Raw genomic sequence first — 112,169 nt, 5'->3', positions numbered from 1 at the left:
TTTCCCTCACCTGCCATGCCCAGCCTCTTTCTGTTTTATGAACACCAAAACCCACACCTTCCAATCTTTTTCCGGCCTCAGAACCTTTGCACTGCTGTTTGTTAGCCTCTCGCTGGCTGATTCTTCCCATCATCACCCTCACTCAGAGATCCCCTCCTCTGCCCCACAAGAGCCCAGCCTCCCCCTATAGTTCTTTGACTTTGATTTTCTTTATTTCATTTTGCAATATTCAAAACTATGTAATGTATTTGCTTATTTATTGTCTCTTTCTGATTAAAATGAAAACATCAAAGGTACAGGAATTTTGCTTTGTTCTCTATTGTATTCTCTGCCAGAACACAGAGTAGCAGCTCAGTAAATATGTGTTGAACAAAAGGATGACTACCACCAGGATTGCACCTGCCTCCAGTCCCCTCGGCAGTTTCAAGGCAGCCTGGAGCAGAGCTTAGCAACCATGCAGCCTGGATTCAACTCACATTGCCACATGATCTGGGATGATAAATTCACAAGCCTCTAAAGTCTTAGTTCCCTTAGCTCTAAATCATGATACTGACCTTGGTTGTGAAGATTAGAAGTAATGTCTATAAGATGCCCAAGACTTTGTAGGTGCTCAAATAAGTGATGACTGCCTGCAATGGCAAGTGTTGAAAGATATGAATTGCTATTTCAGTTAACTTTTATAGAGGTCCCACTCCATGCCAGCCACTGGGCTGGTGAATGCCATGAGTAATCATGGTGATCATATCACGATTATGAGAAAGGGGTTGCTGTTATTTCCTCTGTACAAATGAATAGGCTTGCCAAATTTAACACATAAAAACACAGGATACTTGGTTAAACTTGGGTTTCAGACAAATGAACGATTGTTCAGCATGAGTGTCCCGTGCAATATATACCTATTTATACACCTAATGAAACACAATAGTATAACTGTGTTTTACACTGAAATATGTATCACATATCTAATAGGTGCCAGGCATGGCCTAGGAAACAAAGATAATAAAACAGAACCCTGGTCCTAGAAGAATACTGTTGCCTCAGCTAAGACCATATGGGTCAGTCTTTTGAGTGGAAATTTTGCAACGAATATCAAAGGTCTTAAAAATATTCTTATTCCTTGACCTAGAAATCCCGCTGTATATGAATTTATGAAGTATCAGCTGATTTTCTATGTCCTTAGTATATTTCATAATTTTTTGGCACAGCAGGTTATAATTGTAACACATCACTAGTTTCATCAAGAAAAATAAAAAAGAAATGATTTGAAAACAAACAGGATTGCTGGAGTGGAGGTGGGGGCAAGGGATAGCTGGGTGATGGGCGTTAGGGAGGGCAGGAGATTGAATGAGCACCAGGTGTTATATGCAACTGATGAATCACTAAATCCTGCCTCTGAAAGCAGCAAACAGACAAGTAAATAAACTTGTAAAAAAATTATCTGGACTAATGTCCTTATGGTGGTGATCGGGAACTGTTATGGATTGAAATAGTCTTTACAGAGGCAATCAAGGTAAAATGAGATCATCAGGGTGGACTCAATATAACTGAAGTCCTTATAAAAAGGGAGGTCCAGAGATGGACACAGGAGAGGGATGATGATAGGAAGAGACACAGGGAGAAGGTGGCCATCCACAAGCCAGGGAGAGTCTGGGGTTGGTCCTTCCCTCATGGCCCTCTGAAGGGCCAGCCCTGCTGACACCTTGATTTTGGATGTATGGCCTCCAGGACAGGGAGACAGCCAACGTCATTGTCTAAGCCATTCTCTGGGTGTTATCTTGTTAGGGCAGCCCTGGCAATCTAACACCAGGACATCTGAGCTCATTTTCAAATTTTGCAATGAAACAGATTGTGAGCTTCTTTTCCCTCCATTTTGTTTAATTTGGCACAAGTTGAAACCTGTCTACCCCTTGGGTTAAATGAACTGCAGCACAGTAGAAAACTTTGTAGCCATAGCTATGAACAAAATATGAATATGGCAAGATATTCCCATCTCTTGTTAAATGAAAATATTCTGGGGTCAAGCTGGCAAGATTCAAATGCTGGCTCCATCCCTTATGGGCCACCTTATTAACTTTTCTGTGACTCAGTCTCCCCATCCCTAAATTGGGGATGATCATATTCATACCTCCCTCATAGATTTGAGGATTGAGCAAGCTCGAACATACAAAGACATTAGAATAATGCCTGCATGTGGAAGGTCCTCTGTAAATATTAGCGATTATAATTAGTAGTACAGCTTGATTCCATATTTGGAATCAAAGATCACTTGTATAAATTATATATAGGATGTCAGGGAGAATATATATATATATACTGGATAACAGCTACTCATTCGGGATGGTGGGCTTACAGGTGCTTTCTATTTTCTTCTTTTGCTTTATATTTATTGACTGTTCTACATGAAGCACGTGTTACTTGTATAATTCATTTGGGAGAATATTTTTATTATTTTAGAAATATCGTGTCTTTCGACATTCCTAAAATTATATTGCAACACAGTGATATACAAGGAGTTGATCAACAGCCAGTTAACGAAAGAACATTTCCATCCCAGTGACCTGAGCTTGGGGTTTGGTGCAGGGAGAGAGACCTGCAAGTTTGTCATCAGCAGAGCTTAACTCTTCTTCCCATTCTCGGGCTGGAGGGAGGCCGCAGAGGGAGGCTGCAAGTTCAAAGCAGAAGGGCTCCTGGACCACAGCCCACAAATAGGACACGCTAAGTATCCTCTGCCAGTAGGTGACCTGACTGTTGCTGATTGCTTCCCTTGTGTGTGGTGTGTGTGTCTACACTAGGAAGGCTTCAAGTGTTAACTCACTTATGTTTATTCTACATATGCATTAGAAATATTTATGAAATATTTATGAAGGACCTACACACCAGGTCCTGTGTTAAAGAGACCCAAGATGATTCAGATGTAGCCCCTGCCCTCAAAAACCTCACAGCAAAGCCAAGTGACAGAGGCTACACCACGGGTGGTGACAATATGTGCTGAGAGCATAAGCGATGACCCCGTGGGGATGCCAATGAGGCCACCGAAGCTGGGACCCTGCAGAGCCCATTTGGTTGATTCTGAATGGTTATGCCCCGTATCAGACGCTCTGTACCCCTAACCCGGGGGAAAGGTCCAACATTGCCCTTGACATTCTGTTTGTTGATGTTTCTACAACCAGCAGAAGAGATGAACCCAAACCTCTGAGAATGAAAAGCATTCCAGTCCCACAGAACGCAAATGTTCCATCTCCTGATGCAGGTAAACCCCTGCCAGGTTAGTAATAGCCAATAAAAAACATTTGTAAGGCTCTTTGCAAATTCGATAAAAGGCATTGTCAATGACCCTGGCCAATGTGGAAAGATACGTAAATGTTCAATAACAAGTAGTAATAACTGGAGAGCATTCTACAAATTCACTCCGGAGTCTCAGGCCTCAGGCCAAGCAAATGCCACTGCTTCACGTCATCATCTCCCAGGCCCTGCCTTCCTTCCAAGGGCTGAGCAGAAGGAGGCACCCTATGGGCCGGCACTCCCTGTTATCCTCAAGATGCCTGCAAGATCCAGGGAGAGGTTCTGAAGCTGAGATGGGTCAGAAAGGAAAAAAAAAACCTCTGAGCCTGGGAAGGAAGGAGGCGGTTAATGAGCCCTCTTCACCACCACCAATGTCACTGCCATTTTCAGCAGCAGCATCCTCTTCTGTAGATTTGATTGAGCACCGATGCTGTGCTCAGCACCACAAGAGCTGCAGCTTGAGTGGCACAGAGGAGCATTCTGCCCTAGTGGAACTCCCATGCTCATGAAAGAGGCCATAACGAGCTTTTAGAAAATTCCAGATGATGATAAACCCTAGAGAAGAGATAAAACAAGGTGATGTGCTAGAGAAGAGCTTGGTTGAGCTTGGTTACCTATTGCAGGGCTGGTGTCAGGACACCTATGAGTCCGCCTCAATGAGGAGAAGAGAGGATGTACCCTTGGAGGTAATAAGGGGCCATGGGGCCAAAAATCCATTAGGAGAGTTCCCAATGCAGAGGGAACAGCATATGCAAAGGCCCTGAGGTAGGAAGGGGCTTGGCATGTTCAAAGAGCCAAAAGAAGATTGGTGTGCTTGCAGAATGTGCAATAAACTGTTAGGAAAGGGGAAAAGATGGGATGGTGGACATACTAAGGGCCAGATTGTGTAGGAACACAATTTAATTGTGTAGGAACACAATTAAATCATTAAATTTAATAATGGATTCTAACGGATTCTCTTTGACAAAGATCTGAACAGCCTGAGCATGGCTTGTAGACCATGACTGGATATTGGATTTTGCTCATAGCTTCATTGACCACCTATTGTGTTCTAGGCCTTTTACAGACAGCGTCTCTTTAAATCCTCATGCTAACCACCCAAAGTTGATGCACTGACTGCCACCACACTCGAGAGGACAACAATATGACCTAAGACATCACAGGGTGTGTTTTTTCTCCCACAGTAAATGGTAGAGCTAGAATTTAAATGTACGTGTTGGACTCCAAAGCCCATGTAGCTCACCACGACATCATGCTTGGTCCAAGGACAGGATCTTAGTGGTGCCAGTGACCTGTGGGTTCCCCCTTGTCCCCTCTCCTCACCTCCCCAAGGGTCTGTCTCTCCTCATTTCCCTGTTCTTCCCTCACACATCCGTGGTACATGAACAATCAGAGGGCCAGAGCAAGGCAGCCTCCCTAGAGCCTACTGACTCCCAGAACCCGGGACCCTGCACCAACAAGCAGCCCCGATGTATCCTTCCATTTCTGCAGGATTCCCCTAGGAACACTCTCAGCCTCCCTGGACCCCTGTCACTCCTCCCTTCAGGGCAGAAGGGGTGACAACATGCTTGGAGAGGTTGAAAGGCAGCCCCTTTCCCTTGCCTTCCCTCCTACTTCTTAGGGTCACATTGCTCAGATGCAACCTCTGTTCCATTCTCCTACCTCGTGGCAGGCTCTGACCTCACAGTGTGCGTGGCCCTGAGCTACCTAGGGCTAGTGGGTAAATTACCTATTGCAGGGCTGGTGTCAGGACACCTATGAGTCCACCATCTGACCCACAGCTAGCTCACCTCGTGCTGCTTTCTGAGGAACAAATAGCAAAGGGGCACAATTAATCTTGCAGAGTGTGATGCCATCACGAGGCAGCCACTGTTGCCACCGTCATCCGTGGGCCTCTACTCAGGTCCCCGGTGCAGTGGCTGCCACAACAGTAACAGTCAGTAATCTTAGCTCTGCTTCCCTCCCTAAGCTACTGTGAAAACCTGGGGAAACACGGTAGTGAAGGGTAAGGTGGTCCATAGGCCAAGAAGCCCTATTAATAAGGGTAGGGGGAGAAGAATATGATTTGTACAAAGATACAGACATCCTAGAAATAAAAGGACCTCTAAGTCAGGAGTAGTCAAAGAGTGTGATGAGCAGAGAACACAAGGTGGCATGCCTCAGTTACATGTAGCAGAGGGGCGGGCACTTTGGGGTTCAAGATCTGGGTCAGAGGCTGGTGGCATTACTTACCAGCTGTAACTTAAGCAAGTGATTTAACCTGTTGGTCTAAACCTCAGTTTCCTCCTCTGTGAAATGAGTGAGGCATCTGTTCTGCCTCCCAGCATTTGTGCCCCTCTTCTAGAAAGAAGCTCCTGATTTTCCTTGCAAAACCACTCGCCCCCACTCTCAGGCTGTGTGCTAGAGCTGATCTCACCCTCAGGCCCAAGGTGGGCCTTTGACAGAGACCTGAACAGTCTGAGCATGAAATGGCGCTCATAGCCAAGGTGGGTTGCTCAGAAGCAGACACATGAATGTATTCTCATTCTGAGACTTTCATTAAAACTCTTAAGAAGTGGGAACATCTTCTGATTTTGAAGTGGGTGGATTATAAAACCAGAGCTGCTGGAAGACAGTTTGTCACAACAGGCAGCCTGATTGAGAAGCAGATCCAAGGGATGGAGAAAATAAGACCAGGACTTCATATAACATTTTCTGAACTCCTGGATCTAGCCATAATTGAAGCACAAGATTTTCCAATGCAAATAAATAAGTTATCTTTATTTTGATGATGCCAGTTTAAGATGTCACCTCTTACTGAAGGTTTCAATTAATAAATCATTTAATTTAATAATGGATTCTAAGTGCTTGAAACCATGCCTGACACACAGTAGCTACTCAGTATCTGAAAGCTCATAGGAATCCCACCTTGGTGACAAGGCCTGAACTGAAGGTCCTAAGGAGGCTTAAGTTAAGTCTGTGTCATAGAAAGCAAAGGGAGCACAGGTCCCTCTCTACAGCTCCTTGTCGCATAGAGCCTGTGAAGCATCTCTGATCCTGGAGCCTCTGGCTGCCGACCAAACACTATCTGCCACACTAAGGTCTGCCATCCTCGGGGCATTGAAGGAAAGGTCTCACCCCTTCCCAGGCCCCAGAGTAGATCCAATGACTTCTTTCCTTAGTCACATCTAAGTCAGGATTTCTTAACTTTGGCACAATTAACATTTGGGGCCAGATGATTCTTTATTATAGAGGCTTCCTGTGCATTGGATGTTTAGCATATCCCTGGCCACCACCTCCTGGATATCAGAAGCTCCCCTAGAACGGTGACAACCAAAATGTCTCCAGACCTTGAAAAATGTCCCCTGGGGCAGAAACCATCCCTGTTGAAAATCACTGATCTAGACCAAAGCCATGAATGTTCATTCCACTTAGAGTAACCTTGGCAGTGAAATGTGTAACCCAAACACCCCGCAATTTTCAAAGACACAAATGGTGTGAGGTTTGGAAAGTTTAATGGACAGCTTAGAAAAGCAAATTACATGATAGTGATGAGAACAGCAACACGGGTAAAAAAAATACAACAAAGCTTCTAAAGCATCGTCATTGTCCAACTAAGTAGGAACCAACCAAGCACATAGTGAGAAACAACTATCACAGGAAAGAAGACACATCTTAAGTATCAGCACAGAGATGTGGAAGCAAATAATAGGAATACTTGACACAGGGCCCCTGGGGATGTGGAAGCAAATAATAGGAATACTTGACACAGGGCCCCTGGGGGCTCAGTCAGTTAAGCATCTGCCTTCCACTCAGGTCACAATCTCAAGTCCTGGGATGGAGGCCTGCATTGGGCCCCCTGGTCAGTGGAGAGTCTGCTTCTTCCTCTGTCCCCCCGCCATTGCTCTCTCTCGCAAAGAAATAAATAAAATTTTTTTAAAAATTAATTAATGAGTTAATCTTTATTGAAAAAAAGGAATGCTAGATGCAATGTGTTAGATTGAACACTAAATAAGACTAAAAATGTCAATTGGGAATGTGCTCAGGGGCCAGACTTTATCCAGAGAGCCAGTAGTTCCCAAACTATTTTGCCTGCACACACTGTCAGTAACAAACTTTTATGCATGCCTCCACCCCATACATATACATATATATAGACACACACATTTGCGTATAAATTAAATTATGCTAACAGCTACTCTTCTAATATGCTATACTCTATAGGAAACAAACACAGAAAGAGAACTGTGTGGAAGATAAAAATGAAATAAGTGATATTTTCTCCCAATGGAATTATCTTTCATTAATTAATATCTATTAAATTAATGAGTACTGTGGGCCAGTTACTGATCAATAACTTATGTAACTTCCATAATCAATGAATGAGTATACTATGCTTCTATTGACAAAAACACGAAAAAAATTTTTAAAAAACGGATTGTCATTGTCACCATCACTATCATCATCATCACCATCATATATCATCATCAACATCAGTGTGTATTGGATGTTCCCAGGCACTTTTCACTTATTATCTTTTATAATCCTCACAACAGCCTTGTAAGAGGGAAAAAATATTAGACACAAATCACAGATGGTTAAACAGAGGTATAGAGAAGTCAAGTAACCTGGCAGAGGTCACACAGCCAGCGAGGGGCAAAGGATATGTCTGGGATTCAAACATAGGTAGTCTGACTTCACAGCCCAAACTTTTAACAATGATTCCATGCTTAGATTTTGTTTGAGATTTCATCAACGAAGTGCTGAATTTATTTGATAATAGTCATAGGTGACATCTAAGAAATTCCTGAGACATAAGCATAGATAGATAGATAGATAGATAGATAGATAGATAGATAGATAGAATGAGAAATATGGAGCCAGAAAAGTGTTAGATGTCATTAAGGTCTGGGTGCCCCATATCTGGTGTCCTGGTATGCCAATAGCTTACCAGATGCTGAATAGAAGCCCTGTTTGGCTATCAGGGTCATCACAAGAATTTCTAAAAATGTGATTTAATTATATAATATTTATATAAATATAAGTATTTCTAAATCTGAATCATAGATAGCTGGAAAGAAAATTGATAACTACTTAACAAAGAGCCCAGAAGACAGTATCTTTCAAAACATGGGAGGGAAAGGAATCAGGAAAAAAAGAGCTCTGGCCCTAAAAAGTGTGAGACCTGCCTGCTCCAGTCTGATCTTGTTGCTTCTCATGAAGGTGGGAAATTATGTGAGTCAACTTGGACAAAACCATAAAATGAAAAATTCAATTGTCCTAAATGCATAGTCCTGAGAACACAGTCAGAGGAAGATGTGCGCATACGAATGTACTTCTTTTTTCTAATTGCATGTGGATTGAACTTTCCAATGAACTTCTTACTATGGCCAACCAGTTGGCCAACCTCTCTAGCAATGGAAACGTTCCCGTAGAGCCTCATTAGATGATCACGTGACCAGCAGGTGGCTCTGGAAAAGGCAAAAGAGCAGAAACACAGCCTCCTACATCCTGACCAGACTCTGGCAAGGGTAGGAAGAAAGGCTGGATGTCCATTTCACCCAGACCATCCACAGGACATGATGTGCACATCTGTAGACAGGAACTATAAATCCTGACTGTTGGGGATCCCTGGGTGACTCAGTGGTTTAGTGCTTGCCTTTGGCCCAGGGTGTGATCCTGGAGTCCCGGGATCGAGTCCCATGTCAGGCTCCCTGCGTGGAGCCTGCTTCTCCCTCTGCCTGTGTCTCTGCCTCTCTCTCTCTCTCTCATGAATAAATAAATAAAATATTTTTTTTAAAAAAATCCTGACTGTTTTGCCTATTTACTGATCTCCCCTCTATGGGAAGACTATAACCTCCTTTTTATCTCCAGTGCCCAGCACATTTCTTGCCATGCAGTAAGCATTCCATAAACATTGGCTGAATTAATTCATTTGCATAGAAAAGTATATCACATTAGTCAACAATGATTAACATGGACGGAAAGCCCAGGGTTCAAATCCTGACTCTTACTGGAAAACTTTGTGACCCTATCTAGGACTTGTTGCCTTATCTGTAAAATGAGTAAATCTGTAAAGGAAAACTCTATGGTGTGTTGGTGAAAAGGTAAAGGATTACGAACACTTCAGGGAGCAACCCACCAGTCCTCAGTGAAATGGAATGTGTGCAAGTCCCGCTGCAAACATATATCCCAGAGAAATTCTGGTTTATGGTAATGGGTGACACCAGGGGGAAAAAGCAAAATTAAATGTAATGAATACAATCTGTGGGAAGCAATGGTGCAAAAAGAAGCAAGAAACTAGACATCCCCAGAGCAATGTGAAGAGATTTCACCACAGTATTAACATGCAAAACAGGCAAGCAGCCAGAAATGCATGGGAAGACCCTATACAAATAAATAGAACGGAAGCAAATTAATTTTCCAACAACAGGAAACCAGTGGAAGAAACTTTCGTGCTTTGTCCCAGTGGAGCACCAGGCAACTGTAAAAAGAATGAAGAAGATCTCTATATACCAATTTGAAGTAACTCCAGGATATATCGTTAAGTGAAAGAAAAACAAGCCTAGAATGCTGTTTACACGTGCACTACATTTCATATAATAAATGAAATAAGAATATGCATACATATATATGTAGATGTGTCGCTTTTTGCCAAAAATGGTCACCACAAAGAAAACCAGAAATCAATATTAATAACAGTTACTCTTAATGGCTATGGGAGCCAGAAAATAGGATTGAGGGGGAGGGATGGAAGGAAGATATCTCCGGGTGGACTTTGTAATTTACTTTTGTCTTTTCAATGATGTGTTTTACATAGTCAAGGAATGAACCAAAAAGGTGGAGGACACATACCTCGAAATTGAAAGCAAGTTTCTAAACACAATGTCCTGTTTATCCTGGGTGGGCTTTATTCTAAGAACCACAACAACAATCCAAAACAATTTTGCAAAGAAATCTTCAACTTCACTCAGCAGCTTTATTATTAGTAATAACATTTGTGTTTTTAAAAGCCATAGCATTGGGTGAGAAAATAAGGGAAGAATAAGATTTGTAGCATAATGCCATTTGTGAAAATTAGGAACACATACGCCGGTACTATTGTACAAGGACACACCCCTATTTGAGGATGGAGTTAGAGGGAGTGCAGTGGTAGGAAGAGAGGAGGTCGTGGGTGTTAGGAAAAGCAGGGGAAACAAAGCAAGACAGTCTTTGCAGGCACTACCTGGGACAATATGCTGTGAGCCTAGAGGAATGACTTACAAGAGTCTCTGAGCTTGAATGGAAGGTAGGATGGACATGAAATCAAGTGAAATGAAGGCTGACTTGAGTAACTGGGTAGGGTAATTTTTCCTCACTCTTATCTAAATTTTAAATAAAGAAAAACTGAGAAGTCGTGAGCTTCATGATGTCATTCTTGTACTTCCAGAACCCAGCACAATGTTTGGCTTATAGGACAGAGCAGATGCACACCAGCAATGAAGTACAGGGACAGGCACACAGAAGATGTCTGGAGGTAGGCAGTCCAGGACAAGGATGGTGGATCCCTGGTCATGAGGAACACAGACATTTGTCTTTCTGCTCCACTGACCCCATCCTATGGCTTTTGTCCTCAAGGTTACTTCATGGTCTAATATGAATGTCAGAGTGCCAGTCATTTCATCGACCTTACGGACGAGATGAAGGAGGAAATGTGAAAGACCAGAAAGAAAGAGGTTTGTCCCCTCTGTTTTAAGGAAGCTGTGCAGAAACAGTAAACAATATTTGCCATTACATTTCATCTGCTATAACTTAATCACTTGGCCATCCCTAAGATATACGGGCCCAGTAAGGGAAGTTGTTCTGGATGATGTGCCCCACTGGAGATTGGAGTTTGTTACTGAGGAAGGACAGTGATAGTAAGAGAAGTTGGGTAGGCAGCCAATAGTCTCTGCCTCTGGAGAAGGAACCAAGACCTTTTGGGCGCTATGGGCTAGGTGTTTAATAGAATTCGTACACCTATCACATGGCCATATTGCAGGAACACTTATACTAAAAAATTGTTGTTTATCTGAAATTCAGATTGAATTGGACATGCTGTATTTGGTTAGCAAAATCTGGCAATCCTATATCCTTAGGATGCAGTAAAGGTTAGCAGTCGATTGGGAGGCGTATGACTTAGCCATTAAAGCAAGCAAACCCCAGAGTCTGACTGCCGGGGTTCAAATCTGCATTAATAATATGAACTTGAGTAATTTCTTAGCCTCTTCCTATGCTTCAGCTTCTTTCAATGTAAAACGAAGATAATGATAGTCTCTAACTCTTAGGGTGTGGTTGTTAGGATTGGATGAGCAACATGAGCAAAAGACCCAGGAGAGATGGATAGGAAGTGGGTCAACAGACCCCATGGGACCACAGGTCCCATCCACCATCTTGTAGTCCCACTGCTCGGACACCCTACAGGCTGTGGTCTGGGTAACACCTGTTATCATTGACCCTCTACATTTCACAGTCATTCCTCTTGTAAAATCAGGGTAATAATAGTCTCTATCTCTTAGGATGTGGTTGTTAGGTTTTTGGTTCTTTCTGATGTTGGCATGCTCAGAGCTACAGGGATATAGGGCAGAAGGAGAGAACTGTACTAAGGTTGCTAGATGGTGCCCAGAGCTCGGGACACACCAGGGGGAATCCCACACCCCTCGAACGCTGGGATATTGTGCTGTTGGGCCAGGCACAATCCTGGCTGAGTGGGATTCTCAGGGCTCCATCTCACTTCCCTTGCAAGGCCAGGTGGAGAAGGACAGCGAGCGGGGGTGGAGGGCTGATATCCGGTGAGGTGGGCAGGACAGAGGAGGGTGAGCTCTCCCCATGGCGGTCTCACGAGGAGAGCCTCAGACATCCCTTGTAGGCATGTGAGGTGGACAGAGGGCAGGCCGCACCACAGGAAATAGCAACTTAAGGGCAGCGACCCAGAGCAGACGTTAGAAAGCATACCTCACCAAATCAAGTTCTGTCATGCCCAGGACCCCATTCCCTCCATCTCCCCACAGTCCCCTGAGCCAAGGACTAAACGGTGTCCACCTGATCCATCTTTCCTCAGAAGGGATCTGAACCGTGATGCTCACCCAGCTGAAGTCACAGCAGGGACATCCCGGGTGATGTGCTCAAGGCTCAGGTGGGCTGGGTTCGAGTAGCTTTACCTCTCTGGGGGGACTCAGTTTCCTCACCTGTTAAATGAAGAAAAGAAAAGCCCCCTGTTAGGTCATTAGGTGGATCTAACAAGATGACACGGGATGATTTATCACTCGTTGTGGGTCATCTTTTGGCTTCCCAGCATCTGAACCTTCGAAGCCTACGACCCGAGCCAGAGCAAGCAGCCACATCTGCCCAGGATTTCAGGTCCCCGAGTAAAGGGCCACAGAAGCAGGGAAGAGGAAGAGGTCGCTCTGGCACCTCTGACCCGACCGACTCCTGGCCCGGGGCGGCAGCGCTGCGTGGCTGAGGTCAGCCGCGGCTGCGGGAGCAGAGCAGCCCTGAACGTGGCAGTGCTGTCTCCCCAGCAGGCTGGCTCCAGGGTCTGATTTGGGCTGAGGGCTGGCCACTTGCTTCCTTCATATTCCCAAGCCTTCAGCTTGCCAAGCTTTGCTTCTCAGGCTTTCTGGACGTTCTGGGGGGTTGTCTCATATGCCTTCCTAAATTCCTTGCCAGCTGAGACCAGCCGGAGCTCCTTTCCTTTGCTTTCGGGGTCCAGGTTGGCCGAACAGTGGGAAGGACTGGCCACAGCGCCCCGGAGGCAGCAGGTGCGCTGGGCGTGCTCGGAGCCGGTGCCCGGTCTGTATGCTTTGCTAGGGCTGCCAAAGCACAGGGCCGCAAGGTTCGGGACTTAACACAACACCCATCCGCTCTCTCCCAGCTCTGCAGGTCGGAGGTCTGTCTTGACGGGGCTGACCTCTGTGCTCAGGGGCTCATACGGCAATAAGCAAGGTGCTGACAGAGCTACATTCATTTCTGGAAGCTCTAGGGAAAACCCCACTTCCGAGCTCATTCGCAGTGTTGACAGAATGCAGTTCCTTGCAGCCATAGGCTTGGGATTCCCATGTCCTTGACCTGTGACTCCCTTCCTCCTCAAGCCAGCCATGGGGACCGCTGGATCCAGCTCAAACTTCCCATGTCTGAGGCTTGCCCTTCACCTTCCTCGGCTGCTATGAAGGGTTCATGTGACTGCACTGGACCCTCCTGGGTGGTCCGGGATCATCTGTGTATCCTAGGGTCAACTGATTCTCACCTAAAGTACGTGTGCCAGGTGCTTTCTGCCATCAGGGCTGGAATCTCATGGGGGCCCCTAGTGTGCCCACCATACCCTCTTCCCCAAAGCCACTCTGCAAGTGTCAAATTTCTCTCCCTGCTAAGACTGTTGATGTCACCTAGAAAATGTCTTATTTATTTTTTTAATGATAAACTTATTTTTTATTGGTGTTCAGTTTGCCAACATACAGAATAACACCCAGTGCTCATGTTTTAAAGTGAGATCTGATCTGTGTTTTTGAAAGACAGCTCCTGAGGGAGTGTGCAGGAGACAGTGGAGAAGGGGCACAGCCGCTGGGGAAATCAGCTCCCTTGGAAGAAGATGAGGGTGAAAATGAAGGTGGAGCGGGCCAGGGGGAAGCAGAGGCAGCTAGAGACAGAGAGGGGAGGGGAGGAGACGAGAGGGGTGGCAGGAGCAAGGCTGGCTTCCCAGGTTTCTTTCCTGCACATCTGGTGCCATTTAAGCAACAAGGACGAGGAGCAGGTTTCCTGAGTGGGAAGAATTGATTTTGATTTGAATGCCCGGAATTGGAGAGGCCTGAAGTATATCAACGTGAACACGCCTCCCCTCACCCTGGGATGCTGCAGGTGAAACTTGCCAACACCAAAGTGAATGCAAAAGAAAAAAGAGAGTGGAAGCAAAGGAGGGACTGGGGAGGAAGCAAGAGAAACCGCAGTCGAGGCAAAAAGGAAGACAAGCGTCTCAAACATATGATGGGGCAGCTGGGGAGGCAGATGCTGCTCCATCTGCCGCCTATGGGTGCACGCAGGCCTCTTCCCCAGCACTGGAGCACCGGGCTCACGTGCTCCCCGGGAAGCTGCCCCTGCCTCAGCCTGCTCTCCGGATTCTGCAGGAATAACTGCTGCTCCAGAACTTGGTGGAACTCCAGGTGGCGCTCCGGGACTCCCACCCACCTGTCTGTTGCTTCCCGGGCCCAGGAGGGTCATCACTGCCCGGATTCCTATGACTCCTGTCCGTTCCCAACTACCTTCTCCAAACATCCTGCATCATAGCCACTTCGTCTCGCTCCCCTTCCCCCTTCCTCTCCCTCTTCACACCCCTGTCCTGGAGGAAAGGTCCTGGGCCTATCTTGATTAAGTCCCAATAGTTAATTTTTACTTTTATAGATGTATCTTGCAAGAAGTTGCCATGGCCAAGTTCAAAAAGGGTGTTGCCTGTGTTCTTCTCCAGGATTTTGATGGAATCTTGTCTCACATTTAGATCTTACATCCATTTTGAGTTTATCTTTGTGTCTGGTGTAAGAGAGTGGTCCAGTTTCATTCTTCTGCACGTGGCTGTCCAATTTTCCCAGCACCATTTATTGAAGAAATTGTCCTTTTTCCAGGGGATATTCTTTCCTGCTTTGTCGAATATTAGTTGACCACAGCAAAAGAAACAGTCAACAAAACTAAAAGACAACTGACAGAATGGGAGAAGATATTTGCAAATGACCTATCAGATAAAGGGCTAGTTTCCAAGATCTATAAAGAACTTATTAAACTCAACAGCAAAGAAACAAACAATCCAATCATGAAATGGGCAAAAGACATGAACAGAAATCTCACAGAAGAAGACATAGACATGGCCAACAAGCACATGAGAAAATGCTCTGCATCACTGGCCATCAGGGAAATACAAATCAAAACCACAATGAAAAAAAAAACCACAATGAGATACCACCTCACACCAGTGAGAATGGTGAAAATAACAAAATAGGAAACAACAAATGCTGGAGAGGATGTGGAGAAAGGGGAACCCTCTGCTCTGTTGGTGGGAATGTGAACTGGTACAGCCACTCTGGAAAACTGTGTGGAGGATCCTCAAAGAGCTAAATATTGAGCTACCTTACAACTCAGCAATTGCACTGCTGGGGATTTAACCCAAAGATACAGATGCAGTGAAAGACTGAGACACCTGCACCCCAATGTTTATAGCAGCAATGTCCACAATAGCCAAACTGTGGAAGGAGCTTCGATGTCCATTGAAAGATGAATGGATAAAGATGTGGTCTATATATACAATGGGATATTACTCAGCCATTAGAAACAGCAAATACCCACCATTTGCTTCAATGTGGATAGAACTGGAGGGTATTATGCTGAGTGAAGTAAGTCAACCGGAGAAGGAAAATGATTATATGGTTTCACTCATATGGGGAATATAAAAAATAGCGAAAGGGATTATAGGGGAAAGGAGAGAAAATGAGTGGGAAAAATAAGAGAGGGTGACAAAACATGAGAGACTCCTAACTCTGGGAAACGAACAAGGGGTGGTGGAAAAGGAGGTGGGCAGGGGGATGGGGTGAAGGGTGAAGGGCACTGAGGGGGGAACTTGACTGGATGAGCACTGGGTGTTATAATATATGTTGGCAAATTGAACTCCAATAAAAAAATATACATTAAAAGAAAAAAAGGAAAGGTCTTGGGCTGTGAGATCCCATGGACCAAGGTTAGTACCTGACTTACTGCTGTGTGGCTTTGAGCAAGTGACTTCACCTCTCTGAGGCTGAGATTCTTCAAACATAGAATGGAATCAGTAATACCTGCCTCAACAGGTCTGTTGCAATGCCAGTAATTGCCTAGGACTCTGGACACAGAGCAGAAACGCATCAATGTTAGGCCCCATCCTCCAGCCTAGCACACAGGCCTGCAGGTCTCTTGGCAGAGACAAGAAGGTGCAGCCAGAAGTCCCAGGGCCAGAATGACTGCTGAGTGCAAGCTTTATAGCAAGGGGATGCCATCTGTCTTTGCCACTTCTTACGGATGTAATCTTGGGCTTGTCATCTATCCAAACTCCATGAGCCTTGGTTTCCTGGCCTAGAAAACAAAAGCAATAATAGCATGTGCCTCTGCTGGGTTATTTCCCCTTTACACTCCACCCCCACCCCTGCCAAGATATACTCTCCACCTTGCTCCACCTGCACTGGGCTCACCTGTTCTAAGGTGACCCGCGGCCATGACGCCAACAGATATACCTGCCTTCTGGCTCCAGCTGAAGTTGAAGCGAGAGGCATACTGGCCGATCAGAGGAAGGGAGACAAGTGGACCAAGGTGGTCATTTTCAGGTATCCTCCCTGCAGGGTCGCTGTGGAGCAGGAGTCTGTGCACCAGCTCCAATCCCAGCAGGGACTCGAAACATTCCTACCCTCTGCATCTTGGTATGGAAGTTGCAAGAACACAACTGGCCAAGTGTCGGATGGAACAAGGCTATAAGTTTACAGAGAAGAGCCAGAGCAGGGTCAACTTCAATGGTGGGTGTGGATCCCTCAAGGCTAGTAGGTCTCTCCTCTATCAGTGACTGATAGAGGGAAACTGGCCTCCATGTACCCCTCTGTGCCACAGCAGAAAATTGTCCCCTTCCTGTGAAGGACAGATAATAATGGTGGGGTTGACCAAGTGCCACAGGATACACATGCCTTGGACAAAAGAATACATCCAACGTGCCTGAAACGGGAAGATACTCCCACACAAGGTGATAATCTGGCACAGGCTACAGAGGCTCCTTATCTCTCAGGAAGGAAGCATTACAGGCCCAAGAAGTCCCGTTTGTACATGGCATAGGAGGACTTGAAACACTACATAGGACACACCGCCTTTTCCCACAGTCACCTCTGGCCAGCCACTTTGCCTAATGACAGGTCCTGTCAAGGAGGCCTTCCTGACACAGCTGCGTCTCCTTCTGGAGCCCGGGACCTGCCCCATCCTCACACCTTCTTCACTATCCCTGAAGCTCCCCAGCATCTGCCCTACTCCTGCCCATACTTTTGGAAACTGTCCTTTTATTAAAATCTCCCCAAGTTATTCCATTTCATGCCATAACCCTGCCAGTGAGGAATGAATGAATAGATGCCAAGGGCTTAGAACATTTGCTGGCACAAATACTAAATAAGAGTTAGCTCTTACTATGTTATTTCATCAGGTTTTCATGAAAATTCAATGAGATCACTTTTATAAAGTGCTTAGTAGTGTGTCTTACACAGAGGAAGACCCCAATTAATGATGGTACCAGGAGAGCACTTACTGCTCCTGTTTTGACAAAGGGGAGAGAATGCCCTTCCTACTCAACAGAAGAGAATATTGGCAAGAGGGGCACATCTTGTCCTTCTCTTTTCTCCTCTCTCCTCTGGTGCACAGTGATTATCTGGCTGGTAAGACCAGAAAAGGGGTGTAGGGCAAGCTTGCCTGGAGCCATTTGGGGTGACTCTTTGGCTCACCATCTACCCACAGGAATTCCAGTTTCTTCCCTTGGTCCCAAATGAGACACCCTGCATGATGGAGGCTGTGTTTATCCAGATTTTCTGCCTCTCACTGCTTCACTTAAAGAGAAAAAGAGCAACAAGCCCTATATGGCCTGGGGTCCAAGCCAGGGTCTAAGTTTGCTTTCTCAGGAATAAAGCTAATAATAAAGCCGAAACATGGGTTGGTTTCTCAACAGACTCAGAGCCTCAAGTGGAAAAACTGAGATTATTCATTACTTTATCAGTCTTAAATGGAAGTTGATTTTTGCCTCATGTTTATTATTATGATCCTACTAAAAGATAATTTGCAAGCAAGAAAGAATGGGCATTGGTCATTGGCTTCATGGGGAAATTGGCCACATGGGCCTACTTTGCAAAGTTTGTCCAACCTGAGTCTTCCATGGCGCATACTTCACGGTTTTTGTAGTTGGGGCCAAAGATGGTGTGTGCTCAAACTTAACCTTCCCTTATATGGCCAATACTGTGGGTATTTGTCATCCTAGCTGGCTACCTAACATTTTTAAGGCATGTCCTATGTCCAAAGAAGTCCCCATTCTATGAGGTGTAATGTAAGGTAGAGGTTACTATAGAAACCAGATGGTCACCTCTCTTGCCACCAGAGCAAGGCATGCAACCCAGACCCCACCAATCAGACAAATCCATGCTTACCTTTGACCCAGAGGCCAACCCTGCAGGGGTTCTATTCTAGGAAGGGTGGTGGTGGCTCCCTCTAATTTTCAGAGGCAGTCAACGTGACAAATATTCTTATTAGTGACCTGTCCCCAACATCACCCTATAAGATGTTGGCAGTGCAGGGAGCCATGTCTGTGACCCTTGGGACTGGCTGGGGATGGGCGGGGGAGGGTCTCCACCTGACAAGTTCTACAGCAGAGTTTTGTTGCTGCACCTGTAGTCTCAAAGTCTGGCCCTCCTAAAATGTCTGTGCTTACTGGATCACCATCAATAATTTCCATTTCTGCAAAAGAGAACCAGAACTTGTACCTGAAGTGTCTGAAGCTGAAAACTCTGACTGATAAAGCCACTGCAATGACAGCCCCTTGGACTGTGAACAACCAGGGCAAAGGGCAACTTATCTTCATCACCGCCGTACTACTACAAGTTCCTTTTGGCTTTTTATTTCATGTTATGCTCAGAAACTGTATCAGTCAAGAATCCTTTGGCTTCAAGTGACAGAAACCCAAATCAAACTAATTAATCCAAAAAAACAACAACAAAAACCAAGGACTAAGTCTCAAAGTTGTAAAGTCTTGGGTTAGTGTTTGCTTTAGGGACAGTTGGACCCAGAAGTTCAAATGAAGCTATAACACACATTTAATTTATTTTCTTATAATTCTGTTTTGTTCTTTCTTGGGCTTCAGTCTCAGGCCTGCTGATAAAACCGCCCACCATTAGTATCTCTGGGTTTACTTCATTCTCATGGCAATTCCAGAAAGAAAAGACAGAAGGAAAAAACCTAATCCCCTCTCCCCCGACATCCACATCTAATCACCCAAATGACACCAATTGGCCATGTTCAGGTTTTGGAGTGAGCCAAGGACCAGTTGTTGAGGCCAGGAGAAAAAGAAATCCAACTAGTTAGGGTGGGTGAAGAGCTCATTCCTACAGGGTAAAAGGTTGTTACAGCAGGTGATGGCCTGCTAGAGCCACCCTGCACGGGGAGGTGTAGGCCCCCAAAAGAAGTGGTGTAGAACCAACAAAGCAGATTTCTACTACCAAACTCAAAGTGCCAGCGTGATTCTAGAAAAGCTGCTAGAATGGAAACTGTAAGGGTTCTCCTTCTAAGATTAATACCTTTCTCTTTCTCCTCTCTCTCTGTTTCTCTCTGTCTTTTCCTCTCTCTGTCTCTGTCTCTGTCTCATTTGCCCCATCTTACACATGCAGACAAGGAAGAGGTTTCTTTCTTTTTCTTTTTTAAAGAAATTTAAGCGATTTTTAAAAAAGATTTATTTATTTATTCATGAGAGAGAGAGAGAGAGGCAGAGACATAGGCAGAGAGAGAAGCAAGCTCCTCACAGGGACCCTGATGTGGGACTCGATCCCCAGACCCGGGATCATGCCCTGAGCCAAAGGCAGACACTCAACCACTGAGCCACCCAGGGGTCCCAAGGAAGAGGTTTCAAGCAGTCCCTGTGGCACCCACAGGGAAATGCCATGAGGAGCAGTTCCAGTGTTACTCAGGGGATACAGCTTAAGTCTCTGGTTACGTCAAGAGGAAAAGAAAAATACTGAAGTAAAGTATTAGAAGGACCATGATCAGAGGGCAGAGAAAACCTCCTCATTCTCCAACAGGCAATCATCTTCAGGAAGCCTTCAGTAAAAAAAACAAAAACAAAAACAAACAAACAAACAAAAAAACGCCACTTTGACATGAACAAAGCGAGAAGAGGTGGGCTGTTCTGCCCCAGGAAAGGCTGACAGAGAGAAAAACAAAGCTTGTTTCTGGGGTCCCTTCATATCCTCCTCTGATCCAGACACTGAACTCAAGGCCCCACAATGAGCCAAGTATCAGATTCTTGAAAAATCTGCCAGACATTCCTGCCATTGCAGCTTTATTGAATTACTATGGAGTGCAGGCTTAGAAATATAAATCACAGGGAAGCAGGAAGCGCATTTATTTCATTAGCCCATGTAGCCTCCATCTGAAGCCTGCCCGTGCCTCTTCTAGAAACAGCCTTGCAACCTCGCCCTGCACATACTTCGTGTCTTGTTCTCCAGCAGCAGCAAGCCTGGGGCTAGGCTATCACTTTGTTCCTGCCTCTCCTCTAAAGTGCTTTCTGACCAATTGAGTTGCTCAGATGGAGTACAGAGCCTTAAGATGAGAATATCTTTGTGTCCTTTTGTTTGTCATCTCTTGGTCTCCCAGGCAGTCATTGGCCAGACCTGCTTTTCACTTCTATTCCAATAAACCAGCCACAAAGGGGAAGAACTCGTCCCCAAGATGAGCCACCAACATCTGGAGGACATGCAAGAACCCAGACAACCTTTGGCACAAAACGTTGTGCTCTGTAGAGGGGCTGCACAAGCAAAATGCTTCATGGATGGCAGGGGTAAGAAAGGCAGAGACAGGTCTGGTCAAAGCGAGCAACTGTGCATGCTGGGATGACAGCGTGACATTCGGATGGGAAGCCCCGAAGTCAGATGGATTGAGTTCAGATTCGGGCCACGCACTTAGCAGCTGCATGACTTGAGCTCATGATTCTCTCCTCCAAGCTCCCATTTCCTCAGTGGTATTAAGGTTTACTTCCAGGGACTATTGAGAGGTAACTGCAAGAACACAGAGAGTGTGAGGGACCTGTAACCTACAAAAGATCTCTCTCCTTTGTCACTATTATGACATCCAGACAGAAAAGGGTGAGAGTCAGATACCGAAGTGACTCAGCTTGAGGCAAAATTTCCATCTAGCCTTGCCACCTTTCTTGTGAGAATGCCGGTGCCTTCACCTCCTGTCCTGTTTCCTGAAGGGCCTGTGTTGTTCTCCATTCCTGCTCCCAGTGAGCACTTAATAAATAAATCTCTCCTGAAACGTTAACGGCTGCCTAAGGTTTAGCTGACAATGACTTCATGTGTGATTCCTCCCAAGTTTGCTGGCATTTATTCTGATAGGACAAAAGGCCTAACTTCTCTCTTAACCACTCAGAAGCTCCCCCGGAGTCCAGGGAGACATCCCTAAAATGTCACCATCTGGGCCCTTCTCACATGATCGTCACATTGACGGTTTGGGAAAGCGAGCAAGGAGAGGGAAAGGATAGCAAAAGAAAGTCTTCAGGAGTTCCTTCTGTCCTCCCAATGTGAACAGATGCCTAATGCCTGGAACACATTAGGTGTTCCATAAATAAGTTTGAATGGATGGATAAATGACAGAATTACTGAATGAGTCAGCAAATAAATGAAGATCTGTCCAATACTTTCTCCACTCACTCACAAGGAAAAAAATAAATGAAAGTTCACTTTGGCAGAGCACCTCTGCGAAGTAGCCCAACTATCACAGTGAACTCCTCTCAGCTAATCCTTTTTACTGAAATTGCCAGCAAGCAGAATAGCAATTTGGCTTTTCACTGATAGGATTTTTACCTGACATCTTTCTGGAATGTGAGATTTAAAAGAAGCTGGGGAGTGGGGTGGGGAGAAAACAGGCTCTTAAGAATGAAAAGCATAGGCTTTGATACCCATCTCTGTGATTGGACAAAAATGGCTTAATTCCAACTTTTACTTCTATCCATGAAGGAGAGACTCCCATGAAATACTCCTTGCCCCATTGTTAGAACAAAATACAAAACATAGCAGATTATATTCAACAATTGCTGTTTTAGGTGAAAAGCAATATAGAACTATGATCCTTAGTAGAAAGGAAAAATAAGGTAAACCCTCCAATTGAATCAGCTTAACCTGGGGGAAGTTTCTGGTGAAAATCTTTTCACCAGAAGGAGGAACCCAAACAGAGACCAACGGCAGCTAGATTTGGGGGCATAGAATACTGGAAAGGAAGGTACTACATAATCAAAGAGCTCCAGAAATCTGCATAGGGTCACTCTGAGCCTCTAGCTAAATACTAATCTGCTCATGTATAGGGAGAAAGCCCATGAAGCTGGGCAAAGAAGAACAGGAAAAAACAAAGACAATGACTGGGGAGCTGCAAGCTGAACAATTCTCAGAGTTCACCTATGGCTGGAAATATTCAAGTTCCCACTAGCCAAAGTACAGAAACATTGCTGAATGCATATGTATACCAAATGGAATTTTTTAGGGGCGAAAAACACAAAATCTAAATACAATTTTACTGGACGGAATTGAGAGCATATTAAACACTACCAAAGAAAAGATTAATGAATTTGAAAACATACAGAAGAAAAAAAATCCAAAACAAAGAACAAAGAGAAAAAAAGATTGAAAAGTGTCAACAGTCTTATTGTCAAAAATGTCCACAATCTCAAAGGGCATAACACATATGTAACTGGAGTTCCAGAAGGAAAAGGAGAGAAAATATTAAAATACACAATGGCAATTTTAAAAATCCAAGTTTTTTGTTTGTTTGTTTTAACATTCTTAGTTTATTAATCCTTTCATGAAAAATCTGCACAATCAAAAAAAAAAAAAAAAAGAAAAGAAAAATCTGCACAATCACCACAGATAAAGCCACTGCAGAATCTTTACTCCTTCTGTTGTCCAATCTCCAGCTCACTTTTTGCCAGCACCAACGTTGGCTTTTGCAGTCCCCCTGACTTTCTTCATTCTGTTTTTGTGTTCTTTGTGCTGTTTTCTTAAAGTCTTTTTCTTCTCATATAGGCCATGTCTTGCAAGTCTATGTTTGGGTTCATTTTTCTTTGCATAATCCAAGGAATCATGAATCGTGCCAAAGCCAGTTGTCTTGCCACCACCAAAATGGGTTCTGAATCCAAATACAAATATGACATCTGGTGTGGTCTTGTACATTTTGGCTAGTTTTTCCCGAATTTCTGTCTTAGGTACTGTTGCCTTCCCGGGGTGAAGAACATCAATGACCATCTGTTTCCACTGAAGCAGTCAGTTGGTCATGAACTTCCTGGTCCAGATAGTTACTGTGTCATTCATGATGGTGGCCTAGTTTCAAGCAGCTGGGGAGGAAAAGACTAAAAATCCAAGTTTTGATGGAATCTATAAAATTATAGATGTAAGAAGGCCAATGAACCCAAAAAGGATAAACACATAAAAAAAAGTATCAAGAGAAATCATAATCAGATTGCCAAAGGGTAAAATGATAAGCAGAAAATATTAGATGTTGCACAGAGAAAAAGAATGAGAACAAAGAGAAAAATTATCATGGACTTCTAATCAGAAATTATGCAAACCAGAAGATAGTAGAGTGGTAACTTCAAGGAATAAGAGATAAAAGCTATCACCTAAAATGTTACAACCAGAGAAAATATCTTTCCGAAATAAAGGTGAAACAAAGCTTTTTATTTCAAACAAACAAAAGCTGAAAAGAAGTTGTCGCCACCTGACCTTTACTACAAGAAATGTCAATGAAAGTTCTCCATGAAGTAGAAAGAAGATTGATACCAAAAGGCAGCTTGGAACACTTCTCTGTGAATGAAAGATATTGTCTGGTTTTTAATTTTTAAGATAATTCTATTTATTTACTTATTTATTTAAAAGATCATCTCAAGGTCATTTAAAACAAAAACAGTAATAATGTATAGTCTTCTCAACATATTGCACTCCAACAACTGAAGATCTGTATGCAAAAAAAAAAAAAGAAAAGAAAAAGAAACTCAATACTTTTTCCACATGATAAAAAAAATTACCTCAAAATGCATCATACACCTAAGTGTAAAAAATAAAATGTAAATCTACTAAAAGAAAACAGAGAAAATCAGTACAACATTGGCATAAGCAATAGTTTCTTAGGACATGAAAAGCACAAACTATTAATATTTTATGAAATGGATTTTGTCAGAGTTCAAAACATCTGCTTTTCAACCCACTCTGTTAAGAAATAAAAAAGGCAAACCCACAGAATGAGAAACAATATTTGCAAATATATATCTCACAAAAGCTTGTGTCTAGTATATATAAAGAACTCTCACAATTCAATATGAAGATGATCAGCCCAATTTCTAAAATGGGCAAAATAGGGGTGCCTGGGTAGCTCAGTCGTTTTAAGCTTCTGCCTTTGGCTCAGGTCATGATTTCAGGGTTCTGGGATCGAGCCTTAGGACCCTGAGGGTCTCCCTTTTTCTCTGCCCCTCCACCTGCTTGTGTTCTCTCTCTCTCTCTCTCAAATAAATAAATAAAATATTTTTTAAAAAATAAAATAATATGAGGGAAAATATTGGGAAGACACTTTGCAAAAGAAGATATTCAGCTCAGAAGCACATGTAAAGATAGAGATGCTTAATACCATTACCCATCAGGGAAATTCACATTAAAACTATAATTAAATTCTCCATACCCACTAAAATGACTAAAATTTAGAAGACCAAAAATGTCAAGTGTTAGAATGGATGTGAAGCAATTGGAGCTCTCTTTTTTTTTAAAAAAAAAATTTTTTTATTTATTCATGAAAGACACACACAGAGAGAGGCAGGGACACAGGCAGAGGGAGAAGCAGGCTCCATGCGGGGAGCCCGATGCAGGACTCGATCCCGAGTCTCCAGGATCATGTCCTGGGCTGAAGGCGGCACTAAACCGCTGAGCCACCCAGGCTGCCCAATTGGAGCTCTCTTATGTATGTTTTTGGTAGTAATGCCAAATGGTACAACCACTATGGAAAACTCTGTGGTTCTTTTAAAGTTAAGCATGCATGTACCATATAATCCAACAATTCTGCTCCTAGGTGTTTACTGAAAAAGATGCTAACATATGTCCACATAAGGATTTTTACACAAATGTTGAAAGAAGCTTTATTATAATAACAAGTTGTAGTATGTTCATACAATGGAACACTGCCTAGCAATAAAAAGGAGTGAACTACAACTACTTGCAACCAGACGGATAGATCTCAAAAGTACTGTGCTGAATTAAAGAAGCTGGACACAAAAGAGTATGTGCCATATGCTTTCATTTATATGAAATGGTGTCAGAAGGCAGGTTGGTAGTTTAGTGGAGACTAAAGGTAAGGAGGGAGGACAGACTGCAAAAGAGCACTAGAAAGACTTTGGGATGGTGAAAATGTTCTATATGTTCACTGTGGTGGTGGTCACAGGCACATGTGTATTTTTCAAAACTCCTCAAAACTAAACTCATGTATGTTTTATTGTATTTTAATTATATCTCAATAAAGTTTATTTTTAAAAAGACACCTTTTTCATACTTATATGGATAATGGGATAATAATAGCCTCTAGCCCTTTAGGTTGTGGTGATGAAGAGAGAGGGAAAAGGCATGCAAAATACAGTAAATGCCAGGATAGAAAGTGAGTTTTTTTCCCTACAAAAGTTTGCTCAGAAAAGAGATGATTGCCTATCGTGCTGTTCACCTGGCATTTCCACTTTCCCAGAATAGGATTGCATTTGTCTGTCCCCTCTTCAAAGATAGGATACATCTACGTGACGTGTGCTATCCACTGATGGGTGAACCCCACACCACGTATCACTTCCAGTGGAAACGTGAAGAGCCAGGATGCATTTCCCCACACTCCCTTTCCACTGGCACACCAGACATAGAAGCACATGTCCAGATGCGCTCTCATTAGCTCCAACTCAGCCTCAGGGGCAGCATCATCCCACAATTCGAGATCCCAAAAGGATCTGAGCATGTGATTATGAGTTGTTTTCTCTGAAAAGGGGAGTCGATGTTTCCCAAGCATCCATGACTCTTTACTTTGTCACCATGGTGCTCAGCTTTACATGTTTATGAGAAGCCAGTTGAAGCCTCTTCCACTGCCAGGAACCATCTGTACTTCATAGGGACTGAACCCACAAGCATGGCCTCTTAGGAGCTGACCAGCAGGCCTGGTTCAGAGGTCTACATCTGCCTTTCTGCTCTCTACACATATCCTTCTGTCTGGGTTCCAAAGCCTCATGGCTGAAGCTTCTGGAATGCCCCAGGAACTGCCACATCAGATGTTTCTCAGCTTCGGTGATTCACAAATTCCTATTTGAAGGACCTTCCCAGGACAGCTATATTTTTGGAGCCCCTTTTCTCCAGCTGCCTCCAAAATAAGCTCTTCTCCACCCTCAGTTTCAGCTGACGGTGAGATGTCTGATTTGAGGCCATGCCTGTATCATCACCCTGCTCTAGGCTTTGAAGATGTGGCGATGCTCTATTTTATGTGATGGAAGTTGTTGCAATGCCGGATGCCAGACAGGTCTGTGCCACTAGCCTGGCATCCTGTTTTTCCATATGGCTCCAAAGCAGTTGCTTTGAGCTCTCAGTCCCCAGAAGTGGGGCTCCCCTGAGGTATATCAGCACAAGAAAGAGCATGTAGAGCACAGTTGGGTGTGTATGAGTACACAGCTTTGGACAGAAGAAACCCAGCCACTGAAGGCCTACTGCACCCTCTACTGAGTTCGGAGCCACATCATGTGCTCAGGATGGAGAAAGGCTACTCCTCCATCTCATTTCACTCTAAGGGAGTTAAGAAACCCAAACCAATTCTATTAATTTTATCTTCTGAGACTGACTCTCCTAGAACCTGACACCATATTTCTTGGACAGTGCACTGACTGGGGCCAATGTAATCATTCCTGATGGGGTCCATTTAGCTTCTGCAGGAAAATGCCATTTACATGGACAAGGATGGTGACAAGATGGGGCTTATGATCAAGGGGTCTAACTTGAGGAAGGATCATCCTGAGGGTGCAATGGAACAGATAAGAGCTTGGGCTCAGAAGCTGGTCAGCCAGGCTTGTGTTTGAATCCAGCTCCACATTTAATAGTTGGGTGACTTCGGCAAGATACTGCACATTTCCAACATTGTTTCCTCACCTGTACAAATGGAGATCAGGGTATATCAAAACATTAAAGGAGCATTAACAGAGATGATGCAGGGTCACCCAGATGGCTCGGTCAGTTAAGTGTCTGCCTTGAGCTCAGGTCATGATCCTGGAGTCCCAGGATTGAGACCGAAGTCAGGCTCCCTGCTCAGCAGGGAGCAGGTTTCTCCCTCTTCCCCTACCCCTCTCCCTGATCCTGCTCTCTCTCTCTCTCTCGTTCTCTCTCTCTCTCAAGTAAAGAAATAAAATCTTTAAAAAGAGAGAGATGATGCCTACAAAGGGTAAGCACACTGTCTGCATGCAGCTCAGTAAATACTCAGTTAATATTTATTGATATTATGCTGGTCTTCCCTGTGGGAAGCAGACACAGGCTGACAGAGCCATCGTCCATCTGACTCCATTATATTTTCCACTTTTTAAATACTACACACTTGAAAACTACCCAGGAAGTTAGGTTGGGGTCAGGTGACTGAGTAATGGCCATGGGAGGAGGGTACACGTGATGTACCCACGTTTGGGCTTGACCCTTAAATGGTCTTCACCTGTACCTCATTTGCACAGCAAGAAAGGAGGACCCCAAAGATGGCAGCTCCACAGGATGGAGAAACTCAGAGCTCTGTGTGCCTGTGCAAAGACATGACAGAGAGTTGCCCAACACATACTGGACTTGGTAATAGTAAGAAATAATCATTTATCATTTGAGTCACTGACATTCCAGGGCTTGTTACTTTAGCATAATATAGCCTCTCCAGATTAATTCACAAATGAAAACTGGCATAGGGAGTGGATGGGGAAACTAGTAAGTCAAGACACAACACATAGTCCCCAGTCAGGTAGAGATGAGCACCATTAATTTTTGATCACTAGGACAATAATTGGCGCAATGTTTAAAAATTGATTGCTAATTTCCCCGACAATTCCCGACTGGAACTAGACAGTTGTGATAGCATGGGGCAGGTTTTATGACACAAAAACCTTAGTCTGCACTATCTGGTATCCATAGAGCACCACTGCTGCTCCACTTCCATGCCCAAGCTTTGCATGATTCTGTGGATTAAAAACATCTTTTCCATAAATTTCAATAAATTGGCAGTGAATTTTTGCTGTGGAAACATATTCTTATTTAAAATTGCATGCCATGGCATGTATCTCATCTGGGGACCACCTGTCAAAGGAAGCGGCTATATGTAATTAAGGGGACACAAAGTCATAAATGATCATAGCCAGTCCACGTTAGAACTCAGCCACATATGTTTAGCAAAACACCACACTCTCTGGACCATGATTGCCCTATGCCAATGGACCAGAAATTAACCCTATAAAGCTCTGTTTTGAAGACCGTAGGGCCTTTGTATGTACTATGTACTGTTCCCTTTGCCCAGAATACTCACTCTTCCAATAGCTAGTTTTTCAAATCTCTGTTCAAATATCATCTCTTCAGAGATGGTTTCCCTGACTACTCTTTCTATAAGAGGTAACTCCTCCCTTAATTTTCTATGTTTGCACCCATTTCCTTCATAGCTCTTATTATAATCTGTGATTTTGAGTGGTTTTATTTAATATCCATTTTTCCACTAGATCTAAGTAACCATGAAATCCATCTTCTTTCTAAAATTCAAGGTATATGAGTTAATTAAAACTTTTTCAGTGTTTAAACCAGTTTCTGCTGGATTTTCTCATAACTGATTTGACAGCAAATATCTTCCTAACAAATATATCACCTCTCTATAGTGTTATATTGCTGTCTTTCCTGACACTATCTGTATAAATTAGAAATTTTCTGATGTCAGGGTACCTGAGTGGCTCAGTAAGTTAAGCATCTGACTCTTGATCTCGGCTCAGGTCTTGATCTCAGGGTCATGAATCCAAGCCCTGTGTTGGGTTCTATGCTGGGCATGGAGCCTATCTTTAAAAAAAATCTATCTATCTATCTATCTATCTATCTATCTATCTATCTATCATCTATCTATATCTTCTATGTGTCAAGCCCTGTACTAGGTATCTTATTTTATTTAATTTTCACAATAACTCTGAAAGTGATGGATTATTTAATGCCATTTTATAGATGAGATATTGAGACCCAAAGGTGTAACTTTGTTTCATTAACTCTGTGTCCCTTCTTTTGGGGGAGCTGCCCTCCCCTGACCTCATGTGGTTCTGAAGGAGCTGTCATTCAAGGATATCACAAGGGTGGGCACATGATCCAGGTGGGCCAATCAGAGCATCTCTCCATCTAGACCCTTGAAGGGGGCAAGAGGGAGACACCTGACCCCAGCAAAGACAATCACACTCCTTCCTTGGCTCATAAATGCTAGAATAGTAACATCTCTCCTGACTCTGGGATCACACACTAAGAGGACCTCATAACACTGCCACTACCAGGAGGTAATTTGCTGCCATGTGGAGAGAGCCTGCCCAGGAATGAAAGCCACATCCAGGGAGAGTGAGTGAAAAAGAGGCCGATGGCATCTCTTGAACCCCTGGATCAAGCTGTGCCTGAGACATACTCCTTAGACTTCTCAGCTACACAAAGCAATAAATTTGTCCTATTCCTTAACATGGTCTGAGCTGAGTTTCTGCCACTCTCCATGATAAGAATGAAGTGAGCACCCTATAGAAGCTCCATAAAAGTTAGCTTTCTCAATGTTCCTCCTTAAAGTGACCACTTCGCATTAACCTCACCAACCTATCAGTTGCCATGTAAGCCATGCCACTCCAGCCACTCCTGCTTCCTCCCTTACCCTATAGGTCACATTTAGTGCAGTCTCTAGGCCATGCACATGCTATTCCCTCTATGTGGCCACTGAATCTTGTCTTACTTTTCCCCTTTGTTCCTTTAATAGTGGCAGGAACCACCACAAGAATTAACAACCAGGATGATTGCCTTGAAACGTCCTATTTTAAGAAGCAGTGAATGCTGCCCTGTGACAAAGGACTATGGTTTTCTGTCATAGTGAGTTTTACACTCAAGGCAACTTCACGGAAATTTTCATTCCTTCTTCGCGGACCCATTAAAGTTGGGTAAATTCATATACCCACCAGATAAATGAGAAAACAGAAGCACAGAGACTCGAAGCAGTTTGTTTCATAGCAATCAGCAAGTCCAAATCAGAATGGGGATTCTTCCCACCGCAGCCCAGCTGGAGACCAGCACAGACATGTCCTAATTTGGCAGCCCGCGTCACAAACATCCATTCCCCAAACTTCTACCATACCAGATACCTGGTCATTTCAATTAAGCTCCCTCAAATTGGCTTGCCAGATAAAATACAGGAGGCCCAGTTAAATTTGAATTTCAGATAAAAAATTTTTTTAGTATAAGCATAACCCCAAAATTGCATGGGACATACTTATACTAAAAAATTATCCATTGCTTAACTGGAGGTCCTGTGGCCTTATTTCCTAAATGTGACAAGCTCTATCAGATGATCTCCCAGTAGACCAGATAAGAGATTCAAATTACAATTTCTTTGGAAAGTCAGACTTTTCTTGCATGGATCCTGAAACACAGCTATTCAGCAGAAGCATGTTTGATACTAGGGTACGGTTTGATGTCATTTGCTATTGAGACCGGGGATCCAGTCTTACACTATTATTCATTCCTCTTTCTAAGAGCTTCCTGGAGGGTCTGTTTGAGATAGGAATAATGCTAAAATGGGACTCAGGATGCCATTTTATCAGAGCAGTGGCCTTCCCCACGGAGAAATATGGCCCATTGATCTTGAACTCTGAGCCATCAGACTAGCAGTCTGGCTGCCCTGGGAACAGAGGGGGCTGCCCAAGAAGGGAAAGGTAGAGGAAGCTGAACCGTGAAGGGAAAGCATGACTGGTGTTAACCTCCGATGCTGTCTCTAGTCCAGATTGAAGGAACCCAGTCAATAGTGTCTTCTGAAACCCAGAACTAAGAGCATGTCAATCTGGGAGCTATGAGGTAAACCAAGGTGGGTCATAAAATCAGGGATAAAGTGAGGCTGCCAAAGGAGGAGAAGGATAAAGCTGCTGTGCAAAGAGGAGCAGAAAAAAAGGGTCTGTAGTTCTGTTGGCTCCTCCTCCTCCAGTTCGGGTTCCAGCTGCATGGCCAGCTACATTTCCCTTTTCAAAAACTTCAAATAAATTCCCATTTTGTGCTGAAGCTAGCTTGGGTGGGTTTCTGTTACTTATGGCCATTCTGTCACTTACTTAATTAACGAAGAGGAAAACAACCAAATAAAGACACAAGGGCCCGCTTCAGTTCATTGCAATTTATTTAATTTAAAAATAAAAATGGAAACAAAACAACAACAAAAAAAAAGAAAAACAAAACAAAAATCAGTTTCCAATGAAAATACAAACACTTTGGGTGGTTATCCAGCTTTTTCCCCCCCGTCGGCTGTTCTGGGCTCAAACCAATCAAATGACCGAAAACCAATTTTGACCAGAGCCATAAAGCATGTTGCACCAATTAAATTACACCAATATATTATTATAATACCTTTGAAGTGCCTTTCAGACCAATAAATAAAAAAAGACAAATTCAAATAAAAAAGTCAACTTTTTATTACCAAAAAAAAAAATAGAAATTAAATAAAAGTCACAACACGGATTTAAAAAAAAAAAATGTGCAGTCAAGTTTCTCTCTCTCTCTCTTTTTTTTTTTTTTCTTCTAGGAATGATACCATGCCAGTAAATCCCTACAGAACATTTCCAGTTTGGCAATAAGCAGTCGATCATTCACATTTGTACTCAAGACCAGGCCATGGCGACATTCCCCTGAATTTCCCCCTGAAAAGCGCTCCCCATCATCTGAAGAAGCAGCACCTTTTAACAGGGATGGAAAGTCAGGGAGCACTTAGATGTTTCATTTCACCCAGGGTCTTGAAGCACATCCTGAAAACTGATCATGCCTTAAAATTTACCAGTACAAAAGAAGTATAGTTCTACTCCTTTGGCAGATCTGTAAACTAAGACACAGAGAGGCCCTTGGAGGCCAGGAAAGGACCAGGAGAGCTAATGTGGAATCTCCTGCTTGGTCCACCGGGTCATAAGAGTGTCTCTCACTTGTAATTCCATGGAAATGAATTAAGCATGACTTTCTTGGTTGGGGATTGGCTGGTAGGGATGATAGGACTTAATCACGAAGCAGGGAAGCTGCATGTCAGGGCTTTTCTCTCTATTCCAGGCTTTTCCTTAAAAGGCCAGTCAACATGGCATCTAGAATCAGAGAATGTTAGCAGAATGTCAGAACCAGGCAGGGCCTGAGAGACGAGCTAGGCCACCCCTCCAGCCCTCAATAAAGGGAAACCTACGGCTCCAAGATACTGCAGGTGCCTCAGACCAGCAGCTGGTTAGCAGCGCACCAGGATTCAACTCAGAACTTCTGCCTCGAAGTGGAAGACTGTCTTTGCCACAGTCCACTGTCTGGGTTTATTGACAAAAGAGAACATGCATGTGTGGGGTATTCTGTGGAGAGAAAGATGAGAAGTAGAGTGATTTTCCTTAATAGTGTCATTTTAGAAGGATGGCAAGTATTAAACAGATAGGATCACTTGGCAAAAGGAAAAAAAAACACATCAACCAGTAGGTTGGTGTTATACCTTAGGCATATGCACAGCTACCAACTAGGCCAGCTACCACGCATGAGGGACCAGCAGTGTGGCAGGACAGTCTGTCCAGAACAAATTACATAAAAATGAGACAAGGCATGGGGAGCCCAGAGGTTGTGAGATGCCCCCCCCCCCATGCACCCACATATTCCCCACACATAATTTGCTATCTAGATTTTTTTTTCCCTTTGAACCTATATTGGAGCTCAGGAAGAAGGTGGAATTGAAAGAAAACAGAGATGCTTCCCATAACACCCTGCGCAGCTCAACCTGAAAAAATGCACAAGCCACATCCCCAGAGCTGGTGGCAAGGGGGAGAAATGGAGCCACCTCCTTAAGGAAAGGGCAGTTTCACTCCAAGGATTGCCTTCAGGTGAATTCTTTCGCATCTCCCTATAAGCTACTGTCTGTTGGTTTACCCCAAAATACCCCCCAAAACTAGTCTTCCTTATCTATCTTTGTGGCTACCAGAGGTTGACCATCTTGAAACAAGGCTTTCAATTTGCCCAGGCCAGTAGGCTCTGAAGTCATCCCAAATTCCCCAATGAGATCATGAATTCTAAACCCAGTATCTGAAGATGTCCCATTGTGGGACTAACATCTTATCACCTATAATCTGGGTGTCTAGAAGTTAAATCCCTAGTTATGTTACTTTTTATGATAAGAAGTCCTGCTATACCTCTTTCCTGCCTACCTCCAGAACCATCTGGATAGCTTCTGAGGAAATGTTCCCTTTTCTGTACATTTCCTCCCAACCCACTCTCCTCTTTCAACACCTTATTCATTTAAATGGGTGGAACTTTCTTTTCCCCCAAAGCCTAGGACTTCAAACCCATGACAGAAAACCTAGATACAGGGGGAGCACCTTCTGCCTACCTTTCTTTTCCTCATCCAAATATCCCAGCTACACACTAACTCCCTAGAAGCAAACTCGCCTGCCCCTGCAGATTCTACACTTGGTGGATGGGAAACCGTCTGCTGTTAGTAAACAGGGTAAATGGTTGAGCCAGTTACTCTTTTGGAGACTGTGGACAGCATCACATCTGAATCATGCAGGTAAGAACCCAAGAGGCAGCATTCCAGTTAATGATGAGATGTTAAAGAAATCAACAAGTTGTCCCTTTGCTGGTGTGGATCGATTTCCATTCATCTGTGCAGAGACCACAGAGGGTCCCTAGCTCTGTTACACACCAGAGTTTTGACCTCTGACACCACCAGGTTTTTCCCTGTCCATCCTCGGGAGGTTGTGCTGAGGAGCAAGGCAGACATCAGGAAAGAAGAGGCAGACAGCAAGAAGCCCAAAAATCACCATGGGCCAACTCTTAAGTCCTTAGTGGTGTTCAGAGCACTCTCTCTCTGACCGAGGCCTTGTCTTCCATTCAAGGTAGAGTGGAAAATTAACAAAGGCTGCACTAGGGGCGTGAAAGACAAGCATAGATCCCACAGGATGCCTCGACCCAACACTTCCAAGGGCTTGGCCCTATCAAGGAGGGCAACCGCATGGCATGAGTGCTACTGCGCCCTTCCTGTGCCCAAGGCAGCCGCTGCTATTCGGTCACAGCACTCCTTCCCCCAGTGCCCAGGCCTCTCCCCCAGCACACCCAGCAGCCATTATCAGTCAATCACCCATTCAAGTTCACGTGGCTGAACTCTACTTGCCAACCCCATGCAGTCAGACCAAGCCTGCTAGTGCAAGGAGGGAAGCAGTGAAGTCTGAGCTCACCCAAGGCAGATGGCCCCAGCCTCTCTGTCCCTCCTCCAGAAGCGTTTGGATGACTTTTAGGGATCCGTTCCCTTTCCCATATGCTTCCTCCCCATCCTCTTCGTGCTGGCCAAAACCACCTCCCCTGGACAGCTGGTCCTCTCGGAGGTGCCACAAAGTAAATGCCAATTAGGACCCCAATTCAGAATGGCAGTTGGCAGGGCTGGCGGAGCGCCCACTTCTCCCTTTTAGGTGCCGGCTCAAGCAGGCAAACTTGGCCGAGCATGACGGCACCGAGCCGTTTCTTCAGTCCATGGTCGCTGCCAGCAAAGAGGTACCCAGCCCGCTCGCACAGGGTCATGGGTCCCGCTCCTCCCCGAGCCCACCCACAACCCAGCCCCGCCCCGGGCAGCTAGTTAAGCTTGTTGCAGATCTCCAGCGCTTTCTTGTAGACCTGAGTCACATCGTCCATGTCCATGAGGAGGGAGAAGCTGCTGTCTCCCAGCCGGTTCCGGTACCGCTTCAGGTACTGGGGTCGCGGCCGGTTCTGGAGCCCCTCGAAGTCCTGGATCTGCAGGAAGTTCTCCGCGGACACGCAGCTGCGCAGGCGCTGGCGGGCCGGCCGGTTCTCCTGCAAATCCAGCAAGTCGAAGGAGTCGCTGGACAGGACGCTGTCATCGCTGATGACGCTGGAGGGCCGGCTGTAGCTCCGGGAGAGGCCCTCGGGGGGCGCGCCGGGCTCCAGCAAGGATTCCAGTGTGGGCACATCGGGGCTGGCGAGGGCCGGGTCCGTGCTCCCCGCCGAGTACTTGCTGCTGTGTTTCAAGATGCCCTTCCTGCGGCAGGAGAGGCCGAGGACGGGCCCCCGGGCGGGGTCTGGGGGGCTGGGGGAAGGGAGGCCGCTGCCCGGCCCGTCCTGACTGTCCAGCAGCTCCGAGGACTCGCTGCGCTCCGGCGACGAGTAGTAACCCGACTCTCGCTGCTGCGTCTTCTTGAGGATGCCCTTCTTGGGCATGGTGGCCGACTGCTTGGGGCTGAGCTTGCCGGGCACGTCGGCCTCGGGGGAGCTGGGGACGGCCACCCCGGTCCGGCACACGTCGGGCTCTATCTTGAAAGCAGACGGTAAGGCGGGGCTCACCACACCTTCGATGAAGCCCGTGCTGTGGGAGCGATGCTCGCTGTTGCTCCGCTTCTTCAGGATCCCTTTGGGCCTCTTGGAAGTCAGCTTATTCGGGCTCTCCGGCATCGGGTCCTGGCCAGACTGCGCGAAATCATTCTCTTTCTTGGACTTCTTCAGTGACCGCTGGCGCTCCAGCATGACCTCAGAGGCGCCGGGTTTGGCCAGGCCCTTGATTTTGGCATCGGCCTCAGCCTGCAGCCCCGTGGACCGGTGGTGCCAGTCAATGATGCGAGCCAAGAGCGGGGACTCAGAGTTGTGGAGGGCGTCGCAGTCACAGACGCTGCTCTTATAACCCCAGTTCACCCACCAGTGGTTGGCAATGTCCTCGATGGTGGCCCGGCGGTCGGGGTTCACCATCAGCATCCACCGAATGAGTCCTCGAGCGTCTGTGGCACGAGACAAAAAGAATGATGCATCACATGGAAGCCTTTGGCCTTGATGGGGGCTGACACTGCAGGAGTGATAGGATATTTCATATGCATATGAAAAAATATATATGCATATACATATGTATTCTTATGCACAGAAATTGTGTTATAAATTCTCCTGCTCACTAAAATGTATTCGTAGCCCCAAAACCAATACCTGGCCACTCTCCCTATCATTCGCTTACATTCACAAAGTGGCAAATAATTGGAGTTACCCGCAGCATGTATGCATGTTCCCAGCTGAGGCGAAAGGAGGTGATAGGGCCCTGTCTTCTTGGTTCCACTCTCCTACTGTAAACAAATGTACTTTTCACAGCCTGTCTGGTCCATGTTTTTCACATTTCTGTCCTTTCTGTTGGTGATTTTGCTGTGTAAAATGGCCCCCCAGCATAGTGCTAAAGTGCTATCTCTGGTTCCTGAGTTAAAGAAGGCTGTGATGTGCCTTTTGGAGAAAATGCCTGTGTTAGATAGGCTTCGTTCAGGTAGGAGTCATAGCGCTGTGGGCTGTGAGTTTGATGTGAATGAGTCAACAAGACATTTTAAATGAGGTGTCTTTCAACAGAAATATACATGAAATGAGGTCATATATTGATCAGCTGACACAAATATTGTGACCAGAGACAGAGCCCTGTATTTGCCCTGGGAGCAGTGCTGCTTCGTATTCACTAACTCGGTGTGCATAGCAACTTTGCAGGACATAACCGCCACAAAGGATGAGAATCAACTGTGTGTGCATCCGCATGTGTAGCATGTCTATATACAAACATCTGTGTTAACTATTTTCCAAAGAGGGCCACCTGGACATACATGCTCTCCATCCGGTTTCCTATCAAGAGATGGAGCTTATGATCTTGGTTGCTTTGACCCATAGAACATGGCAGGAATGGCATTATCTGGCTGCCCAGCACATACATTAAGAAGGCCTGGAAGCCTCTTCTTCCTCCACCGTAGAGCCCTGAGCTGCCATAGAAGATGTCCAGGACTCCTCCTGGAGAGACAGGCCTAGAGAGGCACCTCATGGAGAAGGAGCCCACATGGAGGAGCACGGAGCAGCTGTCCCACAGCCAGACCCAGCCCAGATGCCATCTGAATGCAACCGTAGGAGAAACACAAGTAAGGCCAGAGGAGCTCTAGCCAACCCAGGGAATGGAGAAATGTGGTACCTAGCTGTTTAAACCACAAGATTTATTCAGGGCGGTGGGCGATAGAGTTGTTATAGCAATAAATAATGCAACAGTGCCCACGTGCCATGCCCCTGGCTGGGAGCTTAGTAGTGAAAAAGAGCAGTTGCCACTCTCATGGCACTGAGTCTAGTGAAGGTGGTTTATACGACCACATGGACTAGGAAGGATTTCATGTGATATCTCTTCCAGTGGAGAAACTGAATCCAAATGGTAAGGGACTTGCCCGGGTTCACATGGCAAGCAAACAGGACTCCTAGCCTGCCTGTTGTAGAGAACATTTGTCCTTGAAATTCTATTCGGGAAGGTTTTGGCAAAGCACCCTAGCAAGCTAGCTTTGCCGGTAGGCAAAAATCTGGAGAGAAAAAGAAGAGGAAAAGCAGGAGACTCCTTACAGACCTTAAAAGGAAGCAGAACGAACCTGTGAGCTACAGCAGGTAAACCAACCACTCCCGCTCAACCTCTGACCCTCTAAGGGCACGCACCTGACGGCTGCGTGGGCTCCCGGTACTCTCCACTGCTGATCTGCCGAATGAGGTTTTTGTGATCAAAACCATCGAAGGGCATTGTTCCATAAACGAGAGTGTAAAGCAACACACCCAGGGCCCAGCTGTCCACCTGGAGCAGAGAGACAGGACACACAGGAGCTCAGAAGCAGGTTCTGGGAGGCCTTCCGGTCCATTAGCATCACAGCTTGTGGGCAGCCACCCCCAACGACACCAGGAACTGAATTTAGCACCTGGTAGACAGGATCCCAGCACAGCCTGACAACTGATATGTGGTGTAGCTGTGCGCTGCTTCAGTGCCTGACCTTCCCATTTCAGAGACCAAGAGTCTCAATCCACAGAAGAACTTTCTTAAAAAGATTATCTTCTTGGATCCTCAGTATGATGTTGTGAAACAGGTAGGGCCTGAATTATTTTCAACCCCATTTGACAGATGGGAATACTGAGGCATAAAAAAGCTAAATGATTTCTCCAGACCCCCTCCTTGCCTCCATGACGGGTGCAAGACTGGGACACGGGGCTCTTCACTCTGCGATTCCAGGCATCGGTTCCTTCTTGCACCTTATTCAAATAGATCGGGGGCTGCAAACCCAAATGCTAACAAGAGCCAGCCGTGCAACAGCCATGAACAAAGCAGGAGAGAATGTGGGATACACCCAGGAGTGCTGGGGACAAAGACAAACTGTAGGATGCGTGGACCCACCTCAAACAGGCAGCCTCGCCTTGGCTAACTGCTGCCACACAGCAACGTAGGCCAGGCCCAGCACTGCCAGATCCTTTTGAGAAGTCAGAAACCAGACTGTTATGTGGTATCTCCTAATTATTAAACGTTTAGTTCATTTGCCTTTAGAAAGACTAATGCGGCCAGATAAAGCAGGCCTGCTGGCCAGATCACAAGCCACCAGCTTAGAACCTCAGGGAGATCATCAAAGATCAAAGAAACATTCATTACCTACGATAAATGTACAATGTCAAGTTTCTAGAGTCTTGTAAATCGAATCCAATGCTCCTCCCTTACATTCTTATTTTAGAAAGACTTTCTCTTCACTGCAATTGGTAGAGGCACTTGGCACCCTTCTCTTCACCCTCCAGCCCTGCCTTCAAACACTCTTAGACAGATAAATATTTGGAGGGAAACATTTCAACTCACTGAGCGGCTGCTATTTAAAGGATAAGGAATGGATGAATTTCTCTGTAAAGAGAACCATCCTTTTAAAGAGAATAATCACTCACAACTCACCCATTTTCAAAATAACATTTTCACATACACATCTCTTACAGTGGCCCTGAGAGATTTAGGCATATAAAGAAATGTATTTCTTGTGCACTAGAAGGTGTAATGAAAACTGTATTTCCTTAGAAGAGCCTGGTTTGAGTGTCTGCCTCTTGGTTTCTGCTCAGTCGTGATGTCATGGGGTCATGACAAGCCCGTGTTGGGCTCTGCATTCGGCTTGAAGTCTGCTTGGCATTCTCTCTCTCCCTCTCCCTCTGCCCCTCCTGCTCATGCTCGCTCTCTCTCTCTCTCTCTCTCTCAAATAGATGTATAAGTCTTAAAAAAAAAAAACACTCTGTATTCCTTTAATCAAAGGTATATATTATCAAAAATGTATGCAAAAAATATTTATTGCATAGTTAGGGGTTTTGGGTTTGTTTTTTGGTTTGTTCCAACAGAGAAAAACTGAAAACAATCTGTCTAATTCTAGGGACATGATTAAATTATGGTATTCATACAATAAAATATTATGTCATCATCAGAAACCATGTTTTAGGTAATAACAAATTCCAAAAATGTCACAATATAATTTTAAGCCAATAAAAGGCCACGTACACATAGGTATACACGTATGTATAATGATTGCAATTTTTTTTTAAATGCAGAGATCAACACTGGAAAAAGGTCTAAAAGAAAAGTCACAAAAATATTACATGGTTATCTCTTGAGGGGAGATTACAGGCTACTTTATTTTCTGGGTTTTTCAAATTTTCTTCCAGGTGTTTATATTATGGCTTTTACAATCATATAGTGAAAAGCTTTCTTTGCTTGCTTGCTTTTTTGTTTGTTTGAAGTATTTCTTAGATCCACTTCTTGCCCTCCTTCCTTCCTTTCCTCCTGCACCCCACCCCCATACATAACAGCAACATGCTCACCTCTGGCCCCCGGTAAGGTCTTCCATTGACAATCTCAGGAGAAGCATAGAGTGGGCTCCCACAAAATGTTTGCAAGAACTTGTCCTTCTGGTACAGGTTGGAAAGCCCAAAGTCAGCAATCTACAAAAGAGAAGCAAGACTCAGAGAGGCCCATTAGCGTTCTAGAGTGTGCCCACGGTAGATCATGTGAGCACCCGGGCACCGGGGTGTATGTGCTGGCTGGGTCACCATTTTTTCCTCCAGTCTTCAGTCTTTATAAAAGAACCAGTCCACAGGACAGGGCCAGTGACTCGCATCTGCAGTCCTGGGCATGCATAAGGTCAGCCATATCTGTGCAGTACACGCTCTCTTGCTTACTCAAAACTGCTCCTTGCATGGACTTGACTTTCACTTCAGTTTGGACCTGCCCTGAGAAATATCCACACAATCACAGGCTTGGCATTCCTGATGCATACAACAGTGCACAAGTAGTACCATCTGTAGCCCACCTAAAACCACACGGCACCCACAGGGACTTTGGAAAACCCTGAGCAGTGCCAATGATACCGCCTACCTTTTCATCCACCCCCACTCTAACCAGAACTCTAGTTTGCCAGTGCATGACCCTAGAGGAAGTGGACCCAGAGTCCTGGATTCTGAGTCACCATATACCAGCCCAAACTCTGCTACTAGCCATCTATGTGACAGGGAGCAGGCCCCTTAGCTACTCTGAGCCTCAGCATAGCCACCAGAAAATGGAAACCCAGGATCTTTTCCTGTTCTGGATCGCAGGATTATTGTGAGGGAGGATGGAGAATCAATCAATCAATCAATTAATCAAGATGAGACCATGAATGTAAACCTTTAAGTCTTCAAATTCCACACAAATGTTCTACCTAACTCTGCTTCTCTTATGCTGCATATCCCTTGGAATCACTCCTCTGTCTCCTGGTTTCTTGAAGCATTTTACTCCTTGTCCTTCATGGCAGCACTCTTCCCTGTGTATGTGTGCACATAAATATATATAATCACATATATACACATCACATATATATGTTATATATGTCCATATACACATATATAGAATATATAAACATATATACACGTATATATACATACATGTATACATAAATAATAAATTCTCCTTGCCCATTAGACTCTGAGTCCCATGAGGCAAGTGGCATGTGCCACATTTTCCCTCATCTTTGTGTCATCCACTGCTTAGCACCTGCCCCCCCAATACTTTTCACGTAAATAGGCAAATACTTTGAAAAGCACAAGACGGTTAATAGAAAATGCAGAAGAAGGGCAGCCCTGGTGGCTCAGCAGTTTAGCGCCGCCTTCGGCCTAGGGTGTGATCCTAGAGACCTGGGATTGAGTCCCACGTTGGGCTCCCTGCATGGAACCTGCTTCTCCCTCTGCCTGTGTCTCTGCCTCTCTCTGTGTGTGTCTCTCATGAAGAAGAAAGAAAGAAAGAAAGAAAGAAAGAAAGAAAGAAAGAAAGAAAGAAAGAAAGAAAGAAAGAGAGGGAAAGAAAGAAAGAAAGAAAGAAAGAAAGAAAGAAAGAAAGAAAGGGAAAGAAAGAAAGAAAGAGAGGGAAAGAAAGAAAGAAAGAAAGAAAGAAAGAAAGAAAGAAAGAAAGAAAGAAAGAAAGAAAGAAAGAAAGAAAGAAAATACAGAAGAAGAAGAAACTTAGTCACCACGTCTTTACTGAACCACCTCCAAGTACTAGGCACTGTTCTGAGCACTTCACCCTCTCTAATCTAACCCCACCTAAAGCCCATTTACACAACAAAGCGAGTGTACTTCAAGCCACTGAACTGTACAGCTAAAAATGGTTAGGAGGGCAAATTTCATTTACGGCTATTTTGCCACAATGTTTTAAGCCGATCAGGAAAGTGAGGTTTAGGGAGATGTGGTGACGCATGTCAGGAGAGCGGACTAGGAGGCGGCTATGTAAGGCCATGTAAGGCCGGGCCTGCAAAGCTCCCGTGCACCGGGCACACAGCACTGCCCCAGGTGACCTGCAAGCTTCCCTCCAGCCTTCCGAGCCACCGGGCTTCTGCCATTCCCCAAGCTGATTTCCATTTGCGGCTGAGCGATTCACATGCCCAGAGTGCAGCCCAGCCCCAATGGCGCTGAGGCTCTGTTTTGAATGCAGCCCCAGAATAAGCCTATTTTCTAAAAAGTCGCCCCTGAATGAATGAATGGAATGCCATTGAAAGCAGCTGGTGTATAACCGCCCTCAGAAAACGCATTCTCTGGACTCAGATTGCATTTAATTGCCCTGAATTCCACTTTCTTATCAAGGCCTCTCATTCGCTTGCAGGAAGTTGGTTGGAAGCTTATGAAGTGTGCCCTGTCCATCAGAAAAGGAAGGGAACGGCCACAGCCCCAGAGCATGTCCCGAAGTCCCAGGGCTTCATCCTCGGCAACCGCAGCCAAGGCGACGCCCAGACACTGCACAGTGTGCGTCCCGAGGAAAATAATCCCCTTCCCACCCCTCGATGTCTGCGGCTTCCAAATACACACACACACACACACACACACACACACACACAGACACACACACACTCACGCGCGCATGCGGATCTACCGCCACAGCGTGCAGATCCCTGCATGCACACACGCACACACAGCGGAGTGCTCCCCGTCTGGGCGCCCTCGCTCTCCGTGCAGCCGGCCTGAGAAGTGTGTTTATGTTAAGGCCCACTCCCATCCCCACAGACTGATGTTTATCAGCCTCTCCCAGTAAAACTGTCATTGCAGCTGACAGAAGATTAATAGAAATGTAGATTAGTCCATGTTCTTGGCACTTCAACGGAAAAGAAATATTAATCAACACACACACACACTCGCACACATGCACGCACGCATCACAGTTCTCAAACCTTGAACCACCTACACTGGAGCTGCAGCTCTTAGATTTCACGCCCTATGGAAATTCTATCGACTATAAAAGCGGAAATGGCCACTGGTTATAAAACTTCTCAAAACCTCAGTTTCTTATCTGTAAAGTGGAAGTAAGAACAGCAGTGACCTCCACAGTGTTGCTGCAAAAAGTAAATGATGAGAAGTATGTCAAATGCTTACAACCGTCATTGGCACAGAGTTGGGCCTCAAGATATATTTGCTTCCCACCCTTAAATCCGTATAGTAGCTTTATCAACTTTCACGATACTTAAAGCAACACTGATTTTCCATTTCAGGTAATTACTTCAGGCTTCTTTCTCAAATAAATAGACTTTACAGAAGGAAACTGAACTACATAAAAATATTAAGTAAAAGATATGAGGCCAAAGGCAAAAGCCAAGAAAACAGTGAAAGAAAAAAAAATTGAAAAAGCTGAAATTTTGGGAAACAGTGATAACAAAACAAAAATAACAATTAAAATTGTACTTTGCTGACACATGGGTAACCTCTTCAGAAAGACAACTACTCTGCATTTTTGCTGGTGATGGGGTTGTCTACCTGCCCTGTACAGGCTCAAAATCATGTCCCCATGCTGGGCTGGTATCCCACATAGCTTGGGCTCTGGAAAGGAATGGGAGAAGCCAACATTCAGGTCCTTAATTTGGGGGAGTTTTTTGTCATCACCAAGCTGTTCTAGAGGTGTGCCCCGCTGGATAAAATTCAGAGTTAGAAAGATGAGGTAGGAAGTGATTATCTACATTTATAAACAGCCTCACTGCAACCTCCATGCACCATGAAGACGCTGAGCTGAGTGAAGCCAGGCAGGTGCGAAAGGGTAAATACTCCACAGGTGCACTTACACGAGGTACCTGCAAGGGGCGGGGAGGGGGTGGGTGGGGGGGTTAACCTCAGATCTCTGTGGATAATCACTGTGAGTTCGCCGATGAAAAAGGAAGTACCTGCTTACTGGTGGGTAAACGCTGAAAATACTGATGAGGTCGATAATATAAGCGATGGGCTGATGGTCATTTGCAGTGTCTGAGAGGAAGTGCCATGGACTGAACAGATTGGAAGACCGGGGGCTAGCCTTGGACCCGGCCCTCCTGGGTGATGGGCAGGCTCTGTAAGTGACTCAGTCTCCCCATCTGCCAAGTGGGAATAATAATAGAACCCACTTCAGGAAGCTGTGTGGGGACCAAAGAACAGGCACAAAAAGCCCTTGAAATAGTCCTAGTCCTGGCAACTCTAGAGTACAGCAGTCATGGCACAGCCGGCAATTGGTCTGCTGAACAATTGTCTGTTAAGAGCCAATGCCCACCAAAGCCCAGGGAAATTATCATCTCCCACTTCTGGAATAGGCATGCCCAGAGTGAGAGGCTGCCCTGCACAACGGGACAAGTAAAGGATGCCAGTTTGAGGGCTTGGGTTCAAATCCCAGCCCTATCTCTTACCAGCACTGAACTTAGGTGGTGACAGACCAGCAGCTTTAGCACCAGCTGGGAAATGACCGCCCCGAACAATCTGGGGAAGCTCTTAACTGAGGGCACCTCCAAAATGCAGCCTCTCAGGGGATGCTAACGAGCAATCCGTCACGACTCACCACACATTCGACACAGGCATCCCTATGTGGGTGCTCTGGCCACTGCGGCCCAAGCCGCCTGGCCATCAGCCACCATCAGCACTTGGAGAGTCCCTTCCAGGAACAGCTGTCTACAAGCTGCCTACAGCTTAGACTGAAGCAAGAACCAAAAAAGTGTCCTTGTGTGATGTTCTCTTAGGTTTGGGGCAAATGTGGATGGTAGGGGTAGAGGGTAGAATTGATAAGACACCTGGCCTTCTTAGTCGAATGGCCTTAGGTTTGCAGCCAGGCCTGTTGCTAATATTAGCTGCGGGAACCTCCCCATCCATAAAATGGGGATAATCAGACTCACCGCAGTGGGGAAATTCTGAGAGCCAAATGGTAGAAGGCATGGAGAAGGTCCGCATGGGGCTCAGGCTGTCTGCAGAGGCTCAGTGAGGGTTACTTCCTTTTTGCCTCCGTGTCCTATTCCCGTGCTTGCTGCTCCTTCCCTGTAGAAGGCTGTCAGCACATTTCTATCAAACTCCCACCCATCCTTCAAAACCTAGTTCAATCACCACTGCCTCAGCAAAGGCATTGTTGGTCCATTTATAGCTAACAGACCCACCGCTTCCAGAACACATAACACAGGGCACTATGAGGCACATAGCAGGGCCACTGGCCCCGCCAAGAAAGGAGGATCAGTGAAGGCTTCCTGGAAGAAGAAGCAGTCAAGCTGAGACTGAAAGGAGGGCCAGGCGAAGAGCAGTGGGAAGAGTGCACCAAGCACAGGGAACCATGTGTGCAAAAGCCACAAAGCCAGAGAGAGCTCCATGGGTTTGAGGACTGAGTCCTACACAAGTTGTCTTTCTCTGACCACCCTGGCTAAAACGGCACCTGCAGCCTCCCTCCATCCTCACTCTGCATGGATTGTCTTCACCACCAGACAATTATGTTCTGTATTTATTTGTTTGCTGCTTGTGTCCCCAACTGGAATTCAAAGTCCACCAGGGCAGGCACCTTGTCTTCTGCATTCACCTCTGTATCCCTTTCCTGGTTCCTTGTTACTGCCAGCACCACAACCGTGAGATTCCGAGTTCCAGAGGACAAGCACCTGGCCGTCTGGTTCGCTGTTAAGTCTCAGCATCCAGCACAGGGCCAGATGCACAGTGGGAACTTAGTAAACGTCCGTAGCCCAGTAGGTACTGCCCTCAGGAGACCGGGCTGCATAGGTGCAGAAATAGACGAGTGAGAGCAGGCGTGCAGAGGATACTCACGTATACACACACACAACCATAAATGGATGAACAAACAAACCAATGGATTAACTAATGCACGAATGCAGAGTTCTCACATTCATATAATCAAAGCCCAGAGGCCATATCCCCAAGCCGCCCCATTTGGCCTTGTTAAGCCTCAGAGATTTCTAGCTCATCTTAGCCCTGGGCATTCAAAGCTTCTTTTCTTGTCCGCAGCAGCAGCATTTCCATTGTCATCAGGGGCGACAGGCCATTTCCCCTATGCCCCTCTACTCTGAGCCCTGGGAGCTCACCAAATTCCCAGCCCTCTTTGAGGAGGCGAGCTGACCCTAGTGTTTGGACCTCTTCTTATTGTTAGACAATTTTACAGGACCCTTCTATGGGAATTGCCGGCATTCCATTCTCCCAGAGAGTGGGATGTGAATCTGGCCCATTTTTATTAATTGCAAATTCATGCTATGCTGGGTGTCTATTTTAGTAGACATAGGCTTACTCCACAGAGGCTTTAGCAGGCTTCTCCGAAGTACGGAATGCAACCCAAAGAAGCACATTGCTCTCATTTTTTCTGCCAGCAGACTATGTGAATATTTTTAGAAGCCACGCCCTCTCGCGCTGCCCAGATAAATAATTTCCAATGCCAGATGTGCTCTTTGCAAATCAACATCAGGCAGAGAAGAGGGGAGGAACGAGCTCCATGGCTCACACAGTGACATGTGACAAGTTTAAACCAGTAGCATTTTTATAGCCTTCCTGGGCAAAAGCCCCCCACCTTGGGATACGGAAGCTAGAATCACAGGTACCTAGGGAGGCACCAGAGGGGGCTCCAAGAGGGACCTGGCTGCTCATAATCCCTCAGCTTTCTCTCCCAGGGTCAGATGCTAATGCCATGTGCTTTTCTGGATATGGAGCCCAGCATGTGGCCATGTGTCTGCTGCCTTTGCCACCAGTGCCCTTTCTAAATATGTTTCCAGCAAAATGCTGAGTCAGGAAGAGCGCGGCAGATACAGTCGGAAGATAAATCAACATCAGCTGAAATGCATTTTTAAAAACTGTTGGAAGTGCGTGTGAGATGATGAAAGAGAATTTGTCCAGAAGTCAGTCATGGGAGTTCTTATCCTGGCTGTCATCCCTTCACCCCAAACCCAAACAATTTAAGGGGACCTACTGTGTGGCGAGCACTGGGCCACACTCCAAGGAAACGGAGACATAGGAAGCCCACACTGATTTACCGCGTGTGATCTTGGGCACGTCACCTAGACCTATTGGGCCTTCATCATTCAAACAAGGGCGTTCGAAGATGACCCTCAATGTTTTTCACGCTCTAGGATTCTTAGATCCTAGCAGCATCCTGAACAAGCAGAAGGAAGAATGTGTCGGGGAAGGGAAAGGTTTGGTTTCTGTTCGGGTGTGTGTGGGCTTGTGCACCTGCTTTTCACCCCAGGAAATGCCAGGAGGAGAGATTCTTAAGGAGAAGACAAGGAGAGAAAAAAGTGTGATGGAAAGTTCAATCTTTATAATGTTCTGCGTGTCTGCTATTTACCTATACAGTGGGTGGGAGTGCAGATCAAAGTGTGAGTCCCGGGAGCTACAAGCCCAACACCACAGTTCCATTGCTCATGCAAACGAGCCATTCCCCCAGGCTCCTGCCCCATTGTTCCCAGCACAATTGCTTTCAGAATTCTAACTATTCTTCTCCTCCATTGGGAAATTCTATGACTCCATAGGAAGCTATGTGCCTTATCACTTCTGGGACTACATCAGGGGACCAAGAGGTCACACTGTCCCACAGAACCCAATCCCAGGCCAGAGGCTCAAATTCCAGGCCTTGTAAAGACTACATTTCATTCTGAGAGCTCCGGGGGCAGGTGGCAGGAAGAATCTGCAGAGAAAGTTACCAGGGTGGATGACACAAACCCTTAGAAATGTGCCCCTCACACCAGAACCCAGTTCTCTAGCCAGGGCCTGGCCACCACTCTCTAGGGCCCAGGCACCTGCACAGCAGCTGACTCCCTAATTCAGTGTCCTCTCCGATGACCAACTATGTGCGCAGGCGCCTTGGATGCTAAGAGTTGAGCGCTAAGTGCTCCCGGTATTGTCTAAAATCCTCCTGTTTGCCTTGACTCCCCAGGCACGGGGCACGGCACACAGTAACTGCTCAGGAAATGCTCGCTGAAAAGAATGAACAAAGAGACAACAACCCGCAGAGGCAGAACCAGCATCTCTACCGGACAGGCAGGAAAACTGAAGGTCAGGGGAGTAATTTTTCCAAAATGCTGCCATTAGTCAGGGACAGGGTCGTCATTCAAATTCAAACTGCAGGCTACCCAGCTCCAAAGCCACCGCTCTTGACTCACTGCACAGTGCTCAGCAGTGTATGAAGCTAAACACGAGGTATCTTAGTCCTGAAAACAAGCCTGTGAGCATTACTGTTACCCCTAATTTATAGTCACAGAAACAAGATGAAGATGCTTTCCCAAAGGCAAGCAGCTGGAAAGCCACACAGGAGGGGATTTTCTGACTGCACAGCCAGTGCTTCCGCTAGAATAATCCAGAAAGGGAGAAACTTTGAGATCCTCCTTCCTGATTCTGGAAAGAACCACTTTGACCAATTGTTTCCTCCTCATCTTATGGCCTAACACAGAAATAAACAGCCACGGTCAACTACTGGCAAAAACGTGAGGTCATCCTGACATGACTTCAAGGATCCTCTCAAAGGACACTGGTAATTCACGGTTGTGCCATGATCTGCAAACAGAATGGGAACGCCAAGCAAGGAGGCAGTCCCTATGCTGCACCCCCACCGAGGACCACAGCAACCAGAAAAGGGGACAGTGAGAGGTCATTCCCATGCTTTGTCTGGGGACCAAGGATGAAGTGCTCACGTCACCAGCGGCCAATTAGAGGGATCCCCCGGTGTCGGGAGGACTGAGGCCATTTCATAATGAAACCCATGCGGCGAGCTCCGTTTATTTTGAAACCGTATTTGCTTATTTTGCAGACGTGATCAAAAGGACATTCAGAGCACTCCGCAGGAGGCACTTGAACCCTGAGGGCCAGGAGAGCTTGCTTCAACTCCAGCGGCAGCCAGCAAAAACACTGTATGGAAGTAAAGCCCGTCACTGGATGGCATGCTCCTTCCCAGCAGCTCAGGCCACCAGAGTCAGCCTCCCAGTTCCACGGCTGGTTTGGGGGACAGGAGGGCTGGGAGGGAGAAGTACGAGGCATGGCATGGCAGTGACAGAAGAGTGGCAGGGAGAAGGCTCCAACTCTTACCCAACCTGGGGCCCTGCTGGCAACTCAACCACATGGGCTCAAACCCCAAGTCCACTACTTACCGTTGTGTTACCTCGGGTTGGTTACTTAACTTCTCTGTGCCTGGCTTTCCCTATCTGCAGAATGATGCAAATAACAGTGCCCACCTCACAGGGTGGTGAGGATTCAATGTAAGTGATACCAGGCAAACGTGACATGAACTATACAGGCAGTATGTTATTGTTGTTAAGTATTTTTCTGGTGGTCATTGTAGACTCCAGGCTTCCTGAGGACAGTATTTTAATCACCTTTTTATGCCAGCGTGAAGATCGATGTCCAGCACGTAACTGGAGGTCGATCAACACTGGTAAAACTTATGTGTTGGACCTAAACTGGGGTGACTCCCTGCACTGCCTGCCAGGGCAGGACGTGGCCACACGACTGGCAGCCCGAGGCTCCTGCAGCATGCCTCCCTCCCCCCTGGCCCCCAGCTGCGGTCCCCCAGGCCCTGTGCATCCATCAACCAGGCCAGAGCTTTACCTTAATATTGCAGTTGTCATCCAGCAGGATGTTTTCCAGCTTCAGATCCCGGTGGACCACACCATTCTGAAATGAGAAGACAGAAGGAGCGGGAGGGTGAGCAAAGGGAAGTATCTGACAGATTAAAGAAATGTGCCAGCCCGGTGGTCTCTGCCTCCATCCTTCAGGGCTTCTGTCACTGTCATGAAGCTCCCTGCCAGCCAGCGACCAGCGACAGGGGAGCATTAGTCACTTGCTGTGTGGTTAAGGGAAAAATGACTGGAATCCATTCTCCCCCAGAGCCTGTAAAACAGCAGGGGGATTCTTTGTCGGAATGTAATTCCACTGTGTGAACGCACTAGAGTCGCAGGCGGCGGCAAACAATGTCTGTCTGTGAGCTGTGCTTCCCAGGGAAGAAGCAGATTTCTCTGCTGGAGATTCAGAATGTGGGGCTCATAGGCCTCGCTTGTCTGTCTGCCTGACTGTCCCCTGCAAGGCTCACTCAATCTATTATTCAGACCCATGAAGTTAATCCAGATCTGTCCAGAAGGTAACAAGAAGCCCCATGGGCATTTGCTGAGCGGCTAGCTGGAAGGGAAGGTTCTGCAAGTCCTTCTCTGCTCAGCTGGACTCCCGGTGGGGGGGGGGGGGGGGGGGGGAAGGTGGAAGGGGCCAAAGAGACCTAGCCACTGGGCTGACCCCAGCCGGTGGCTGCCGACCCCTGTGACCTGTCCATTCAAGCAAACTCCAGCAAATCTGGGAGCTGACCTGCACTGACAGGCCAGCAGCCTGCTGCTGAGGCTGAAAAGGAGTCATGAACCAACAGGCTGTGAGGTCTATACCACAGGAACAACTGGTGTGCACCATTCTTTATAAAACCCAGTGATCTTTGCAGCGGGGGAGGTGGGGGTTGGACATGGACAGGGGTAGAACCCAAAGAACCAGCCACATTGAGCTGCGCAAACAGCAGGGAGTAAGTTTTCTTATCATTCCACATAAAGAACATTTGCAACAGAAGCTGCTCTTTTAAGCAAACCAACTGGTTAGAACATCCCTGTCTTTCAATCAAGATTTTTAGTTCAGAATCTGCGTGTTTATAGTTGGTGCTTTATTGTTTGTTTTCCTTTCCATGTGACAATTCCTACTATCTCCAAAAGCACCGGCTGAAGAAATGAAAGCTCTATTTCTGCTACTCTTTTTCTAACGCAAACCTTCAAGGATGTTTTTGAATTCAGAAAGACACAAACCAAGGCTCCCAGAAGAAAGATATAGAATCTAAGATCCCCAATTCCTTCTAGTTTTAAAGATTGGGGGCAGTTTTTAGTTTATGTTATTACATTCCTAGTTTTCAGAGTAAGATGGAATGAATCTGCTAAAGCCTTGCTCATACAAAATCTCAAGTATTCACACACCTCATATAATGAAAATATGATCTGTAGTACTTTACGCTGATGCCTGATGATAAGGTACAAAATACTGCATTGACCTAAGTAATCAGTGCCTTTTGAGCCCGCAAAGGTAACTCCAAAAGTGTTCTCATGGATTAAGGATTTTAGATTTGAATATCTTCCAGTAACTTACGGAGCCACTCTCAATTAACCAGAATATTTAACAAACCAGGAGACTCCAGGCTGCAACCATTGAATGAAGAAGCTGACTCTATTTTGGATGCTATGTGGGATTCAAGTCACTCAAAGTGAAAGACACTTCCAGGTGTGACCATTCTGAGGGAAAGTACAAGTACAATGGGAATCATGACTAACATGATTAATGACAATGATGGCTGAAATATGTCTTGGAATTACCAGTGTACTTCATTTCCTTTTCCAGAGACAAAGGGCAGCCTATCAGGCTCTATTATGAGCACATCGTGTTAGGTGTGTTGCAATAAAATGTATGTGTAGGTATGTAACCTATGTGGATATAACCTATGCAAGGAAAGATACCAAGAGCATAGGAAAGTTCACAACCAGTAACTCCACTTCTGGAATTTCCCTCAGTCAATCATTCAAATGAGAGGAAAAGGTTAATATATAAAGATGTGGATCACCATATATATTAAACAGAAATAGGAACCAGCCTTAGTGTCCAACAATCACAATAATTACAGAGAATTTTTAGTACAGAGAATTTTACGGAGAAATTTTAGAATTTTTAGTAACACAGAAGCATGTTCTGATTAAAATACTAAGTGAAAAGGCAAGGCACAAATGTAAAAATACATGCACTGAGGTACTGTGGATCCTGAAATAGAGAAGGGTCATTGGTGGAGAAACAGGGGAAATCTAAATAAAATCTGGAGTTTTGTTAATAACAGTGCCCAAATGTTGGTGTCTCAGTTTCGAAAAACATACTACAGCAATGTAAGCTGTTCCTGTTAGGATACAGTGAGTGAGGGGCATATGGGAACTCTCTGTACTATCTTAGAAACTTTGCTGTACATCTAAAACTATTCAAAATAAGAAATCCAAATTTAAAAAAATAAATTAGGAGTGGGAGGAAGAAGATGGGAAAGAAACGAACAAAAATGTCCATCACAGGTTATGCCTGGATTCTGGAATTATAAGTGATGGTGATTTTCTATTTCATAAATTCTCCATGCACACGACATGAACCGACAGCACCTGTATACTATGAAAAGAATCACGTGGCACCATCAAAACCGTTAGTGACCAAAGCTCTGGCAGGGCTCGCCGTACCTTGTGACAATAGTGCACAGCGGAGACAATCTGCCGGAAGAAGTGTCTGGTCTCCCTCTCGCTGAGGCGTCTCCGCTCGCTGATGTAATCGTACAGCTCCCCCTTGCTTGCGTACTCCATGATGATCACAATCTTATCTTTGTTCTCAAACACTGTGGGGGGAACAGCAACACACAAACACCCTGTTTATCCAGAGCTCACTTATGACTACAGAGGGTGCGAGAGAGGACAGCGGAGATGTCACTGAGCAGGGGCCAAGAGCTGCGGGTCAGGAGGACCAGGTGGATGATGACATCACCGCTATTGTCACTGGACACACCTCTGCACCCTGAGGGGAAAAGTGCCTTTCTTTTCTGAGGGCCCCACACATCACCAGGATGGTTCTGCTAGGCCCTGCCCACCTGAGAAGCCCCGCCCACCAGAACAGCCTGGCCCCGCCCACCGGGGCAGCCCCCTATAGACAGGACCATGGGTGAGAACACCTGCCTTCTATTTTTTTTTTAAGATTTTATTTATTTATTCATGAGACACACAGAGAGAGAGAGAGAGAGAGAGGGGCAGAGACACAGGCAGAGGGAGAAGCAGGCTCCATGCAGGGAGCCCGACATGGGACTCAATCCTGGGTCTCTAAACCGCTGAGCCACCCGGGCTGCCCTACCTGCCTTCTATTAACCTCTCCATACAGACTACCTACCTGGACCTCGGACCTCATAAGCTACTCTGAACCCAAAGTGGGCGGCTGAACTTGTATTTGGTCAAAACCTTCTAGACTTTCCATCTCACCCGAAATAAAACCCAACATTCCAAATGTGGTCTAGCAGGTCCCATGTGATCCTGTGCCCTTCCTAGCCCTGTGTATTCTGTGTATTTAGTCAGTCAGTCTCCCCGACTAGAATGTAAGTGAGGGCTCAGCACTCAGACCACTGACAGAGGCACAATTATCAAATGAGCGAACCCAGAACTTCCTAAGTGCATTGTGGGCGATTGCAGTGAATGATTTACATTAACCCTTACTATGCGCCAGGCTCCTGTAAGGTTTTGAGTACCTGACATGTACTGACTCATTTAAATCTTACAACAAACTTTCAGGGAGATATGGGTAATTTTACCACTTGAAAATTCGGACACAGAGGCCTGGAGAAGTTAAAGAGACTTACACAGTTTGGCTGAGCTGCCAGACGGAATGGACGGAGCTCACCTCTGGCTTCCGGTGAGGATGGGGACCCATGATGCCACAGCCTGGTCTTGCCAGGACCACTGCAAACACCCCAAGCTGGGTCCCCTGCCACAGCCCCTTCCCACTCAACCCCCACACCTCCATGGAAATTGTTTTCCAAATGCTTATAAATGCGTTTCTCTCCCCAACTCTGATATTCCAGTGGTGATGTTCACACTCTGCTAGACTGTGTCCTTGGGAGGAAGCACTGGGCACATGCCCATAGGGGCAGGTTAGGGGAGGCCACAGAGCACAGGTCCTCAGCACCACCTCCATCAAAGCCGCCACTACACTGCTATCTGATTCCTACTTTGGGCTTTCACATAGATGTCCGTTGAGCAAAAACAGCATAAATAATAATTGTCTTGAAATCCATCACTCCCAAGGGACATGGTATAAAAACCTATGTAGGGTACCCAAGACCCTTCCTGAAGGACCCCTGCCTATGTCCCTCCATCTCATCAGCTTGTACCATTCCCCATCAGGCCTCTGATGTCCACCAATGCTGGACCATATGGTCTCTCTCTCTCTCTCTCTCTCTCTCACACACACACACACACACACAGCTGTTTCCCACCTTACCTCTGTCTTTATTTCTTCTTGCCTTACCTGCCCAGGAAACTCCAACCCATCCATCAAGATTGAACTCAAATATGGTTTCTGTTTTGCCTCCCTCTGCCCCTCACTGTGCTCTTCAATACTTTTATCACAGTATTTTCAAACTGCATGGATTTATTTGCTGGTTTACATACCCATTTCCTCTGCCTGGACTTTTAGATATAAAAAGTCTGGTTTTAGAATCAGACACTCCTAAGTAGGATTTCTGGTTCAGCACAGCCTCTTACTTGCTGTGTGACTCTGGGGGAGTTGCTTGCCCTTTCTGTGCCTCAGTTTAGTCAACTGTAAAATGTAAATAATACTAGCAAGTACTTCTTAGAACTGTTGGGAGTGTTTATTGATATTGGGTATGTTAAATGCTTAGAACAAGGACTACACTCACAGCATGTACTCGGTGATATTAGCTATTATTGTCACCATTGATATTATTGGACCCCAGGGCCTTAGCACTGAGCCAGACTCCTAGACATACTCAATGAGAACGGAATTGAACTAGAACATGCCCCAGGCCTGGGTCCTCTGCCCTCCCACACCTTGTCACTGGCTGTTAGAAGCTCAAACCCCTCCAGTTCCTTCTTGGCTCCTTCAAGTCCAGCCAAACCTCTCTGATAAAATGAAGGGGGAAGGAGGAGGGCAGGGTGGAGGAGGAAGGAGAACAGCCAGATAAAATTGGCTGCTCCCGTGTCTGCTGGCCTCGGTGTACCCTGCAGCATTGGCTCCTGCCGGATTTCAGCCTGTTGCGCCCTTTTCATTAACAATCAACTCTGGAAACTGGAAAAGCTGCCTCGGAATGTGTGGCCTGTGCTCCAGAAATGATGGAGTAACGGCCCTGGAGAGGGCAGTGGGCCTTCTCATTTTAAAAAGTGGGGAAGGAAGAAAGAGGAAAAGTACTCTGACAGGGAAATAAACAAGAAGCCTAACATCCCCTGAGAGTCTGCTGTGTCCCCAAAGGAGGCCAAAGTCACTGGTCCCATCAGTGACTATCAGAAAGTATAGCCCACTTTCTGCAGACAAAAGGACTTGTTTCGATGACAGGATTCCACGCTTTCCAGGTGGCCCACCTGATATCAAGCAGGGATAAGATGATTCATTTCAACACTGCTCACTGCACCAAATATTTCACTCCACAGCGAGGCCTACCTCGGTCCTCCTGTCTGACATCCCTACGCACCCCTTGCTCTGCGCACATCCTCGCTGCTTTTCCTGCCTTTCTCTCTCACTCCTCAGCTGACTTTCTGTTTTTAGAGGGGGCTGGGGAACAGTTCTAGATGCATGTGCCATGGAGCACTAGTCTTGAAAGATATTCTGGAGGAAAAAAGCACTCTGTGATTGAGTGTAGGCAACATATTTTGGAAAATACTAACACCTGATTGCCCTTGGGCGGGGGGGGGGGGGGGGGTGTCTGGCTTCTTTGACTCTGAGTTTTGTAGATTGATTTGGCCATAGCAACATATCTACTGACCTCCAGAGGAACGAAGGAGGAGCCAATGTGGTAAACGACGGGTGAATGAGATGGTATCCAAGTTATAAAATCGGCCCGTTACTGTTACAGGTGGGAATTGTGTGTAGCCAGGTGAGAGAACTGTCCAAGTGGCCAGGCAGGGCTCCGGGACACCACGCTTACCCCTCTCACAGGCCCCGATTGTAACCCTAGATTAACTAAATGCAAATAGCTGTTCTATACTTGGTACATCAGTAATTCATCAAGGAGGCCCCATGGTGTTACATATGAAGCTTCTAGTCCTTTCTGATAACAGCGGCACTTACCAAAGGTCTACTAGGTGCAGGCAAAGCACTGAGCTTATTAATAAGTATTTTGCATGAATTATGTCATAGGGCTTTGGTCCTATGAGAATCCTCATCGTACACATGAGAAAAATCAGAGTACAGCCAGGTTAGTAACTGCCATAGCCACAGAGTGAGTCTGAGGCAGAGCCAGGCCTAGGCCTGTAGTCTGAGTGCACATGCCACTCCTAGCCACAACCCCATTTTACATATACATGAACTCCCTGAACCTAGGTCCCCTCATCAATCAAATGCAGGGCACTCAGTGAGCTCATGGGTCTTGCTCCCTTGGGGTGGCACCTGCCTCTTAGCTAGCTCCTGCAAAACAGAACCCTAAGCCTTTTCTCTCCCTGCTGCCATCACTAAAACATGTTGTGGCTGGCGCGCTTGGGTGGCTCAGTCAATTAAGTGTCTGACTCTAGCTTCAGCTTGGGTGGTGATCTCTGGGTCGTGGGATTAAGCCAGGCTCTGTGCTCAGCACGGAGTCTGCTTGGGTTTCTTGCTCTCTCTCCCTCTCCCTCTAACCCCTCCCCACCTGCCTCACATGTACACTCTCTCACAAAAACACATAAATAAATCTTAAAAAAAAAAAGAATGCCTACTTTTGAGAAACACTGGTACATCTAAAATATATATATAAATTAAAAAAAAATAAAACATGTAGTGGCTGCCACAGAATCATAAAATTTTCGAGCAGAAAGGGCCCTAGGGATCAACCATTCTTTTTCCAGAATAGCCCAGGATTTCTAATGTATAAGAGCAAGGCCTTGGGAATTTGTCCTGAAGAATGACCATCTTCTGCACTCTTGGCCCAAGGCTCCTTGCCCACGTTAAGGTCACTATCAGCGAGGTGATAGGAACACTCTCGGCCATTCTTCTGGCAAAAAGGGCCACTTCCCTTGGGCATTTTTACAACTGGTTATTTATAAGCCCAGAAATCTTGTCTGTGTTTATGTTATTAGTCACTAAGCAAAAGCTTATTTTCCACCAGTTGGGAAGGGTTTCCTTTCTGAAAAATGAAAGCCTGTGTCTCTTGGCCAGACAGTTTTACCCAGAAGCCCGGTGGCTCCAGAATGGTAAGGAAAACTATGGCCCTTGACATGCCAGGCCTACCAGGAAAATCAGAACCCTGAATAGAAACTTAGCTCAGCAGGAGTCAGCCCACAGCACTAGGGCCATGTCCATTTGCTGCAGATCCAGGCTTGAAGTACAACAATACACTTTTATAAAGTACTCGCTCTGGGACTGGCACTGGGGATACTGAGAGAAGATGTTACTGGGTTAAGAATGGGGAAGGCAGGCCAGGCAGAGGGAGCAGCATGAGTAAGGGCAGAAACAGGAGTAGAACCACCAGCAGCTGGCAGGTATTAGGGATTAAGAGACAAGAAAGGAGAGGCAGCCTAGGAACAAGCCATCGAGGCCTTGTGGACCATAGCTGCCCACAAGGAGCTCTGCAGGGAGGGAGTCAGATGTTCCCGAACATGCCAAGAACAGTAAGTAGATGGGACAAAGGCTAAGGCAGCACCCAGGATCCTGGCCTGTGAAATAGCAGCGCCCCTTTCTTCCTGAGAGCCTTCTGCCAGCTCTCCTTCCTCAGAAAGCTTTTTTTGTGGTAAAAATAGATATTTATTGAACAATTACTGCATGCCATGGATTGTCACATTTAATCCTAACAATCCTGTGAGATAGGTATTAGCAGTACCCCTCCTTCATAAATAGGGAACCAGGACTCAGAGAAACAACATGGACAGCACCCAGCAAGGCCTATCTCCCCTGGGTCCCCTTTCTTTCACTAACCATCTCCCTGAGGATATATATATATATATATATATGCCAATACCATGAACATGGTGACTATAAGTCAATACCATGAATATGACAACTATGAGCCAATACCACAAACATGACAACTGTAAGCCAATAGTATGAACATGGTGACTGTAAGTCAATACCATGAATATGACGACTATGAGCCAATACCACGAACATGACAACTGTAAGCCAATAGTATGAACATGGTGACTGTAAGTCAATACCATGAATATGACGACTATGAGCCAATACCACGAACATGACAACTGTAAGCCAATAGTATAAACATGGTGACTGTAAGTCAATACCATGAATATGATGACTATGAGCCAATACCACGAACATGACAACTGTAAGCCAATAGCATGAACATGGTGACTGTAAGTCAATACCATGAATATGATGACTATGAGCCAATACCATGAACATGATGCCTGTATGCCAATACCATGAACATGGTGACTATAAGTCAATACCATGAATATAACTATTAAAATCAATATCATAGTCAATATATAAAGTCAATACCAAAATTCTGCCCATTTTTTAAAAATGGAATTTTGCAGTATGTATTCTTTTGTGTCTGGCTTCATTAGCTCAACACTGTAAGAATAATCCAAGTCTGTTCCATATAATGGAAGACTGTTCACTTCCATTGCTGTAGAGTACTCCATTGAATGAAGGTATCAAGGCTGTATCCATTCTACTGTTGATGGATATTTGGGTTGTTTCCAGGTGATGGTCATTATGAATAATGCAGCTGTAAATATTCTTGCACATGTCTTTCGATGCTCATCAGTAGGCATTTCTGTTGGGCAGTTAGCTAATAAGGATTTGATCCCAAATGTTTGTGGCTCAAAAGCTTCTGTTCTTCCCACCACCTTCCTCCATCATCCAGTTACTTTCCTCAGGTAATACTCAAGTCTCTTTAGTGACCACCATCACTGCTTTTTCTGAAAGTGCTTTTCTATCAATCTGGAGCATGTTCTGCTTTGTGTTAAAGGGGATACAAATGCAACCTAAAGCACAGTCTTTGTCCTGGAGGCATTGCAACATAGCTGGATACAACTAGTAGTGCGCTTACAAAATAAATCAGTACTAACCTGTATGATACAGACTTTTAAGTACCTAGATGATCAGAGAGAAAAATCGGTGAGATAACCACATGCCTGAGAAAGTTCCTAGAAAAACAAGCATGGAACTGAACCACCTAAAATACCTTGGTTTTTGCTCTCATGAGATGGTTTTACCATTGTTTCTGCATCGACTAATATCCAAATTCTGTCCATTTTCTTCTACTGTCCCACAGAGACACCTTCTTCCCAGACATCAACTTGAATGATTTCTCTTGTTTTCTGTTTATTTTCCATTTCAAGGGAGAGTGGGGATTGGTTACCATAGCAACAGCTACTTCTCCAAATTAATTCTGAATTTCATCAGATGTTCAGTTTGACAGTCCAGCTCTGCCTTCTGATTGTCTGGCTTTCACAACCGTGCTAATTACCCAACTCCTAAAGACTCCCTCCTGCTGCCCCCAGGGTGAATAACACAACTTGCATAACTTGAGCAAATGGCTATTACAAAACAACACCCTGTCCTGGGAGAAACACTGATGAGTGAGGAGATCTTGGGATTTTAACCATCCTCCAGCCATTCTAGAACCAAATACAAGAGACCATTTGGAAGAAAATGGGCTTGGGAAGGAAGGGGATGGGAATCCCTTTACAGGATGCTCCATGGAGAACAGGTTACAAAAAAAGGAAGACGTCTGTCTGGTTTACATGTAACCTCAGAAGAGGAAGATAAGTTTGTTGGTTTCAAGCAAAAAGGCCAAGGGCCTAAAGTGGACCAATCAGTATTGTCCTCATGCCTTTGCCTTCAGTCAACTCTATTATCTTAAATTAGTTCACTCTTTCCATGAGATTGTCTCCCCACGTGACAGCATTTTTACTGCTTTTCTGAAACCTCTAACAGGTGTACCACTCTACTCCTCAAAGTCAGGGGTGCACTTTTGTCAAAAATTGTAGGATCCTCATGAAAAGTAGCTTTTTTTTTCATTTTGGAAATGAGTGATCTTTTCTTGTGCAAGAGCTGTCTGCAACCTCATTAGGTCCTTTAATCAATACAAGATCCATTCTTCAAGAGTTTCCTCCCCAGAACTAAATTTCAAGCACTTCATGGGCTCATGGCTTCACAAAATGGTCTTCTGATCCCTTAAGTCTGAAAGCTCATGGCAGTGAGAGTGAGGAAATTACAGCGGGCTGGCAGCTCTCCCACTGTCAATGAGTCGGTCAAAGTTGAATCAATGTGTTTCTTGGTTTGGACAGTGAAAGGCTCTTTTGTTCACTAGTTGTCTTTTCTTAAACCAAAACTCTCTCTAGATGTTGGCTGGCATGTGCCAGGAGAACCATAGCCAACCAGTCCAGCAGTGGACTCCACAGAAGGCAGAAGAAATGATAAGAAAGTATACAAGCTACCTATGGAAGAGGGGATGCAGAAGGCTTGTCAAGGACCATTCATTCCTGCTAAGACCATCTGTGCTATTTGGAGGCCTAATAAATCCTGGGAGGGCAGGGGATGTGGCCAGGATAAAGGAAGGAGCTCCATGGGAGACAGAATCAATGGCACCATGTTGGAGCAGCCATTGGATTCCATCCTCCTTCCACAACCATTCCTGAGGTATTTCCATGGAAACAAGCGGGGCTATGAGGCAATGTGCTCCATCAACCATCACCACATACTCATCAGTCACACCTCACAGTCTCCCTGAGCATTTTCTTTATTGGTCCATCTGGGCCTTTTTGTCTCACACACACAGTCACATAATTCTGAGTCTGAGAGCACTGACAATTGGTCAGAACACCTCAGAACTACCAGAGGCTAATGCTAAAGCTCTTATACTTGACACAGTGAACTCCCAAGAAAAAAGCATGCTCCTCCAACTCAAGCAATGAATGTGGTAGAAATTCACCCCCTGTGAAGATAGCCTGGCTCTTCCTGGCTTTGCCACCATGGCTCATTCCATTCTTACCAGCAGCTAGGGTGGAGAAGTCAGCCCTGTGGTTATCACACCTCCGCTTCTAGCCATTGCGCGACCCACCATGTACAGCTCAGGACTATCCTGTCCACTCTAAATTCTGGTCCACCTCATTATGCAACATAGTGTCGTTGTTAAGGGACTGACTCCCAGAGCCAGACTACCTGGGTTCAAATCCAGGCTCTGCCACTTCCCAGCTCAGTGACCTTGGCAAGTTACCTAAACAATCTGAGCCTCAGTTTCTTCATGTGTTAAGGTGAAGTCCACCTACCCTCACCGTGAAGATTGGCACAGCATACATATATGTGTTAGGCTGTTGTTAGTAGGCAGAAGTCAAGCCTGAATCAAATCCAGGATTCTTAAGGATCTGTATTAGCAAAATCTGTGCCTGAGATCACATGTGTGCCCTTGAGGGATGAGAGGAAGGGGCGAGATCAGAGAAATAGTAAACTAAAACTCAGGGACATCAAAGGACTTGCAGCCAAGCCTAAGGTAAAGGCAAGCTTAGCTCTCATAATTAGGGCCTGTTCCTCAGACCCCAGTGGTTTTCCAAAGTATGGATCCCAACCTCAGAGCCACCCCTGACAGATGAACCCACTGTCACAAATCATCTGGGGAGTGGGCCTCCTCCATGCCTCACGAGTCTTCCCCAATGCACGCTGTTCATCACCGAGGCAAATTAACAGAGCCATCACACTTCAGTTCAAAAGATCCTACATCATACGACAACATAGTTCCATTTTTTTTCTTTAAAAATTAACTTCAAGTACAAGTATTATTTGAGCACCAGACAATATTGAATTCCAGGAAATCTGAGAGGGCGAGGCAGGACAGCCAGGGAGTAGCACTGGTTTTTAGTTGTTTTATTTCTAATCTCCAGCCTCTAGAAAAACGACTTGGGTGTAATCAAATGAAAACAATGAAAATAATACACTTGAAGGTCAAACAGCTAACTTAATAGGAAACTCATTAGAAACGTGGCTGGACAGATTCACAGCTGAAGAGCCCATTCGTGTGATGAAAAGTGAAGGGAGAGCTGGTGCTGAGTTACAAACCAGGGCGAGTCCTTACCCTGGGCCCAGCCTGCAGAGCCTTCATGTGGAACTTGTGGATTTGGCCGCACAGGGAGTGTGTTAAAATACTCAGCGATTCGCCATGGGTTCAAAAGAGTAAACACAAGCATAACACACCACTTCGCCAAGTTCAACAAACTGTTTCATGGGGTTCTGAGTCCCTGATGAGGGCAGCAACCGAATGGCACAGTAAGTAAACCCAAGCCTGAAAGTATCACTCACTGCTCATGGGTGATCACGGCCAGACACACATTCTTCTCTGGAATTCACTAATGACAAATGATCAGACCAAGACAAGTTTTGAGAGTGGGGCTCATTTCCTCTTGGTTGCAGGATTAAGTCTGTATTTCTCAGTCTGGCCAATTAAATCTGAGTCTCTAGGGGTAAGGCTCGGCATCAGCATTTTCTACCTGTGTCCCACAAGATGTTAATGTGTGTCCAGCCCTGAGGCTCACCGATGTAGGCAATCTGGCCTCAACCTTCTCTTTTAACACCTCCCAAAAGGTGATAATCCAGCCATTAAGGACCTCTCAGAGCCCTAAAGGAATAATCCCATCAGGAATAATCAATACTATTTATTGATACTGTGCTTAACAATTTTATTCATTATCTGATTTAATCCTCACAACCTTATCTAGCAAGTAGTGAGCTGCTGGTCTCACTTTATAGGTAAGAGAACTGAGCCTCAGACAGGTTAAGTCACTTAGCCCAAGGTCATGGAAGAGCAACTGGCTCATTCAAATCGAAGCCTACTTGGGACAATAAAACACCTACTCACCCTACTAGAATAGTACCAGGGATCTAAGTACTTGCTACATTTTTATAAAAGCAATGAGTGATCAAACGAATCAGTGGGACCACTGGGTAGAATTAAGCACCATAAGCCTTATCAGTCAGATCAGTTCAGCCATTCCCTGCCTTCAAAAAGCCTTCCTCGGGAAGGAGGGCGGGGGGTGGGGGTGAATGGGTGACGGGCACTGAGAGGGGCACTTGACGGGATGAGCACTGGGTGTTATTTTGTATGTTGGCAAATTGAACACCAATAAAAAATAAATTTATTATTAAAAAAAAGACAATTGCTTAGTTATGGTATATCCGTTCAATGGAATATCATAAGGTAATTAAAATTATATTTAACAACAACAACAAAAAAGCCTTCCTCAATCAGGATCTGCTTGCAGGATAGAAGGCTGGGTTAGGGCACTTGAATCTGAGAAGAAGAACTGTAGGTATCTCCAAATAACTGATGCTAGACACGAGCCCTGCCTTAGTTTCTGACCCAGTGAGCAGCTGTTTCTCTAACATGACGGTTCTCAAACTTGAGAGTGCATCAGAGTCACCCAGAGGGCTGGGTATTACACACTAGGATCTAGGGTGGCCCCAAGCAACACAGATGCCGCAGGTTGAGGGTCCTTCTGAGAACCATGGCTCCCATGCATTGTTGAGCAGTTAGTTAATCAGGGTCCTGCCATTCTCAAGGGGTCACTTTGCAGGGGCAGCCAGACTTTGCGACTCTGGAACCTCTGCTCTATCCTGTGAACATGTCTTGCACCAGCCCCACTGCCCCTGACCAGGGAGAGGAGAAGGCAGGAGGTAGAATGACCAGTCATCCAAGCCTGCAGCTCACAATACAGCCTACAGGCTCTCCCACAGACCCTGTCTCTTGGTTTCTCCTCTACATCTCTGGGTGGATTTTTAGAGCAGTGATTTTCGCCACCAGGCAAGAACCATATGCCCTTCCAGAAAAACCTAACAAATTCTCAGGGGGCTTAGGTAGCTTTAAAAAGCACAATGTAACATATACTTCTAGGAAGATGGAAGACCTTTTAACTAATAAAAAAAAAAAAAAAAAAACACCTCATCCAAAGTGCCTTTATAGTAGGAATTCAGAGAATTTTTTAGAATATAGACTTTTATGTCTTCTCCTAAGCAGCAGGTTTAAAGCTCACAAGATATACATGCTTATCAAGGGAGGCACATTTGCTTGTTCTATTTGGTTTTTTTAAGTTTCAGACACTCTTCCAAAGGTGAGAGATCCCAAGTGACCAAGGTCCAGTAGGCTTCCCACTTTGTTCCTGAAAGCCAAGACCATCCTTCCCTAGCACAGGGAACATGATGAAAGGGTTGGCCCGTTCTAGCATATTGCAATGTAAAGGCTGATGAAACAATGTCATCTTGCAGGGCCAGGAAGAGAATCTCCCTCACTCACTACCACCCCCTCCGCCCTCCCCTTTCATTCCTGGCCTGGCCTAGCGGGACTATTACCAGATGGGGTGCTAAGTTTCCCTAAAGTGTTGTGTGGCAAGATGTACATTCTCGTGGTTTTACAGATTGGGTCTCCTAGGCTTTCAAGGGGAAGCAAAGGCGAGACAACGTGCCTTTGATGTTTGCACTTGGGTCCTGAAATCAGAACCTCAGGCAAAAACTGTTTTTATCTCTTCCATCCTAGGCAGCCAAGTTGAAAGCTCTGGCGGGCACTTCCTTTTCAGCTGTTCTTTCCATATTGTCAATTCCCACCCTACTGAGAGAATGGAATTCCTTTGACTGGAAACAGGGGTCCATCTCAGAGATGGAGTCAGAGATTTCTTTCTTCCTTTTCTCTCTCCAGTTACGTTATTACCCTTAGTATCATACACTGGAAGGTACATGTCTATCCTCTTTTATTTACTTAGCATTAGAAACCAGTTATGGTTTGTGTTTACACAGAGTTGACAAATTTGAGGGTTAATCACCTTCACCCTTAGGTCAACAGGAGAGTAACCCCAGGGTCTGGTCTGAGGAAGAAACATTTGAAAGGAATTATTTTTGAGATTTGGTGAACAGCAGCATTAATTCAGCAAAGCCGCAGATTTTGTGAGCCTGTGGGTATTGTGAATAATGTACAGAAAACTTACATTTCCATGGACTGCAGTTTAGAAAACACTTGATCTCTGAGTTGACTAGATTTGGGCTCCAAGCTTCTTCCTGAGATGGATGCAGAAATATTTTCTAAAATACCCATGAAGCTGGCCTTTAATGCTCTCACGTAGTTCAGACAACAACCCCTGGGAACACCAAGATACAGACACCTGTCTGTATCTCAGGGTCCCGAATAATGCTCACCCCCAATTAGGGATCGCTGCACCACCAAACTGACCTGGCTTATATTAGGGGCACCAGCTTCAGAGTGACAAGGTTCAGTTCTCAGACCCACCACTTATTAGTTGGTGTAACCCTGGAAGATGTACTTATTAGCCTCTCAGACAAAATCACTTGGCCATAAATGAGGGATATTAACAGTTTGCATTTCAAGAACATAAGAATTAACTGAGATAATACAAGCACACAACCTAAAACAGGGTAAAACTCAGTAACTTCTAGCTAAATAAAAGCTACTTTCTTCCTCAAAATCAGTGGCTTTGCCCTATTCCTGGTACAAAATCCACAGCCCTGCTGTGGTCAAAACCTGGCCTTCCCTGACCTCCTCTCTCCACCACTCCCTCGCTCCCTCAGCCTCACAGACCCTCTGTCACATCTGCCAGCAGGAGCTCCTTCTCTCCTCTGAGCATCTTTTGTTCACACATTCTGTTGCCTTTGCCTGGAATGCCCAGGTCTCTGTGGGGCTCCCTTCCCGCTCCACTCAGGTACCAGCTCAATACCTAGGTCACCAGACTACTCATGGAATGTCAGCCCCATGAGACCAGGGCTTGTCCTGCTTGCTCTGTACCCCTGGTGCCTAGAATAGGGCCGTGCATGTAATACACACTCAATATTTGTACTTTTTTTTGAATGAATGGATTGCTTTTCCTCTGGAACTTGTATTTCAATATCACTGGATAGTATAGTCCACGATCATGTGTTCCCTTCAGGAAGGCCCAAAGTTCCTAAACACAGGGGGTCAGATACATTGCTTTGCCATGTTGCTGCTTTTGCTGCTGCTGCTGCTATGTGTGCATGTGTGTATTTTAAACCACCAAAGTCCTGGCTGAAGAAATGCTCAGAAGGTTCTTCCACAGTTCCATTCATTTGGCTGATGTCCACACAGCCCGATCAATGCCTAAGCACTGATTTTTCATTCAGCAGAATCTGTGCGTTGCTGCACCGGCCACGGCTCCTGATTGGCCAGTCACACAACCAATCAGCTGCCAGGAAGAAGGTTCCTTTTCACACTGGGGTTGGCAGAGAGACCACAGACTGCATCCCCCACCCCTGCTGCCACCACCCTGCCCCTACCACACCTCAGGGCCAAGGAGAGAAAAGGCCAGCCTGAGGAAGGTGCTGGGAGCACCCAGGTGGGCTGCAGAACATTACACAAGGTCGGAAATGCAGGGCGGAGGGAAAACTAATGAGGTCATGAGGCCTGTGTGCCAGGTACATGAGCTAGCCACAGTACCTAGTTTTGTGAACTGCATTGGGTCCCCCAAATTCATATGTTGAAGTCCCAATGCCCAGAACCTCAGAATGTGACCTTACTCAGAGGCAGGACCTTTAAAAAAATAATTAAGGGTAAGTGAGGACATTAGGGTGGGCCCTAATCCAGTGGTACTGGTATCCTCATTGAAAAGGGGAAATTTGGACACAGACATGGAGGGGACAGCATATGACGATGTGGGGAGAAGATGGCCATCTATAAGCCAAGGAAAGAGGCTTGGAAGAGAGCTACCCTGGATCTTGGACTTCTGGTCTCCAGAACTGAGAAATAGCACACTTGTGTTGTACAAGCCACCCGGTCCATGGTGTTCTGTTGTGGCAGCCGTGGCAAATAATACACCAGGTGAGTCAATCTTCCAGGGCCTCAATCTCCACCACTGCAAAACCTGGCCTGCCCCTTGCACAGGTTTGCTGTAGGGATCAAATGAGGCTCGATGTCAGGGAGCCTGTAAACTGTACAGGATTCCATGGATGACATCCAGAGGTCTAATTTCACTCAGGGCTGGGTCCTGGGCTCCTGGACAGCAAAGTAGATAAAGTCAGAAGGCCCTGGAGACTGTGGGGTCCCAGTTTGAGGTGAAGGAGCTGGAAGGGTGCCTTGGCGATTCCCTACTCCAAACCTCGGGGGAAGGGAGGGGAGCTGCCCTCCTCCACAGTTATTCAGTGGACGTGGGAGAAACAGAACTTGCGTGGGAGAAGGGAAAGAGAACAGAACAGAAACCAGAGATTTCTAAGAAATTAAAAAGGAAAAAAAAAGCCACATTTAAGTCTCTGGGCGTTTTCTGGATAAAAACAATATGTTTTATTTGTATGATCCTCTGCAGGTCACAGAATAACTTGATGGCAGTAGAGGTATTTTTTAACCTATTTGAGGTCAGGAATCCCTTGGACAATCTCATGAAAGCTGTGCACCCTCTCTCTCCTCAGAAAAAATTAACCCATGCACTCAACATCTAAAGCATTAAATACCAGCATGGTCCTATCCTGCAATGATGAAAAAGTTCTGTATCTACACTGTCCAATATGGCAGCCACTAGCTGCATGAGCCCTTGAAATGTGACTAGTGGTACTAAAGAACTGATAAATTTTTAACTATTTTGTTTTATTAATTTGGATTTAAATATCCATCTATGGCTGTGGCTTCTATACTGGCACAGTATACAACTATATAGCTGTATATAGGCAACTATACAATATTCTAGAGGACTTACAAACACCCTGCAGTTTACCCATTGACCCAGGCCAATGGACCAAGTTAGGTACCATTTGTAATGATTATACTATCTTCACAACAATTCCCTTTTTTGAGCTTACCAGAACATGTATCATATAATTGAATCCTATCAACAACACTAAGAAAAAGATAGAATTGTTATCCTCATCTTATATGTGTAGCTATTGAGGCCTGGGAGTCCCCCAACTCACCCAAAGTCTCATGTCAAGGCCACAGTCAAGGATTTGGGACCAAAACCCAAGAGCCTGATGTGAGAACTCCAGCTCTTTCCTGATTCCCCAAAACCTGTTGATAGGGTTTTATGAATGGAGGCCCAAGCTCCCACCTGAGGCCTCGATGGAAATTATTTCTAGTCACTCAAAGAACTTTAAGTTTTGTGGTACCTATCTTTAAAATTACAAGCAAGGGCTTCTCTTCTTCTTGAAGTCTCCAGTGGGGGCTGAGCTGAGGCCAACTTGACCTTAATAATAGAGTGCTCTTCCATTCAAGTTCATCTCTGTCCTTTTCTTGGTATGAGTACAGATTCCTGTTCCCCATACAACCTGCAGGATTCCCAAGGCCAAAGCGAGCATGATGCTAGTCAAGGAGTCAGGCCTCTCTGTGCCAGACTTCAGTTACCACAGACCGTCTCCCAATTAAGAAGCCTGAAAACTCTGTCCCACCTTCCCAATAAAGAAGGCTCCTTCTCCACGCCAAGCAATCCCAAACACAGTGCTGCTCCACAGAACATGTGACCCACACTGGTTCACACTGGAGAGGACATCCTTCACTAGTGCCTTTGGATTTCCATGGTAACCATGGAAGCCACGAGGAGCAAAAACACTCCGAATTTTATAAAACTCACTCTCATCCTGCATTTTGCATCTCCACTCACTTGAACCTTTAGATGTTCCTCTCGTTTGCAGGCATATTCAGATTTGTTTTATCAACCTAGAATTCTACTTTCCCCAATTCTTCCTCAAAATAACTTTTCAAACCCCAGCTTGACAGCCACAAAAACCTCTAAGCTCCAGGACTCCATTGTCCCAGAATATGTTGCTTTGCATATCTACATAATATTTTTCTTTTCTTTTTTTTTCTTTTTTAAAGATTTTATTTATTTATTCATGAGAGACACACAGAGACACAGAGACACAGGCAGAGGGAGAAGCAAGCTCCCTGCAGGGAGCCCAATGTGGGACTCGATCCCAGGACCCCGGGATCACGCCCTGAGCTAAAGGCAGATACCCAACTGCTGAGCCACCCAGGTGCCCCTACGTAATATTTTTCTGTCATGCCTGTATGATGCCTTGAATATAAGGTCCATAGCCTATTGTGTCTTTCGGTGTCTAACCACATATAATCCAGTGCTTAACCAGACTCGGTCACTCAGTAGACCAGTGGTTCCCACACTTGTGAAAACACAGACAGCCGAGCCCCACCCCCAGAGTTGCTGATTCAGCACATCCTTGTGAGGCCTTAGAATCTGCATTTCTAACAATCCCAATTCATATGATGTTACGGGTTCAGAGATTGCACTTTGAGACTCACTGCAAAAGATGTTTGTGAAATTCTGCAAATGAATAAATGATTGAATGAATTAAAATGTCCCTCAAACACCCTCTCACCATGGGCTCCAAAACTGAGTTTTAGGAAAAATCAAGATAAAAACTGTTACCAACATTTACTTCTAGATGAGGAGCAAAAATAGAAGGCACAGTGGAAAAAATGGCCAGAAACAGCAGGGAATCAGAGGGAAAACTTGAGATAGGTATCAGAAAAACTTTCAGGCTACTGTCTGGTTTCCTCTTAGCCATTACTGTGCAACGTATTATGATCAGACCACAATTAAAAATACTATGATGAGACTAAATTAGAAACAGGTTCATTTTTCCGACTCAACTGTGTATATTAAAAAATATTCTGGGGAAAAACTTTGACTCAGTAAACCCAAGCCTAGAAAATTTTTCATAAGAAAAAAATAATCGTCAGAAATGAATATATAAATGATTATAAGGAAGGTCCCTAAAGCCCCGCTGATAACAAAAGGAATTAGACCCAATAAATTATGGTACATCCATAAATGGAATACTCTAAAGCCTTTTAAAATGTCCTTACAGGGGATACTTACTAGCATAGGAAGAGATATATGATATAATACGTGAAAAAAAAAATTAAGTCAAAAAAACATTATCAATAGTATGATCTAACTTTGAATAAAAGTCAGGTACAGATATAGAGAGGCAGATAAAAATATAAATATAGCTAGAGTGCTAATTTATCAAACTGAGGGTGAGAAATGAAATTATTTTGAAACTTTAATTTGTGCATTTCAGTCACTTCTGCAACAAATACATATTGCTTGAGTAGTATTTTTTACAGATTTAAGAGAAAAAAAAATAGGCTATAGGAAGTTCATACTTTCCATTTCTTCCCAGGAAGGAGCAACCAGTTGAAGCATGAGCATTTTTCTTTTTACTGACGCCGCTCTTGAATTCCATTCGTGAAGCATCTGCCCCACCAAGATATCCCTATTCTTTCTCGGACCCATTCAAAGATACTCCCAACTCAAACAGCCTCCACTTGGAATAACACGTGACTCCACCATGACCCTGGTCACCCAGCAAACTGCCATTTTTCAGAAACCATGGCTGTCTCGCATGCTGGCTTTTAATAAGGCCAGTTGCTTAGCAACCACCAAAGACCTGGCAAGGAGCTAGAAGAAGGCACTAGCCAGAGCTATTTTATGACCATAGTGAGCTGTGCTTCGTGTGTCTGGTTGCATTCAAAGTAACCAAATAAGAGATAACACCCAGCTATTTTTGCATCATGAGGAAAAATACTTGGCTCCTGCCCAGAAGGACAATTACCTAAAAATCTTGGCAGGCCTCGTGGTATGAGAAATGGTAACTGATACGCGAGTGAAAAAAAAAAAAAAAATCACTGACCTTCATAAATACTGATGATATGAGGATGGTTGAGGGATGACATGATCTCAATCTCTCGTCTGATGTGAACCATGTCTTGTTCATCCTTAATTTTGTCCTTACGAATGGATTTTATAGCAACCTATAAAGTCAGGAAATGAAATGTTACCCAGAGAACTAAACAGATGCAAATCAGCCATTGGGGGAACTTGGGAAATAAATACAGATGTTACTTGTTGGCAGAACCGACAATAACCAAAATAAAGCTTCAAAATACCCCCTGTCACATCTTTCGTTTATAGCAAAAACACCCTTCTCCCAACAACAGAAAACATCAGGTTCCAACAGCCTGGGGTTTGGGATGCAGGGTTGGTTTTTTTTATTTTGGGCTTTTCTTTTTTCTATAAAGTGGACTGCTTCACGTGGCCAGATTCCTTTACTCCAGGAATCCTGATCCTTTTGAAAAAAGGAGAGCTCGGTTTACAGGGTATCAATGATTAAACATGGATGGTTGAAATCAGTATCACTCAGCTCCACCGGGCAGCTGCCGAAGGCTAGCGAAAGCTCTGCTGCATGGGGCTTCTCGAGGCCAGTTCTGCCCCTACATGGGGTCTTAGCACTGCAGCCTACGCTTTTTGTACAACTGCTCAGTGGCCAAATCCTTCCTTCATCCTTCCTTCTCCAAAGCACCTTCGTTTGGTACACGTGATAAGATAAAAAAGGCTCTGCTATAGAAAAGTCAGGATAAGACCATAAGGCAATGACTCCCTGCCCAGCCCCAGTTGATCTCCATGCCAACGTCTGCAAATGCAAACTGTAGAGCGCTGCCAGGGCCAGCGCACAGAGCAGTTACTCAAAAGAAACACATAAATAAAAAAGCATTAAATGACAATGGGAATCTAATAAGGAAAATCAGATTTGCCAAAGGATTCATCTTTGCTCATGAACAAGTTGCTTCGTCATTTAATCCTTGGCCCTGGCTCCAAGGGAGGCAAAAAGTACTTTGGATGGGGATGGCCAACAAGGAAGCCTGCCAACCAATGTGTGGCCAGTTCCCAAAGCCGGCTTCGTCCCCTCCGAAGTGGTCCTTCTGTGATGTCAGTTCCCACCTGGACCACTCTCTCTTAGATGAAAGGCACTTAACCCCAGGACCACAAAGGCAGGAAGTGCTCCAGAGACAGCATCCTGGTTACCAGCAGGACACCACCACAACTAAATTGAGATGGGGTGAAGCCCTGCCAGCCTCAGCAGGAACGTCCTCACACCTACGAACCATTGCTTCTTCTGGCTTCCACCAGGTCCCCACCAACCACGATACATGGAAACATTTCTAAAATGCAATCAGTCCATCTATAACTCAGTAAGAATTGGGCAGCTATCATTATTGTTGTTGCTGTTGTTGTTGTTGTTGCTGATTACTGACCTCCCCACAAGTGAGGTAAATGGACAGGCAAGTCCCCATATTTCTGCTCTGCAGACTCCCCCCCACCCAAGCTGTAATGAAATCAGTATTTGTGTCGTTACTTGCCTCTGTACTAGTGGGAATCTAACTGCTTTTTCTGCAGTGCTTAACTCCGGGTTGGCACGTGGCAGGCCTGAGAAAAACCTTAGTGTGGGAAGGCTGGCAGGTGCTAGGTGAACAGAAAGGAAAAGAGGAGGGAGGAGGCAAAGGAGGGGGGAGGCGAGGGTGATGAGAGCGTTAGGTTATGAGAACACGGATGGGAGAAGTGCTAATGAAACTAGAGCAAAAAAGGAAGGACCACCCCAGTCAGACATCACCACCAAGACAGGCACCCTGGGAAGATGCTTAGTTTTTCTTTGGCATCCTACCCATGAGAGCAATTGAGGAATGGACAAAACAGACCGGAAACACGGGTGCCTGCTGTAAACACAGGGACAGGCACCGCCCTCCCTGAGACTGGGGGCAGACCCCAGGCCGGATCAAAGGAAGCGGCCCAGAGATGAATGAGCTTCCAACCTCAAAGCCCCTTTTCACCAGGGTGCTGGGCTCAAAGCCACCCCAGGCCCTCCGACAGCCCTATTCAGTATGCAGCAAGAAAAGCCTCCCCATGCTGACGTCAAATGTAAAGATATGACTGGAAGGCTTTATTTTGTCTGAGCGGGGCCTGGCACCCGGGGAGCTGGTTCTTGGGGGAAGCAGTGAACACACACAGGCCGTGGAGGATGTGGGTGGCTGTTGGACCATCTCCTGCATTCCTCCATGAATTAGATGGGCCAGGGGGAGAAACCACCCCCTTTGATGATGCAGCAGGCTGAACTTGGCCTCCAGGAGGCTCTATTGTCAAATGACAATAGGCACAAATTCTTTCCCATCCAGGGTTGGGGGAGGGTAGTGACATTGTTGGGGGTAGAGTGGGCTTTAAGAAAATAAGGCCACTTGTCGGTTCCCCCCAACAGTGGAGCAGGAGGCTGATGGTCTCAGGGCATGTTTGCCAGGGGGAGGCTTCCAGCCCAATATGAAAAGGAAAATGCTCCCATTCTAATAAAGCCCCACTCTGCATTAAGGAAACTAAAAGGGCTCCATACTGTTAATAACCATGGTGGCTGTCCCTCCACAAAAGTTCCCCTCTTCCTGCAGTGAATATTCTCTTGAAAATGCAAAAGGGGGCTCCATCCTGCCCCATCTTCCAAAGGGCTGTAGGGAAGTCAGTTTGAGACAAAGGCTACAAATCACTTAGAACCATGCAACTGTCAAGGCCAGGAGGAGACATCTCAGTTCAACTCCCAAGAGCCAAGAGCTGACTCACCCAAGGCTGCAGAGACAGTTCATGGCAAATCGCGGACGCAGAAGAACCACAGTAATAACAGCAGCCGGTGGGGAACACCTAACGGGGGCAGACCTGATGCAGACCTGGGCCGAAGCGCTCTTCAGGCCGCGGATCTTTATATTCTTATTCAGGTGTCAGCTCCAGGACCTTCTGGGGTGGCCCTCCCCAACCCCTGGAGCCCACAAGGCCTCTCCAGCCATGGCTACCTCCCTCTCTCCACACCTTCCCCCACCTTATCTTCTTAGAGACAAGTGGCACCTTCTGAAATTATCTTGTGCTTCTTTGTTTGCTGCATATTCAGCCTGTGACCAAATCCAGCTTGTGGCCTGTTTCTGTAGGACCTAGAAAGCTGAAAATGGTTGTCATATTTTTAAAGAGCTGTTTTATAAAAGGACAACGAGATCTGGAAATGCAACTCCTGTAACATAAGGTAGTGCCTGCTTCAGGAAGTCGGGGGGATAAACTAAGCCAGCACACGGGGAAGCACTGTTGCATAACGGTCAGGGACAGGGCTTTGAGGCCTGCCTGAAACCATTCACTAGCTGTGTGACCTCAGGCAGGTTGCATAACCCCTCTGTGCTCATCCATCAGGTAGGGATCCTGTAAGGATTAATGTCAGGAGGTTAAAACATGCCTGGCCCATGATAAGTGCTCAAAAACTGTCAGCATGTTTAACCTGAAGGGAGGCCCTTCCTGCCTTCCTGCCTTTCACTCTTGGAGCACACTAGGATTCCTCCTGGCTCCTCATGGGCCAGCAAGCCAAGGCCTAGGGAATGGAGACCACGTTTGTTCCCCAAAGTACATAAAGGCCAACGGAATCTGTCTCCTGGGTCTTTGCACTGTAGCTTCATCTGAAATGTCAGGAAGCTCTGAGCGGCTGAGGCTCACCCACCATGACCATTCATGGCATCTGAGCCCGAGACCAGATGGAAGGATGAACAACCTGGAACCCCAAAAGCAACCTCAGGACTATATTCCTCCATCTTCTCCTCATGGTCACCTGTGCAGGTGAACAGGGTTAAAAATATTCTCACTTGAATCAAAAGCCTGCCTCAAGATCTCCACTGCAGCTTCTCTGAATCTGGACTGTTGGTTCACTTATTTTTTTGGAGCACCTAGCAGGTACCAGGCACAGTGCTGCCATGACAGAGAAGGGACCCAACAAGATTCTGTCCCAGCCCTCAAGGTTGGGGGGAGGATAGGGGATGGACAAAGACATTAGCACAATGACACAAATAATTACATACTTGTCCTAACAGGGTGGGGGCATTCTGGAGAAAATCTCCTCTCTGGCTTGCCTTAGTCCTCAGCCACATTGACAAAGAAAGAGAGAGGTAAGGAGAGGGCCCAGCAGGAAGAGATTACCAAATGTCTGAAATCATACACCCTCAAAAAAAAAAAAAAAAAAAAAAAGGCAATTTGTTGCTGCACAAGCCAGAGAGATGTCACTCCACCTTCAAAGTGACGGGAATTCCTGTGCAGTACAGCCACTTTCATAAACGTTCCCAAGTCTAGACAGCACTGTGTGCCTTATAAAATGGTCTGCCTTTAAATAAGGCCACCCTATAGTTTAATGTCTAAACCGTATGCAGCGGCACATCTGGCCGTGGACCCGGGATTCCGCCCCATGGTGCCGGCCTGTGTAAGAGGCATCAGCCCAGCCAGTCCCCATTCCTTGTTAACCATAACAGGGCCAGCCTCCTCTTGCATTCACGCAGTTTCTCCTTTTTGGGGTAATCATCACAAACCACCTATTCTGCAGCCTGCTGGGCGTCCTTTCCTGCCACGGCTGCTGTGAATGTTAAGAGCTTGGTGGCTGCGCAGGGCTCTAGAAGGCCGCGGGATAAAGCTCAGGCTACTGCCAGCAGGCCAACCTCAGATGAGCCCCAGCATTGCAAGTCTGTTTCCTCGTCTGTAAAATGGGCCTAGGATAGCCCCCCTCTTGGGGTAGTTGTAGGGTGTGGGAATAATGTGAGTAAAGTAACCAGCACACAGTAGGTGTCCACTGAATGGTGGTGACTATACATGAGGCCTGGCAGATACGGGGCCATGTTTTTGGGGTGACGAGCCCCCAGCAAATCCTCTTATAGGCCTCTCCCCACCCCATCACCCACACACATCCTCCCCTTCCCCACATTTGTGCTGAGGCAAGAGCAGGTTAAAATTCATACCCAGCCTGCCTGCCTGCAGAGTGGGGCAGCCAGTTGTCTTCCCGGCCTGCTCTGGGGAGTGGGGAAGGTTCTGGGCAGGTTGTGTGTCTGCCAGATTCAGACTGAGAGCGTCACTGCCCTCATCCCTCCAGAGCACCTCCCATGGATGTTCATTCACTGCCATATGTCAGCCTGCAGGGAGATCTTAGTGCTGTCTTTGTCTCTGACATATCAGCATTTAAAAATCAGTGACAATATTCTTCAAGATGGTCATAACCAGCATTTCTAAGGTGTTAACCATGTGCCAGTGAGCCTTATCTCCTTTAATCCTAACTAAGGCCCCATTTTACAGGGGAGGACACTGAGGTGCAGAAAAGACAAATACTTCTCAAACTCACCCAGTCTGTAAAAGATAGAGAGCTAAGGCTACAACTGAGACAGCCTGAGCCCCAGGATTCTGGCTCTAGAGGTTACAGGTAATGCTGGGGTGGACAGCAAACATGGCAGGTGACAGGATCCCTCCAAGGGTCTCAAACAGTCTCCACAACCTGGAGATAAAGCTCAGGCCCCTCCAAGTGGATAAAGTTTTATAGGGTCCTAGGTGAGGTGCCAGGGGGCAACATTTGGGGTCTGAGAAGCAGGGAAGAAATAGGGCCTGCCCATCTGTAAACACAGCATTAGCATCACTTAGTAGGAGTAAGTTTGCATCCTAAGCCAAACAGCCCCTTGGGTCACTTGATGGCTTCTATTCGGACAGGCAGTGCATGGCCATCACCATAGGGATGCCACCCAAGAGGCCACCTTGCAGCCAAAGCCCCTCATTAATTAAATGACCCCCAGCTCTTGGTGAGGAGCATGGCCAACTCAGGACAACACTTGAGCAAGTTGCCATGATGCAACCGCCCCACAGGGACCTAAGCCAACTCCTCCATGGGGCCCAAGGGCCTCTTCCTCTCCGGCCTGTTGATTCATGTCACTACATGGATTTTTCTTCAGGCAGAAGCAGATTAGAAGCCAAGAATTGTATCAAGAGGCACTGAGGAGATGCACCCCCAACACCAGGAAGCACGGCACGGGTAAGAAAGAGCTTTTTCTTCAAAGAACAGCATCACAGTGCACCACCAGCAACCTTTTAGTCTTGTGAAAGGTCCTGAAAATAAACTCCTCTGTAAGTTGGTTCTCCAGCCTCAATTTACCAAAACTCCCCATCAGAGATGACATGGCCTCAGGTGATGCTGACCCTTCTCCCACCGTGAAAATGTGTTCTATTTCCAGGAGAGCCTGGGTGGCTCTGTCAATTCAGTGTCCTACTCTTGGTTCTGGCTCAGGCCATGATCTCAGGGTCATGAGATCCAGACCCACATCAGGCTCCGTGCTCAGTGAGCAGTCTGCTTGAGGTTCTCTCTCTCCCTCTCCCACCCCCTCTAGCCTTCTGTACACTGTGCAAGTACCGGTCCACACTCTTTCTCTCTCTCTCTAAAATAAATTTTTTTTTACAAAAATGTGTTCTATTTCCAGAATTTGAATAGCATATCAGATTCTTATCTGACAGGGCCAGGGCCTGCTCAGAAGGACCTCAGAGAGGCAGGGAGGTCTTTATCTACACGTGTGGGCTTCCCTGGCTCTCCACACCCCCTTTTCAAGGACTGGACTAAGCATGTCATTATTGCACGGGGTAATGCCACAAGGGAGGTGGAATTCATGGCTTAGAAACTGTGGGCACATTCACACTCCCTGCACTGTGCCTGGGTTTGTAAACACTAGATAGTGGCCATGGCTGACCAGGCAGGAATCAAAGGAGCGGAAAAAAAATAAAAATAAAAAAAAGGCCCATGGAAAGTTAACAACAGTGACAATGCCAAAGCAAGCAATGAGCCAGCTCAGAGCACACAATCTGATTCTCTGGGTGAGCAGTTCCCCTCAGAGTGCTGAGCACACCACCTGCACCAGAGCCAGGGGCGGGGGCCTAACTGTAAAATGCAGCTTCCAGGCCCCACTCCAAATCTACTGAATTCCAGCATCAGCATTTTTTACAAGCTCCCCAGGTGATTCTGCGGCACTTTGACATTTGAGAACCGTCGGAGTAGATGTGGCACCATGGCACTTCCTACTCCGAAACTTAGACACTATGCAGCCATGTTAAACATTAGGTGATGAATGAGAATTAATGAACTGCCCACCCATATAGAGGGGAATTAAACACAAGCTGCTTCCCTAAGGGGACTCTGTGACCCGAATTAATGTGCCCCTGGCAAATGGGAGGCTTGCTCCCAGCAGGGGGCAGTTTCTGGCTGCAGACCTGCGGATGCTGTAAGGCCCTAGAGGCTGGCTGGTAATGGGCCTGGGGCTCCCACACCTGGAACCATAAATGTCTCCAAAGGAAGAGACAAGAAGTGAGCCCTGGAGCCTCACGTTCGGCCCACTTGGTGACAGAGGGTCTGGCTGGGACTGCGAGGAGCTTTCTCCCACCAGGATCCTCCAGAAGTCTCTCCAGGCTCTCTGCCCCAGTGAGTGACCCCAAGACCCGCCACATGCAAAGGCCTCTGGTAGCACAAGACATGTGACACAGGCAACAGCAGAGCCACACAGGGAGACTAAATTCGCAAGGCTGTTTAGCTAGAACTCTAGTGGCCAGGCAGCTGTTTATTTTTGGACTTTCACGTTTCCGAAAACCAAGTGCAGCACCAACTCAGAACTCTAAAGCACAGCTGCTTTCTTCCAGGTTCCAACTGTCCTGGGGAGGGAGAGGAAGGGCCAGACCAGAGGGCTGTGGCTGGACAGCCTGGACCGGTAGCATCTGATCACTCTGACACTCTTCACAACCGGGCTTGGATAAGCTTAGGGTTGTGCAACCTTTATTTATCAACCTCTGAGTGCAGCAGAGCCCCCACCGGAATGGCTGAAAAACCACATCAGCACCTTGGCCTTGTCTTCAGTCACAACAACATGGCCAGGCGCCCCTGCAGAGAGGCAAGCACGCCATAGGCTCATTTCCCTCATCCGCGAAGGAGGATGCCAAGGGTGCCAGCTCCACGAGGTTGATGGAGGCCTGGAGCAGACAGTGTACAGGAAGGAGGACAGAGAAGGAAACCGGCACACAGCACGAGAAGTAGCGATCAGCCGATGGTAGAGCTCAGGATGTTCTATGCCAACCCCCTCATTTTACAGGTGAGGAAACTGAGTCCCAGAGAGGTCAAAGCACAGGCCCTGGGTTCACAGAGTTAGTAGCAGAGTTAGTAGCAGCACTGGAGCTGCAGCGAGAGTCCCAGGTCTCCCTCAAGTCCGGGATTAATACTCTGGGCAAGTGCTAACCCACTTCCGAGCCACAGCTAGCAGGGGGACTAAGGTTGCCACCCAAAGATCTACAGTGCATACGCGAAGCATGCCCCAGCAGCCAGGCCCCGGACTAACAAGCTGAGATGGTGAGCAACAGCTACTCCTAAGCGTGCTGGCGAATTGTGACCTGTTCCTCAGCATGACACCTCCCTCTCGTGCCAGGGGGCTGTCCTCCCACAGACAGGCCAGAGATGCAGTCTGCTGTCCGAGTCAGTCCAAATCTTGGTCCAATTTCTGAAGCCTGATTTGGTAGCACACATGAGGGGCATGCGGGGCACGCGGGGAGGCTTTTATCCCATTATTTCTTAATTCACTGAAAACATTGCTTTTAAATATTAACTTGAGGCCACTACTGAATCGCTGACCTTGGGAACAATGCATAAGGGACACAAAAGACCTAAGAAACAAAATTGATTTTCCAAAGTGGAGGGAAAAAATTAGTCAATTGAATTTAACAGAATAAAGAGAAAAAGTTTTTTAATTTCTTAAGATGGTAAAATATATAGGACAAGCAAAAAAAATTATATTGCCTATTTCAAGCTTGAGTGATTCTATAAATAAGTGAAAGGGAAGATTCTTCAGGTGTTATTCTTATACCAACAAAACTCTTCCTCGGAAAGCTGATTCGTGGCAATCAGAGTGTGCAAAGCACTCGGGACAGGTAAGGAAGGACAGCGGGGCTGTAATCTGACTCCTGGAGGCCTCCGTTAGCATCTCCTCACAAACCAGAGTTTCTTGTCCTTCCAAAGGAAACTCTCACTGTCCGTTACCCAGAGAGAGTCAGCAGGCTGGGCCCTGCTGCAGAGCCCCTGCTGCAAAATCCACCCCCCATGCTTATCAGCCCCCTAACCACCCCCCCACAAACCTGCCAGGGAAGCTCATCACGGCAGCGCCTCCGGCTACATGCACACAGCCTCAGGCGATGCCAGCCTGACCCCCGAGGAGCACGCTCAGTTCCCCTCGGGCATTTCCTGCCACCCGTCAGGCAGGAGAGCTCTGTAAGCTTCACCCAACACCCAACACTCAGTTCCTACCCTCAGGGAGATGGGGTGGAGGTCTGTGGCTCTTACAGGGATCCAAAGAACAGGCTGGACGGAGAATGTGATGCTCCTGGCCATTCGTGCTCCAAGACCCCTCCACACCGATCATCTCAACTACTGTCTTCAGCTGACCAGCTCCTCCCTCCATGCCCTCCCCCAAAGATGAGCCCCCATAATGCACCTAGAGGTCCACTTCCCTAACCTCAGTCCCATTCACACAGAGACCATTCCTGTGTTATTCACTGTAGCTTCAGTGCCTCCCCGGGGCCTGGCATATAGTATATGCCAAAAAGCTGTGGCGCATATGGTCTCCACGCATTAAAATGGAACCTTAACATTTTGCTAAGTGATAAATCTGACAGGGAGAGGCAAATACTGTGTAATCTCACTTATACATGGAATCTAATAAAGCCAACCTCATAGAAATAGAGAGTACGCTGGTGGGTGCCAGGGCCCAAGGGATAGGAGGGAAATAGAAGATGTTGGTTAGGGGATCCCTGGGTGGCGCAGCGGTTTGGCGCCTGCCTTTGGCCCAGGGCGCGATCCTGGAGACCCGGGATCGAATCCCACGTTGGGCTCCCGGTGCATGGAGCCTGCTTCTCCCTCTGCCTATGTCTCTGCCTCTCTCTCTTTCTCTCTCTGTGACTATCATAAATAAATAAAAATTAAAAAAAAAATTAAAAAAAAAAAGAAGATGTTGGTTAAAGGGCACAAACTTAAAAAAAAAAAAAAAAAAAACAAAGGACACAAACCTCCAGCTATAAGCTGAATAAATTCTGAGGATCTGATGGGCAGCACAGTGACTATAGTAAACAATACTGTCTTATGTACTTGCAAGTTGTTAAAAGAGTAGATCTGAAATGTTATCACCATGCACACACACACACACACACGATGATTATGTGAGAGGACAAGAAGTGTTAATTAACTTTATAGTGGTAATCATTTTGCAACATGTACGTGTACACCTTAAACTTACATATGTTATATCAATAATATCGCAATAAAGCTAGGGGGAAGGACCCTTAAAAAAACAAAACCAAAGCAAGACATGTTATCATTCTACAGCCACCTGCCATGCAGTCTTCTTTTACTTACTTGTCTCTCAAATGTTGAATCCCTACTTGTTCTGAAACCACTGAGCCTGAACTTGCTCACCCCTAAATTGGAGATAATATGATGGTATTTAGAAACAGGACCTTAAGGGGTTGATTAGGTCCTGAGAATGGAGCCCTCATGAATGGGATCAGTGCCCTTAGTGAAGAGACCCCAGAGAGCTCCCTTGTGCCTTCTGCCAAGTGAGGACATGGTCGTCGATGAACCAGGGAGGGGGCCATAGCCAGACACAGAATCTCCAGGCACCTGATCTTGGACTTCCACGCTTCGAAACTTTAAAAAATAAATTTATAAGCTAATAAAGAAAGAAAATGGAGATAATTATAGTGCCCACTCCAGAAGGGCTGAGAGATCATTCCCAACAATAGCTAACAGTAAGCCTAATAATTACCAGCTATCAAGCCCTGACAATGAGCCAGGCACTGGGCACCATCCTATTGCTCAACCTTTCACTCATTAAATTCTTGCAGAAACATTATTATTTCTACTTTCTCAGTGAATATAAACTGAGTCTCAGGGAGGTGAAGTAACTTGCCCTAGGGCACACAATTAATAAATAGAACAGATGGGTCTCGCAGAACCCAGTACCTGTACTCATAAGCTCTGTACCACACCCACAAGGCAAGTGCCATGGCACCTGGCACATAGCAGGTATCTGATAAATTTGAGCTGAATCAATCTCTGAAGACACTGCCCTGTCCCCGCCCTAAGTCTTGTTCTTAGTTAGTATTTAAACTGCTTCCATCTTCAAAAGCACATCCCTTAGTATTCCTTGCTTTTCTCTGTGAGGCCAGCCAATGCAGTTGGACAAAAGGCAGAATTGGAGGGGGTGGGGGGAATCTGGGAGGTGTGTCCCTAAAAATGATGCAATCATGAGTCAATTCGCCAGCAAGCAATTTTGGCAAATCTGCTCTGGATAAGGCAGAGATCCAGGTCTTACAGAACATGATCCAGACATTCCCTTTAAGTTGCTTACAATCCTACTGGAAAGGACAGTGGACATAGGGGTTCCTCCCTGCCTGCACCCATTCACCCTTCAACTGATAGAAACACCCTGACTTTGCTCTGGGGATATCATTACATGCAGTTTTAAAGAGACTGTCAGTCAATGGGTAGACCCATTGCCAATGCCAATGGGTGGACCCATGATTCTAGGATTTGGCTAAGAAGATGTTCGTTCCCCAGAATTGAATTCTAAGTGGTCTGAAAATGGCTGGGACATTCATCCCAACAATAATATCCAAGAAGATATAGTTCCTTGGGGCTTCCTTGGGTTTTATCTTTTCCCCAGCCTGGTCCTGTGGGATACACCAGGCCTTACAAATTTGTTTTCTCCTCAATGAATCATGGAGTCCATTTCTGTCAGTAGTAACCAAAACCCCTAACTTCTACCGGGAGATACCAATGAGTCAGGGTAGGAAAGGAGAACAAGGTTACTAAGCAGGCAAGCACCTGCTGTATTTGGGTTTCGAGAAATCAAGGCAGGCTCCTCAGAGGAGGTGGGATGGGGCACTGGACCAGAAGATACACAGGCTTTGCACAGACAAGGAGAAGCGCAATTGAGATACTTCACCCTCCTCATGACCCTAGAGTCTGGCCAGGATGATGCTTTTTCTAGGACTGTAAGACCCTTCCCAGCAACATGTCTTTTTGTGCGATCACAGGCCAACTGATGTGTATGTGCAGAGGTGGGGCCTCTGAGAAATCCTTCCATGTGTCACCCCCCATATACACCATTTCTACCTCTGTCTCTCACTCACACTCCTAAATAAGACCAAAACTGAGTCTCATTTTGCTCATTCATTTCCCATCTCTAAAAAGGGCACATCACCACTGTCCCCTTTGCTCACACATACTGCATGCCCACACTCAGTCACATCCTCCACAAAATGGGCCATGTCTCACTTGACTGGTGTGAGTCAAAATGCCAATCTTCAGGAAGCATCCAGATGTAATTTTTACAATAATTTCCCCTCAGACCACAATAAAGCTGTATTAAATTGTTTGGAGTTTTGCCCTTTTTCCTGGCTAATTGGGGGTTCAGCAGGATAATTTTGACCTATCTTCAAAAGTGAAGAAAGTCTAGCCATATTCTCTGACAAATAATATTCATAATATTTTATAATAGTTACCAGTTGTTACAGGTGAATTGTATCCTCCTAAATTCATATATTGAGGCCCTAACCGCCAATGTGACTATAATTGAAGGCAGAACCTTTAGGAGGTAATTAAGGGTAAATGAAGGTGGGGGCCCTGATCCGAAAGGGCCAGTGTCCTTATAAGAAAGGCAGAGACACCAGGAGCATGCCCACACCCGTGTAAGAGCATGTGGGGACACAATGAAAAGGTGGCCATCTGCAGCTAGGAAGAGAGGCCTCCCTACAAATGAACCCTGCTGGCACCCTGACCTTGGACTTCTAGCCTCCAGACCTGTGAGAAAATTAATTTCTGTTATTTATGCCCCTCAGTTTGGTGGAATTCTGTTATGGCAGCCTGAGCACACTGATACACTAGTCCTTGACAATGGTACCTAAATCACAGTCAACATAAAACCCAATAAAAGGGAGGGTCATTCATGGTCAACACCAAGCACAGCAAGCAGAGCCTACAGGACAGAAACCCTAACTACTTTGTTCATCCCTGTGCCTTCGATATCTGAGAAGAAGCCGGCACCATAGCAGACATTCAATAAACATTTGTTGAGTTGAATTTAATCAGACGTGACAAATATCATCTTAACTTTTGTAAGAATGAGAACACCCATCCACTCGTAACCACCAACCTGGCCCAGTAAACTGCAAGTTGCCAAAGCCAGACAACCTACCCAGATAATATCCGATTCCACTCTAGTCCACACCACTTCTATCCTTGTGGGTAAGACCACAAACCCCAGGATGCAAGACCAGGGTGTGTAAATGACCCACACACACCATGTATACAATGCCACCCCACTTTACCATACTCTCCCCTCTGCCCCCTGAGACAGGCTTCTCGTTTTGCAAGAGAGGAAATGTGAAACCAAGAAGGGACTCCCCAAGTCACAGGTCATAAGGGCTACACTCAAGTTTCAACCAGGTACCTGGATTTTTCTGGCCAATGTTGCCTCTGCGAGGCCACACCTGTTCCCACAATTTCATCAAATCGACAGAACCACAGGGTAAAAAAGAAGAAACACCCTGAGACCTGGCATCGTGATGCTTCCTTTCTTGGGAGGTTAGGCCTGGGGGGAGACCAGCTCAGATAGCAGACTGTTCAAATTCCGTGGACGATCTGGCTGGGGAGTTAATCAGAACAATTTGAGTGTGCAGCTAACCAAAGGCACCCCTTCCTGAATCAAGCCCTGCCTATATGGCAACACTTCATAAGAACCATTCCCTTACAACAAAACTGTCAAATCCAGCAACCACAGGCCAGAAACATCCCAGCTGAGCCCCACCAAGCTGCTTTCTGATGTACTGTACACACAAATACCAATAGTCCCCAGATGTTCTCTATGTAAAACATTTGGTTTGAGACACAGCCCTGCTTTCCCAAAAACCCTTACATTTGTTTAATGGACTCATACAGTTCAGCTAAAATGTCCTGGATCAGACATCTGAAGCCAGCCCGGCTCTGATGCAAGCATCCCATCTGCAGAAAAGACGATCAAGTAAATAAGACAGTCTTCCCCCAAGATTTATGCTCCCTGCATCTTTAAGCAGGTCATAAAATGTAAGCTATGTATGGCTAATAATGCAAGTTCCTTTCAAGTGTGTTTCTCAGTCCATCTCCGTACTAATCTAAGACTGATGTTCAAACAGAGTCGGCCCGGCATGCGGAACAGGAGACCACGTCCTCCTTCTTACTTCCACCGGAAAGAAGGTTAAAAATCTGTCATTTGAGCAAACTTAAGGTAAAGGTAGGTTTTTCCTGGTTTTAGTTATTCAAATATAGCAATATCCCCTTTGTCCCAATGCCACTTAGCCCTTAACCCAAACTCTAAAACCCAGGTAAGAGACGGCGAAATGGAAAATGTACTGGACCCAGCTGGGCCACCTACTCCCTGAGTGACCCGGCCAGCCCTCCTCCCCTCACATGGCTCATCCTGTCACATGAGAAAACAGAAGTTCACCAGATTCACTGTCAGGGCTCTTTCAGCTGTGAGGATTAAACGAGGATGGGAAATAAACCCTTAGAAAAGCCACCCAAGAAATGTCATTGAATCCATGTGCTGAGCCCCCACAGATGGCAACCTACAATTTTCCTACTAATATTTATAATAAGCTTGGTCACAGCATATCTTTGTGGAAATGGAAAAATGGATGTAGAAAGCCATCAGAGGGATCCTCACTGACAGAACCAGGACTGACACCTACCTCTACCTTTCATCTTGAACTTCTGTGTCTTGTGAGTTTTCAGTATTGGGCAGGCATTATTTTTGCTATAGGGAAAGAAAAATTCTATCACTTGAAAGATCACAGAGAGGAATGAAAGTTGATGAGGGAGAAAACAGACAAACAGCAGACATGAGAACCCCAAAATAAAGTTCTAAGGACCAGTTAGGAGAAGTTCCCCCAAAGGCATCAAGGAAAGGTCTAACAGGCACCTGAGTGGCTCAGTGACTGAGCGTCTACCTTTGGGTCAGGTTGTGATCCTTGGGTCCTGGGATCGAGTCCTGTATCAGGCTCCTCTTGGGAGCCTGCTTCTCCCGCTGCCTGTGTCTCTGCCTCTCTCTGTGTGTCTCTCATGAATAAATAAAATCTTTAAAAAAAAAAAAAAAGGTCTAACTTTCAAGTACTTTGTTGTAAGAAAGTATACGTACACTTGGAAAATATTTCCCTAATAAATGACTATCATTTTTTTAAAAAGGTTGGCTCTTAAATGGATAAGCTATAATTACCTAAAAAAACATACTTAGAATTTCTAAAACATAATTTAGAATTTCTGTTATAACTTAGCAGGTCCACTTACCCAGGGCATCACATTAAGCAGTATTCTCCATTTCTCTGACTGAAGCTCGTGGCAGGTTAAACACTCGGGGCTGCACAGCTACTCTCTGCTTTCCCTTGACCCTCTTGTTCAATCAGCCAACTACCCATCTAGCCATCGTCATCCCAGCCAGTCAACGGCCCCAATATTGCAGCCTCCACAGTCCATGGAATCCCTCATCCTCCAACATGGCCAGCGAGTCGTGACAAATCATAGGCCCTCCCGCCCCAAGGATGAAAAGCCTCAGCTTTCAGACTTGTCTTTACTCTCTCACTGCCAAGCAAAGGCAAAATGTAGTAAGATAACATGCAAAGAACACTCCGTAGAAGGCCCGACAATGCTGAATGCTCCGAAATGCTTTTACGATTATACTTAACAAAGTGCCCTTATGCAGGGATACATGTAAGTAAGAAAACGACTCCAATGAGACCTTCAAAATCTTGAGAGGTCGAGAGGACAGTGTCAGAGGGCAGAGCAAGAAGGGGTTGGGAGCAGGGGAGCAGCTGTGGCCTCTTCCGAGAGGACATTTCAGGTCACCCGACTAAAAGAAGTCCCTCCAAATGTACTTCAGCAGCCCCCAGGGAATTGATTTTGCAGGATGGAATTATTTCCCTGAAATAAACAGACACACAAAGGTCGCTACAACTGGGGCCTCAAAAGAAAACAAGCCAGCTGCCGATTTACGGGCAGCCTCTGATGTAACAGGAGCAAAAGGTCCCGGCCCAGGTCCAGGGGGATGGCTTTGGACGCACCAGTCTTCCCTGGAGAATGCAAGCATCCCAGGGGCAAGGCGGGGGAGAGGGGGCTGGCCTTCCCGAGGGTAAGGTCCCCACCTGGCCAGGCATCAATGGCATATTCAAGAGGGCAGACCCCACCAGCCAGGGGCTCTCAACTCAGGGCACAAAGGTGACACAAGGGACTGGTTAACAACACTGCTGCCTGGGGCCTAGCCCCAGAGAGTTTTTAAAAGGTTATTCTAATGCTCAACCAGAACCAAGAACCGGTGGTGTAGGAAAGTGCCCTCGGAAAGTGCCCTCGGCGGGGTCGGATGGACGGAAGGACCAGTGTCAGCGCAAGTGTGACCTTGACCCCGCAGGCAGATCAGCTGCTCTTTCTGAGCGCCAACTTCTTTAACTGCAAAGTGGTGGTTAATGGTCACCCCATCACAAAGCTGCTGTGAAATGAGAGGACAAGAGTCAGCTGCCTCCTTAAGTGTGTCTTGCAGAAGACACACTCGGAGTCCCCTGTAAGTGTGAACCTTTGTCTTTCTTTCAAAGCTTGCAAGTGGGTCGGGAATCCCCAGCCACTCCCAACCCTAAGGGGTTTCCTGAATTGCTAAGTGGTTAAAAAAGGTGGGGAGAAAGGCACATCTTTCCATATGTTGGAGCCCACCAAATTCACTTCACGTATCAAATTCACATTCTCACACACACACACACACACACACACACGCATGCACATGCCCACGCTCATGCACACAGAACCCCTACTGGGTGAAATGGGCATGTTCTACAGTAAACTGTACAAAATAGTCACAAGCAGCAAAATGAGGGAATGCCTGGTTTCTAAGATTTGCTTTGCTTTTTCTGTCCGGAAGAAAACCTATCGTGGGTTTGACACTCTCTCAGGAAGCCCCTGCCCATCCCTCATCGCCCCTATTAGGCCAAGTGCAAATCTCTTACACCTGGCGGCCCTGAACGGGACTGGCACAGACAGGGCCCGAGGGTATGTCTGCCAAACGAGTTAATTATGCTCCCTAAGGCCAGGGATGCCCGTGTTGATGCCTAACCGGGCATTTCATAAACACACCTGAACTTTGATTCCATGCAACTGGCAGAAAAATACATAAAGGTCCATCCAACATTCAAGAGGCAGCTGCTCGAAGCCTAGCAACCATAAGCAGCAGTGTCACCACATTTCAGGGTTTGAATTCCACCTATGAGTACTGCAGATGTGGGCAAGTGACTTAATCTTCTGTGCTTCAGTCTATCTAAGATGGGAATAGTTGTGGTGTGTACTTCTTAGGGTTACCACCAGGATCAATTTAGGCCACTGATTTAACATGCTTATCCTATGACCAGGTATAACCACTGCTATGTAATTGTTTGCAATCATTATTACTCCTTGGGAAGGTATCAGGCAAAGAGACCTCAAGTGTCAGGTCCATTATAAGAACCCCAACATCTGAGGCCCCTCTTGTTATCACATGAGAAAGTGTAGAATGAAGAAAGTAGGGTGCTATATCCCCAGAAGAGTACAGCAACTGGCCTCCCATGGTCCAGAGCTCTGTTTTTCTTTTTTCTTTTTTTTTTTAAGTTTACTTATTTGAGAAAGAGAGCACACATGGACGTAGGGGGCAAATGGAGAGGGACAGAGAATCTTAAGCAGACTCCCCACTGCGCATGGAGCCTGACAAAGGTCTCTATCTCATGACGTAAGCATCAGGAGCTTACCTGACTGCCACCCAGACGCCCCAGAGCTGTGTTTTTCAAAGTGCAGACCATGGACCAACCCCATTACATTTACATGAGTTGCTTGGTTAAAATGCTGCAGATTCCCAAGTCCCCTAAGTCCCACCCCAGCCCTGCTGGATCAGACTCTGGGATATATGCCAAAGATGATGCATTTTGACAGGCACACCCAGGAGAGTCACAGGTCCCCACAAATCTAAGAACCGTTGGCTTGGTTAAGCTAGGGGATCCGTGTCTGTATCCCCCAGAGCCTTGCACCATGCCTGACACACAGCAGGTGCTCAATGAACATCAGGTGAATCCATGCAATGGTTATAATTCTCTTAAGTGTTCATTTAATTTGTTGAAGGCCCACTCTCTATAAGGCATATGCAAAGCAATGCTGATCAGACTTCATTCATTCATTCTGAAAACCTTTATTGGGTGCTTACAACATGCCAGGCAGCATTTTAGACACAAGATACAGAAACAACGGTGGATGGTGTTGCTAATTACAGATAGTGACAAGTGCCGAATACGGAGCTAATAAAGCAAAGCAAAGGCACTACTCTTTAGCATGGCTATGATGCTGGAAAAGACCTTTCCGGCACTGTCCAATGGTAGCCACCAGCCACAAAGAGTTACCAGGCACTTAAAATGCAGCTAGTGTAACCAAGGAACTGAAGTTTTCATTTTAATTGTAATTAATTTTAATAGCCGCACATGTCCTTATTAGACAGTGCAGGTCTAGAGGCAGAGTTAAGAAATGTAAACGGGAAATGATAACACAGGCAATATGTACTACGGGAGCAGGGGGTAGGGGTGCTTAGAGGACCATGTGTTATCAAATGCCTCTCACCCAATTACCAGATGCCCTGATGTGCTCTGACTCCAAAAATTGAAAGAACAAGGTCAGGTACAAGCATTGTACTTGGGCTGGAATTTTTATAGCCCATGATCAGTTGGAAGAGGTACGCAGCCCGGCCAAGCCTCAGAGCCTGCAGTTCGGGAACACACTGCTGCTCGCAGAGCCTGCCCACAGCTGCCTGAGGAGATCTCTTTCAGCCCCGCCACTCTGTGGATGGTTGGTCATTCTGTCCTTGGCTAGAACGTCCCCCTGGGCCCAAGACACTGCACGGATTTTATGAGATTTCTCTGCTTCAAGCATAAGTATGAATACAAGCCTTCTAAATTCCACTGGAAAATTGGTGGCTAATCCAAACATTTCATAAAATTAGAACTCATTGTGGGGCTGAAAGGAATTCAGACTGTGCCGCCACCAGAGAAATGCAAGATATTTGTTATAATTTTTTCCTTCATGAGCTGTTTTAAGAAGCAAGTGCTTTTTCTGCTTGGAATAAAGAAGGCATGAGCAGGGGAGGGGGGTGAGGGAGGAGAGGAAGGAGAGAGTTTTTGTTTTTGTTTTGTTTTCTCTGTGGTTTGCAAAAAGCATCACCAGATGACAAATTGGAGGAATCTTGCCTGACTCCCTAATCCCACAGCTAGTGGGGATAATGAACCTTCCTACCCAATCCTGACTGCATCTTGCTTTTGTAAAGTCGGTTTTTTTCCTGGAAATTTGTCCTTTTGCTCCTTCATTTTCTTCTTGGATTTGAGCCCCAGGACTTTCACATCCAGAGACTTCATGAGCAAGAGGGATATCCGAGTCATTTGTCCAGGCATGCGGGCATTTGTGTCGCCAGCGTTTATTCACCAGACAGTGGACTAGGCATTCGGGATGCATCTGTAAGCAGAACTGATGAAAATCCCTGCCCTGGTGGAAGCATACATTCAGGTGAAAGGACACAAACAAGGGAAGATTCAGTGACTGGCACTTCAGAGCAATGTGAGGACTAGACATGAAGACTCGCCCATGCAGGTTCTGGTGAGGCTGGAGAAGGGGCTATGGGAGGGCAGGAAGCCCACCGTCTGACTGTCACTTGCCCCTTTTACCCAGAGCAGAGCAGTTTTGACACACAGCTGGCCCTCAACAAATATTTGTTGAGTGAATAATGAACCCTGACACAAAAGTCTGTCCCAGAGCTCTCATTTACAGATGAGTTTGGTGAAGCTCTAGAAGGGATGGATCTTGCCCCAGGTTCATGCAGCTCAAGTCGTGGCAATGATGGGACTGACCTCAAGTTTCCCGACACCATTATGTAACACATAATGCCCCAAGGCCATTCAGCAAGTATTGACTGTATTCTTATTGTGTTCTAGGCTCTGAACTAGGCACTGGAAGGACATATGAGTAAGATGCAGAATAACTGAGATTATGGAGCAAAGTTCTTCCAATTATCATTGTCACAAGCTTGGAGACAACTTCTCTGAGCTTTAAGTCAGGGTTCGGGGCGTATCTACCATCCAGTGTGCAGGTAAAAAAACCAAAGCAGGTGGCTGTGGAAGCTTCCAAGGTCCCGGATCCAAGAAAGGCTAGGGAACCCAGTGGTTATGACCGTGACCCTGAAGTCAGACAGCCCGGCCCTAAATTATACAGGAGAGGGAGAGAAGGTGTGTGCAGTACTCAGTACAGCACCGGGCATACACTCGTCACTCAATACATGTTTCCTGCCATGAAGACTGTTAGAGAAGGGACTTTCCCTCTGCTCTGGAGCCTCTTACACACGTAAGCAAGTGGACAGGACTCAGGGGAGATTTCCACTTAATTCCTCTGCTCTCCAGGATTTCTGCTACCAGCTGCTCGCACGCCCCTCCACACACCGGTTCCCTCCCTGAACATCCCCCTTGATTCTGCCTGGGAAACAGATATCATCTGACCATGAGGAAGATGCAAGATAAGGTTCTCCCTAGAGTGAGCACATCCCACCTCGCCTTTGCATCTGACACATTCACATGCTGGGCTTGGAGCCCACCGGATCCATGCAGGGCGAGCCTCTTCCCTCCCGCTACTCCTGCTAGTTGAAGGAAAAGTTCACTTTCAAATCTACCAAGAACCATTACAAGGTAATTAAGTGGCATCTGGGACCACTGAGAGTTCCTTAAAGTTTGTCGGCATCTTTGTAAATTGATGCTGAGAAAGTCAAGGCCGCATGATGGATGTACTTAAGGCCAAGGGATGGAATTCTGAGAGATTAAAGCAACACCTCCCCCGCCCCCCGCCCCCCGGCAGGGGACTGGTCTCCCAGCTAAGAAGGGTAAATGTGGACCACAAAAATCAGGATCCGAGGGGCGCCTAGGTGGCTTAGTCACTTAAGCACCTGCCTTCGGCTCGGGTCATGATCCAGGAATCCTGGGATTGAGCCTCGCATCAGACCAGGAGTGGAGATGCCCAGTGGAGAGCTTGCTTTGCCCTCTGCCCCTCATCCTACTCGTTCTCAGTCTCTCTCTCTCTCAAGTAAATAAATAAAATCTTTTTTAAAAAATCGGGATCTGAAATAACTATAAATTCTAGAACCAAGAGGTAGTTGAGCTCCCTCAGGACAGAGGCTGTATCTTTCTCCTTATCTCCTCCCCAGTGTCTAGCATGGTGCCTGGAACACAGGAGGAGCTTATCAACTATCTGAATGGTTTTCAATGTTACCTGGAAGAGGCAGAAGGAACACCTGCCACAAGAAAACATGACAGCAGGTACTTCTAGTCCTTCTTGGGAAGCTGTCTAGGCTCACAGTGGAGAGCTGGGACAGACACAAGGTTCATTCCTTCCATCTTCCCCAAGTGATAAAGAAGGTGGCCCTGGGCCTCAGTTCCCTCTGTAGTGAAGCAGGAAGAGCTTAGCATCACCTCATAGAATAGGTCTAAGGACCACAAGGACATCAGTGAGGCGATGCAGGCCCCCAAGGCCTGGCAGATATAAAGTGCTCCATGAAGAGGAGTGTGATTGATCGACTGATCAACTGACTTCATCTTTAAGGATAAAATAGTCGTAAACACATGAGTCAAGTCTTCCTTTTAAGTGAAGCTGCCGAAGACCTCTCTTACCCTGGGAAGAAGGCCTCCTGAGTCTTTTCCTCAACTCTTGAGTCCTGCCTCCACCCCACCTGTCCCACCAGGATGAAGAAGCCCTCCCTGGACAATGAATGTTCCCACCACTACCAAAGCCACAGGGAGAAAAAAAAAATGTTGTCTCTGGGGAAACCCACAGGCATAACCAAGAGCAGAGGCAGCCACAGGCTCCAGCCTCACCAGGACCAACCAAAAGCCCTACTAAACTCTAAATAGGGAGAAGCAATGATTCCTCCAAGCCACCCAACAGTATGAGATCTTGCCCTACTCCAAACCCCAAATGATAGCAGCTAACATTTATCGAGGGTTGGCTATGCATCAGGAGCTGCTCTCAGCACCATCCCTGAATCCACAGGACCACCCAGGACACACATTCTAGTATCACCATCCCATTTTACACATGAGAAAACCAATAGGTTCTTTGAAAGTGAGAATTTTCTATCTCACGCAGAATCTAGGGCAGAATCCACCTCACAGACATGCTTAAAGAAAGCTCTGCAGGCCCTGCGCTAAAGGGGAGTGGGGACCAGAGGGCACCGGAGAGCCAGGAAGGTAAGGCCTCCCCAGTGCGCGCTGACCCTCCAAACACTGGGAGACTCTACTTACACTTGTCAAACCTGCACAACACAATCTAAAATGAACTTATGCTTTTTTAAGATTTTATTTTTATTTATCCATGAGAGACACACACACACAGAGAAAGAGAGAGAGAGAGGCAGAGACACAGGCAGAGGGAGAAGCAGGCTCCATGCAGGGAGCCCAACATGGGACTCGATCCTGGGTCTCCAGGATAGCACCCTGGGCCTAAGGCAGGCACCGAACCGCTGAGCCACCCAGGCATCCCCCTAAAATGAGTTTAGAGAAATGAAGATAACTTCCCTTCCCCCACAAGAGCCCTTCTGCCAAAGACCAAGCAGCAGGAAATGAGACCTACATTTCACCGATTTCATTCAGTGAATCCCAGGATTCTCTTCTTGGAGCTTGAGGAACAGTCTGTGTCAGCCCGTAGATTTACAGGTGAAGAGAGGGGGCTTGACACTGGGTTCCCCCGACATATGAAGCCCAGCACCCAGGCTGCCTGTGGTATAAGTGTAGCCATGCTGCTGTCCTGCCCTTCCCAGGGGGGCTCCTTCCAACAATAACACTTAAGGAGCATTCACTGCGGACCACACACTTCTCTAAGACCTTGATACACACCTCATTTATCCTCACAGCCACTTCTATTTCACAGATGAAGAAACTGAGTCAGGCTGGTCATCTCAAGCTTATACAGGAGGTTCGAGGGCATTCTCAAACCCAGGGAGCCTGGCACAGAGGCCAGGCTCAGAACCCACCCTCATGCTCCATTTCAGATCCACAGGTTGGATCATCACTTCCCTTCCACCATCCTGCAAAGACGTGAGAGGATCCCTGTGAATCCTACCTGAGTGGAGCCCAATGCATGATGACATGACAAGAGCCAGCGAAGACACCTAACCTGCAGCCATCAGTTGTCTTTGCAGCTTTGGAGCCACAAGAATAATGAGGAGCTTCACAAAAGCAGAGGGAATGGGGAGGAGACAAGGCCCTAGGACATTCTAGGACAAAGAGGCAAGTCCCTCCTGTTCACTGGGAAATTGCCCTCTGCCCGGAGCCACTTGAACACTGCCGTTCCCCCCCCCTCCCAGGGAAGGTTTCCCTGAAACCTCTCGCTGTCTCAGTATCTCTAATGAAAGTAAGCGATGCGAATTCTTCTCTTGAGTTTAAGAGGCAAGTCATGATGCTGTTTTTTCCAGACATACATTAATTCTGCACTCCAGCCGGTTTACAATTCTTAAAGTACTTGATTTACAACCCAGGGAGAAAATGTTTTGAAAATCTTGCAAACATACTTTGCATCTAAAGCTTGTCTACACTGCAGAGCTGATGGCCAGGGGGCCATCTTCTTCATGGGGGGCTGGGGTCTCCTAGGGAAGATGTCAAAGTATGGGAACAGCCCACGGAGGCCTCCGGGAGCAGCTGCCCAGGGTGGGAAACCAGTTCCCCCAACCTCTGGCAGGGGTGCAGAGTTGCAGCTAATAGTGGTGGGCTGTCGGGGCGCCTGGGCGGCTCAGTTGGTGAAGCGTCCGACTCTTGTCTTGGGTTCAGCTCAGGTATGATCCCGCGATTGTGGAAGTGAGCCCAGCGTTGGGAGTGCTTGGCACGGACGCGGATCTACTTCGGATTCTCTTTCTCCCTCTCCCTCCTGCTCACTCTCAAATAAATAAATGAAATCTTTTAAAAATTAAAAAAAAAAAAAAAAAAAAACAATGTTGGGCTCTCCACACCATCTACACAGTGGTGTGAAGTGGGGGGTATTCAGAAAGGGAAGGAGGTGGGGACTCAAGGGGTCTTTCCTGCAGCCTCCCCTAGTCACAGAGCTCCCCCTCTCAGGATTGCTGCTGCACTTCTCTCTCATTCATTCATTCACTCATTCATTCATACTTACTGAGCACCTACTATAGGCAGGCACCAGGCCACAGGTCAGAGAGCACTGAGGGATAGGACAGCACCCCTGCTTCCCTTCCAACAAGGGAAGAAAAGAGTGGGTATAGAGAGAAACCATCAAAGCTGCACAGTTGACATGTTCTGAAGGAAACGGACAAAGGGCTGAAACAGGGGAATAAGGAAGTGGGAGTTTAGACACTGGTAGAGGCCTTCAAGGACAGAGCAAATTCCGAATTTGGTTACCATGCAACCCATGGCAGGGTTTTAAGCTGGAAAGCCATGATTTGGGAGAAAAAGACCACTAAGTACTCTATGCTGGGGCTTCTCACCAAAATAAATAAGAATACCAACCCTGGTTTTCAAGAGCCTGCTAGTCACCAGGCTCTGTGTCAGAAGCTTCCAAATCCTGTTTCTCCTGGCAATCCTACCTGGTAGGAGGCTGGTAGCCGCACTTCCTAGATAAGGAAACAGAAGCTCAAAGAAAACATGCAGCTTGCCCAGGATCATCTAGCCGCCGAGTAGCAGGGATGAATTTGAACCCAAGTCCTTCTGATCCTACAGCCATGACTTCTTCCTCTACACCTAGTTTAGGTACTACCTTGCATTGTTCCCAGATTATTCCAGATGTATGACTCACATGTCCCAACTAAACTCTCAGTATCTTGGTGCAGGACTTGTCATATTCTCTGAAATTGCCAAGAGTCCTGAGCACTTAGGAAGCACTCATTCACTACATCTGGTTTACTGCTAGATTAAAAGGAAAAGATAGTATGCCAACCCTCAACATATGTTGTGTCTTTATCGTGTGTTTTTAGTATGTTGTGTCTGAATATCACTATTCAGCCACAGAGCAGTGATGAGTGCTAGCTGATAAGAATGATGAAGGCCCTGACCAGGGCTGCCAGGTAGGGGCCTGCAGACCATGTACACACAGGCACCCTGTGGAGAGACAAGTGAATGGAGACCAGTTCTCCCAAGGCCACCAGTCTGGGGGCTACTTCCAGCCAGGAGGGGAACCTTTTCAAATTCATCCACCTAGAGGGAAGCCGTTTACTCATTCAGACAAATGTACCTTTTATACAACAACAGCCCCAGAAGCACTGAATATGCATCTACTGTGTGTCAGGTACAGGGCTAAAGGCTCAGCCAAATCACATCGGCTCATTGAATCTTCTCAACAGTCTAGAAGATAAGAACTATTACAAGCCCCAGGTGAGAAAACCGGTTTAAATTGAGAAAACAGGTTTAAAGGGGATTAGGAAGTAGCCCAAGGTCCCACGATTGTCAAGCAGTGGGATGGAACATGCACTCTGGCCTTGTGGCTCCGGTGCTTTCCTGACCACGGCACACAGGACACTGCTTTCCACTTCGGACACAAAATGAGTGTGAGAGTTCTCCAGACTCACAGACTGGAATCTTCAGGGCCTGACAGATACAGCCTAACACTCCCATCCCCATTCTCCCCACTACCCCGAGCCCCGGTTTAGTTTTGTTGGGTTGGTTTGGGCTTGTTTGTTTGTTTTTGTTTTTTTTAACTAATAGCTTTATTGAGATACAGTTTCTGTATCACAAAATTCACTCATTTAAAAATGTACAATTCAGGGACTTCCAGTATATTCACAGAGTTGTGCAACCATCACCACAATCAATTTTAGAACATTTTCATCACTCCAAAAAGAAACCCCACACCCATTAGCAGCTACTCCCCATTTACTTCCAACCCACTCGAGCCCTAGACAACCACTCATCCAGTTTCTGTCTCCACGGCTTTGCCTATTTTGGACATTTCACAGAAATGGGATCATACAATATATGATCTGTTGTGACTGGCTTCATTCACTTAGCATAATGTTTTCAAGACTCATCCATGTCGTAGCACGTGTCTGTTCTGCGTTCCTTTTTACCGCAGAATAATAACCCATAAATATTCCATAAATAAAATATGGGAAGGATCATATGTAATATTCCGTAAATAAAATGAACATACCACATTTTATTTATCCATTCGTCAGTTGATGGACATATGGGTTGCTCTTACTTAGGGGCTCTTAGGAACAATGGCACTAGGAACATCTGTGGGTCCGTTTCCGTGTGGACGTGTGTTTGCCCTGCTCCTGGGCAGGCCTAGGAGTGGGACTGCCCATCCCCATTCTAAAACGCCGGTTAAGAGTTTACCAAGAGCCCCAACCCCACCCCATCCCCCCGCACCGGGAAGTCAACATCTGGCTGCTCCTGGGCCGTTTCCAGAGAATTTTATCAATACAGCCAGACTCCACTCACGGGTGGGTCATCTGGCTGAGCCTCTCCTATGCTGGGGCCTGGGATCCTCTCATTCCTGGGCTGCTTGGTGTCCTCTGGGCCAGCGCGATGATAAATGCATTCTGCTTTAAAACAGATACTTCACAAATCATAACTCACAGATGCTCCGGGACTTTCATGTGGGAAACACAAATGAGACTTAGGCTGTCTGACTCCAGAGCCACTGAGGACAGGAAGCCACGGCCAGGAAGCCCACAGGCCCTGGACAGACAGACGGCTCGCCCCTCAGGAGAGCGTGAGCGCCGTAACAGGGAACCCGCGCCCGGAACCCTGTGCCTGGCTTTGCCAGCTTCGCCATGTAACCCGCCATTCATTTCCAGCCATGGCCTTTCAATCCCGAAAGGTCAAAGGGCCCCTGAGGTCGGAGGCCATGCATGACCTACACAGACAGCCTTTCCATCTCCTAAGATATCAACGTCGCAAAAAAAATATATATATATATATATATCAACGGGGATCCCTGGGTGGCGCAGTGGTTTGGCGCCTGCCTTTGGCCCAGGGCACGATCCTGGAGACCCGGGATCGAATCCCACGTCGGGCTCCCGGTGCATGGAGCCTGCTTCTCCCTCTGCCTGTGTCTCTGCCTCTCTCTCTCTCTGTGACTATCATAAATAAAAATAAAAATAAAAATAAAAAATTATATATATCAACATCGCTCAGTTTATTCCCATCAGTTCCCGTCCTGGAAGCCTTTGCTGGGGACCTACGATGTGCTTGGCACCGTGCTGGGTGCTGATGAGAGGCTGGAAGACCAGACTGATGGACACACAAGACACCTTGTCCCCTGCCACTTCCCAGGAGGAAGTGAGATGTCCTGCGTGGCGTGGGTGCGCCAGGGAAGTGAACCGCCGACCTCTCCAGGCCTGCGAGGGATTCCAGAATCTGGGGCTACTCAAGGAACAAAAAAGTCAGTGTGTGTCCAGGCAGAGAGCTCCCTGACTTGCTTCATTAAAACAGACTCATGGCCCAACGAGCAGACAGTTTGCCAGAAGCAGACCTATTAACGCAGTTCCGATCCTTATCTTCTCATACCTCAACTCTTGCGTAAACCCACAGGCTAGCCTCCCTGCTCCCAGCCAGCACCCCAGACTGCTGGGCTCAGAGCCCCACTGTGACCAGAACCCAGCTCAAGCCACCTAGAGGAAGGTCTCTGTGTTCACGATGCCTGGGGCCGAACCCTGGCTCTGCTGCTGCGTGTGACCTTTTTCATCCGGAAAATGGGATGATAACAGGCTCATGAGGAGGATTAAGTCAGTTAATATGTACCTAGAGCTGCAGCTGGCCTGTGTTGTGTGATAAGCACTCAAAAAGCCTCCTCACCCTAGAATCCCCTTTTGCCTGAAATGCCCCGTATCTCAGTCTCGTGAAACCCAAATCAAGGATCATCTTCAACATCATCTGCCCTCCCTAATCCTCCAGAACGCCACCGCCACTTCTCTCGATCCCTTTCCTGAACAGTGCAAAGAAACCGCCCCCCCCCCGCCCCCAGGAAAAGAATTACCCCATTGCTAGTCTTCCGGACCCTGTGAGCAAAGTACCCCGCCCAAATCCAGAGTTCACCTGTTGTGCAACATAAGGAAGGTTCTCCACTTCTCCAGCAGCAGTGAGTTTCAAAACAGACCATTTGACACTCTCCAGCTGTATGACCCTGGGCAAGTTACTGAACGCCCCCATGCATCATTCTGCCCACCTGTTAAATGGGTCTAACTTGAGTACACACCTCTCAGGGTTGTTGAGGGTGGTAAATGAAAGAAAATGTTAGCACAGCTTGACAACACCGCAACCTTTCAAAAATGTCAGCTGGTAGTAATCACGGCAGCAGTGACCGTATGGGGAGGGAGGTATTCTTGTCCAGGATCAAACGCAACTGAAGGAACTCAGCTTCAGTGAGCGACATTCCAACCTGAAAATCACCTGGTACAATCCTGTCCTGTATAGCAGAGGCACTCAGATCAGTAACTGCTTACTGCCTCTTCCACCAGATGGGTCCCTCCATGGGCCTCAGCCACACCTGTGTCCCAGCATGTAAAGTGAAGGGCAGCATACAGGAGATGGTAATAAATCTTGGTGGGACTGCACAGAACGAGTTTGCTCTTTGTAAGTATGTTTTATCTTGACTACGAGACTGTGAGCTCTTTAAGAGTGAGCATCCTATCTTGCTGTAGTCAAGATTTATTAAATGAGTGATGCAAAAATACCAAACCGAGAATCAGGTTGCTTACACCCAGCTGGGTCACTTACCAGCTGCTGTGCAGCCCCAGAGACCTCACTTAACACTTCTGTGCTTTATTTTTCCCATCTCCAGGATGGGAAGTTTGGATCACATGTTCGCCATCGTGCCTTACGCCCCACAACTGGGTTTGGGCCTTAGCTGCAACATGGCATCTGAGGCACCACAGATGACGGCCCCATGACCCCGGCTCAGTAGGCCAGCTTGCTATGTGATAGCACCCCTCATTTGCAGTTTCCCAGAACCAGGCTGGGAGTAACTTCGGGCCAGTGCTTAAAAGACCCATTTTTGGTCAAATCAATGCCTTTGCTGAGTGAGGATGCCCCATTACCCAGGCTAGAGCTTTGGTTCCCAGGGTGACCATGGCAAAATGGGGGTACGCTCTACCCACTGGTCCTGTCACTCCCACGCAGACCCCTCCCAGAGCCCTCGCCTCCTGTTCCTGTCACACAACATACTGCTCACAAGAGATAACCTGGTGCAGAGGGAAAAGTTGAACTTGGCCCTTGACAGTGAGGTGATCACATGACCCCTCTCCTCAAAATGTTGTTTGTTTTGGGTTTGGGTTTTTTGACAATAGTTTGTGCAGCCTGAAGGTCCAAACAGCTTGGCTCGAAGAAAATGCACACCATATTATGCCACAGGGGCTCCACTTACTTAACAGCCCTGCCCAATGCTATATCAAAACAAAAGTTGTGCAAGAAACAAAGCCCAAATTCAGGGCTTTAGAAACACATTCAGATGCTATCAGAATCTGGCTAATGGTCTTGGCTTCTTATGGGCTCACTTTTCTGTTCGCCTCACATTCATTAATTAACCTGAAAAGTTGATTGTTTCCCCTACCACTGTCTGAGAGATATGAGGTTAATTTGTCCCAGGCATCCTGGTCTTAAAACCTAAATGAAAAGTCCACATGAGATGAGAAAAAAATTCGGTTGAAAGAAGAACTAAATTGGCTAATTTCACCTCTGGAGGCTTTCCACCCATTATTTTATTTAACTATTACACAAATGCATGCAACTGGTACTACTGGTAGCCCATTTGACAGATGAGGAAGCTGGGGTTTCAGAAAGTGACATAGCTTGCACAAGCTTGCACAAGCTCACAAAGCCAGGGAAAAGTCAGAATCTGAATGTCAGCCAGGGCTCTGCGCCCTTCTGCAAGAGGGCTTCATTGTTGGGTGTGTGAGGCTCTGGAATAAACCACTTGGAGTCCTTGTGTCATGGACACCCTCAGGCAGTGGCCACAAACCACATCTGGGAATTCAGAAGGGAGTCTGCCTGGATGAAGCCAGGTCGAGGGCCACTCCAAGCTCCTGATCCTGCAACATTCTTCGGAAGTGGCTTTCACAGAACACAGAAGACGATGTTGCGTGGTGCTCTGTTTGATTCAAAGGGCCCTTCCAGATGTGCAATTAAAAGCCACAACGTTTTCATTTTTAAACACTTCGCTGTCTCTGAGCTGCTTTCCACAAGGAGTGCTGATCCCACAGCCTCTCCTACCCGGGACACCACCAGCAGCGCTGGCAAAGTGGCTTAAAGGCCCTGCTCCTCTTGGACGGTGCCATAAAAGACATGGGTACAAGTGAAATCACCACGTCACTTCGGAACTCGACCGGAACACTGAAAAGGCAGACCTGAGGCGGCGCCCTCCCCACTCACCTCTACCACACCCCAGAGTAAGTGGTAGATATTCGGAGAATCCTTAGAACCAGAAGGAAACCCCAAGTTCATACCTCACATAACAATTTCTTGCTGCTCTTGACAGATTCTGAGTCACCAAGTGCTGTGCCGGCAAGGACAATTTGCTGACCAATTTTTTGGCGTGTTTGTTTTATTTTCTGTTCAGCCAGGCACACAGAATTTTCCACCTGACAGTTCCTGTTTCTCACTTAAGTTCTGACACCATCTGTGGGCACTGTGCTCAGCAGGGGGAGGACTCAAGGCCAAGGAGGACGTCCCAGCACCAAACCTCAGTCATCCCATCTGGTTACTGCAAGCTTTTCTCCAGAAGATTCGCCAAAGGTTCTAAGTTTATCTATCAACTAGAAAGTGGTCTGAAGAAAACTAGCGTCTGGGCCTGGATCTACCGGATTCAGAACCTTTACATAATCATTGAGTAAAACAAGAGATTTTGCTGCAATTCATAGCACAATGGGAAACCAAGGAGCAGGGCTGGACAACAACAGAACAGGAACGGGACTGGAGTCTCTGGGCTGAGAAATGAGCCTCTCCCATTCTCAGCGCGCCCCCGAGCGGCCGTTTGACTAAATCCCGACAGAATGTTCAGAGTTTCTGCAAATAAAGGAAAGACACCCACCGAAAGAGAAAGGCAGGCTCCCGTCCACTGATGCAATCCCTTTCACTCCAGCCTCGTCTGCAGATCAGACGCGAGACCAACACCGGACAGGAAGCCCCGGTGAAGCTCAGAAAGGGGTCTGCCCTAAGACGCGACTTCATTCTCTCCAACAGGGGCGGCAGCGCCCGGGCTTCCAGGCAGCGGTGCCCCCCGCAGATCCCAGACACACCCTTACCACTCAACCCCTCGAAAGCTCACATCCCCAACCTGCAGCTCCAGCCGCGTCTGTTTTTCATTATTCCTCTTTCCAACTTCCCAGCGCGATTCTTCAACAGCTATTAAGACAACACAAGCAAGGAGCTGGGCTTAGTTCTTGCTTATTCAACACCCAGCCTGGGGAATATCACCTCAGAAGAAAAGCATGAATGAAGTGCACGTTTCTCAGCCTCTTCTTCCACAAACCTGAAAGTGTGTTCCTCAAAGGACATCTGTAATAACCATCTCCTCTTTAAAACTTTCAACCTACAAAAAAAAAAAAAAAAAAAAGGCACCTGCCCAGAGTGAATTCTTAACTACTTGCTGCCTATAGGATTTGTTTACTGGAGACAGCTTTAAAAATACAATGTACAATGTTTCAAATTTCCAATTAACCTATAACAGACTTTTTTTTTAAGCTATGGAAGACAGCTGGAGCAACCCAAACAATGAACCTTAGGATGAGGGAGTTATTCCAGGTATCCAAATATCTGAGAATTTCAGAAGCTAAACCCTCTGATCGGCTCCTCATTTTTTCCCACAGAACTGTCCCTGCACAGATTGAAAAGAAAAACACCAATGTCAACCAACCACTTCATTCAACAGTTCGTTTTGCTTTCTTTCCCCTCTGGTCATTTGCTAAGTTTATGAGCAACCCCGGGGCCCCCCCAAAAGCGCACACGAGGAGTACCATAATGAGTTCCTGACTTTGGCCCCAAATCGATTAAAATACATCTGATAGGCTTCAAATCAAAGAACCATGTTAATTTTCTACCACACACCACACAAAATCTTTGCGAGTCAGTCACTTTGAACCCAACCCTCTGGCCACAAGCAGTGTGGATTTCAAGGGCCTGTTCCCCAAGCCAAGTTGGGAACAACGCAGAGACCCTGCTAGGCGCTAGCCACTCCAAATGGGGCCGGGACCCCCGCAGGGCTTCGGCTGTCACTAAGAGCAGGGCGACCGGCCAGTCCCCTGGAGCAATTCAGTAGCCGGGCAACCAGGACCTGAAAAGCAGTGGGGTCTGCGGGGATTCAGCATCTGTGTGGTTACGCCTGCCCTGGGCATTTCAGTCTTCCCGGGAGCGGGAGGCAAACTGTCAGAGCCCTCAGGCAGGCAGGCAGCCGCCTTGACTTTGGCTCCCTAAGGGGCAGGAGTCCACCCTCCCTTGCAGCTACAGCAGCACCAGGGTGATGAGGAGTAGGAGTGGGAGGGTGGAGGGTCGCCTTCGCCTAGAGGACACTGCTGGGGGAGCGGGGGGCACCCGCTCTCCGCCCAGGACGTGGGTCTGTTCAGAGTTAGAGCAACAAGGCATTCCAGGGCATTCCAGGGCTCGGTCTGAATGCGTGCCCGCGAGGGAGACCTCCACCGTCCCAACGTTGCAAAGTGTTTGCAAATCATAAACACTACTTTGCTGCTGGGAGAAAAACCCCCAAAATATGCGCAGACAGGATGTAACAAGTGTTTCGAGAGAGACACGCCTGAGTCACGGGGAGCTGGGGGGAGAGTGAGGCGTCTGTCTGGGGGTTCCAGAGAAGCCCCCTCGCGGACAGGCGAGTCTCGGTGCCCCCGCCCCCCGCCCCCCGCGCCCCGCGCCCCGCGCCCCCGGTCGGCAGCCGCGGCGGGCCCTCGCCCCGGGGAGGGGGGCTCCCCCACTCACCACTCGGCCCGAGAACCTCTCGGTGGCCCTCTTGACTTTGCCGTAGGTGCCTTTGCCCAGGGTCTCCTGCAGCTCGTAGCGGTGCTTCAAGTTGTGCTTGTGGTGATGCCGCTTCACCCCGTGCGGCTTCCTGGGCTCGGGGGCCGCCGCCGCCGGGGCTGCAGTCGCCCCCGCCACCACCTCCGGGGGAGAGCCCGGAGCCCCCGGCCGCAAGTCGGGGCCGTCCCGGGCCGCGGGAGCAGCGGCCCCCTCCATGTCGGAAGGCAGGGCGAGCCGGGCTGGAGAGGGCAGGACCGGGCACAGCGTTCGCGGGGTCGGGATCCCAGCCGAGGAAGCCGGGCGCGCTCAAGGTCGCCCCCGCAGCATCGGGGAGGCGGCCCGACCCCGCTCGGGCTGCGGCGCGGTCACTGGCGGCGGCGGGGACTGCACATCTGGCGCCCCCGGGCGCGCACGGTCCGCGCACCGCCCCCCGGCCGCGGCGAGCTGCGGCGCGTCGGGCGAGGTGGCGGCGGTGGCAGGGGAGGCGGCGGGGTTTGCAGGAGGGAGGGGAGAGGGGTGGCTCCGAGAGCAGGAGGGGGAGTGTTATGTGGGGCGCCGCACCCCCGACCCCTCCCCGGGAGGACGCGCAGACGGGGCGGGGGCGGGGCGGCGCGCTCGGCGGGTCCCGGGGGAGGGGAGGGGAGGGGAGGGGAGGGGAGCGAGGGGCGGCGGAGCCGGGGCTTCCCCACCTCCCGCCGCCACCCGGGACCCGGGGCCACCCGAGCCGGGGGGGGGGGGGTGGCGCGTGGCGACTCGCCCTTTGTGCGGCGCGGCGTAGGCCGCGGCGGCGGCCGGGGGGCTTTGTCCTCGCTCGGCCGGGACCCGCGCCGGGGCGCTTCCAGGCCCGGGCGCCCCTCCCCGGACTCGCCCGCCGCGGCTACCGCGGGCCCGCCGCCGGCTCCCGCTCCCGCCGCTCGGCCTCCCTGCCTGCTGGCGCCCGGGCGGCGGCGGCCGCTCGCCGAGCCCCGGGGCGGGGGAAGCGGGCGCGCTCCGAGCCAGACGCAGCCGGGGCCCGCTCGCGACCCGGCCGGGGGCGCCACGGGCCCGCGCGCCCCTTCATTTTGTTTCAGGTGTCGCCGCGGCCGCCAGGCCGGAGACGCGGAGAGCGGGGGGAGGGGAGCGGGCAGGGTGTTGGGTTACAGGCGGTGAGTCACGGCCCCTCCGCCGCAGTGCGCACCCCTCCCGCCCCGCCGGGCTGGCACCCCGCCTCCGGGGCCCCCTCCTCCGGCAGGGGCGGCCGCGCGCCGCGGAGGACCCCGAGAGGGGCGCCGCGACCCCGGCCGGCCCCGCGCCCTGGCGCGGAAGGGCGGAGGCGGGAGGAAGGGAGGCCGGGAGGCTGCACCCGGGCCCGCCGCGGGACGCTCAGCGCTGCGACACCAGCCGGGCCTCCGGCCGCCTGGGAGGGGAGGTCAGCCGGGGCCGGGCCAGAGGTGGGGCGCGTGGGGTGCTAGGACGGAGCCGGGGCCGCCGGGCCCGCCGCGGCTGCCTTCGGAGGGGGCGAACCGGGGACCTCAGAGGGAGCAGGGCCGGGAGCCTCCTGAGCAAAAGGAGGCCTCTCGGGCCCCTTGGGCCTTGAGAGTTTTCCTTGCACTGAAAGGGCCGGACCCTGGCGATGGTAACAGCGACTGCGCCCCACAAGTAGACGGTCGGGCAGCAAGGGCGTCCGACAGCGGGGAAGCTGCCTCCCCCCCGCCCCCCCCCCCCCAAGCTGCAAGGCAAGAGAAAAAGAGGCCTTGGGGAATTTTTTTTATAATGGTGCCATACAGCAGACCCGGATAGGAAGAGTGAGGTATGAAGAATGTATGGTACGTTGTACACATCGCCTAGTTGTTCTTTACTTTTTCACCAGTGCACCCCTCTCGACCTTCCTCTGCAGCTCTCCGGTCTACGCCTTCTGCATTCCTGCTGTCTTCACTCCTGTCTCCCCTGATCACCTTACCCTGGACCCCTGCAACAGCCGGTCCTGCCCCGGAGCCCGCTCCCTGCTGCCAGAGAAATGGCCAAACACATCACCATACCCGTGCCCACGCCGTCCGTAGGTGTCCAAACTTATCTTCTACGGATGCTGACATAAGCCCTCTCTGCCCCTTCCTGCCTTCCCCAAGAGCGCACTGGTTATTGCATAATACCAAGACAAAGGCCCTGTCTCTTTAATTCCTGTGCTGTCCTCCACAATTGCAGGGCCTCCCTGCCCCCATCCTGAAAGTATGTTCTGTTTTATACAAAGTCTGTAGACATTGTGCATGTTAATTAAAGAGTCAGAGTGAGCAAAGTGCAGGGTGATCCCCAGTGGATGGCTGTGTGACCCTGGTCAAATGACTTAACCTCTCAGAGCTTCTGTTCCTCCTTCTTAAAATATGGGATCTGTTTTACAGGTAAACAGACTGTATCTGTAGTGCTAATTGAAACCGTTCACCAAATATTTCCTGGTTCTTAACCTCCTGAGGGATGTGCTAGGCATCCATCACCCTATAGGACTCACTTAGGCCAATGGAATGAGACCAGAAGCGATATGCATTGTTTTCACATAGAAACTTTTAAGGGCCAATGGGCAAATCTGTGTGTCTTCTCAATCCCAAAAATTCCATCTTGGCAATCTCATGTTGACAACTATGGAAGTGCAGTGAGAGAGCCTACCCCAGGCACTGTGGCTCTCTATAGATGGCAGAGCAGGCCCAGCTAACCTGCATTAGAAAGCTAGTGTGAGCAAATTTTAGACTTGTGTTGTATTAAACCAATGAGGTTTGGAGGTTGTTTGTTACAACAGCATAATGTAGTTTATTCTGGCTAACAGTGTTGCTCCCAAATGCCTGGACTTAATTGGTATTTGGTGAATGAATAGCCCTACCATAATCTGATACTATTTTATGATAGTAAACCCTCCTCTGTAGGATGGCTCTTATATTCCTTATTTTTAATTAAGGACACTTTACCCGAAAAAATAAGTAATTTGCCTGAGATTGCACAGGTCATAAATAGCAAGGCCAGGACTTAAACCCTACCTGTGCAGTTCCAAAGCTCTTGCTCTTCCTCTTCTACATATGCCATGCTACCTCTCCTTAAATGGGAAAGATGGAAACACCCAGTACAATGCCTGGCATACAGTCATACCCAAGCACTGGAAGTTCCTCTCCAGACTGAATTCCTATAGCAGTCATAATTTGAGCCACACTTCAGCACAATGTCATCATGCATTGTGCTCAAGTGTTTTCACATAGATAAAGCATTTCCTCCAACAAGAGCCCAGGCTGCCTGATTAAGAGCTTGAGATCTGGAGTTAAACTGCCTGAGTTCAAACCCCTATTCTGCCACTAGTAACTGACCATCTGGCCAGCTCTTTTCCCTCTCTATGCCTCCATTCTTTCATCTTCACAATGGTGGTAGCCATCACATAGGTGGTATTGGGGTGCTAGCAATAATATGCATGTGGGCTCATGTGAGGATTAAGGAGTATAATATATGCACTCAATAAATCATGGCTATTAATATCATACTTGTTTTTATTATACTTATTCTTCATCTTGCATGACTCGTCCTGGCATTGAGGCAATTAGAAGCAGTTTAATCATATTACTTACTTGATTAAACTCTGATTTCTGGCTTCACTCTCATTACATGACAGAGGTAATAACATATGAAGTTGGAAGCATGACTTCCACACTGCCCTACAACTTATATTTACATAAGATTCATTACTTGTTCTTTATTACACTTTCTATTTTCAAAGCAATTTAAAAGAAAGTATGCTTGCTTTCTTGAGAAATATTTGTTCAGAAAACGTAGTAATACCAGTATCATTTATCCACCATCTACTGTCTGCCAGGACCTTTATATGTATTACCTCTAATCATCATAAAACTGTGAGGTGGACGTTATGATCCCCAATTGGCTGTGAAGAACAGGGAGCCTCCAGGAGGTTAAGATGCCTATGACCAGGCAGTACCTGCCCTGGTCAGAATTTGAACCCAGTTCTCCGACTCAGGTTTTGCTCCCACCCCTATTCTAAACTGCCCAACATCCCAGTTCATATCCATGAATGCCTATGCTTTGGTGGGCATTCATCTTCTATTTTTAAAGATTTTATTTTTTTAAATTTTTATTTATTTATGATAGTCACAGAGAGAGAGAGAGAGGCAGAGACACAGGCAGAGGGAGAAGCAGGCTCCATGCACCGGGAGCCCGACGTGGGATTCGATCCCGGGTCTCCAGGATCGCGCCCTGGGCCAAAGGCAGGCGCCAAACCTCTGCACCACCCAGGGATCCCTCATCTTCTATTTTTAAACGAGGTTTTGGAAAGTTACCTAAGAATGTGACTTTTTATTTTTACTTATTTATTTATTTTTAGCGAGAGAGAGCATGTACACATGCGAGTGGTGGTTGGGGAACGGGAGAGAGAGAGAGAATCTTTAGCAGAGCAGAGCACAGAGCCTGATGCAGGACTTGATCCCATGACCCTGAGATCATGACGTGAGCTGAAAACCAAGAGTCAGATGCTTAACCGACTGAGCCACCCAGGATTGTGACATTTCCTGCATGAGGATGTTGTCTGGTAGGCACCATACACTAACAAACAACCTGAGAAGGTATGTCTTCTTCACTGTGGCAGAAGACTGCTAGCTGACCACCAAACAGTCATGTGTGTCCTCCTACAGGGGAGCTGAGAGACAGCTGTTCAGCTGGGGATATACCTCCTAGCCTCCCTTGCATCTGAGCCTGGCCACGTGAATAGTTCTCTCCAGTGGAATATGAGCCAAGTGATTTCACTTCTTCCTAGGCCGAGGTGTTTAGAAAATGCCTGGTTGGGAGCTGAAGACTCCCAAGCACCAGAGGATGGCAGAGTCACTAGACAAAAGAAGCCTGTGTCCTTGAATCACTGTAAGGAATAAAGCCACCCTCAAAGCAGGACATTGGACTGGTACATGTGTGAGAAATAACCTTCTATTAATTCCCTGAAATTAGAGGGTTTATTTGTTACAACAGCTAGTCGTGCCCTAACTAATACACACGCTTACACTAAGTCTGTATTCATACAGCAAAAGCCAAACGGAAGACCATAACAACCATCTGAAGAGGTGAAACCCAAAATGCCACTTTTATGTTTTCCGTCTACTTGCTTACTCCAGGAGAAAGCAGATTATTTTGGGCCCGAATTTTTCTTTTAGTTTTTCCTGGATTACATATACCAGAGATCAAATAAGGGCAATATCCAACAGCCATAAAACAGTAAGACAAATTGCCTCACTCCACAGTATCTCCTATTTTCCTACTATACACCAGGCATCTGTGGTTGAGGGTACACCAGGATGTGACAGGCACGATCTCATCTTTCTGAGCTCCCAACCTGTGGGTAACAAAAACAATTTACAGCATTCAGCTGTACTCAACCAACTGCTGGCCACCACACTTGTGGGGAGAACTCAGGCTATTTGAATGTGAAACAGATAACTGAAATAAAAGCTAAAATGTACTCAAGTCAAAACAGAAAGCTCTATTTCTTCCCCTGCTGAGCAGCTAGAGAAACAGTAAGAAGGGTGGTTAAGAGCTTCATCTCCAGAATCAAAACCGACTCAGGGGAATCTCTGGGTGGCTCAGCGGTTTAGCGCCTGCCTTTGGCCCAGGGCGTGATTCTGGAGTCCCGGGATCGAGTCCCACGTCAGGCTCCCTGCATGGAGCCTGCTTCTCCCTCCTCCTGTGTCTCTGCCTCTCTCTCTCTCTCTACATCTATCAAAAATAAATAAGTAAATCTTTAAAAAAAAACAACAACAACAACAACAACTCGGTTCAAATCCTGGCTCTACCATTTTCCAAGGTGTGTGATCTGGGGCAACTTGGTCTTGGTGTCTCCGTTGTCTCAACCTTTCAGAGGAGGACACTAATAATGCCCAGCTCAAAAGGTTTTTGTTAAGAATTGATTGAGTTAATGCAATAAAAAGCACTAAGGACAGCATGAAATGGTGGTAGCACCCAGTAAGTGTCAGCTGTTCATATGATTTGCCACCTTCCCTATTATACATTATATTCTATTTTGTGCACAAAAGAGTACAAGAGAAGGCCAGGCACAGAATCATAAATAGAAGCAGTTACTCTTACAAGGGTTCCACTGAAATAATCCAGACCGAGTGTTCACTGGCAACATTTCTCATCCGTTCGGTGATTGAGAGGACAGAGGACCCCACTGGAAAGGAAGAACATCAGTGCGGGCATCCACCTTAATAAGGAGACAACCAACAGGGCAAGACAGGCTGTCTGGCCTCTGCTGTTGCCCCTGGGGGTGCCACCTCACGCAGGTGCCTTCATCTCTTTGTGGAATGAGATTACCAGGCGAGATGACCTCTGAGGACCCTCGGTGCTGACAACTCTCAATTGGGCAGCCCCGATGGCGAAGCGGTTTAGCGCCGCGCCGCCTGCAGCCCAGGGTGTGATCCTGGAGACCCGGGATCAAGTCCCACGTCGGGCTCTCTGCATGAAGCCTGCTTCTCCCTCTGCCTGTGTCTCTGCCTCTCTGTGTGTGTGTGTGTCTCTATGAATAAATAAATAAAATCTTTAAAAAAAATGAAGATTGCAGTTTCACACTCCTTGCATATTCCCTCTTCTCCTCCCTCCTTTGCATATGTGTGCAGACGATGGAGCAAGCAGACAACTGCTGGGAGTTCCATTTGCTTCGTTTTCTCTCTCCTGAACATTGCATTGAAAAATAAAACCCCTTCTCCCTGAGGGGATAAAACAGTAGGGATTCATTGGAAGGTTCCCTTCTAGAGAAAAGAAACTGAAATGTGATAAATTCCCCATCCGCAGGAGAAGCACTGGCAGGACTCCAGAACGGGGAAGCAACACCTTGCCACCCTGGAAAGGGTGGCTGCCGGAATGTCGGAATGTTGAGAGTAAATATGTCACATGCTGGGGTGGTGTGGGGGGAGAATAACTCTAATTGGCCATAATGGAAGAGACATTGGGTTTCGTTGAGGTTAAATGAGGGGTTCCAGGCAAGGAGTGGAGGGATATAAAGAGCTCATTTCTACATTTCTCTCCCTGGATGGGCAAATGCACTCACCCATGATAGCTAAGTGCCCACCATGGGCCCAGGACAATACTAGGTCCTGGGGATACAGTAGAACAAAAACAAAGTCTCTGCCTTCATTAGGTTTACAGATAAACAATGAGCCATGGACAAATCAATGTATTGTCTATCGGGTGGTGGTAAGGTCTACTAGAATAAGTCAAGAAAAAGAGGCAGAAAATGATGAGGGTGGTAAAGAGAAGATTTCTGACAAGGTGACATTTGAGCAGAAGCCCTAAGGAAGCGAGCGTGTGTACAATGTGGATATCTGAGGGATAATATGGATATCTGGGGGAAGAGCCTCCCCGGCATAGAGCCTCATGAGGGCAAAGGCTCTGAGGCAGGAATATCCTTGGCAGGTTCATGAAACAGTGAGGAGGTCATTGTGAGCCGAGTGAAATAGGGGAGAGTAGTAGGCATTGAGGCCAGAGTCCCCTGGACCAGATCCTGGAGGCTCTATGGAATGCTGAAAGAACTCTGGGTTTTATACTGAGTCAGGCAGGAAGCCATTGGTCGATTCTGATTAGAACAATGACATAATCAGACTTGGATTTGAAAAGTCTCCCTCCAGCCATTGTATTAAAAATAGACTTGGAGAGGGAGGGAAGTGATGGGGGCAGGGGGCTCTGAAAAAGCCTAAGGAAATTCTACTGATTCCTAGGATTCTATTGACCTGCAGCCTTCAGGACAAAGACCAAACTCCTTAGCCTGGTGCTCAGAGAAGCATCACAGGGTAATGAGAGAGTTGGCCTTGGCATCAAAAAGACCCGGATTAGGATCCTGGCCTAGCGCTCACCAGCTGTGTGATGTGTCTAAGTTGCTGGAGCTCTCTGACCTCAGTGTGTTCTCTTTCCACCTTGTCCTGGATGGTATCACCTGCGTGTCAGCCCCACAAGGACAGGGACTCTGTCTTATTTCTTGCTATATACTCAACCCCCAGAGCAATGCCGAGCACATGGGAGGCACTCAACAAATATGGGTGGAGTCAGCCAATGAGTTAATGTAGGAAAGAGTATCTGACACAGTGGCTGGTGCACAGGTGCCCATAAAATGTGCCTTTATCTTGCTGACAAATGCTCATTGCCCTTTCCCCATGTGGTCTGACCCAAATGGTACTCTCCTTATTTGGATCTGCACCACCTCCTCCCACCAAGCACCATGTTTGGTCCAGGGGCACCTCTGTCTCATGCTGCTCCACCTTTGCACATGCTGTGCCCAATGCCTGAGGTGCCTCCTTTCCTGTCCTCCAGATAACAAACTCCTACTCATTTTGGAGACCTAGCTGAAGACATCACCTCCCTTCTGATCCCATGCTAGACAGAACTAAAGGCTCAGTTCTCTGTCCCCAGGGCACTCAGTCCCTGAGTCTCTCAGAGCACCTACCTCATAGTATTATAATTATTCCGTTATGTGTTCATCTCTGCCCAGTTGCCTGGGAACTCCAGGATGGTCAGGGCTAGGACAACACTGTCCAATAGAAATAGAATGTGAGCCACAGATGGCATTTTAACTTTTCTTGCAGCCACATTAAAAAGAAGTTTTAAAAAAGGGAGAGGGAAATTAATCTTATTAATGTATTTTATTTAACCTAATATGCCCAAAATATGATCATTTCAATATGTAATCAATATAAAAGCCCACTGATGAGATATTTTACTTTCTCCCTTCTGGATGAAATCTTTGAAATCCATTCTCATATCTTACACTTACAGTAAACCTCAATTCAGAGCTAAATTTTCAATGGTTTAGCTGAAATATAGCCTAGCAAAACAGTAAGGTTGTATTTCACAGATAAATAGTTTACACAGATCTTGCTTT

General features: G+C 46.9%; 1 protein-coding gene, 1 long non-coding RNA gene and 1 pseudogene across 3 annotated transcripts; 1 reads left to right on the top strand and 2 right to left on the bottom strand.

Moving 5' to 3' along the window:
* Nucleotides 1-22,885: 22,885 nt before the first annotated feature.
* Nucleotides 22,886-23,387, bottom strand: LOC140642984 (small ribosomal subunit protein eS24 pseudogene; annotated as a pseudogene).
* Nucleotides 23,388-31,443: 8,056 nt separating this feature from the next.
* Nucleotides 31,444-105,393, bottom strand: NUAK1 (NUAK family kinase 1). 2 transcript variants are annotated; one of them, XM_072844256.1, is made up of 7 exons: nucleotides 105,313-105,393; nucleotides 70,236-70,356; nucleotides 52,124-52,275; nucleotides 49,446-49,511; nucleotides 39,945-40,064; nucleotides 37,776-37,908; nucleotides 31,444-36,067 (listed from the first exon to the last, which is right to left on the bottom strand). In XM_072844256.1, the coding sequence occupies exons 1-7, from the start codon at nucleotides 105,364-105,366 to the stop codon at nucleotides 34,914-34,916; spliced, it is 1,800 nt and encodes a 599-aa protein (XP_072700357.1). In that variant the 5' UTR covers nucleotides 105,367-105,393; the 3' UTR covers nucleotides 31,444-34,913. The 2 variants fall into 2 exon arrangements, with proteins under 2 accessions (XP_072700357.1, XP_072700356.1); XM_072844255.1 differs by lacking the exon at nucleotides 105,313-105,393 and adding an exon at nucleotides 103,256-103,701.
* LOC140642983 (uncharacterized) lies at nucleotides 104,272-106,785 on the top strand. The gene is made up of 2 exons (XR_012039367.1): nucleotides 104,272-104,702; nucleotides 105,171-106,785. It is a non-coding gene; the product is annotated as an uncharacterized lncRNA (long non-coding RNA).
* Nucleotides 106,786-112,169: the final 5,384 nt, after the last annotated feature.

Source organism: Canis lupus, chromosome 11, assembly GCF_048164855.1.
Source record: "Canis lupus baileyi chromosome 11, mCanLup2.hap1, whole genome shotgun sequence".
NCBI classification, from domain to species: Eukaryota; Metazoa; Chordata; class Mammalia; order Carnivora; family Canidae; genus Canis; species Canis lupus.
The sequence above is the reverse complement of the archived record's forward strand: the minus strand, read 5'-3'. Positions and strand labels throughout refer to the sequence as shown.

Coding starts and splice junctions, on each gene's coding strand:
- NUAK1 (XM_072844255.1), bottom strand. CDS start 103,510: ATGGAGGGGGCCGCTGCTCCCGCGGCCCGGGACGGCCCCGACTTGCGG. Junction 70,357..103,255: donor AGAGGTTCTCGGGCCGAGTG/GTGAGTGGGGGA, acceptor CTGACTTTATAG/GTTGCTATAAAATCCATTCG. Junction 36,068..37,775: donor GGAGCCCACGCAGCCGTCAG/GTGCGTGCCCTT, acceptor CTCGTGCCACAG/ACGCTCGAGGACTCATTCGG.